The following is a 121,371-nucleotide window of genomic DNA, read 5'->3' on the forward strand; positions in this document are numbered from 1 at the left end:
TGCTCTAACAAATACATTGTGTAATCTTTTGACACACTTGGTTGATAGCGAGACCTCTGATTGGCTCAGGTCATTCTGGCCTGAGAGGCACAAGACCTGAAGGAAACATTAGGTGGAACTGCCAACCTCAGACACATTGATTAAAAGGAAGAGAAAGCCGTTTGTAATTAGAGAGATAATGAGGGAAGAACACCCTCTTGGGCAAATCATTGTATGGCTGTGGACTGAGAAAAGGAGAAGAAAATGAGATGGACACCTTTTATTAATATAAGATTTAAAATAAATAGAAGTATCCGCAAATAACTTTTAGGATGTTCTGGTCCCAACAAAAGGCCACATGATTAAGAAATTTCTTAAATCAAGTATTGCACAAAAAAATACATTCAACAATTGCCATATCTCCGTACGTTTACCTCACCTAATGAGTCTGAGTTGCATATGTAATTTTGTCTGATACGTCTTCTTTTCTTACGAGGTAAATTCCCTTCTAACCAAATAACCTAGAGACGGGGTGAAAAGTTCCCCTGATCCACGAGGCTATCCCCGCTCTCCCTCCTTTTCACACCCTTCTCCTCCCTCCCAAGTTTCAGTCGGATCAGATCGTCTTACATGGGGGAGGATTACTGAAAAACACATTTGTGTTCCCGCTGTCTCTGCTGTCCTAAGAACCAGAGGACCCGCCACTTTTATATTTCATTAACGGTCCGATATTATAAAAAACAGAGCATCATTTTGAATGAACGTATGTCCCTGCTAGTCCTGCCGTGACACAAAACACACTAACAAGTGTGCTTGTTCACACACTGTCAAGAACTCTCTAACACCAACATGTCCACTGCTGCCATTATTATTTTATTTATTTTTTTTTACAGTTTTTAATGCACAATTTGTTGTTAATATGTACATAGTATCTTACAGTGATGATACAAATCCTACATACTATATATATTAAGTAATCTTACATGTACACAATCATCCAGTCTTATATATATATATATATATATATATATATATATATATATATATATATATATATTCTGTATTTATTTATTTGCACACTTGACTTGTAGATAGTATATATTGTATATATTTCTATTTCTGTGTACATTGTGAGAGATGCAAAATGTATGTATCCAGGCACACATTGTTTTTTCTCTCTGTGCATTTCTATCCATTTATACATTTAACTTTCCGACCCATTGATTGTGTTCATCAAGATTTCACCCCACAATGCATGCTTTTCTTCCACACATTTGATTTATACACTACTTTACCCAGCTCCAGGTGGTGTCAGTGGCATAATGGTCAACAGCCTCATCAAACTCTTCATCATCCTCTGCTGATGTCATAATTCCATCATGTATTTGATCACAGCCGCAGGTTTCTGAACTTTGCTTCCCTCTAAGCAGATTTGTATCTAGGTCCGGTCGTGTCTAGAACTTGCGTCTTCTCTCTGCCAGCATGTCAAGTGTCTGACTGCAAGTGGACCGCGTCTTACTAAATTTACCTGGGCCCCTTGGTCAGAAACCTGAGACTGTCCTAGAGTGGTCATCGTCCACTAGACCCCCCTGACTTGTAAGGCATTTGGGGAAGGGGACACCTGTTAGGATTGTTTGTCAGAATGTTGGTCTAAGAGGATTTTGTACACACACACATAGTCACACTTGTTCACACACCAGTTAGATGACAAATTACCTGGCACAGAGCCCCCACTCCCAATGCCTGCCTGACAGTTTTTTCAAGGTGTAAATATTGTCATTAGTTGACACACCGAGTGTGACGCCTTTTGGTGCCCTTGTTGACCACAGCAGTGCCATCGCTGACATTCAGAAAAGATCAGAACACCTGTCACATAGGGCTGAAGTCCAAGTCTCCCTGTGACCAGGGCCTCTTCCAGTGACCACTGTCATTAATATAACACTCATGCCACTGATGGGTTTTAACTGGTGACCTTTAGTATGTATTTGATAGGCCAGCTGAGTGCTTTCAAACATGACATCCACCGCTACTGCTGCGAAGCTTTTTCAATAAACACATTTACATCGCCCTCTAGTGGGCAAAATGTGAACACATGCGGATTAAGCGTTGCATTCACTTACTACATTTAAAATCCGACTTATAACAATATACTTTGGTTGTTAGACTTCATGTGTCTTTGGTTGTAAATTATAACTAAAAATATCCCAAAAATAAAGTGCACCTTCTTTGTCATATTTCCTGTAAATAATAACGGTCAGCTTTCATCCACTAATAAAAAGAAAATGCCTCTTTTTGGGAAACAATTATATAATTATTATTTTTAAGTCAGGTTGGTCCATGCTCTAGCTTTTCTGGAACTTCAGACTAGACAAGAGGAGGGTTACTTAAGTTATTATTGTTATTTATTATTTGGCTGTGCAGCTGTGCTTGTGTGTTACAATGCTAATTTCGGATTTTTCCGCAGCACGTGAAGGCAGCATAATACCTCTCTCTGCTCTCACTGTCCTCCTCTTGTCGCGTATTGATCCAGCTAGCTGATCGCTTAGCTTTTGTGTGTCAGGATGGTGTCTGTGGTGTGCACACGTTTGTCCGTAGTTTCTGGTTAAAGGTATCTGGCAATTTGGGGGCTTTAATGTTCCGTGCAGCTAATCTAAAAACCATCGGCAAAGCGGGAACCGGCTGGTAGGTGGTTTTTGAAATGAAATCTCTGAGACGTTGACATTATTGTTCACGTCCACTCAAGTCTCGTGAAGCAGCTAAGCTAACGAGCTAGAGATAGCTTTGCTAACTGGCAGCAGCAAATCACATCCAACTATCGACGGGTTTCTTCCTTGTTTATTTTTCGATGACAGCCGTTTAAAATCACCACAATGTAAAGCTACTAATATTGGGTTGCTATTGTTTGACTAATTATCTTCTTTAATGAAACGTTGTCAGTAGACGTTTGTTGTCGTTGACTTTAGCTAGCTTTAGCTCATGAAGCTATTAACGACCCTTACAGTTAACTAAAGAAGAGTGACGTTAATGCTAGAGTGCTCTTAAATCAGACCTCTGAAGATTTATAAACGTAAGTATTACGTAGTGAGGGTTCAACTTAACGAATACTGTGTAAAACGTGAATAAACAGCTATCTGGCTAACGTGAATAGTTCATAGTTGCCCGTGTCTTACGTTGTTAATGACAATTAGACATCTCAACTGCCACCGTTGAGCTAAATAACGTCACGGTGCTTGAATTTAGGCCTCCTGTCTTGACAATAGTTCCAGACGTAAATGTCGCTTTCTCCATCAATGACAATCCGCAAATCATCCCTACATGCACGCACACAACTGCCTGCAATGCCAACAAGTACCCCGACAGCACCCATAGCTGTCCTGCACCCACTGATGACATAAGTACAACACAAGTTGTGATCCTAAATGTGTCCTGTGTTGAAATGTGTGAAATGAGATGCCTCTCTTTTGCCTCCACTTCAGGCACTTTTGCCGGACGATGGACGAGCTGGTCCACGACCTGGTGTCAGCGCTGGAGGAGAGCTCCGAGCAGGCTGCCCGTGGTGGTTTTGGTGATGGAGGAGACCACGCGCTGGCCGTGGGCTGTCTGCTGAAGAGGCAATCTCGAAAGCGCAGGGGCAGAAAACGACGCTCGGACAACCCGCACCCGCCCTGGGAGACGGGCCACCTCAGTGAGGGCTCGGAGTCCAGTCTGGAGGAACACAACAAGGCAAGTTGGGCACGAGTGGGTCGGGATCAAAAAAATCTTGTGTCAACAAACCAACCGAGATGTCCTTGAGCAAAACACAAGACATTCTTAAGTTGCACAAATTTAGCCTTGCTCTAAACAAAGATATCGCTTTGATCTTATTAGCATCCTCAAGTTTCTAAATATACCGTTTGATATTTATTATGACGTTTGCTGCAGGACTATCGTGCCAGTACAGGGGGCGTCTCTGCTGCCAACAGCCATGCCCGGGACAACAGCGACTCGGATGAACAACTTGGCCCCAAACGGCGCACCCTTCTAACAGCTGACACCGGTCGAGGCAAGCGACCGATTTGGCCCGACGACTTGGGTGTCCTGGGGTCCGCAGAGGGAACGCGCAGCCTCAGGCGGAGACGTAAGGTCAAACGCATGGCGGTGGACCCGCCTGTCGAACCGGAGCCCCCCTCCTGCACCATGCTGGGGCCGCCACCTGTTCCCAAAGCCCGTGCTGGTGCCAGGCAGCATAGACTGGGTCCGAGCGACGTCAGGGGTGCCATGGAGCTCTGTGGAAGTGGAATGGTGGGGCCGGGGGGAGGCAAGACCAGGGTGAAGAAGAGGAAGCTGGCTCCCTACAGGCTGGGGATGGAGGCTGCCGATGAAGGGGTGGTGGTGGAGAGCGAGGACCCCATTTTGTCTCCAACGGAAGGGTCCAAGGACAAGATGGAGTTGGAGGAGCAGAAGGGTTCAGACGAGGACATGAGTGACAGGTGGTTAGTGTTTTGACTTTTGTTTTTTTTCATGCTCCATGAAACTCTTCTGTATACTTTAATTATGAGACACAGTAGGTCAATAGGTGAGGAAGAACTGCTGGGTATCACACATCCATCATATTGATATACATTTTCGCGATCAGAAAGTTCCCAAATTAGATTGACGTTTGACCTATTTATCCGGCAAGTTTTGTAGGCAGATGTCCTTTTTATGGCGGCTTGTGTTTAGACAACATACAACATTTAGAAACCGTGGCTTCTGTTAACTGAAAAAAGGGTTTGCATTTCCATCTTTCGCTCTTTTCCCTTTCAGCGAGACCAGCAGCGTCAGTAACAGCAGTGACGGAGGCCTCTACACCAATGACGAGGGAAGGCAAGGTAAATACGCAGATATGTTTAGTATTATTGTTCACACTCAAAAGATAGTGTACATAGATAGTATGTATACGTAGTATTTAAAGTGAAACACCGGGTCACGTTTTCCCTCTCTCCTCCCAGCGGATGACGAGCAGAGCGACTGGTTCTACGAGGGTGAGCCGGGCTCCGGTTCAGGACCCGGGGGTGCGTGTGGGATAGCGGGGGTGGTTCCCTGGTGGGAGAGGGAGACGGGCTCGGAGGAGCTGGACCTGGCGGACCCGGTCTTCAACAGCATCCTCACCGGATCCTTCCCCCTCATGAGCCACGGAGCACAGAGAGGTAGGCTGGAAACTCAGACGCACTGTAGTAAATGTCTAGTCAAGTGATAACACTGTAGGAGTGTATATGGGCGTTGTTGCAGTCTCACTCCTGACCAGCAGGACTAAATAGAAAAAAAACTATTTAATACACACCTGGTCATGTTTTACATAAATCCCAGTACCTCACAGAATACAGATCTTCCTTTAGTGGCCACCTTATTGTTTACCAGGCCTCATCATTTAATAATCGTGTCCTCCAGTTAAATTGGTGACGAACCAGTACTCTGTTGGTCAGGGTTCCAGGCCAGGCTGAGTCGTCTTCATGGAAACCAGCAGACATCTCAGGCAGGCGGCTCCAGCCAAAGCTTCAATGACAGACTGGGCAGACAAAGCCAGGACTCCCACGAGTGAGTCCCCATCTTCTGCTGTTCTGTTGTCTATTTTTGTCTTTTCTTGTTCATACCTTTATGCCTGTGGACTTGTGAGAGCCGCGGTCGGAGGCTTTGTTGACGTCACGGGAGGAGATCCTCCAGTGAAACCAACAACTTACTTGTTATTTTCCGGATTGGTTCATCTATTCACATTTAAAAACATGCCCATCACTAGTTCCTAGAGCCAAAAGTGATGTCTCGGTTAGATTTTGGTGGTATAGCTTAAGCGGAGCGTGATATCTCAGGAACGCCGAGAGCGAATTTCATTCAAATTTGGCACAAACGTCCACCTGGACTGAAGGTTGTACCGATTTATAATTTGGTGATCACCGTCACCTCGCGCATCACGTTTTTTGGGGCATTACTCAATAATTCATATGCTAATTCTGACACTTTGGAACAGATGTCTAATAGGACGGCTAGTGATGAGTTGACGGTGCTGTGGACAGACATGGAGGTAATGTGCAACTTGACTGCTTGTCAGAGGCATACACCTGCGAGGCGGTAATTCTAGCTTCTTTTTAATCTGCTGTTATGATTGGAGCACTTTCAGTTGCATTTTATTTTGATGAAAGGTGCGATACAAATGAAGTGGTTGAGACTGAGAACAGTAGCGACCTGTGAGCCAGTTTAACTCCAGAATCAATTCACATTTAATTGTAATGTAAAACAAATTTGTTTGCAGACGGCAGGGTTAGATAAAACAAAAGCATGCAATAAAAAAATGGTATTGAGACAATGTAAACGCAAAGTAAACTGGAACACGGATAATATTGATTTCATATTACAGGTTCCACATCTGTCCTTAGTCAATTAAACTGCAACTTCCTGCAGTTCAAATGCAAGTAATGTTCCTAAGTTAAAGTCTATAAAGGTAACTGTTTCTGTGATGGACAACAGTTCACCCACAGTTTGCTTTCTGTCTCTGGAACGATGCCTTGGTGGCACTTTGAGGGCCTTATTATATTATTATTATTATTATATCTCCAACAGGCCTTGGTTTAGCTCGGGCTCGAGGAGAGAGCACGGACAGGTGAGCCATGTTTCTTTACCAACGTCTTCCCTACGCGGTTGGTGTTTTATTGCAAGGATTTAATGCAAAACTGCTTGAGCGTCAACTTCAGTTTTTCCTCTGCCACTTCAGTTGCATTGGGACCCGCGGTCAGACAAAGGGCATCGGAGAAGCTGCTCGGTAAAAACAGCCAGCAGGTGAGAAACACACAGTTTCCCTCTAAACACCGGTGATTTACGACCAAAAACGCGGACTAATTTCATTTAGTACCTGCGTTTTGTTTCTGCTGCTGTCTCATCGACCTGACTCCCCGTAGGTTTCGCCTTTGTTTAATGGTGTTTTTGCAGCTACTTTTCCACACTGTTATTTGAGCTCAAGCTAATGCTCCCATATTTCTGTCACACTTGGCTGGTTTTTGCAGACAGACCAGCGGGCACCTGGGCTCTCTGTGTACGGGGGACGTCAAGCGGAGGCGAAAAGCAGCCCCCCTCGGCTCCACCGCCCCCTCAGGTATTGGATGCAAACCTAGCTGGACCTAACGCTCCATCTGGCCCTTTTTTTTTTACCTGCTTCCTCCTTCTTATTGTATTCTTGGCTCTCACTTTGTCGCCTGGTCCCCCCCCCCCCCCCCTCTTGGTTGAGCTCAGTATGTTCACCAGCCTGCTTTCCTCGTCGCCTTCTGTCTCACACATACACTGACGTAAATAACAAGCCTTTCACCCCCCCCCCCCCCCCCCCCCCCCCCCTTCTGTTATTATTACACCATGCTTTAGCTTAAGTTGGACAAGAGTCAGCTGGCTAGTCATGCTAGCAGAGCAGAGATACTGGATTAGCCCTTAGCCTGTAACACTTTATTTAGTATTTTTGTGTATTTTACACATTGTAAATAATTTTTCGTCACTGGAAGAGATCCAACATTGCAACACGTTTTACAGATTCTTACATAGAGGCAGCACCAGATGGTAGACAGAATCTCAAATGAATAAAAAGAAAAACTTGTTATTTTCATGATTGATGAATCTATTCACATTAAAAACATGCCCATCACAAAGATGACGTCTCCAACACAAACGCAGCCCATTTATAATGATGTAAAAAGACCAAATCAGCAACGCCTTGATCACCTGGAACTATATTTTTGGATATGTGCCACGATATTTCTTCAAACATCGTGGGCTCACATCTGTCTCGTTTTCGTGAACATCATATTTTAGGAATGCCTTTTATGGGAATTTTTTTCAAATTTGACACAAATGTCCACTTGGAGTCACCGTGACCTCAAAAACACAAACATGTTTTGGGTCATAACTGAAGAGTTCATATGCTGTGTCTAATAATCAGTTGTTCTGACCCGTGGCCTCTCTTTTCAGGAGTGGTCGGGGAGAACGCCGCTCCGATCCCCGACTCGAACATGGGGAGTCGGATGTTACAGAGCATGGGCTGGAGCCCGGGAATGGGCCTGGGTCCAGAGGGCAGGGGCATCACCGAGCCCGTCCGGGCCACGCAGAGACCCAAAGGCACTGGTTTAGGTTTCAACTGAACACCCGGCGTCTGGATCCTAAACCTGAAGCCGGCCCAAAGACCTACAAGGAGCGAGGGAGATGGAACAGCTGCTCAGGGTGATGAACGATTCAAAAAATAAATAAAAAACACGGTCCAGAATAATCCCGGCATGCGAGTCATAAGAAGGGAAGGAATGAGGTTTTACCTAGCAACAGTCTGTGATGAAAGAGAAACTTTCCCATATTGGGGAAACTGCAAGAAGCTGGGGATTTCCACACAACGAGAGAGAGAGAGAGAGAGAGAGAGAAGTGGAAGTGAACGAAACTGAGCTGGAGAAAAGACTTCTTTGCAAACTTCTGAAGAATCTCCATGTTGGAGAAAATGATTGACGTTGACGCCTCCATAGTTAATGTTATACTGAGCCAATGATGACGGTGTGGTTTGTTTTCAGATAACGGTATCGGTTATTGAATTAACCATCAATGGTTTTGTCCTATATTGCACAATAATTATGGAATCAACGACTGTCGAAGCAGGTCATACCTCAAGATTTATTTTAGCTTTCTTTTTAAGGTTTTGAAGTAAAAGTACACTGTATGGATGTGGTATCTGGACCCCCCTCTATTGTGTTGTTCATTTAATGGAAAAAGTCATATCATCAGAATGTTTATTATCTATCCAAAAACAACAAAAAGATTAAATCAAACCCACGTATTCCCTTTGATTGTAGCACCACTACGTTTGCATGTACAGCTGTGGCTGCTGCAGGTTCTGCTGATGTTTACTAAGAAAACACACGAGTCAAAGTCTTGCCGACTTTTTGACTATTTTATGCAGTTAGTTTAGGTATTTTATCCTGGCACACGTTTATGCTGCAGTATTTAGCCTGCCATAGCCGTGCTCAATGACTTGACCTGCATTACATGAAGAAATGGTTATTTTATTATCTGGTTACAAGCACTCAGCATCTCCTTACTGTTCTGGAAATCCCAGTGAAAGAGAGAATTAATAAATTTAGCTCTTTTCAATGTCTTCAGAAGTTTAAAATATGTCACATATATTTATATATATATATTTATTTATATATATATATATATATTTTATATATATATAAATATATATATTTTATATATATATTTATATATATATATATTTATTTATATATATTATATATATATATATATATATATTAATATAATATATATATTATAAATATATATATATATATATAAATAAATATTTATATATATAAATATATATATATAAATAAATATTTATATATATAAATATATAAATATATAAATATATATATATATATTTATATATTTATATATATATATATATATATATATATAGGTCCTTAATACCTTTGTTTCACAGGTGTTTTCACTTAATTAGCACTAATGGCGAGTGTCGGCTGTGCTTGAGGTCTAATCAGATAGAAGTGGAAACACCTGTGTGAGCGGCAGTTTTTCCATTAACTAAAAACTGAGGAAGTACTACTTTAATTATATTTTTAAATGTACTTTTAGGCCCATTGTTTGTTGTTTGTTTGGGCTATTGGGTTACATAGTTCACCTACAACCTGAACACAGATTTGAAATTATTTTAAGTGCAGGTAGAGAGTTTAATGTCTAGCTGAAATGAAATTTAAAAAATGAAATTATGAATTTATAAATGTGCAGGAAGTTGTACTGTAACTATATTCTTTTCCTCTGCTCTGTTGTAACCATTGAGCACCATTGGGTGTTCTTTTACCCACTAGGCCTGTTCAGAGAAGTGTGAGATGTCAGTGATTAAACTCAGAGACTAAACAATGTGCTAGTTGTTGTCCTATTAGGCCACTTTCACCCCTTCAGTTCCTCAGGTGGTTTACCCCAAAGGCTCATTTTATAATCCATTTGAACTAGAGCCTGACCCATGCTGGATTTTTGAAGCCAATATTAATGAACAACATCAGATAATTACGTACTTTGTTATGTGTGTATATTAAAAAAACAAGCGTCCCTTTGAGGAGTAGTTTGAAAGTTTGGAAAATTCGCTTCTCTTTCTGGTGGCGAATTGGATGAAAAGATGAATATGAAGCTAGCTGCTGCTTAGCTTAGCATAATAACAGGAAACCGGCTAGCTTTGTTCTGTCCAAATGTAACAAAATCCAAATTTCAGGGTTTAGTAATCAACACGTATCTTTTTCGGGAAAAACGGAAGTGGTAAAAGGCTATCCAGTAGCCAAAAAGAAATTGTATCTACAAACCAGGGGATACGTTAAATGTTAACATATCTGAATTTTTTTTTATTTTTAATAAATACCATTTAATATCACGCTTGCAGAATCGCACAAAGCCACGTTTTTAACATTCTGAAGCGAGGTTTAGGCAACAAAGTACTTGGTTTAGGTTTGAAAAAAATATGGTAAAACAATATGGTAACAATGTAACCTAACAACTGTAACTATCTTAAATAAGAACAGGAACCCAAACAGCGGTCACCTGAGTGAAAGTCTTGTGTTTGTTTGACCCTTCCAATCTTTGGTAACTTTCTCATTTGTCATACTAGTTATTATACCGCGTAACCTTTAATATCAGTCGCTCATCGTGTCACTTTCTCTGACCGATTTGCAAAAGTTCAACAATATCCGTCCGTGGTTTGCAGAAACAATATCAACATCGACTCCTGGAGACCTGGCTAAAAATAACTTCACTTAAACAAGCAACGTCTTAAGTGTTCATTTCAGAGCTCTAGAGGCGCTTGTACCTTTGGACGTTTCCTCTCGCCTTGTTTCTAAGTGGCCAACGTTCACGCCAATACAAAATATACCTGTAGTAAGTTAAAAGCCAATCATATCGGCCATGCCAACATTTTGGACAGGCGTGTTTGAAAAGAACTCGCGAGCTCTCACAGCTGCCACAGAGACCTTAGCGAGTTTTTGAAATTCATTCTTCACTCCGTCGGTGGAAATACAACTGTGAAATGAAACCTGTTGAAAAACATCTTGCGTCCGTTGGTAGTGAAGCTGATTCATGGCTGTACGTCAGCGTTTGAGCCTCTTGTAACATCCGCTGATTAAATACAAACTATAGGAGAACTTTCTAGTCTGTTTGCTTTTCTCGCACAAACACACTGGCAGCTTCTTTTTTTTAATCCACAACATGCCCTCTAAATATTTCCAACTCCCATCAACACATGCATCACATTCACATGCTGACTCAACATCGCTGAAATGTGATGCTCCCTCTGTCTCCCTCCCTCTTTTCTCTCTCTCTCTCTCTCTCTCTCTCTCTCTCTCTCTCTCTCTCTCTCTCTCTCTCTCTCCCTCTCTTGTCTCCCGTCTTTGCAAGGCTGCAATAGAAATCCCTCCTCTGTATCTATGGGAATACAGGAGCGCTGTGTGTCCTCTACCCTCCCCTCTACTCACCACCTCCCTCTGCATATAAGGGAACACTGGCTGCCCCCCCCCCCCCCCCCCCACCCCAACCCCTCTTAGACACACTTTCCGTCTGACACACACTCTCAGGACTCCCCCTGCCAGCAAGCGAGGCAGGTAGGTAAACTCAGCACTGGATCAGAGTGAGACGCTGAGAGGAGAGAAAGAGGGAGAGGGGAATGCGTGTGTGTGTGTGTGTTTATGAATTTGTGTGTGTTGGGAGAGAGTGTGTGTGTGTGTGTGTGTGCGCTGCTGCATCGCTGAGCTACAGAGACCGGAGGCGAGGAGAGCCGGAGCGTTTGTCCTTGAGACTGACTGACTGACTGCAGCTGTAGAGCGGAGGACCAGCCATCCAGCCGGTGGATGAAACTGACAGTAAGTGCTGAGCAAAAGCATTAAGACGAGCGAATGGCAAGAAGTAGGTGCAGGCTTCTTGTAATCGGAGCAAATTAACCAATGTGTTTTTGTTTCTGTCTGCTTAGAAACAGTCCAATGTGGTGTTTGACTGGAAACAGAGGTGCGCACAATATCTATCTGCGCGTGTGTGTGTGTGTGTGTGTGTGTGTGTGTGTGTGTGTGTGTGTGTGAGACCAGGTGAAGATCTACTCTGCTCCCAGGTGAACTTATTTCTCAGGCTTTTTATTGGCTCCCATCAATACTTGCTTTCCAGCCTATGTCAGACTTTGTAAGCAGTTCAGTTGCAATTATTCAGCTATTGTAGTTCGCCTGCAGCAGCGTCCACTGTGTCTTTGTGTGTGTGTGTGTGTGTGTGTGTGTGTGTGTGTGTGTGTGTGTGTGTGTGTGTGTGTGTGTGTGGGGCGTCAAGAGAGATGTCAGTAAACACAACATTACTGTACGTCTCCACAGCTCCTCTCCTCTTCCTCACACGCTCCTGTTGACCGATCGATAGTTGTGCATCTATAATTGGAAGTCATCATTTATGGCGGCCCTCCAAAGCGAGTCATTATCATGTGTAATCTTGCAGAAAATTACATTTTGACTCGTGTACCTTGGCGTGGCCAGGAACCAGTGGACTGTGTTGATCGGGGCTGAAGGATGACCGCAAGGTTGGGTTACTTACAGGAAGCCTCCAAAGCCATGGGAGGAGGGTGGTGTAGGATGAAATGGGCCCGGTGTCACATTTTGCCAGAAGAAAAAAAAAAAGCAAGGAAATTCCAGCAGCACCCCCCACCCCCCCACCCCACCCCCCACCCCCCCGGGGTGCATCTTGTATGATCAGATGAGGCAGGGTAGTAAAGGAAGGGACGGCGACACAGTGTGAAGGATTAAGAAGAGGAAAGGAAGCAGGTGATGGAATCAGAGAAAGCTAGACGAGCATTGGCGTTCGCTCTCCGTGGTGTGAGACGCCGTCGTGAGCCGAGACGGGCTCACCTGTGGAGCTGCTGACAGAATGTGTTAGGCCACGTTAGAGGGCTGGCTCTAGATAGATGGGGAGATGGAAAGAAAGCCAGAAGGCGAATACATAAAGCTGTGGTAGACTTTTTTTTTTTTTTTTTTTAACCAGCATGACAGGATAGCTCTTTTGGTCTCTGTGTATGTCTGTGTCTATTTGTTTATTCTAGACATGCTGACAGTGAGCCAGAGGGCTAAATTTGCCACCTGTGGAGATAAAAGTGATATGATGAGATAGATTAGACTGCATGCTGTGTGTGTGTGTGTGTGTGCGTGGTTATGTGAAAGTGTGTATAATAGTTCCTGACATCAGCAGTAGGTGTGTGGTGCTGACTCCCAGGATTTTATGTGTGTGTTGGGCCCGCATCCGTGGCTCCTCACCTGAGACTGGTCTGGGAACCAGGTGTGTGTGTGTGTGTGTGTGTGTGTGTGTGTGTGTTACTTGTGAAAAGGATGTGTATGAAGCACGTCTGTTCAAATCAAGTAAAATCAATTTGATTTTAGAAGTAATCAGATTTGTTACTTAAGTACCAATAACCCAACGTAAAAATACTCCATCACAAGTAAAGGTTGATGAGCTGGAGACCAGGCGCTGACCTCTTAATCCAATCGGTTGTTGAGAGAATGACGGGGCCGTGCTCCACATTGTGTTGTTAGGATAGACTTGGTTACGTAATCGCCCTAAGAACCTCCAGATGGTCACCTGCCAGAAGACATGATGATTGGACAGGGGGAAACAATGACATGTGCTGGACATAATCAGGCTAAACTTCAGGCACATTACAATTCCATTACAGTCTTTAGTGCTTTTAAATAATCAACTCTTATCAGGCTTGTGGTCAGTTCGAGACAGCAAAGCTGCTGTGAATGGCAAATACATCTGTCCACTAGGGGGCAGTCCAGCCAAGTTATTAGGCTGTAAACCAGCCGTAAGAGCCTGCAAGTCCACCGTGTTTCTCCGTGCGTTCAGTCTCAATAGTCATAAAATGATCCCAAATTAGCACTAATGAAATCCTGCCTGCCTGAATGCCTTCCTGTGCATATATACGTGTCCCAGCACTGATGGAACTTCCTCCCCAGTGGGAAAGCAGGATGTCCAGATAAGTGAAAACCATTTAAAAGAGCATTGACCCTCCGAGGATAGCAGCAGCAGGTCTCAGTAGCTCTAAGTGACATTTCTATGGTTACGTTGCTTTAAGCTTCTCCCAGAGGCTTTCTTGGGCTTCTGGTGTGTGTGTGTGTGTGTGTGTGACCTCTGATCCCTGTACAGTGTGCAATGGATCAATACAATGAAACTGATCCTATTCCAATCTGTCACTTAATCCATCATTCTATGTATCATTTCCCTCTCATCCATCTATTTAGAGACATGGAACTGTACAGCATGCACACAGAACAAAGCTCTTCCATTTCTATATCATATTTCTCTCATGTTCTTCATCTTATTTTTCTTGTCCACTTTCTTCACTCTCTCTCTTTCTCCACTTTTGCTTCCCCATGCTGCTCCACTCCTTTTGTACACCACTGAAGTGTCTGAGAGGTACTGTGCCACTGCGGCGAGACAATGGTGTTTGCACACAGTGTCAATAGTCTTTCCCTCTGTCTCAGTAATTGATGGATGACTGTGAGTCAGGCATAAACTAAGCAGATTACACTCACTAGATCTGAGGGCTGATGCTAATGTGTGTGTGTGTGTGTGTGTGTGTGTGTGTGTGTGGTGGGGGTTGGAGTTGCAGAGTGACTGTCCAGTTTTGGAAGTCAATCCGACAGCTGTCCCTAGAGGCTGAGATTTGATGGCCGTGAGTTTAGAGATGAGGAGAAAAGGGTGAACACACACACATACACACACACACACACACACACACACACACACACACACACACACACACACGTGCAGAGGGTGTCTGCTTCACTTGTACTTTTGCTTTTCGTCAGAGACAACGTGATGCATCTGGTGTGTGTGGGTCAATAGCTGGCAGCTGGGCGCTCTGTTACAGGCAGCGTCCCTCTGGAGCAGCTATGGAGCTCCTGTCTTGGGTTCAGCTTTAGCAGTGTAAAAATATTTTTGACGTTTAACTGCAGCCATGCATGTTCAATTTCATTTGCTGCATTGAGATTGTTTCCATTCCTTGTTATCATGGATTATGTTATGGCTCATGTTATTGTCCTCTGTGCTCGGTTTCCTTGACATTTGTCTTCTGCGGTTTTGTCATTTTGGTTGACATGTTTTTTTATAAGCCCCATAGGATTTTATTTCATCTGGACTTTACAAGCTTCCCTTTTATCCCTTTTTATTTGGTTACTAAACACATTTTTGACTTTCAGCAGGGGCTTTCAGTAACTTTTAAACTCCTTTTTATCTCCATTGATTTTTCAAGGCCAATACCAGTGTTGATGTTTCAAATGATTGTTTTTTTCATATAAATATTGGCTGAAAAACACAAATTATGAATTTCAAAATAAAATTGTCAGTCCTCATTGGTAGATAAACTATATCAAATCCCACAAAATGTATTGTGCAATCCAGATACTGTATTGATTAGTCGAGAAAATATATCAACAGCAATAATACAACTGCAGTGACGGGAGGGGACAGTTGGGACAGAGCATATGTGCCCATGCCATTCACTTCACTCATACTTAGCCACACCTTCTTCACATTCAACCTCAAAGTTGAGACCTTCTGACTATTCCTCACAATGTATTCACAGTTTGAAATCTGCATTGTGAAAGTCCATTTTTGGCCCTTTTGTCATTTTTTGTGTTTGGACATTATTGTAACACGTCAACAAAAACAAGACAAAGGCTTTTCCAAATGAAATAAGATCCATTGTGAAGTCACTAAGTGAATGTTTACTCTAAAAGATCTTTATAAATTGTTAGCAGACACCTGTACCTAATCAAATTATCTTCAGTAATTTGTTGTTTCGCCTAGTTTCAAAAATGTCCCATAACCCCTTACTCATCTCGGTTTTAGGGATTTATTATTGCATTTAACTCTGGACTGAAATGGTGGACCAACCAACTGATAGACTGACTATGCCGTCCCTGGAGCCACTAGCATGGCTAAAAACGTGATCGATTATTTGACATCATAATCGTCATGTGCTGCCTCTGATCTGATTGTATTGTGAACCTCTTTGTTGATAACGGTTCAATCGACCGATTTCGGTTCTTTTCAGCCTGTAACCTTTTTATTTACTTTACCTCAAACGACACAAACCTTTGACATAGAAGCCACACAAAGCTTTTGTACAGTGGCACACAGTAATGAGTAAATTATCAGAAGAATAAACTACTCGGGTGCGTCGGGTCTTTCAAGTGGGTTCGCTTGACGCCGCTCTGGCTTTACTCAAGTGTGCCTAAATGTTGTTGTGGTGCGTCTCAAGACCATTCAGCCGGTGCCAAGGAAAATATCAACCGTTGATAAAATGATTAATCTCAAGTTTTGATTTCAACTTGAATATTTGAAAAAAAAAAACCTCCTCAGCTTTCTTTGAGCAAATAAAGAACCCATTGACGGCAGCTGCCAAACTAAAAGGCACCGAGCGATAAGAGCCACTTGGCTGTAGCGTCAACATTTGGTTTCCTAAATGGTTTATAAAAGATAATTTCTCAGTGTAGATAATGGTTTATGTGATGCATTAACTTTAGGAGATTTGATACGATAGTAGCACTCAGTGTCTGGCTTTTTGCATTTTATGGTTGAGATAAAATTATGTACCATTAGAAATCACACTCTCTTTATCTTTAATGGCTTTTTATTCGAGCTCTCTCCTTTGTGCTCGCGTTTCATTTGTTTACATGTGTTGAATGTCTGTGTATGTGGCTGCTGTATTGCTCTTTGGCGAGCCGTTTCATGTGGTGCGTAATGAGATAAGGCCCCACTCCTTGCAGTCTGCTGTCTGGCCTTTATCTGCACAACAGATTAGCGCAGGTGATTTCATTCCTGTGGAGGTTGGTCAGGTGAGGGTCAGCTCAAAGCACGAGCCCGACGTCATCTCGACGAGAGGGGAAGAGACAGGCCGAGACGGGCATGAAAAGAGCAGGAAGGCTGAGGATTACGAGCACCAAACTCCCTTTGGCATTCGATGCTCAAACTGTTATCATTTGGGGAACGTATGACTATTGTTCTTCCATCTCCGTATGTTAAAAGACACAGGGTGAATTCTCAGTTTTTTCTATGATAAGTGAGCAACTCTATCGGACTTTAAAACATACGAAATATAGTCCTGTGCCTGTGCATCGATGAATACTTCATCGCTGTATCAAGCTGATGCAGAAACAACTGGAACAATGTGGAAAGAACATAGTTTAAGCACTCTACTGTATGCTGTAATATAACTCATTTATTCAATGCTCCGTGGCACGCATCCACACTGAGGCCTGTGCTGGGAATTCACCATCATCATTTGAATTTGACCCATGACTCCTCAACAAGGCTGAGCAGTGTGTCTGTGTGTGTCTCCACACAGCCAAAACACACCCCCAAAGCTGGTTTTCTGCACCTACAGGGATTTTTGTTGGCATGGACTCTGATAGATCCCCTATGCGTCTGTCCTTTAAGTGGATTAGGACGTAGTGACAACAGGTTGACTCCTCTAACTCCGGGCTTCTTACTGAAACTTCACTCTCATTGGAGGATAGTTTAAACAATTTACACAAAATACACAAACATAACAGAGATACATGATATCACAGCGCAGGAAGAGGCAGAAAGCCCACTGGGCTTATTTGAAGCCTCCATCTATATAATGTTGACATTTCACAATATTATAGAGAACACAAAATATACTTAAGATATGACTACGTAGTATTGTTGACGAGGTATTTTTACAAGATAGGATATATAATAACAACAAAACTATACATTAATAACAGTAAAAAATAAATAAAATGTGATCGTGTCAATGTGTTTGTGTTGGTATGAGAGTATAAGTGTGGGCTTGTGTTTGTTAAGGGGATATTGGTTTATACACCTGCATTAACTCCTAATAGTATTATTAATGGCCTTTTATTATTGTTATTATTAAAGGTTGAATCTTATATTTACTGAATTCTCGTCAAATCCAATCAGGTTGAACATAAGGCAAGCAAGGACAATCTGAACACTTTTTTGTATATTTAATGGTGTTTTCCTGTGTTTCTGTCGATCACACTACTTCTTGTTAACCCTCTTCCCATGCCAAGCACTGCTTACTGTGTTTCTTATTTCGCGCGCACATGTGTGATGTCAGCGAAAGGCCAAAAGCATGACATTAGGCACATAGCCATAGCTGATTAAATCCGATAAAAGAACTAGCAGTAAGTCAGTTAAGGCTTGGTTACAAACTGTGTGGTTGTCCATATGTTTGTTGTCAAAGCTCTTTCTTCGGGTCTGAGTACAACTAATGAGAATATTCATGGTAATGCTTCTTTTTTCCAACCAATAATGCAAAACTCAAATATGTTTAATTAACAATTATACAAAACAGAAAATAGCATCTTATTTTCATGTTTAATAAGCTGGAACCTGATTTTTTTCATTGGTAAATGCCTATAACTGATAATTCAAGTGGATATATCTTCTGTGGATCTATTAATATGTTACTCAACTGAGCATTGGCTGCATTAGATTGGATTAACTGATTAAGATCATACAACTGTGTAGATGTATGTGTCAGTATATTTTAATGGGCAGCATACAAGCCAAGGTTTCTCCTTTAACTCGCACACACATAGACACAGGTAATTTACTTCCAGTCCCTTTTTATTTCTCAGCTACTATAATAAAAACAATATCCGCTGCTATTAATGTGAGAATTCACCTTCTACATTCCCATATAAAGTTATTTCTTAGAGCTAAACCCCAAAACATCCTCTGTTGTCACATCCACCTGCCCCAGCGAGAGGCCGCCTCTCATTGGCTCAGAGGACAGCCAATCAACCGCCAGCTCAGCCTTCAGAGGGAAGGCCATTCAAATGGTGTGTGGCTCATGAGGGGCCAGCTCTGCTTGGAGACCCTTGTCACACGCAGCCAAGCTAGTCACAACAGTCAGGACTTCAAAGGCAGCCAGTGGCCGAGGAGAAGTGCGAGTGACAGGGAGACGACACGCGGGGGGACAGTGAGAGGAGCTGAGGGTGTTATGCCACAGACCAGAGGACAGTAGATGGAGACAAAGTTTGGGGGCAGAGTAAAGAGAAAGGGACAAGCACTGCGGTGAGAGCCACGGTTTATGAAATCTGCAGAGGAGAGACCAAAGATAAAGAGAAGGAGAGAAAACAGACGACCATTTTTCTCATCTTCAGAGCATGGTGGCAGAGTTCACATGGATTTAGTCGACCTCTACCTCCCAGAGTGTTTCACCTACCACTCTGACACAGAGTAAGTTCTTTCACCTTTCAAAGTGACTGTGTACTCACATAGTGTCACACAGTTTAGTGTGAAAGTTAGGTGACTGACTGCTTCCTTATGATGTCTTGACTGTTTGATTTGTGGGACATTGTGTGTGTTCATGTGTGTGTGTGTGTGTGTGTGTGTTTATGACATATATGTGTCTGCTTGTGCTGCACAGGTATTCTGCTGTGCATGCTTTTGATTTTGAAGTTGATTTAAATCCTTTAGAGAGTCAGTTTTCTGACTCTTTGTGTCTTGTAGAGGAATGCCACAACATTTAAAAGCATCCTTGTGTTTGCGATTTGTCTTCGTTTGAACTAAGCCGGTGTAAATATTTAAGTTTAAGGCTTGCCGTTTTTTCCTTAATCTTGCAGCATTTAATAAGATGGTTATTTCTTATGGATTACTGAATTCATCCTGTAGTCTATAAAACATCAGAAAATAGTAATTAACGCTCATCCAACGTCTAAAAATGGCTCGTTTTGTTTTTGTTTAGCAGAAAAGATTTCACAATTCAATATATGGGAGTAGAGAATGTTATATTTGCTTAAAAATGTCTCAAACTATTAATCGATGATCAAAATATTTTTTTTATAATTTTCTGTTGATTGACTCATCAGTTATTTGACTAATCCTTTCAGCTCTATTGGGGATAGAACAGGAAAAGTTTTATGTAAATAAAAATGTAATACAAAGTTTCTTTCTTTGTGCTTTGGGGACATTTGGGTGAACATTTCTCTGGTGTGGAGGCTTGTTTGCATTGCTTACAGTTGACATTGTTCAGACTGTTTGTAGAGGGTGAGTGGGTAAGTTTCATCTAAAGAAAAGCTTCCCGACATGCACAAAGCAAACAAACGCCTGCGAAGCAGCTGTTTCATTACCCCGGGACATCTTTTTGATTGCCATCCTTTTCTATAATCATAAAAAAAAGAGAAAAAAATCAACTTCATTATCATCACTGCTGCGCTTTTATCAGCTGTGGCACAATCACACATCTCATCAAGCATTTTGGGGATTGAAAGTAACAAAGAGGGAAAGATGGGACGCAGACAGCGAGGCAGAAGACGAGCAGACATGTGGGGGACGTACAGGTCGGCTGATCGCTGGTGACAGAATCTACCGGATAAAGAAGAGGGGAAAAGGCAGCGATGGCCAGAGATGATCCCCTGTATGGCACGCTATCCATGTTTCCAGAGCCTGCGGGTTCAAAGCTCCAGCAGCAGGCACCTCATCTCCCTGCTAACAGCTTCGTCCAAAGCCTGACTAAGGCTCTTACGGATGGCCTGGGGTGCCACTGATCCCTGCTCATCTCCTACTGGCTCATTAGTAAAAAAAAACAAAAAAAAAACAACCACTACTGAGACCCCACTGACCTATATAACTGCTCCTCAGGGTTGGGGTTAGGGCTAAAAGGTTAGTCAGTAGTTTTTTTGACATTTTGTTTTCACTCCCCCCCAAGGCCTGTAGATGTGCTTTTACTTTTCTTTATATCTCTTTGTCACTTCCTTCTTGTTTTCTGTATTTCCTTCCCTCCTTGTTTTCTTCTCACTCTCCGTCCCTTCCTTCATCCGTCGGGTCATTGTCTGCATTATGACTCCGCTCATTTGGAAGTGAGTGTTGCCTTCTCCCTTTTCTTTCAACACCCCCAGGTTAATGAGCCACAGGACTGCCCCCTTCTCTTTCTGTCCCTTCCCGGCTTTTTCACACTCCCTCTATCTGTCTGCCGCTCTTGTAATTTCCTCCCGCCTCTCTTCTTCTTCTCTCTTTCTGTCTCCTCGTCGTTTCACGCTGAATTTTGGCTCTTTGTTGCCAGGGTACAATTAGAGTTGTTTTGAATTCTGGGACACAAAGGGGCAAGGTACGATAACTTTGAATACCCATTGACACACACACACACACACACACACACACACACACACACACACACACACACACACCCACGCACACACACATAATACCTATTGACACACACAAAAACACACCCTCTCTGATTTATCCCCGCTGCATGCCGCTGGAGGAGCTGCACCAACAGTCTTTTGATGGGCTTTTATGTGGAGTTGTAGATTAGTAATCTGTCAGAGTGAATATTACATCACATCTGATCACCCCACACTAATGCCATTTCATTATGAAAGCAAAACACCAACCCCCCCTCCTTCTCCTCCTCCTCCTCCTCGTCTTCCTCCCCGTGATGCATTATAATAGGAGAGCACAAAGTATATCTCACTCTGTATCTGTCAGAGACTTGACACAGCAATATGGACGCCTGTGATGGATAGCCAATAAGTAAACCAGTGAGTCTGAAATCTCCTCACCGTACTGTTTTTATAGTCTTCAAAGTGGATTGGAGAGGTGAAAGTTGGCAACGGGGGAGGGGAGTTAATATGTTGTGTTAATTGGTGGGTTTAAGACTCAGCTTAAGGCTTAGGAGTCGGGTATTGTTGGGAATTTTTCAAAACTAGCGCTACCTGAAATTCAGTAAATGATGACAAAATGATATTTGTTTTGGCTACCTCATCTGAAGGAATGTTGTTCTACAAAACCAAATGTTTAAAGCTTTTTAAACTCTGTGTAAAAAAAAATACTCAGCGAATTAACACCACCCCAACCCTCCGTAGTAGTTTTGGTTTTACGGTCCACAACTTCACTGTTGTGATTCACTCCCTGCTCTCAGGTTGCTTCCATAGAGGGCAGCAATTTTCAGTGAAAAAGAGACAAACATTAGCAACTAGTTGACACAACGCAGCATTTAGCAGCTAAACTAATTTCCCCCTGGGGATGAATAAAGTGTATATCTATCTATCTATCTATCTATCTATCTATCTATCTATCTATCTATCTATCTATCTATCTATCTATCTATCTATCTAAAGAGACATGTTCACCATAACTTGAAAACATGACATTTGTTGCACTGCCCATAGGTGATGAAAAAAATAAATTGCTGACAATTATTGAGACAGCAGGTGCTGATTGCGTTGCTATAGTTGCTTTGTTGTCTTATAGAGGAGTCTGCTGTCGGCTCTGTTGGTATCTTGTTGTCGGTCTGTCTCTTGCTGTGCGTCCGTCTTTGTGGCTTTGTAGAGGGGTCAATAGCGCGTGCCCATGGTTTACTCTGGAGGTGGTTAAAAGCAGCCAGTCTTTTTGCCTACCAAATGACTTGTGGCCGGGCAAACGCTGATTTACATGACAGGAAACAGACTGAATTGGACATCCAAAGCCAACATTAGAGTGGGAGATACTGTGTGTGTGTGTGTGTGTGTGTGTGTGTGTGTGTGTGTGTGTGTGTGTGGAAGTGTGCGACAGAGAGTGAGACAGCAGGGGTCTTTTTAAAGTTGGCCTGGCAACAAACAGTTGCATGCCAGTATGTGTCGGGGTGTTTATGAAGACACTTGCTTTAAAATGTGTCTGTAAGTGTGTATGCAAGTATGTGTGTGTGTGTGTGTGTGCGTGTGTGTGTGTGTGTGTGTGTGTGTGTGTGTGTGTGTGTGTGTGTGTGTGTGTGTGTGTGTGCGTGTGTGCTTGCATGGAGCTTGAACATGTTCCTGATCACATGAATCTGAAGTGTGCGTAGAGAAGTGGGAGCCTGTCTATGGTTTTTATTTTTACATCCACACATGGACGCCTGACGCCACGATGAGAGTGTGTGTGTGTGTGTGTGTGTGTGTGTGTGTGTGTGTGCGTGTGTGAGCCCAGATCACATGCCTGTGAGCCTGGTGCACACCTCAGCCAGTTTCAGATACTTTTTTTTCTCCTCGTCGTGGTGACAGAGAGTCTGTTGTAGTCACATCTTGATCCAATAATAAAGTAATGATGCACACTTCAGCACGCAGGGGAAATTATTTTAAGCCGTTGTAATGGATGTATTCATAGAAAATACTTCCAACAATATGTGAGCAATGCTAAGACACGAGACATGGATGTATTTGTGTCTGTGTTTTAATATTATCAACAGAAAAAGTTCTTAAAACCATTCTTTATTGTCCTTTTAAGTGGTTTGCGGGTTGGCTGTCCATGCTCAATACACAACAAAATGAACTAGTACACACATTTAATCTCAGTTAATGCAAAGCATTTGTTCATGTGTCATTCAATGGATTATTTTCATTGTCCACATTGTCTAACATTTCCTAACAGTAAATACGAGTTGTTAGCTGTTGTGACAACAGGTTAGCTGTAATGCTTGACAGCTGGAGAATGATGAGAGACACAAAGAGACAATGGAGAGCGAAAGACGACGCGGATGATTGCTAGTTTGGCTATTTCCCTACGTTTGCGTAAGCATTCTCTTTCTTTAAAAACAAAGCTGTGTAATGGACGGCGGCTTTGCATACGTGGGGATTGGAAATCCCAAACGGCCAGTTTAGATAAGACTGGGATGGATGGATGCATGAATGGAGGGGCGTGGTGATGGAGAGGCGGAGGTCTTGTTGAAGGGAAAAAAAAGGGTGTAGTTGAAAGAAATATCATGCTCTGTATGGGGTTTGAAAATACATACATGAATCCATAGATTCATCGTAAGGTTTCTTCCAATCTGTGTTAATTATGCCTGACTTAATAAAACTAGCCAGTCATTAATATTTATAGCATTACCAAGGTGACTCATTATATAAAGCTGACCTGAAAGTCAAATCTCTCACCATCATGAATATGTATTACAATAACATGCATATCCGATCACATACAATCAAATTCCCCCTCCCTCTTCTGCAGACATCTCGGCAGGATGTCAGTGAGGGGCTTGGACCCCACCTGTCCCTCCACTATAAAGCGTGAGCCCTCCAGCCCCAGCTCTCAGGGGGACGTCAGCCCGGCCCAGCCCAGCCCTGGAAGCACCTCATCGGACACAAACTCCAGCTACGGGGCCCTGGTCAAAGGCCATCACAATCACAGCAATGGGCTGGACTCCCCGAGCCTCTATGGTCACACGGCGGGGTTGGCCAACAATGCAGGAGCAAATAGGTTGGTGTATGCCGTCTACGTTGTCCCCTTATTTTGTGTGTTTCAATGCAAGTACTATCTGAGCACGTTCCTCATAATGTGTGCCCTTAACCCTCCTCCCCTCCTCTCTTTCTCTCCACCTCTATCCAGGATGTTTGTGGAGGAAGAAAGCCAAGTGAAGTGTGAATTCATGCTGGGCTCGGTGGCCAAGCGTGTGTGTCTGGTGTGCGGCGACGTTGCCTCGGGCTACCACTATGGTGTGGCCTCCTGTGAAGCCTGCAAGGCTTTCTTCAAGAGGACCATCCAGGGTAAGAGAGAGACAACACACACACACACACACACACACACAAAACACACATTCAGGCGCAGGTTCCACGCTCAGTTTTATACTTAGTAACAGAGCTTAGTGTGCATGGCTGATAATGCCTTCCTGCAGCATATAAACCTGTTTTACTAGCAACATGGTGCAGATGCAGTAATTTGTTTTGGTATAAACAAAACCCGATCAGTTAGCTCACATCCGCCGCCCCTTGCCTCAAACTGCAGAAAATAAAGACCTGTTTGCAAACAGCTGATACGCGGTTAAACTTTCAGTGCATTGTGTGTACAGTCAACACGTTTGAGTTTAGGCTTTAAAGCCTCAGATAACATATGGTGATGAATGTGTGCACATCCCAAACGGGTCGAGGCCCCGGCCGGCTGTGATGCGTTTAGGCCTCTAGAGGTTGGCCACCGTCGATGGGTTCAAAAGGCAAACAGGATGAACGGCTGTCAGATCAACCAAGGAGATCTGACGTCTGGCTCGTCAGATACTTCCTGTTTCTGATCGTAGGTGGCAGCTGAGAGCGCCTACAACTGGCCGAACGCCATCGGGCTTAACGGACATTACTCCCAATTAGGTGTAGAACACTGTTTTGTATGCGATTGCACTGAGGGACTGAATGATGATTTTTTTTTTTTGGTTTGAAAACAGTTGTATAATGTCCTCTGTAGCTTGGAGGGAGCTTTGCCAAGTCAGAGAAAAATAATCCTGATGATGTCATAGTGATGTCATCCGGGTCATCTCAGTTTTCTGCATGAGATTACGCATTTATTAACAGAAAGCCTGAGGCATAAAAACTGGAGGCGTAGAGTTCAAAAGGTGTGAGTATTTACCAAGCAGGGACAGTCTAATGAAAGACTCTTTCCAGCTGCATTATGGGAAGGATCCTGTGTTTTTTGGGGCATGACCCACACCAGGAAGTAAAAGTCAAGATATCCCTGCTTCAATAATGACCATACTTTTTAAAATCTGTCTCTCGTGAGTACCCCAACTTTATGGTAGTATGATATTAAATCGTTCTCCTTTAAGATTTTGTGCTGTGACACATTTTAGTGACTCCGAGTGAAATGAAGAGATGAACAATACGGTTGAATTATTGCTTCACTGCAACTTCTATTTGTCCTCTTCTCTTCTCCTCCAGGTAACATTGACTACAGCTGCCCAGCGTCCAATGAATGTGAAATCACCAAGAGAAGGAGGAAATCTTGCCAGGCCTGTCGATTCGTGAAATGTCTGTCTGTGGGCATGTTGAGAGAAGGTCGGTTATACACCAAAAATCACTTTTAGACCTGGATCAAAACATTGTTTGAGTTTGCTTTTTCTGGGATTGATCGGTTGGTAGTCTTGGCAGCAGTTCAAACATTCTCCTTTGGACAGCTGAGAGAGAAAAAAAAAAGAAGCACCCAGCGAGCGAAGGCTAACACAAGTCTGCGTTGTCCGTCAATATCTATTGTTGTGCATTCCTGGAAACATCACCCTGATTACCGGCTGAGATTCACTATATACGTCTCACCTGATGAACCGGCAGCGGCATGTACAGTAGTTCTGTAGACGCCAGTGAAACCTAAAACCTTTGACAGTTAAACTTCAGACATTTCGTGCCAGGTGTGATGTGTGTGTGTAGGTCTGTGTATGTGTTGTAAACACAAGGCTGAACAATGCATAGCCTTCATCTTTGAGATGGAGGAGAGGGCTACTAACTGTTCAATTGTGTCAACTGTGAGTGTGTGTGTGTGTGTGTGTGTGTGTGTGTGTGTGTGTGTGTGTGTAAAACTGCAGCAGCTAGTTAGATAATGCAACGAGTCATTGCTAGGAACTAGTGGGACGAGACTTTCCAAAAATAAAAATGTAAAGACTTTAAAATAAAATATATTTTTACCAGGAAATGTAATGAGAGTGGAACAATTAACCTAACTTAACCAGTGTATTGCTCTGCGCTTGGCAACGTTTTAATACAATTTATTTCAGAATCTGAATTATGGACACAGTGGTGCCCTACTAAACTGTATTGATACCCATACACAGACTAAACTAAGGTTACAAAATACACCAAATCATTTTAGCGGGCTTCCTAACATCTTTTGTTAGTAGTCACCAGCTATTTCGATAATCGATCAATCGTGAAACGCCGTTATCGGCCTCTCAAATGTGGAGACTTCCTGCTTTTCTCTGTTTTATGTAAACTGGATATCTTCAGGTTTTGGATTGACTTTGAGAAACTGGGACGGACAGCTTTCACCATTTTCTGATACTCTATATATTTTATAATTAATCAAGAAAATGATCGGCCAATTTAATCTCTATGTTGCAAGAAGTCGTAACATATGGTCAAAAATATGGACTGACAGTGGTGACATGTATACATACCACACAGAGAATCTGTGACAGCAATCAGGTGCTCCTTTAGTCGGACTGTGTGCCTGTCTGGTGACATATTGCTGTCCAGATTTAGAAGTGACTCAAAAAGGAAAACATTAGCGACCTCCTACTGTACCGGCCACTTGCTGCATGCTGTGTGGGGCCTCCAGATGGTAATAAAGACGGGAGAAGATATAAAACACGTGTGTTTGTGTGTGTGGTGGCTACAATTTTAGGACCAAAGGATAGTAAATGTAAAGATGAAGCATTTAGTTTCCTTCATTAGGAAAATGCTTGCTCACAGCTTGCTAAAACTGTCAGTTAGCAGACAATAAGTTCACACAGTTTATTCAAAAAACGTATTTGTACCCTTGACCCCTTATGTGAAGCAGCTTATACTCCGACAGAGGAGGTTAAGTTAAACTGGATTGCACAACACAACAAGCTTGGGCGGGGCAATCTATTGATTTTGTATCGATATCGCGATATGAGACTATTGGATTTGATTTTGATGCAACACTTTGGCATTGTAAATGCTAGCATGTTCAGGCCTTTATACAAAGCTGCATGCTAGCCAAACATATTCGGTAGACAAAATGAAAGTCAACCGTTACATTTGAACCTAAACTGTCGTAAACATTCTATATGGACCAATAGAGCGAGTGCACACACAGTTTTATTACCATCATTTTGGGTGCACTCACTTTTATTTTTACCTCCAAATAAAGTGAGAACGTGTCTCGAATTGTTGACTTGTTTACAACCTGCGTGATCGACTGATCACTGACTTTTTTTCGGACCTTGCTGTGGTGATGTCGCCATATTCCCTGATCTCAGCAGTTACTATCCCACGTATATATTCTTATCATAACCAATAGCAATGGGGGCTAAAACTATGAAAAAAACGATCCCAGTTGTAATAAACTTGAATGATCCTTTAATCCCAGCTACTCATCTCCAAACACACAGCGGCCTCTGTTTATTGCGGCCGTGTTCCTAAACGTGTGTTTGTGAGTTATGGACACACAGAGTTATTGCATCTTTACACGTGGATCAGTTTGTGTACATGAGTTTATTTAAACATGTGTCAGCCTGCACTCACATTTATGCGCACACCTCTGTGTGTTTTTGTGAGTGACTGTGTGGCCGCAATTTTTCTAAATTAGTCCCTTTTAATAGGGTAGGGGCATCAACAGCATCCCAGTCCACCTCTCAACCCCCCCCCCACCCCACCCCACCCTCTCTCTCCTCTCCTCTCGCCACCCCCTTTTGCTTTCCCTCCCCCCTCGTAAATTCCTCCAGATGCCTTGTGGGATTCCTGGACCTCCGTGAAATGCGAACTGCCCCTCGTAACTCCCGTCGTAAGCGCCCTCGTAACGCGCTTCATCGTGTCTCGTAATGCCCCTCTTCCCCGGAGAGGCCACAGTAAAGGCCGAGACAGAGGAGCTGTGAGCTTTAATGGGTAGAGTCAGAGCCCTGTTAAATACACGGCTAAAAGACATATAGACCCCGGGACGTGATTTGATTAAGCCCTGTTTGGTGCTCAATGCTACAGTCGCTGTCGCTTCTAAAGGCAGTAAAAACATGTATCTTGGCCAAATGTACGCACTATTTTCAAAATGCACCTTATCATACAGGTGTGACTGTATGATCCTGTGTTTTAATGTTTTATGCTCCTAAGATATGGTCAATGGTGCAGCAATTCCTCTTCTTTACTGACTCATCTCTCTGCTTCCTGCTGCCTGAAGTTATCTGGTCTCAGGTGTGTTAATGTCATCTGTATTCTGAGAAAAGAACGCAGAGACTGTGTGTGTGCCAACTTTCCATTTCCTTTTTTATTCGAGAAGCAGCGTGCTGGGAACGTAACGCCACAGTAGCGCTGTCTTCATTTGTCACAATATTTGTGAAGCGAGGGGGATTGTTTGTACTGAACACATGCTAATAGTGATGGCAGCAGTGATGGAGGCGGGAGGAAGTGCTGCCAAAGAACACGATAACCTGGATCAGTGTTCCTGATCCTGCTGTACTGTGAGCGTTTTGGGAACCTGTAAAGCCTCCCATGTGAGGATCCAGACACCCTCTGAAGACGGCCGAGTGATGAAAGCGGCAAAAAATAGATCAATGTCTAAGTAGTCCGTGTTTATCGAACCGGGAGGAGGTTTGTGTGTCTCTTATCCACCAAAGCTATTCTTGGCCTTTTTGTTGTCGGCACATTCCACTGTGAAGAGTTACACTTAGCCTTGATGTGTGTGTTTGAATGACTGTCAGCCCTGAGCGCCAACACGCACACAAATAGACCCGTATAAAACACACTTTTCCGACATATTAAGTGACCAAAAGTAGTTTGATTTAATGCAGTGTTTGGTAGCAGTTTGTGTTTGATCTGATTCACAAGGATGCGCTTTCATCCCTCACCTCATACCTCGGAGTGCCTCCTGCCAAGTGCCCAGGATAATCCACTCTTACTGTTCCCCCCCCCCCATGACATGGAGGTATTGAGTTTGCCCGACCAATGTCTTCTGTATTTCGCCGCTCATCTTCTCGTGTACAAGCTCTTCTTCACTTTTTCCCTCTTAGCCGCGAAACTGCCAACTCACGTTTCACCAATTTCACCAGTGATTTACAAATATATGAACCCAATAGAGAAGCTTAAATCGCCATTCAACTGGCAGCCTGCACATTGACTACTGGTAGTTTTTTTCATATCAGCATTCTTTACACACACATAGGTAAGGTACATATTTGATTCCACCGGGAGCGTTTCAGAAGTGGAGCGCTCGCGGGCGCCACCTGCAAAAATCGTGAGATTCCGCGATAATCTGTGTAACAATCATGGATGTATAAAGAGAACAACAAACACATAAGAGGTTACTTTACCTGTCCGACGTTGAATTGCTGTTGATTTGTTCTTATTGCCTTGTTTTGAGACATCTCGCTCGCCCTCTTCAGTGAGGCAGAGGTACTGTTTGCCTCTCTGTGCTTTTTCACTGCGGTTTCTGTCAGATCAGCAACACTAAATATGTTCTACACAGACGTGAAATACATTACCTATTCTATGTAAAGAAAGGACATCTAATAAAAGTGTCTACAAATATTACATTGGTGACAAACAATGAGAAAGCAAAAGACACGGCTCAACCCAGTTAGTGAGGGATCCACAGTCTGAGGTGAGGCACAACTCGTCGCTGCCTCACCTCACGTGTCTCCTCTGTTTGAACAGGACATGCGCTAATTCAGCAATTTTTAATATAAAAGTGCTTGAAATGATTGGAATCATACAGAAGTTACATTTATAGCACAGATCAGTAGAGAAATATTGATATTTATTTTATTTCAGCATTATTTGTTTTTTACTTGTCATGATGACAGGTGAGGCTCTGCCTCATGACATAATTATTGATAACACTTTTGCAGGAAACTTCATGTAGGATAAATATGCTTACATATAGTACTGTAAAGGTTTAATCATGCGTCCAAATTGTCCACCTTTTAATGTGGAAGTAAACATCCGTACAACATCTGAGCGTCATATTTCACAGTAGTGTTGTGGAAGAGCCTGCTGGCTTACAGCAAAGGTCACGGAGCACATTTTCACTCCATCGCTTTGTTATTAGTGGCCCCCTCTTCCCATCTTACCTATCTCTGTTCATGGTACATTAACTAATACAGCAGAAATTCGATAAAATTGTTGTTATTGTAATGGCTTAACAATAAAATGACACAAAGTGCCTTTTCAAACCAATGACGCAAAAAAAAACCGAAGAACCCTTTCAACCCTACAAGATATGTCACAAGCGTGATTAAAAGGACATTATGTTATTTAATGTGGATGTTCGTGCACGCGCTCCATAAATATCTGCACAAGTAAGAATAAGTACAGGAGGCAGCGGGCTCAAAGGGATGCGGTGTCTCCGTGAGGTGTCAAGTGGGCGAATAATACCCTCAGAGTGCCATTATAGATCTATTCAGGGTCACTATGGCCTCTGTGTGGATCAGGAAACCCAACACCACTACTGAAGGCTCCCTGAGTCACGTTCACACTCTCTGGACACATTTTCTTTAGCGATACACCTGGTGACTGTTACTCTCAGTGCTAAGTGTTACTCCCGGTGCGCACACACACACACACACACACACACACACACACACACACTCTTAAATCCCCATCACTGTGGTGACGAGGCTACCACAATGCTCGTTAAGATCAGCAGTTGTCATCGGCTGCTCTGAAACTCTTGGGTGTCGTGTTACATGGCGCATGCTGCTGTGCAAGCATTAGACATGTCACGTTCACGTCTCGGAGCAGATGATTGGGCGACATCCTGATAATTGACCGGGTTCAATACGAAGTATTTTCTCTGATAACTGATTACCTGTTTGGAGTCACTTTACTAATGAAAATATGATGACTTAATCTGATTACTTTTGCTTTTACTTTGTTAAAAATCCACAGAATTACTAAACAAATGAATAATATTTTTATACTTTTTTTTTCCAAAAGATTCACAAGGATTTTACCTGATGTGATCTCATTATCAAGATGCCTTTTAAAATCGTTAAATCAAATATATGAAATAATAATAATAAATTGCGCGTGTGAGTGACTTCACCCTGTGATTTAAGGACAACCAGGCGCGTATATATTTAGTCTGATGCCAAATGCATTAATATCCTTGTGTGTATGTTTGTGTAGGTGTGCGTTTGGACCGGGTCCGAGGTGGCAGACAGAAGTACAAGAGGAGAATAGACGCTGAGAACAGCCCGTATCTGCACCCACAGAATGCCTTGCCTCAGAAAAAAACATGTAAGTGTCCACGCAGAAGCTTGCAAGGTGCATAATGAACACGACTGAAGTTCAGTCTGTGTTAATGGATTCCTTTAGTCAAATCACGCTCTCTGTGTCTGTTGTAACACTGAATCATTTTTATAGCTTGTATTTGCTAATGAGTTGGCATGAATCAATGCCAACTGTAGTTTTGAAATTGAGACGTCGGATGCTTTGAATGGATGAATGTCTCTTCCAAACTTTTCATAAGTTAGAAAAAAACAACACTTTTTTTTTTTTTTTTTCACAATGCCATGGAATGTTTTGGTAATCCGGTGGGGTTTCAATGGTTTATTTAGCTTTAGAGGATGTTTTCTCAACCCATAAAGGTACAATTTATCCCTTTTGATTCAAAATCACCAAATTTGGAGATACATTGTTTCCACTGGACAGCGATCGTCCTGTGATTGTTTCCAAAGCTGTTTGCTTGCATGTTCTTTTGTTTAACTGGCTGTATTTATGATTAAAATAAAGGTGGTTATGACAATAACAATCCAATTTTACTCTCTCCGTCTCTCTCAGTCTTTGTTGGCGGTGTGGTGGAAAACAAAGTGGTGTCCCTGCTGCTGGTGGCCGAGCCAGAGGGCATCTTCGCCATGCCGGACCCCACTGTACCTGAGAGCGACATCAAGGCTCTGACCACACTGTGTGACCTGGCTGACAGGGAGCTGGTGGTCAACATCGGCTGGGCCAAACACATCCCAGGTACGATCAGGCAGTCAGGCAGGCAGGCAGTTGTTCGCTCACACACTCCACTGCACGCATTAACTCACATTAAGTCTATAATCTGATCAGAGTAGGAGATTGTTGTGACTTGCGGTTGCCAAGATGCCCAGAGGAGAGAGGGCATGTTGGCGCGGCTGTGTGTTATCTGTCATCCTCTATGTGTAGGTTTGTGTGTGTGTGTGTGTGTGTGTGTGTGTGTGTGCCATGCCCTTGCTGACCAACGTTTGTTCCTAATATATCAATCAGATGACCAGCGGGCACCTGGAAGTTTTAATTCATTTCCTGGGCCGCGGCCGCCTCTGAATTACGGAAATCCTCCTGACACTTGGAACACACTTAACTTCTCCTCTGACACAGGAACAGCAGAAGGGATGTCCAATTTTTTTTTTTTTCCATTGGATGGAAGGGTGGAAAGCAGAGGGGAAGTGCATTCTGACAGCTTAGTGGGATTAAAACGCTGGTATGCTGCTATGTTGGCGGTTGTAATCGTATGCGGTGGCAACAGAGGTTTGCAGGTCTGCTTTTGATACTTGGCTTTGGAGACCTTTACTGCACTCTCAATTGTAAAGCAACACTTGCGCTTCAGTCAGAAGCACGTTCACATGTGTGTTTTAGGCCTTTGAAAAACCACATTTTACTTTGCCATTACAATCTTACAAAGCACAAGCTGATGTCTTGCTTTTAATTGACCAACAGTCCAAAAACCCAATATTATTCAGTTTGCAATGGTGTAAAACAGAATGGCAGCAAATTCTCACATTTAAAAGAAACAAGATAGCTTTTAACAAAAAATAACAGAATATCTGCTGCATCCAGCTGCTCTAATGTAAAGATTGGCTGCTTTTTCTCAGAATTGCTGTTAATTTATGATTGTAAATTGAATACATTTGACTTTTGGACTGTAAGTTTAAAAAAACAAGCAACTTGAAGATGTCACCTTAGGTGAGTTGTGATGGGCATTTTCATTAGTTTTTGTCATTTTATAAATCAAAAGTGGTGGTCTACACAGTGGATGGGTCATTACATACTTAATTAATTTGAAATCCGAGCGCAGACCACAAAGTTTCAACCAGCAACATGTTAATCAATAGTGAAATTAATCATTATTCTCCAGCAATAACCATGAGTCTTTTTTTCCTCTAACTGAAGCTGTGACTGCTTTATCAGGCGTGGTAATCCACACACAAAACATCACCAGGGAAACACCTGGTTTTTGTTGTTGCTGTCCTATCTCTGAAATGCTTACAAAACAAACAAAGCAGGTATGCGTGTGTGTGTGCCTGTGTGTGTGTGCATGTGTGCGTGTGCGTGTGCGTGTGTGTATCTTGTTATATTTATCCCCGTATTTCTTCTTAAAAAGCGGACATGAAGCAACCATTAGAGTGTGTGTTGGTGTCCGTCCCCCCCCCCATGGCTGTTGCTGTCTGCCTCTTTTCTCCCGTTGACGGCTCTATACTGTCAGCGCACAAGACAGACGGAGTCTGACTGATGGGTGTATTTGTAGCCCTCTGCCAGTGGAGGGTTTGTCTCGGAGAGCGCCCGTACACACAGCAGATACCCACCTGAGGGGGAGGAGAGACAGGGAGCCCTGTATTCATCCGACTGTCAAGCTAGTTTTACTTTAAGTTATGAAATGTCACTAAAAACAAAATAAAATAAGACAAAAGGTGCACTTCCATCGGCCCATTCACATTAAAAAAAAAGACGAGAGGATTTTTAACGACCTGTCCAGTAGCAGGCGGGTTGTTTCTGTTCATTAGTGTCAGTTAATTGCAGAGAGTTAGATGAGAGGATCAATACCACTCTCATGCCTGTACAGTAAATGTGAAGCTGGAGCCAGCAGCTGGTTAGCTTAGCTTAGCATACAGACTGGACACAAGGGGAAACCGTTAAAATAAATATACAATAAGCTGTTTTACATGTTTGTTTGTTCGTTGCTGGACTGTAGCAAATATTTCAATAAGTTACTGCTTTAGAGGGGCTGGTAGGCGGACTTTGTGACCTCCTGATAGAGCCAGGTGATCCGTTTCCCCTTGTTTCCAGTCTTTATGCTAAGCTAGGCTAACTGGCTGCTGATGGTATCTTCGTATTCAACGGACAGACATGAGTATGGTATCAATCTTCTCAGCTAACTCTCGACAAGAAAGCAAATAAGCATACATATATGTACAGATGTGTGGCAATCAATTGACAATTAAGTATCAGTTAATAAATATCAACAACATAACATTCACAGGTTTTGAAATACTAGAATTAGCTTTCCTCTTTCTTCTTCTTTTCTACTTTTGAGATTCTACAGACTAAATCAAATAAAAAAATATGAATCAAAGAAGGATTTCATTTGGTCGGAGAAAAATAGATACACAGAGGCAGTACAAAAATACACACAATACAACAATACAAAACATCTGTATGTTCTCCTTCCCTACCTGGTAGCTTTATGACTAAAATATAATAGCATGTTTCTGTGCTGAGAATAAAATGTGAGTTTGAACCTTACAGACAATTATTCATTAGAATAAATTAATAGGTTTTTTTGGCAAACAAAATGACACTGTTGCCTGAAAACATTGTTCTTCCAGTGACAGGGAATTTTAGCTTTTTCAATTTAATAGAAAGAGACAGAGGCAGGGATGCAGACAAAGGATATGGCAGATAAAGACAAATAGGATGAAGGGAAAGATAATAATGGCAAAAATGAGTGACAGCCGACGTAATGAAAGGAAGCGACAATGGCATCATTCAAGGAGCAGGTTTAGGAGGTAAAAGAGACCACGACAGCTCAACTAACGGGGGACAAAGAAAGAAAAGAAGATAGAAGAGACAAACACACACAGAGAGAATGGATATTTAAAAAAAAAAAAAAGACTGCCCCCTTCTCGCAGCGTAATGGCCATGTCACATCAGCTCTGGATGAGTGGCAGGCCACAAGGCCCCCATCGCTGGGAGAACCAGGGTCCTGGGCGAAGTGGCCTGGGCCATCTGAGTTCTTTGCCCAGGGGGAGGTGAGTGCGATGGGGCAACTGTCCTGGCTGCCCCCCCCCCCCCCCTTCTTCTGTGTCCGCTTTTATCAGGCAGATTGACGGTGATGTGGTCTGAAGTCTGAGGGCCAGACTGGCAGATGAGCTGGCTAAAGACCAACTGCCCTCTTTGCTTTTGGCCTTTTTGAGTCCGTGCTGCGAGTTGGCTGTCAAGTATGCGTGCGTTAAAGACAGCTGTGGTGTTACTGGCTGTGTGTTGCTGTTGATATGATACAATTAACACTGGCAGGAGAATTCTCTCCAAATGTCAGCACTCCCCATCGCCCTCAGTGTCCTTCACTCTGTCCCTTTAAAACACGCTCATTTCTCTTTATTGAAGGTTTAACTCGTATTTGCCCTTAAAATACATCAATATATTATCTGAAATTTCATCACACGGAGCTAAACACGCACTCTCAAACGGGTCTCTGTCCCTGATCAATGGTCCTGAGCCAGAATACTGATCCCTATCGACCAATGAAAATTGTGCACCGACAGCGTTTCCAATCAATCAGGGAGCGATAGTGGGGAAATGGGCGCCACTCATGTCCCCGTGGTGATTGTAAAGAGCAGTGGATCCTGATAACAATCACCGATGGTGTCAAAAACACAAACGCCTCCCCCTCCTCCCCTCGTTCTATAAAATCATCTGTTTTAATTACAGTAAACGTGTGTGTGAGTGTGTGTATGCGGGTTTATGCGGGGGACGTGACCAGGTTTAATCATGCTCCTGTGGGGTGTAATTGTCAATCAAAGTGGGTGTGTCCCACAGAGTGTAATTAAATTCACCCCCTATTCACTCCCTCTGTCCTTTGTTATGCCCTTTGTAATGTGGTCTTCTTATGAGGGAATCTGTATCATCAATGTTATTATTATATTGAATACAAATGATTGTGATTATTATCATGATTATTTTTAATCTGGGAAACTGTGAGAAATGACATAAATTGAAATAGGAAGTTGAGGGAATTTGGATACAATACAATAAATAATTTAGCCAAATTATTTAAAAGGGTTCTTCAGCAATTTAGTTTTGCCATATAATAAAGTTGGGGGACTTGCTATGGACAGATTAAAATGCAAAATTTGTGCAGTAGAGGATGAAATACCCTGACCTTTTGTTGCTAGTATGGGTCAGTCTGCTTGATACTACAATTACCACAATGCAAGCAAATGGCATCTTTTATGTGTGTGCTCAGTGTTTTTGGAAAAACATTGAATCAATTGTACCAGGTCCATTTTTGATCCTCTCGTCCCTCTAGGCTTCCCCTCCCTCTCTCTGGCTGACCAGATGAGTCTACTGCAGAGCGGCTGGATGGAGATTTTGATTCTTAGAGTGGTGTTCCGCTCGCTGGCCTTGGAGGACAAGCTGGTGTACGCCGAGGACTACGTCATGGACGAGGAGCAGTCGAAGCTGGCCGGGCTGCTCGACCTCAACAACGCCATCCTGCAGCTGGTGAAGAAGTATAAAACTATGGGGCTGGAGAAGGAGGAGTTTGTGGTCCTCAAGGCTATCGCGCTCGCTAATTCAGGTATTAGATGGATTCTAATCCTTTTGTTGATGACTTTTTTTCTAGCGCCACCTGCAGGTCAACATTTCAATTTCTGCCATATTGTCCTTTGGTTTATGTTCAAATTGCTTTCACACAAATGAAATTCCCATTTGTTCAATTTCATTTGCCTTACAGACTCCATGCAAATTGAGGACTCAGAGGCAGTTCAGAGACTCCAGGATGTCCTTCACGGGGCCCTCCAGGACCACGAGGCCACCCACCGCCCAGAGGACCCTCGGCGGGCCGGCAAGCTGATCATGACCCTCCCTCTCCTCCGTCAGACGGCTGCTCGTGCTGTCCAGCACTTCTGCAGCATCAAACAGGACGGCCGCGTGCCCATGCACAAACTGTTCCTCGAACTGCTGGAGGCCAAGGCCTGACCCGAACACAGACGGCCATCAGCTTTGTCCGGACCCCCGATGCAGGGGGTCAGGAGGACAGGAAGTGAAGGATAACGGGTAATGGTGAGGTTTGACACCATGTATTTGTCCATTTCAGCTTTGACAAAAAAAAAAAAAGTTTCAAATCTGCCGGGAAGTGTTTTCCTGCAGAAGGAACATTTTTAGAGCAACATCTGTTCCTTCTCCCAACAACGGTTTGAATGGAGCCGTGTAATTTGCATTTAGTGTCTTGACGATGAGGACATTGTCATCTTTACTGTTTGACACTAATTTAAGCGCGTTGGCCTGCTTTGAACGGTCGAAGGCGGACGGACAGAAAGACAGACAGACGGCATTAAAGCAGAAGAAAGCGCCTTCTCGAGATATTTACAGTAACATGCCAAAAGTAGAGCTTCTTCTGTCAAAAGACCACCTGATACTTGAATATCCTCATGGATTATTTCATCCATCTTGAAACCTGTTAATCTGCATTCTAGTGCATTTAGAGAGCCTTTTAATGATTTCATTTTGTTTGTCCTTTTTGTATAGAAAAGGTAAATGGGTCCTAAGAGGAAAGTCTTGCCAAAGAGTAAAGACTCGAACTATTAATACCAGCATATGTCCACAATAATATAATGTGGCCTGTAAGACATTCACATAAACCTGCATCCCTGCTGTGTTGTGTATGGCAAAAAGTATCTATCCACTACATTCATATATAAATAATCAAAGGGAAGCTATTAAGTGATCAGCATCTCATAAAACAATAACCGGCCTCCTGATTTTATTTGCAAATTTCAGGGAAAGAGTTCTTAATGATACATTATACAACTGTACGACAGCAAACTGATATTTATTCAAAAGTGACTCTGTTCGTTTGCTGTTTTTTATTTACTAATGTGGCATTAATGAAGAGTAGATTAAAACAGTGGGTAATCATTTTTTAAAAGATTTTTAAATGATATCATAGTAAGATCATTTTTACTAGCTTCTCTGCTACAGCACTGATACCTATGTATACCATATCATGAAATTCGAGGCAACATGATTATAATTGGAGTGCGTACTTAATGATCATAATGTTGTAGAGCTATTGTAGACCCTTAGATATAACTTTAAGTATGTAAAATGGCTGCCATACTGTATAATCTGGATTAGGGGGGCATTTGATGTCCTTTCTATGGTAGAATGTCTCTGTAGGATGAAATTTGTGCACTACTTTTTCCTTTTAGCCATAAAGTTTGGGGAAACTGGTGATGGCGCTCTGTTAATCTGTTAGTGTGTTTTGTGTGAAGAGTAGTTATATCTGAAAATTGTCTTTTTTTTCTGCACCCGATAAATGAAGGGATTAAACTCGAAAGGGACCTCAGTACGATGAGTAAAAGTCTTTCTCCTTATTTTACTCAAGGTACTGTGACGCTATAATGTGCATATTTTTGTGACAAGATGAAGGCAGCAATATGCCGGTTTAAATGTATGTACTGTACGTTTTGCTGTATATACGTCATGTCTTATGCCAACAGAGATGTTTAAGGATGCAAATAAGCTTTGTTTGGATGAGCTGTGCCGTGCTATTTCATTCTCAGGTGGATTCTTGGGCAATAAAGATGATCCCCTTAATGCAAAGCTCATATCATCTGAGTGTCATCTTTCTCAATAAAGAGAAGAACGGCTGTGGAACAAATTCATTAAGAGCTGGTAAGTGAGCGCAGTCTATTCTGCACTGTTTGACAATGGACTGTCAGTTCCAAGTTAGCACATTTATTGCACATTTAGGCCATCAGATCCCAGTTGGATGGAGATTTATAATTAACGGCTATAATGTAATGAAGTCTAACAGTGGCTCTGGGGAGTGCTGGTCATCAGATGCCTGTTGATGGAAGCAGAGGTGGGTTGACTCATCGCATCGTCATACAATCATTAAAATGTATACCTTCAAATTAAAATGTAATATTTGGGTCATGTTTTTGATTCAAACAACCCTATTTAGCATTTATAAGCAGTATATATAACATGATAAATGGTTTGAAACACAGTATAATGTAGTTGCAAGCAGATACAAGGATATTATTTGCTTCACGTATTTCATTGCATACATTTTTGGCAACAAAATAGAACAAGACTGCTCATCAACAAATGTGTGAACATTTATGACTCCTCCTGTAACTCCTGTAAAATCCTGTAACTGTGTTATTTTATTTAACGATGTGTCATTCACAAGCCGGTTTAAAACTGTTTAAATACATATATGTTCAAAACTCAAAACACTGAGTTGGAAGGTTCGTTCTTTGAAAAAACATTTGGTACACTTCATATGAAGGTTATGTATGCATTATAAGCACATTCAGAAGATATAATGCATTTATAATGATGGTTCTCTGTTAATAAACATGATCACGTAGTTTTGTGGGCAGAGCATATAGGTGAAGGTAGAATAATTCTCTAAACATGTTAGTTTTGTTTGCTCGTTTTCAGGTCAATTTCTTTATCCAAAGTTGCATGAAAACACTGCAGAATTAGCTAGCTAGCTAAGTAGTCAGCTATCCGCTAGCTAACTCGCTAATTCAACCATGCTTTCATGCTGCATTGTTTACAGGAAGAAGGCCAACAGCAGGCCATTCCTTCATCTTTCTATTAGTTTAATAGTCTCTAATAATTGAACCTGCAGCAGCCGTGACAGCAGTGGAGGTTAGCAAAAGCCTACGCTAAACTATTAGCATTTACTCTTTATCTCTGAAGCTTTTCGCCAATATTGTAGCTCACTAGAGCCTAGAATCACAGTTTATCATTTAAAATGTATGCATTACATGAGTCTGTCACCAAACAACAAAGAAAGGACATTTTCAATATGTAACGTTGGCCCACTACACTGAGGTGATTTGTGTTTGCCTCCAGTCTTTCCTTTGTTTTGCCTCCATCTAACACTGTGATGTATTCATGACATCTGCTGTAAAAGTGTCCCTAAAACTCTTTATAGCTGTTTATTTATTTGCATGACAACAAGTGGTGGGCATAATGTATACGAGTACAGCATTCATAATGCTTTACCTCCATGCCAAAGTGACATTTTTAATTAAATGCTATACTATAATTTTGTTATGACTTTTTTTATGACTATACTAACACTTTGTTATGACACGCAATACAACTACTTTTAAAATACAATAGTTTGACTCTTTTAGGGCATGCTATGGTTTGATTTGTTTTAATGACATACTATACCATACATTTTTGACAGACAATACTATTTTTCGCCGTACTGTACGATGAATTCTTTTGCCATACTATGAGAAAAACGTTATTTCTTTTTTTTTTTTACTTTTTTCAACTCATATACTATGAGTTTTTCTAACATTTTCAACATACATTCTTTTACTTTTTTCGAGATACTATATTATGACTTATTTTGCCTTTTCAACATACTATACTAAGACTTTTTTTTTCACATTTTTCAAAATACGTTACAATTATTTTTAAGAAAGAAATACTTTTTTTTTTACTTGTTCCGACATACTATACTTGCTAAATTTATTGCACTCTGAGATTTTGCTGCTTACTTGTGCCACATTTCCACTCCATGGTGTGGCACGTGGACTCGAGACGGAAAAAACATCTCAAGTCCACTGGCTTTCATGAGCCACCGAGAAAGTTGGGGAAGATCTCAGTATTTAAGTTTCGTTAAAATCCTTTCGGCAATTGTCCAATACGAAACCACTAATGCATGTAAATTGCTTCACGTAGTTCCTTTAAAACGGAGCACGTGTTCCAATAAAATGTTGTGTGCCAGTATTTCTTAGAGCTATGTTTTAGGCCTACACTACTCATTTTAAAAATGTAATTGGAAAAATATAGTGATGATGAGCAACGCCCAGTCTTTGTTAGACTGTTGATTAAACAAGCATTTATTTTGTGGGATTACATGCTTTTTGATTGAGTTTACAGTCAATAAAGGAACGATCAACTGGAGAAATGTGCACGCTTTCAGTCACGTTCGGTCACGATTGGTTCCGTAACGTGAAGCATTCGATATTGTTCGTATGTACAAGGAGAGGAGAGGAGCGGAGACAATGCCAGCAAAACCTGAAGAATAAAGATGGCTGAATAAATAGAAAGACAAATCAAAATCCAAGTGAATTTGTCCTTTATTCCCACCTTATCTGTCAGCAGAAGCGTAATAATCTCCTTATTTTCCTGTGGTTAAAACCCAAGGAGTGCACCAAGGGATTTCGAACAGGCCGGAGATGTTTCAGCACATCAGCCGTCAGTAAGTGAGTTAGTGATCTTGAGTGATATATCCCTGTATGTCCCTCTCCTTAAATGAGTTAGTATGTGTCTAGCGGCCGTGTCGCCCAGACACCTTGGTGATGGATGAGGCCCTGAGGAGATGGGCTGTAAAAAAAGGCTGATTCTGGCACTCAAGGGTGAGATCACTTCCTCAATAAAAAAGCATTGTCCCGAATCATCACGGCAAGGTATGAATGCTGATTAGGGTATTAGACTGAGGAGAGCTCTTCTGTAAAAAATAAATCAAATGAGCAGTTAGTTAATGTGAGGCCCACCTCTTATACGCAGTGGTTATGTCTGGAGCTGGGGACTGATGGCTACAGATTCAAAGAAAGTCTTAAATTATCACTTTGTTTTGGTAAAAAATTATTGTGTAGCAACATTGCGTTCAGTTATTAAGCTATCCTTGTTGTGCTGCAGGAAATACGTCTTGACGTGGAACTAACCCTGCTGGGTTTCACAAAAAAAAAAAGGAAAAGTCCTTGCTGAGCCCAAATGTTCTCGTCGTTGAAAAGAAAATCATGCAATGATTATAATTATTATGATTTCCTAACTCACTCAAGTGTGTTTTTGTTCTGATTAACAGTTATCTTAGAGAGATGTGACTATACCAAAGTAATTAAAACAGTTTTACTTCTAAAGGGTCTTTGGAACTTTTCATGAATGACATCCCTTCACCGGATCATGAGTCTTGAAAATTTGTCATAAAACTGAAATAAAATATAAATTGGACTATGAGTTGCACGTTACACCTGCTGATTTCAAACTCTTTTACATTAACCACTAGTCTCTGTCTCCTTCTGGAGTTTTCCTACAAACTTATAGAATTCCAATCATTAAGATCTCCTCCAGACGTGTTTTAAGACCTTAAGAGTTTTCTGCTTCTTTGCTTATTGAACCACGATTGGCTCTCAGACTAGCTGGTGCTGCACATACATTACTATGCACAGTGACGGTCAAACATCCAAACGAAGTGACATAATGTCAGGAGGCTCCGTTGTGCAGTACAACGTAGACATCATCCATTTTTTGAGGTGGAAGAAAGAAAACCCAACAAGACCACAAACCAGGATTCCACCCCAGGAGTTGCTCACATGTTTAAAGGTTTGATGTCGTCCGGAGGCACTGCCGTGAACGCCCTGACAAACTGTTACTAAAGCTGATGCTGTACCTCTTGTCTGTCATTCTCAATCATTCCCCCACAGCAGATGGACAACAAGAACATGCACGGTTAGAGGTCACTTTAGGACGACGCAGAGAAAAGCGACTTTTAGCACATCAGGGCCTTCAGCTTAACTGTGCTGCATTGTCCTCATGGGGAGGACAAAAGGGGTGTTTTTAGTTGATTTCTGAGCATGCATGCACGGGTGCAACTGCAATAACAGCTGGGACTGAGGATAAGAGGCTATGCAGCTGCACTTGCTTACTGAGTTTCTTCTCTAAGCTGCTGTTGCCTCTGTAATACTGGACACACGGCAGCTGCTGCTTAGCGCCATCATGTGGCTATATACCGCTCATTGCAAGGAACACCATGCACTGCTCAAGCAAGGAGGTCAAAATTCTCATTTCAAATCTCACCATAAAATCATAAAATCATGATTATACTGTGGAAACATGAGATGTTTTTATCTCTTTGGTCATTACATATGGCTTTAGACACCTGGTGGTGTGCCAATAACATGTCCAACAGCATACATAAAAACTAGCCAAGCTAATACAAATAGCTGCAATATCATTGAGAGAGAAAAGAGAATGTCCTTCTCTTAGTATACAGACAGACTCTCATTATAACACATGATATAAGGGCTGGAGTATCATCTCACTGAAGACTGTAACAAATGCCAGACCAGCTCATACTGTACAACATCACACTACTGGGAATATGTTAAGTACCCTTTATTACATGACATTATGTCATAATACAAGTGAACATAACACATATGGGGAAGAAAGGACGTCCAAACAGTGCACCTGAGGCTCAGAGGGGTGATATGGCGACTACCGTGCCTCTTCAGGTAAACGGACACCTGACACCTGGCCGTTACCATGGCACTGCTGAAAAAAGCAAAGGTTGAACACACGCAGTGTGTCCGAGGCTCATTTTAGCTCCGACGCTGTGCTTCGACCGTGTGCTCTCTGGGAACCGTTAAGCCTCAGGGCCGGAGACAAGACATGGGGACGTTTGTCTTTTCCTCATCCGTGTGCTGCCGAGGAGTCGCCAAGTAAAAGTATCATGGTTTAAAATATTGATGGGGCGACAGGTGTGATCCTTAACACCCAGCAGGTCTTTTGCCTTTCTGATCGATGTGTCTCACAGCGAGGGGCTGCCAGCACCACCACGGACCTCAGTACTGGTGAGTCTCTGGATGGACACTTTTTATTCATCAACCCATCCAAGGTCCAAACTCACACTTATTTCCCCCCTCACGGTCAGTTTGAAAACAAGAATTTCTAAACCTACTGTGTCTCCCACATCTTTTTCTGGAACATGTTAGAAAATAAATAGCAGCATTCCTATATTCATTTTAACAGCATCGTGCTGCCTTTAGGGCCTACTGAAATACTGTGATGTAGTCACATATAACGACATATTTAAGTCTAGAGGAATTGATTAAAAGTGTCTGATTAAGGAGCGTGGTGCTCGGGCTAGAGGCCATGAGAACAGGTTTGTCTCTAGTTACAGTCTTATCTCTTCTACAGCATGTGTGATCCTCTTTCTATCTCACAGAGAGTTGACTTGTGATGTATTCCTATCAAATTAAAACCCAACAGAACTCTGAATAAATCCATTTAGGCAGGGTGTATGTTGTTTGGGTGAAAGCCATTTTTTTTATTATATGACAGTATACAGATTATCTGACATATTTCTACATATGTTGTGTGACACAACTTCAGTTAGTGATCATTCTTCTGGATATAGAAGTGTAAAATTAAGAAAAAGGATGTGGCTGTAAGGAGGATATTTTGGGTGTTCAAAAGGATAATTACGATCAAAGCTCAGATTCAAAACGCCGGCCTTCCCTCCAGATTCACCGAACCTCACTCCTCCTGCAGGAGGAGGAGAGGGTGGAGGTGGAGGTGAGCGGGCGGAGGGAGGTCAGGGAGACCAGCTGTTCGTCCGGGAGCTGTGGTTCATCGTAGCGATGGCAGCCATCGCCCTGCTGCTGCTCGCCATCGTGTTAGGTGTCACGCTCCATAAGGTGAGACACTTACTTCACATTGTACGGTGTGTCGAGGGTGACGGCCAGGAAAGGAATGACCTCCCCAGCACAGGTCAGTATCTATCTTTCCCTTTCATGATCCCGCACCAGGCCCTGAACAAACCCCCCTTCACCAGGGAGAGACCCCCGCTGGTTGCCCTGCCCATGAAGAAGAGGAACCGCATGGCTATTTATCCAACCAGCAACTCTGTTTTGGTGAGGGGACATTCATTTACCAATCACTGTTCACTTCATCAAGAAGAGGCCCGTTTAGTGGCAACACTCGGCCTCGTCGCAGCAGAGAAAGCACACCTGTAACTAACTACAGTGAGCCAGAACACACAGTACTATGGCCCTTCAACTGGACCACATAAATGGAATGCAGCCATCGTTAATGCTTTGAATTCCTCATGTGAAGACGTAAAATATATACAGTGTCTCACGTGCCAACAGTGAGACAGAAATGACCTACAGAGTGGAAATAACTCTCACCCACTCTCCTTTTCAGTTTGACACGGTGCCCGACACAACCGCCTTCTCCAACAGTGTAACACTTAAGGGTTTCACTATGAAGATAGAGGTAAAAAAAAAAAAAACACTGTCTCACCAAAACATGCACACACAAAAATGTTAGCTCATGGCGTAAATATCCATCTCTCTCCGCTCCCACCAGGAAGTGCTGGAAGCCAAATGTGAGCCCATCGACGAGGTCCCACCACAAGGTGAGCTGGAGATCCTCAGTGTGAACTCCCTGAGGCGCAGCGTCAGCCAAATGATGGACGGGAAGTCCGTCACGGGGGACGACGAAGTGTGGGACCCAAACATTTCCGGCCACGACAGTGGGATGGTGAGAGACCCCCACCAAAAAACCACAGTGACGAACTGTTTAATCACTGGCATTTTCTGCTGGTCTTGCACACATTTTCACAAACATACCAATAAAGGGAAAACACGGGGAAACAACTAGACATGGACACTCTCCACAAAGATGCAGAAAGACCAAACTTAAACAAGCCAAAACACACAAAGGATTTGAAATCACTCCTGTCTAACAAGCTCTGTCCTCCCTTTCAGTTTATGGACGATGAGGAATTTGTTGACACCGTCAAAGGTTTCAGCACGGTGAGGAAGGAGCACACCATGTTCACCGACACCAACCTGTGACCCGTGGACGACCTTTGAACCCGACAGGACGCCGGCGCTCGATGTTTAAACTTTTTTGACAAGCGAGGCCACTCACTCCCATGAGATCCACCTGTTTCTGTCTGACAGCAGAGGTGAAGTTGCTTCTCTCTTACGATGATAAACGAACATGTGACACGATCACTGGAGCAACTTGCACCGTCTGCCTGGTGAGTCCACGGACAATTTAATCAGTCTGGTGGATGCAGCTGTCTGAGCATTGGATTGCCGAGCAATTAAAAGATAAATTAAAACACGCTTTGATATCGATATACAGTATCTAAAGATGCAATACACGTGTCCCGTATGGGAGTGAGAGCATTACTACAGCAGCTCTTAAAGATATAGTGGAGGAACGTCTACCTGAGCAGAGAATAAATCTGCTTGGTTAGTCCCGACCGACGGCGTCACGGAGGCGTAGCACCAACCCTCTGGTTCCCCTTCAGGTAAACACCGTTTGCTCTGTCAGCTGCAAGCCGCCGGCTCCAAATTTTTTTTTTCACTTTTTTAGACTCTCTTCAGGTGTGCGAGACTTTTAACTGGTGATAACGCATTTTATAAATGAAAATAACTTCATGTGTCAACGTCACTGCAGTGAAAACCATGCATCTCCAAATGGGTTTCTTTTAGACAAACTGCTGGATTAAGTATTCCTTGGTTTTAGTTTTTCCAAGAGAAAATTTCTTAAAAAATATACATAATATGTAATCTGAAATTGTCACAAAGCTAAAAACACATATTTTAGCTCATGAAAAATGTATGTTTGGGAGATACAGGACAACATGGACAGTTAGTAGCTACAGAATGGATTTAATAAAATGTAATATTATACGTTTCACATTTTTCTCTCTCACTCACACACACACACACACACACACACACACACACACACACACACACACACACACACACACACACACACACACACACACACACACACACACACACACCCCCTAAGTGAGCCAAAACCACATAAAAGTCTTCACATATTAATTTATTTGAAATGAGTTGCAATGCATTGTGGGCATATAAACACTTGCACCATTACAGTCAATAATATGGTTACAAAACAGAACATTTACATAATAAATTAATATACTGCAGTACCACATGAGAGAAACATAAAACCCCAAACTGGGGGATTATATTGCATTAAAAACATAACGAGTCAGATTAATGTACAAAATTTCCAGGCATTTAGAAAGGCAGCCTCTTCTTCTGGTGCTTATTTTGTTGTATATATATATATAAATATAAATCTCTAGACTGTTACACTGATATGTCTGATAACTAGAGACCAGATGAGGGGTTCTGGCCCGAGACGGGATTCACGACTGCCATTTCAAAAATAAAATCAAAAAGACTTTTTTAGCTTTTGTAAAACGAGGATCAACAGAGGGATGTTGTCTCTAAGCGGCTCATGCGTTTCACCGCCACAAGCCTTCTGATGGTTTAACTTTGCCCCTTTTTTGATTTCTTCCTAACAGTTTAAATGTAATGCTTTTGAGTTTTCCGCATTCCACTGCAACATGCACTTGTCCCTTTAGTGTGATATTAACGTCTGTAAACAAAACAAATGAATGCTTGGATTGTGAAAGGTGGCAACAGACACATATAAATAGTTAAATATAGCACTACACGCTTTTGTCTTCTTTTACAAAAGAAGTAAACAGAACCCTCAAATTTAAGCAACCGTTTGTGCAATCTTCCCCAACGTCCATTTACTTTATCACGCCCCTTCGTCATCTTCCTACAGCCTTTTTCTTCTTCTTCCACATGCATGAGACACATGCTGAAAATGTTTAACCAGAAAAAGTAAATTCCATGTTTCAACTTCTTCTTTCCACTAGATGCTGCGAATTCATCTATCGCCACTAGACCGCTACTCCAAACGGATGCTACTGTGCCGTTTCATTTCTAGCTACTACTACTAAGCAGAGTCTAGGACCTCTAAGCATTTAAATTACCGTTTCAACAAACCACGACATAATCTGTAATGCTACCCTGGTTTACCCTGGTCAAGAGGCTTCTACGAGTACCTCCACTGGCTCGTCCAGGTGTTTAGAGAAATTTGCGAAAAGATAAAAGTGCAGCGAAGTTGAAGTCTAGCTAATAAAAATTAGAAAGACTCGGGAATGTCAGTACCTTTCAGAACGAGATTTAAACGACCAACACTGATGACCGTACCTGAGAGCTAGACTAGACCTGATCCCACAGTGTGCGGTCCACCTGTAGTAGCTGGTGATCTGAACGTTAGCGGACCAACGGACATGCAGTGCTAGATTGGTCGTAGGAGGTTGTTAAAGGGGTGCTCCAGTGACATAGCATTGCACTACCCAAGATGTTGGGAGACTTGCACGAGTCAAACAAAGAGCCGTCAAGGTTGATGGGATATTTCTGACTTTTAATCTCTAGTATGGGGCAAGCTCCAAAAACACTGGAACCTACAATAGTATTTTTCATCCTTCAAGCTCCATCCCCTGTGTCTGTAACAAAGGATTTGAATTTGAATGTGTCAAATCAGTGGAGGACCCCTTTAAGGTTGTTTAAATTCTCACGCTCATGATGACTAGTAAGGTAAATAGATGGACGAAGGACAACGGTCCTTCATGTTGACACGTTTTGCCACCACTAGCTAAAGCCTCATCTAACACTAGTCTAGTGAGACGTACTCTTAAGTACACTCCACCACATATTCCACTACTACATGACCGGATCACTGACAGACTAAAGTGCTACTACTAAAACTTCCACAACAGTTAAAAGGGTTAACAGTTAGAGAAAACCCACAACTTATAAACAGAAGCTTAACTACACATTTATCAAACCTAACGTTATCTTAACCACGATATTTATCTTAATGATACGACCGGTTTCGGTCGTTTTCTACCGATGCAAAAAAAAAAAAAAAAGTTTGACGAGGTATTTTCAGACTCGCGTAATGACGACTCCTGGGAAGTGATAAAGTTGTTGGGGGTGGCGGTCACTACTTGAGGGCTCAGAGGTCGACGGACAGCATTTGCTAAATTGTGTTGCAATTGTGGTCACAAAATGTGGCTACTGGCCGAGTCTCTAATCTCACTAAAAACAATTCCTTCTCCAAAAATATGCTTTACATGTTTGTTCATCCAGCTATTCTTTCCCTTTTTCAAAAAAGTTAAAAGTTCCAAAAACTGTGCAACGTTTGATCGTATACAAAATATTTCATTTTAACATTCAATTTACAGCCAAAAGTGAGCGTAAACCCAAACCAACATGCAAAGACGGGTGCAAATTGGATTTTAAAGTTTTAAAAATATTTTCAACCCCGAGACATTATATGTAATCAATCAGCAAATGCCGTTAAAGCGAAGATTTCCCAAAAAGAAAAAAACACAGGGTTTATGCTTGAGCCTGGCACTTCAGAGATTGTCGGGACTTGTTTTCCTCGTCAGGCTTAAACTACACGGACGCATTAGATTTACGAAACAGAGAGATTGGACTGCATTTCCTTTGCACAGGCCTGCTGGTGAAGCCTGTGGAATGAAAATACACCGGACCCTTCTCCATTCAAGAGCCACTGGCTAATCAGGAAGTGACGTGTTTCAGACTAATACTGATTACTGGCATCCATACACAAATCATCATGCAGTCAGGATATACAGGGCTGCAGCACTCAGGCATTAAAAACAAACATAAAACATCACATATGAAAAGAAATATAAAGACCAAGGAGTTATACCTAGAGTTAAAATCTTAGGAAAAACAAATGGTGGCAGAGTACATAAAAAAGGGAGAAAGGAAGATTTGGATTGTGAATCCATTAACTGGGTTCTTCCAGATTACCAGAACCCTCTTCTGATGGTCCAGTGAATGGTTCTGGAAACAGGAGGCTCGCTTCTGGCTTTACGTCGGACAAAGCACTGCGGGAGACAAGAACGGAGAGGGTTATGATCAATGCAGCTTTGAGGACCGCTGTGGCACATGAAGGAGAGGAGCTGTAAATGATGGAAAAGAGCAACTACCACGAGGGGGGGGGGGTGAGAAAAGAGAGAAAAGAAAACAGGTGAGAAGCAGCTGCTGCTACTACAAGCTTGCGGCAAAAGGGGAACTGTGTGCATGAGTGCGTTTGTGTGTTTCAGGGTAGGTGTAGTGCAGCCACAAGCACCGCACAGCACGACGGGCACTACAGCGAGGAGTGAGTGAGTGAGTGGGGGGGGGGCTGCTGCTCTGAAGGGGGAAGTTAGTGAAACTACAGAGAAGGAGAAAGAGAAAGAGAAGAGGGGCGTTTGACGGGGGCTCTGAACAGAAGAAGGCTGAAGGTGAAGAATCGGTGTTAATGAGTCAGCGCCTCACAAACCTCAGTTTCCACCGCTCTCATACCAGAGCTACCCAGAGGACAATGCAGCACAGGCGAAAGACAAGGAAGGTACAGGTCAACAGTGAAGGGTGGCAAGAAAAAGCATTGCTCCCCCGCCCTTTAATCAATGTTTGTGTTGAGCGCTACTTTTTCTCTGTGGCATCCTGTTTAGTGTTTTTTCTTCTACAGTCAGCTTCCCTAAAAAAAATGGAGGTTTTGTACTTCCTCTTTCAAGCAAAAGGGGACAGGTTGTCTGAAAGTCACCTGGCTGAGACACACCTCTAAACACAGAGTACGTTTATCAAACATACGGGGAAGCAGTTCAATCTGATTGAGGATGCAGGTTTACCTTTGAGGATGTAGTCTGTTAGCAGGGCAGGGACCTTCTCACTGTCATCCCTCATGGCGTGGAGGACTGTTAAGGAGAGAGTAGCACATATATTTGAAACCATACACATGCATTGAGGCAAAACAAAGAACATCCGATTTAGCCATCATGGTCCAGTTTGTGTGTGTGTGTGTGTGTGTGTGTTTTGGAAGGTGTCGATACACTCACTCTTTGTGAGGATCTGGAGGTCATCTACCGCTGGGTAGCCAGTTTTCTTCTCGTAAGGGATTACTGTGGTTAGGTACTGAAAACAAGAAGATCATGTAAGACACCAGGAAATAATACTGTTACACGTGGAAGTGGAAGATTGACCCTTCACTAAGTCCCACCCCTCGAACGCAGACTGGCCAATCCACAGACTCTCACGCAATCTTCTCACATTTTCTATATTTTCAGGCTGGAAATTCTGGATTTCGTGTAATAATGATGGTTTGTTTCTAAAACGTTACGTTTCTATATTAACACCTGTAATCTTGGCAGAGTGCGTTAGCACATCATTACCTAGCATTAGCATTTCTATACTAGCGAAGGTAAACTGACGGTGTAAAATACACTGCTTTTGCTTTTTAGTGACTGTAACAGTAAATAAAGTCCTACACAGGAACAGTGTTATTCCTTAATTTCATTGTATATTCATGGAGTGTATTTAGTGACAGAGTAGCAGCTTAGCGAGGCCTAGTGAAGGGTCAGTTACAGTAAAAGTCTCTATAATTGCCACATATGTTATCATTGCAGTGTTCTACTTCAATCTTAAAACAAAAAGTTATGTCAGTGCTATGAATGTTGACATATGAACACATGATAGTAACTGATAGTTGGTTTCAACATTTCTGAGACTTAATTAAATAAATGTTAGCAATGATGAAAGCAATGGTTATGCAACATGGTCCTCTTGGCTTAAAACAAAGAAAGAACAAGATGGGAAAACAGTAAAAGCTGCAAAATATAACAAGTGGAAAAACAAATGAGATAAAATGACAAGAAATCAAACGCAAAGAGAAAACGGAAGAAGTAAATGATCGAACATTTGACACCAAACGCCAGCAGTAGCTGTGGAGGAGGAAACATGCCAGTGGTAAAAAAAAAAGAAAAGAAAAAGAAAAGGAAAAACAAAACAAGAAAATATCTGCAAAGAAAAACCATGTGAGTGGAAAGAAAGAGCCGGGGCACCTGTTTGTCCCCTCCTGTGTTGCCAAAAGTTTGACGGAGGCCATTTTGAATGACATTGGAAAGTCCCTCCAGAGTGAGGAGCTACAAGGATGGAGAGGAAGGAAGAGAGTAAAGAGATTTCTATATTAAGAGGAGGAAGTAAAAACGTGTGAAAGCAGCTCTCCCACGCAAACCGTCACGTCACGCCTCATGCATATCTGCTTAGACTTTGAAGAACTGCGCGGCTGCGCATCCATGCCTCTCTCTCACCGGTCGTTAATATAATCATGCATTCTGGGCATATGTGTTTTTCGTCTCCGTGCCGCCGCATGACTCACCGTGCCCGGTATGTGCGTGCTGGCTGTCCTCTGGCCGTTGGGCCTGGTTGTAGTCGTACTTCGGATTTTCTTCTTCTTCCGCAGCAGCTCGCGGTGCTCCTTCTGTCGGTTCTGCACGTCGATCAACAGCGAGATGAAGCTGTTCTTCACCTGTTGTTGTTTTTTTTTTGTTACAAAACTCATTTTAGGATCAAACGGCCATTTCATTTTGAATTTCTCCTTTGTACAGTGCTCCAAAAAGAAATCTATTTTTATCTCCTGTTAAAAATACACAGTGACATTCACGGCATTGAAGCTAATGATATTGTAAAAGCGAAGCCGCTGGCGGTCCACTGACCCCCTCACATGAGCCTAGAGAGCGCTGTGAGCCATGCAGCCATGCGTTTTCTTCAAATCTATCATTTAAAAGCTTCTTTACAACCAAATGCTACTTTCAAAATGACTCAAAATGACTCTAATGTCGTCTGAAGTGCTGTTAGTAATTTGCTTTAGCGTTTCACAAGTTGTTGCCTCATCTGTGGTGATGTTGAGGCGATGCAGTTAAGAGGATCAAAATGAAAAGTACCTCCTTTTCATAGTCCAGTTCATCTCGCAGGGCCAGAGCCTGGATCAGCTCTTCGCTGTAGCGGCGAATGGCCGTCTCCACTTCCTCCAGCGTCTCGGTGAGCTCGGACACAGACAGTTGACGCAGCCCTGAGGATGGTGTGGAGATAAGATTAGGAAACAGCAGAGTACGCACTTGTTGAAAGAACAGTAGATCTGATGAGCATTCAGCACGACAGGTTGGTGGTTTGGCAGTTAATGAAATGGAAACACAACAGTATAATGTTGGATATTCATCAATTCTTCCAACAGCACCATCGGTTAAATGTCAAACGGTCAATAAACAACCTTGTAATGACGGAGATAAAGATTCCTTTGAAGAGACAGAACTGTATTAACCAGTCATGGCTAACCGTTGTCACAAAGTACACAAAAGCTTTCTTTAAAATGTGGAAATCGGTCAAATATCCAGAAACAATTTGAAGTATTTTCCATGAACATTACTGTCATAGCGCTACAAATTGTGCTCAAGCCAATTATTTGCTGTTGATTATATAACATGTAGGAAAAACGGAGATGCTGTCTGTTCGCATTTGTACCATATTACGTAAGAACGTTAGTGTGTGTGTGTGTGTGTGTGTGTGTGTATGTGTGTGTCTGTGTGTGTGTGTAGCAGACAGTGCGCCCCATTGCACTTCATTGAGTGATTTAGAGAACTGTCAAATGGGATTGGAGTGTAAAAAAAATTAAAATAAAATAAATAAAAAGCACTGTTGTCTCTCAAAGGGGGTGAGCACAGACAATATTAAAAGCTTTACTCTCTTCTTGTAAAGGATGACAACATGGCGGTACTCACGGTCCTCGTAGCTGGTGCTGGAGCCGGAGCGCTTCAGGGCCTGGAGGTCTTGAGACAGCATCGACAGGTCGGACTGTGAGGGACTCTCGTCGTCCTCTGGGTCTGGAGACTCCTGCATCATCTCCTCTATCTCCTCGATCACCTAATCGGCAGAAAAATACACACATATATGTTCACGCGTGTATTGGTACCGAGTTCGATTTTTGTACATGTTGTGAATTGGTTGTTTATAGGTTTTAAGTAAGGGTGTATGTGACGATGTGACAATGTGACTGTTTGCTATGGTAGTTTTACAGACGTAGAGAAAAGGAAACATTACCAGATGTTTAGAGATACAACAGTTTCCAGTACCTCGACTGGAATGTCACGAGCAAACAGTGAGCAATAAATTCTTTGTTCTACGTTGCTATTTTGGGTTTGCTCTGTTTGTACTTTGTACTGGTGACAACGATTTTAGATCATCATGAAATCTAAAAATGGTGCATATAAGAGTGTAAGGCCAAAAAAAGAAAAGTGAACATGCTCTCAACACTATGACATGCTAAAAAACATTAACGAACACAAAGAGAGAGAGAGAGAGAGAGAGAGAGAGAGAGAGAGAGAGAGAGAGAGAGAGAGAGAGAGAGAGAGAGAGACATACAGCAAAGGGCCGTGGATCGGACTCGGCCTTAGTTTAAATTACTTTAAAGTGATTACTCGGCTAAGCTTAGGCTAGTTTGACAAGAAACAAGAAGCAGCTTCTTGCCACCGAGCGTGTCAACCGTTACCTGTTCGGCCGTGTAGAGCGGCTCGTCGCTGATGCTGGAGACGATGATCGAGTGCATATCCATCTGCTCCCTGAGCTCCTCGTCGTCAGACAGATCCAGAGACTGGTTATCCAACTTCTGTCCGTTGAGGAAGGAGGTGGAGGTGGAGGGGGGGGATTTGAGAGGGGGGAGAGATAAAAACGTGGATGAGACAACAAACAGGTGGTTAAGCAGATTGATGGCAGAGGATCAACCAAGGTTCAAAGACGCCGCTAGATTATGGGAATGTAGCCGATGCATTTACTGTGCGCACGAGATGCTACACTTGAGGGCTCTGTGTGCGTGGTTGCGTCTCTCCGTCGTACCTCCTGCTCCGTGATGTTGAGGGTGGGCAGGTGTAGGGAGCGAGTGTGCGACGTCTTCCAGTCCACGGCCATCACGTTGCCGTAATTATCGGTCAGAGCGTTCCACACCCTGGAGGAAAGCGAGAGGGGTTCGTGCTTAAGTTAGGATTGGACAATAACGTAATAGCACACGAAACAGAAGGAGAAGCGAGGAGTTTTCGACACACAGTAGATAAGAGAAACCCTGCTTCCTTCTCTTTTTAACTGTGACACAGCATTACTTGGCGCTGTTGTGTCTCTCTGCCCACTCCCTCACCGTGTTCCTGCTGCAGCGTCCACAGCAGCGGGTTGCAAAACCCTCATTTATTCAATTTCACTGAATTAAAAAAGGTTATTGCAACTGTATAAACAGTAAATAAAAACCGCCCTTTTGGTGTGGTCCCATTTGGAAACAAAACAACTGCAGCATTGTGCCTGTTTTCAATCACTACGACAGAAAATCGAATCTGTGGAGAATATTAAATTCAAGTGCACACGCGAGTTTTCATTCCTGGCCCAGACTGCGGCAAGCAGAGCGAGGATGGATGCTGTGAACCCATGTGTCAGAGTGGCTCTGCATCGTCATAACCTCTCTCTCACACAAACACACACACACACACACACACACACACACACACACACACACACACACACACACACACACACACACACACACACACACGATTTACATAACTTGCATGTTTCCCCCTGAAGTGCTCATGCCCAGCTTGGGGAGTGGGGGGGACTGAGGGGTTGTTCTAAATAGGGCAAAGGCTGGCAGTAAATATTTTTTGTGCCTCAAGCAACGACAGTGTGTCGGACACGCGAGTGCATGACCAAATACACGATTAGCTCCAGTTTCACTGGGAGCATTTACATAAAAAAAAAAAAGGCCAGTCTAGATTTTTTAATTACTTGCTTGAATGTGGATGTTGTTTTAACTTGTACACATAAAATCCACATGCACGACTTTGCTTTCACACAAACACAATTTAAATTCTCCATTCCCAAACACACACACACACATTTCCTCCTTGTCATCCCCGTTGTTCGTCTCAGCCACGGCCTTTCTGGAGAACTTGTTAAGCGCCCGGGCACGTCCTGCAAAAGTGCAGTCATCCAGAAAAGACTCTCACTGAGCTTGGCACCGCTCGTTGGGCTTCTACGGGCTGCCGTCCAATTATTCTACTCCCTCCTTCCTCCGTTTCTTTATCTACAACAACCATAGATGCTTCTTTGCCACGTCTGACCAGCGCTCCTACATTCCCCTAAACAGTCAGAGCACCGTTAACTGCGAGACCGTCACTGTCCTTTGCTGTGACAAGCTCTCCCTTACTTCAGTTATGACCCGTCAGTGTGTGTGTGTGTGTGTGTGTGTGTGTGCGGCAGAGTTGAGGTTAAGTTACAAAAGTCCAATGTCTGAGCTTGTTTGAGTCCAGTCACGAGTCATGTCATCATGTCCAAGTGACAGCTTGCACGACATTCATACAACAGCTAGTTCAAATTAACACACAATTTCATCCCAGTTAATATTGCGGTTATGTAAGCGACATCTTACTGAGGCGATGGAGTCCCAGACTAAATAATCTTAGTTCAGTCAGGTACAATATTCGACACTTTGCATACATGACTGACTTCCCTTTTGGTGGAGACGCTTAAATACATTAGATTTAACAGTCTGATGATGTTGCAATGTGCAGAAGGCAAGAGGAGGGTGACGTATGCGGCCCACACAGCTCTGGAGTCACAGTGACGTCCATACTTTGTGTGGGATCGGTGTGACTGGCAGCTGGGGAAGGAACAACATGTTGTCCTTTCATTGTGTAGTTTAGACATTTCAATGTCCACCAGATACAACTTGACTACCTCAGAGAACCTCAGACTGAGATAACAAGGGCTGTCAGTGTGACCTTTTCAGTCAGGATAGCGTGCATAAAACATGATATATTGTGTCTGTTTGAGGTAAGAAGGAACAAGCGGGGCTCGTAAACGTTATGGATCAGTGGTTAAATAGCTAACATCAGCCAGTATATCACGACATCAAGCACTGGTAACGTGGCAGGAACACACACACACACACACACACACACACACACACACACACACACACACACACACACACACACACACACGCGCGCACACACACACACGCACTCTTAATTCATCCCTTTACGGATCAAACTGTCAAAATATGTTAGCTAATACTTTGTATTTGATATTTATAAGACTATAATCGATTTCTACTTATCCAGGTATGAATGACAACTTGCATAAAGTTAACCTAACAATGAAACATATACAACACACGTTGTTATAATAACAAAGAAAACATACAAACATGCACTAGCTAGCAGGCAAACTTTGAACGACACTGATTGCAGCTAAGCTAAGAGCCCCCCTACTGTGTAACATCAGCTTAGCCTAGTGAGGCTAACGCGGCTAAGCTAACATTAGCAAAGAAGATTAAAAGTTAGCGTAAATAAAAAAAAATCGCATAAAAATGTGCACTCACTCGTCGTCCTTCAAGTAGCTGTCCTCTGTGATGGGTCTAACGGGGGCGATGTTTTCCGTCGCCGTGTTGTAGTTTCGGAAACACACCGTCAGCTTCTCGTCGAAGTCCTGGACGAGGTCCTCCATCGATTTGAAGCTGCAGATCTCCCCGGAGAAGCTGTTGTCCAGGTCGGAGAAGTCGTCGAGGCCCGACGACGGTTCGCCAACGTTTGAGTTCAGCTGGTCCAGCTGCTGGTCGGTGGACACAGTGGACGGTTTGAATTCGTTAAAGTCCTGCCAGTCCTCGTCGAAGTGGGCTAACGGCGCCGCCATGACTGCCGTCGGAGCTCGTCGGTTGACAGCCAGTTAGATCCGACAACGGTGCTCTGTTCCCGGCGTAGAGACACCGGACTAGACGGACAGGTTGAGAGAGAGCGAGAACGAGAGAGAGAGCGAGGGAGAGAGAGGAGGGGGCGGACACCAGTGTGACGTCAGTTTGGACGCCACTCCCTTTTTCAGATGGAGCAAAACAAACCCACGTCAGCTGGATTTCTATATGGTTTGTTGTGCTGTTTATTTATAGCCGTATCGTTATCAGTCAGACTGCACTATAACTATATTTATATGTAAATTCTAGTAAAACAGACCGTATATATTGCATCTTTTCTGCAGTAAAAGCAAACGCACGGCTGTCGAGTGTCTCATTTTGGAGGTTCCTAAATTAAAAATACATGTTTTGCTCCACTCAGATGTAATAAACTGCAGCAGGATTGCCTTTTTGTGTCTGATTTGCAGCTGTGGAAAGTAACTAAATACATTTGATCAAGTACTGTACATATTCAAAATAAACATATATATTTTATTTTTAAATAGTATACATTTGAGATGCTTGTACTTTACTTGAGTATTTCCATTTGATGTCACTTTATGTCTATACTATATTTCAGAGGGAAATATTGTACTTTTTACTCAACTACATTTATTTGATGCAGTTAGTTACTTTGCCGATTCAGATTATTAAAACAAACATTATCAATAAATGGAATATGATAACAAAGTAACTACAATCAGCCCCACCTTTACCTTTACCAGCTGCATCATTAACGTGATACTTGCATTAATCTTTCAATGACTAAAATACAATAATATAAGATACATTGTCTGAAACTGGCCGTTCTGCATGATGAGTACTTAATAGACATTTTAAATGCAGTACTTTTATTTCTAACTGAGCATTTCTGTAGTGTATTATACTTGAAGTAGGGTTAATATTTGTCTCAATGTTTGTTGTTGTTGTTTTACTTAGATTTAGCAGTTGACCACCAGGTGGCGCAGTGAGTCTGCAGACCCGCAGTATTGTATATTGAATAAAAAATACATGAAATGCATACACACACAAAATGTTTAATACAACCACTATATAGTGAAATAATCCTGTACATTTATAAAAAAAAAATCTCATTATTATGAAATATGATTTCGTTATGTCTTTTATTACAATGACAGAGTTTACTGCTGGAGTTTATGTTCCAAAAGATCCATTTTCAAGTTTGAATTTTCCCCAATGACCCTTTTATTTCAAACCACTTTTCATCGCAAAGATATCAGTCCAGACAAAAAGAGCAGAGTCAGCTATGCCGTCTGCAAAGCAATGTTAAAAAAATGCATTGGATTATTTCACAATTCCATGGTTTTATTAGATATTTGGTCTGTATCAAGTCACAGGATTGTTTACTTCATCATTTTTAATATTGAACACTTTGGGTCTCCAAAGATATTCTCACATTTTGTCAGTACTCATGCCGTGGACACCCGCTTCCTAAAGTAAAAGGCAAGTTTTCTACAGAAATGTGTGGCCAACAAGACTTACTCAAAATAATGCCCCTTTATTGGCAATTGTTGTCATTATTCCTAATGGCATCGAAGATAGCCTTTTACCAGACGGTCTGGCTCCTGAAATTACATTATAAACAACTGAATACAAAGTAGAATTTTGACAGATATTTAACCCACTAGAGACACTTTGCCACATGCTTTGCCCAAAGCAGTGATTCAGGGCCAACCTGGGTCCATTTCTGTGTTGAAGAGATGGGTTCTCTGGGTTCTGAAAACTTTATTCTCTGGGCTTTCACAATTTATTATCCCATCAAACTCCCATCGCCCTTTTATTTTTCAAAACCCTGAATGCTTTATTGAAAATATGCATACATGACACTTTTCCTACACAACAATACAAAACAGTACAATCACTTTTGTAAATAACACATTGAACGCAAAGCCACACACACACACGTCACCCCCTTCCCGCCAGATCCCAAGGAACTTAGAGATGCTACAGTAAGCCCTTAATATTCCCCACCCAGCCCCCTCCCACCATCACCACCACTTCTAAGAGAGAAATAAGACATAGTTGAACCAGAAACAACTCCCTTGGTAAACTCAGACATAAGAAGAGCAGACACAAGGTTGCATACAGACACAGCATTTGCCACCCGCGGGTGAACGATGGGCTTAACTGAAACGCTTAATGTGTGGATGAAGTCTTCTGACATAATGTCGGGTGAGGAAGGAGTCCATTCTGCAATTCCAGGAGTTGAGATACAGGTTTCCAAAGTGTGAATATTAGACCATGACACACGGAAAACACCAGCGTGCCTCAAGCGATTTGGCTTCAATAAGGGTCGGATCAATCAACAAATGGCACACCAAGAGAGAGACTTCGGTCAATTACACAGACATGCGATAAAGTAGATTTTCACATGAAGGAAACTCCTTGAAGGCGAGGGGTGGATAAGTTCAAACCTGATTTGATTGTAGGTAACACACGTCCTAGAAACTCTTCCCACTGCAATTGGCATGGGTGTTACTGTGCATATTCATTTGTATTAGTAGTATTAGATAAAAATGCAACTGAATACGAAACAAACAAACAAAATATATAACAAAAATAATGATAAAAGGGGGTTATAAATACTACAAAAGAAATGAGGACTCCAAATGTCTGGTTATATTTTAATATGATCATACAGGGATAGAGGTCAACCAAAAATGATATAATGTGAACAAAAAATTGAAGTAACAAAAAAGTTCAATAAAAACAGACAGAAAAGCACTGATTTTAAACATGTTTTACTGTATATCAGTCTGTAGCAAATAGTCATTACATACCCTGAAAAAGGGAGGAAGAAAGCTTTGAATGGCGCACTGACCACTGAATAACTTGGCTGGAGAGCAAAAGGGGGGGGGGTGTTAATGCTGAAATCTTTCTAAGTTCCAAGAGTGGTGCCCTCGAGATCAGGCTGCTATGCCTTTCATGGGCGAGGTTCGGTTCTACAATGTCTACAAGATGATCAGTCACTGCTTTTGGGTGCATAGAGGCATAGTGAGGGTTCAATTCCTTTAGCAATCTCCTGTTAGCTTTCGAGTCTTTGCCAATGCAACCTTTTGAAGCCATTAGAACGGCAATTGAGGCGACCATAAGACTGTGAGAGGCTCATGGATTTATGCCACTGCAGTAGGTGCAAGTGAGCAGAAAGACCACTCAAAGTGCAGTGAGGGGGGGGGTGTGTCATACATACTGAAGGTTTGTGTGCAACTGTATGAACAGGAAGGCAGTTTGTGTGTGTGTGTGTGTGTGTGTGTGTGTGTGTGTGTGTGTGTGTGTGTGTGTGTGTGTGTGTGTGTGTGTGGTAGGGTGGTTCTGGTTATCGGTGCCTCTCGTCTCTAGGGCTGTGCCAACTACTCGTTCAGTAATCACAATCATTAACTTCTCATATGAAACGACCCTTTGCTAATAACACAACAGTTTTACAGCTTTTTTTTTTTTTTGAAACATGCCTCACTCCAACTGCTCTTTTTTTTTTAAATGTCCTTTTCTTTTTTTACCCACAGAGGCGATCCGTCGCCTACAACTCAGTGCCGTTCGAATGCCATGTAGGGAAGGAGAAAAAAATTCAAATGTAAAAATGAAAGCCCCCCAGATTAAAGAAAAAGATTTTCTTTTACAAAATGGCTCTCAAGTATTCTTTGTTCCACAGATAGAGGTCCCTATGGGGCTTTGGATAACTTAGAATTGGTTTAAAATCCTCTTTACAATTTTACTATGGGATTAGGAGCACGGGGGGGGGGGGGGGTGGGGGGTGAACCTTCTGCTGGTGTGAATTGAACACACATACAAAAAAACACGCGCCAATTAAACCTGCACCCACAAATGTCAACTCTCACAATAATGTGTGCATGCATAATTGCCCTCAATCACTCTTTCGCTCACACACACACACACACACACACACACACACACACACACACACACACACACACACAGAGAGGAGGGACAGCAGTCACCGGTGTGCAATCCAAGTTGCACTTGAACTCTTTCACATCTGAAAGCGTGTCTTTTGAGTACGGTCATAGTATGTGTCCTGACCTCACCACCACCGTCTGACCCCCTCACCGTTGATATGTGACCTGTGACCTGTGACCTGTGAATCCCTCCGTCCATCTCCTCGCAGGCAGATGTAAATGGAGTTGTGCGGTAGCTAGCTCGACAGAGGGGGGTTGGGGTTGGGGGGGGGGGGGGGGGGGGGGGGGGGGGGGCTGTCAGCTGGCGACAATACAGCGACTGTCCTTGTTAGAAGTTAAATTAAGGAATTAAAAGTTTGTTTTCCTAATGTCGAGAAACACAAAGTGGAATCTTCACGCTAAAGCTTTCCACGGGCACTACTTGAGCTAAGATTCACCTCTTAAATGAGAATTACGCTATGACTATTATAAAAAAAATCCAACATTTAGCATAGCCTTTTTTTTTGTGTGTGTGTGTGTGTGTGTGTGTGTTCTTTGTCAGCTGGTCGGTCAGTGTTTTCACGGTGGATTTTCAGCCTTTGTCCAACGGATGAAATGCGAAGACTATAGCAAGAGAGTGGGGAAGAGGAGAACACACATACAGAAGAGTTGCTATATCACCCCCTTATGCACCATCCTCCCCCAACAACACCCCACCCATGTCCATGGATACGTTCTACAGGTGATGTGAGAGACAGACAGGCAGACGGCTGGTCTGCGATGTCTGTCTGGAGGCATCACTGGGATTTGATGTGCTCCGAGCTCAAGGTGGAGGTGGGTCTCCTGGACCTGGCATGGCTGGTGACCATGCAGCGAGAGGGGGGGGGGGGGGGGGGGGGAATCAGTTGGAGGAGGAGAACAGCCGTTCCAGCTCACCAGTGGGGTGGCGGTTGTATCCCGCTGGGCATTGACTGGTGTTCCCCTTGGTCGGGATCAGGTTTTGGTTGAGGACCTGAATTTTGTGTCCCCCATCGCCTCCACCGTTTTCTCTAGACCAGTCAGGAGACACATTTTTTCTCACTTTTGTTTTTTCTTTTTGTCTTGGGGGCTTTTTCTTTGTTATTCTTGTCTTGCTTTAGGTCGGTGTTGGATTTGTATTTGCCCGTTTAGATTTCGTTTTATTCTGGGATTCTGGGATTGTTGTTAAAGAGAGATGTCATCTGCTCCGTGAGTGACCATCAACTGTCCATGTTACTGCAGTTTTCTGAGGAGAACAAAAAAAAATAAAGATATCGGGTAAATATAGAGACAACTTGTAATTTAAGAACATTTAACACAGGTGACATTTCACCTAAAAGCCCTCCTCTAACTCTCTACTGAACAAGTTTCAACATAAAGCTGCAACGACAATTTTGGTGGTTAAAATGACTACGCTAACAATGTTTATGGCACTATTGGGAAAAATAGACTTACCGTTGAGTCCGTCCGCCTCCTGTGTGTCGAGAAAGGGTGCAGGACCCCAAACACGCACTGTGCCGTCATCTGAGGCGGAAGCCATGAGTCCCGGGATGGCCGGGTTCCAGCTCACACAGTTAACGGTGCGCGTGTGGCCCGTCAGCTCAGCAATGGGAAGTTCTCCACGCCGGTGCCAGATGTACACTTTGTGGTCTGTGGAGAGGGGAGGACAAAGGCCACGAAGCAGGTGGAAGTAAATATATTCAGTACACGGGAGGGAATAGGAGAACACATGGATGAATTACTGAAAAATAAGAAAGAGGGAGAAATGTATGTGAAGTCTGTTTATATGAGTCAATACAACAGCACTAATCAGCGGTGATCCTGTGCAACAAGCTGGACGACAAAGATTACTCAGATCAGCCTGAAACAGAACCATATAACATCACACTGAGCGACGCCTCGTAATGCTCTCTGTTTTTTATACTAAACACAAACCAAACACAACAAGCACAGCAAGACTCCCAAAGTCCACAGAACAAGATGAAAGTCTGAAGTACTTCAGTTTATTACAAAGAGTCATACTGTTTTCCCTGTCAATATTTTCGCTATGCAGTGTCCTCTGACTGTACCTTCGCTGCCACTGGCAATAAAGTCTTCGTTGTGTCCTCCAAAGCAGGAGTGGATGGTGTAGAAGCCCTGGGTCACACCTTGGTATTTCCTCACCAGCACTCGGTCCTGAAGGTCCCACAGGTGCACTCCCTACAAAGAGGTAGTAGAGCGATAGCCTGTGACTGCTGAAACGTCCGGCATAGTGTTTCTCAACACAAAGTGTTCTATAGAAACTCACATCGATGAAAGTGGAGTTAGTCAAAAGGCTTACCTGAGTTGCTACATTTAACAAAGCTAATCTTCCGTTCTTTGAAACAGTAAAAGACATAATGGGGTGGTCCTCCTGAACTCTGTGGAGGACATGGAAACAGGCAGTCAGGCACTGTTTTGACTAATGCAAACGCGTGTGGAGGGACTGTGACCGGGCACCATTAGAGCTGGTACATACATGTTTCTGTCCGTAAGGTCCTCGAAGTTGTACCCCCGGATACGTTGGTGGGTGTCCGAGGCCAGCACTGCTCTGCCATCACCCAGGCACCACAGGCACTGCACTCTCACGCCCTCCCAGGAGTCCAACAAGTTACCGTCCAGGTCCTGACAAACACAGACAGAAGATCCCTCATCTCTTATTCTTGACAGGGGAATGAAAACATGGCCATAGTGTGGTGACTGTCTTTAACAAAAGGAACCGGTCAGATGCCACCACAGCGCAACAACCAGACTATCTAGAGAAAGTAACAGTTTGAGGAACATGTAAGGTCCAACTGCTTTCCTTCCTCTCAACATGTGACACAACACCGATGAAACAGCTGTGCATTTCTACTGCAGCCATTTCTGCAGCTTTTTAAAATGTGTGTGAAACAAGTTCAAATGTTCATTTCTAGCATACACACATCATCAAATATACAAAGTCATGCACAGCAGGCCTAGATAAACACATTAACCGTCCCAAACCTTTCCTGAAAGAAATGTGCTAAAAAAAAATAGATCCAATTATCTTGAAGCAACCTGCTTAAAGTCATCAATTCAGCAAGTTTAACAGCTCTCTCTGTCTCTCTTTATATATATATATATATATATATATATATATATATATATATATATATATATATATATATATATATATATATATATATATATATATATATATATACATATATACATACATAATCTCTCTCACACACACACACACACACACACACACACACACACACACACACACACACACTACAAAGATGATCCATAAAATGGATTTACTGGGCATTTACTAGCTCAACACTTCCCATTATAACAATTCTCTTTGGGGAAAATGACCCGTTCACTTACACACTGATAAAACTGTCCCCTCTGTCCTCCGGTGACAAAGCGTTTGCCATCAGGGTTCCATGCCACACTGGTCAGACTGTCTTCGTGGGACTGGGACATTTTGGTCCGCAGCTCCCCCGTCTGTTCATCAAGGGGATTGGCAGAGACAGATGAAAAACACGAGTAGAGAAAAATAGAGAGAGGGGGGTGAGAGGGAGACAGCAAGAAGAAACATTGAGTCAAAGTGGGGGAGGGGTGGATATAATGAAAGGGAAGGGGAGGGGAGGAGAGGTCATTGAGTACACACAGCCTACAGAGTATCTATGGGAGGCTTAAGGCATGTTTTTCTTTTCTGCTTTTTTACTGAATTAGAAATCTCAAGTCTTTGACATCACCGATAAATGCTTTTGTGAAAAATGTAACTCTCATGTTCACATGAAAACTGGGGCTTTTACACGGAAAAACAATTGTTTTAAAAAGGTATCCCAAGATTATGTGCAGTGGGGTATGAAACACGTGTAACTGTTACCTGAACATTCCAGAGCCACAGCTCAGAGCAGTCGTCAGGTCCACAGGCGATCAGGTAGGTATCATCGGGACTCCAGGCTAAATAGGAGACACCGTATGCATGACCCTCGAGGGTCCGCAGTAGCTTCAACTGGTGGCTCTCCTGCACAAAGACGGGATGAAGAGGATTATGATGAAATTAATGCTCACACACTGAGGGTTGGGCCCTGTCATTGTAAAAGCCCTGACCACCACATTCCAGCAGGGTAATTTTAGCTTTGGACTAGAGCATAAAAAAAAGAAAGAGGTAGTGTGTGTTTATTTAGGTATTTTTTTAAACACTCACCGGGTCCACTTGCCAAATAATGACTGTAGTGTCTTTGGAGCCGGTGGCTAGTTTGGTGCCGTCATTTGAGAATTTGCAGAACCACACCTCGTTGCAGTGCTCTGTCAGAATCTGTTGAGTGTAACAGGGGAACTGCTTCCTGTGATACGGAAAAAGACCAAACGGTTAAAATGTTCATGTTGCAAGGTTTAAACTTATAAAACAACAAGAGTGGTGCAGCCACAGAAGACATAGAAGAGAGGGTGAACGAGTCAAGACTTCTGACACAAAGCAAGGCTTTCAGGGCCTCAACATGTGAATAGATGCTGCAGTTTGATAATCCAAAATTGAGGTCTTGAGGGGCCTGAGTAGCACGCTAGCTGTGCAGTAACCAACCTGCTGCAGACATGATCGAGGAGGAGAGAGACCGAGTCCAGATTACTGTCCAGCTTGGTGTTGTGATAGAGGCAGCGGTCCCTCTGTAACTCCACTGCTTGCCGCAGGAGGGTCTGCATCCGCCGAGGGGGCAGCATCACAGAAGGTGGCAGGTACGCTGCAGAGAGACAGAAGCAGACAAATGGGTTATTAATGTAGTGCCATTTTAGTAGCGTTGTAGATATGCACAATGTGAGTGTTAGCTCTCTAGGGGGTTTAGTGTAAAGACAGGTTGCCTCACTCTGTAACTTGTCCAGCAGTCTGCAGCGTGACGCGGTGCCCTTGCCCTCCCACTCTGCCTTGGCCTTCAGGTCCTCGGCATGGCTACACATAAGGTACCTGTAGGAAGACACAAAAAAACAACAACAACAACAACACACAGTAAGAAATACAGTAAATAAAGTTACATGTTGACAAGTTACCAGCAAGAGCAGGAGCACATAATATTGACAACATAGTGATTAGTGTGTGAGGAATAATGCTGCCTGAATGAGGAACGAGCTGACAGAAACGCAATGACAGATCTGTTAAGACAAACAGGCTCGTCGGCGGTGTGGATGATGGATCACAGGAATGTCAGTGGAACAATTTATAGTATATGTATATTGGACAACCAAATTATTTACAAACTAGAGATCATGGAGGAATATTGATCCGAACCATTGATTTGAACATGCCGTGAAAGACAAAAACAGAATCGGGAGTTAAACCAATCAACAGTGAAACTATTTTTTAAAGGCCACAAGATTATTGTCAATAGTCATGCTTCTCCTCACTATAGAAGATAAATACACATCTCTACCGAAAACAGGCATCCTATGCTACAATATATTGTGCAACTTGATAAACAGTAACAGTGTTACAACACTGAAAATATGGATTTAGCATATTGTTTTCACAGTGGATTTGACAGGTTAAAAACATTGCTGTTACTTAAGAAATGCACTAACCAGCCTCCGTTAAAAACCCTGCCTCTATAGTTGACCCAGAGGTGGTCGCTGTATAATTAGTGATTACAAAGCTATCCAAGTTCGTACGTGTGTGTATTTGTTTAGACAGGGTGAACTGGAGGACTGCAAAGAGACAGATGCAGTATCAAACGTGTAACCGTACCCGCTGAGTACGTGGATGCGATCTGTGTTGTACTTCAGTGGCGTCAGCTCTCCCCGGAGCACCTGCAGAGCCTCCAGGACTTTGCCATCCTCCAGATATTCTAGGTACTTCTGCTGCAGCAACAGGAACTTCATACGCTAAGTAGAAGAGGGACACAAGTACAGAGAATAGATTTTATACAAAACAAAAAAGAAAAGAAAAGAATGACAAACAAGCTGATAATACTGCGTCAGGTTTCCCCTTTTGCTACTGATAAGAAGCGATTTCAACCACTGGTCCAACAGCTGGTCTGCATGACTATAAAAAGACATGAAAAGATTCATGTTTCGAGGGTTAAAGCTGTATTATCAGAACACATTTATAGATGTTACATAATGGTAATGCCAATAGCCTACTTCCTTCATACTGAAGACCACCGACAAGTGTTTGCCAGTCACTGCTGGTCAGACTTGTGGTATCAAGAGTCTCTGTCTTATCGCAGGTATGCAGAAGGAGCTGTAGCCCTGACAACAGTTAAATCTACTACACATGAGAAAACATCCACCCACAAAGGTCTACAAATAAAAGAGAGCTAGAACACACAGATATCTCCCAACTCTCCGACCAGGCCTGTGATATAAGTGGACTGCCGACAAGAACTGCAGTGAAAGTCATGTTGACAATGACAACACTAACCGGCTACAACTCCAGACCTAAAATGGCTACCCACAATGCACTTACAGTTGAAAATCAACAGCTCTAGTCATTCTCTCGATAACCCAACTGGGGATGGCAGTTAGAACGACTTCTGACAGAGCAGCAGGCTCGGAGACACATGGGACCACTTTTGAAGCTCATCTTGTATGCTAATTAGCATGCTAGCTGGGGCTAATTAGCCCCATTCCTAATACTCTACACTGTCAACCAAATCTTAAAATGTTATCACTTTTCAGTATGAATGCAGTAGAGACTGTTAGAATTATTATGTGGTGTGGAAGTGGGACATAGCTCGGGTTATACACTTGTAATAACGTCTAAATTAAAATAATTTGTAAAGCTGACATGTAAAGCGTTTTTAAATTCCAATATATTATATAAGTATTCCTTAATTAGTTTTATTTAAATTAAACGTGACAATGAAATGATGTATTCAAATTTAAATTTAAAAATAAAACTATTTAAATCTCTAGAACACAATGTATATCATGGAGAACGCTTGAATCATTTAAAACTTATATGGGTATTTCTATACTCCAAGATTAGCCAAACATAGCCGAATATATATGAGTTTGAGTCTATTAGTTTTAATCAACGAAGGACAAACTAAAGGAACAGAACAGGAATAAAAACAAACATGCATGCAAAGTCTAACCAAATGTTGCTTAAAACAACAGAATTACGTATTCATTCCATGAATCTAATGTGGTTTTCCATCCTGCTGTGTCACCCAGAACATTTTATTTAGCTTTTCAGTGTTCCACAACAAGAACCTGCTGCCCCGCGTTATAACTGTACCATTCTAGAACCTCCAGTTGTGCCTTCTAACCGACTGGCTGTCATTCACATTCAGTTCAAGGGGAGCTTACCACAATGGCATTGGGAGAATGCATCAGTGCTCTCAGCTCATTGAGATCATTCTCAGCCTGGATCAAAACAAAAGGGAGGGTGATGGAGGGGAGAGACAGAGAGAGAAATGGTCAGCTCAGCAGTTTCCATGCATGAACAGGAGACAAAACTAATCACACGAGCAGTAATACAGATCTTATGGTCACATTCTTCTTTCTTCTTTAAGATGAGTACATTGAGGCTATAACAATGAGTCTGATGACGACAAAACATCTTTATGTCTCTCAAAACATACCGGCCTCTTGTACCATTTAGCCAGTAGAAAAACTAGACTTTGGGAATCAAAACAGTGGTTGGTTCACGGTTGGTTTGTGGAGAGCACAACCCTACATTTGGCTCAGTGCTGGTGTTAGTATTCCACCCTGCAGTTCTGACATAGGGTCATTATTCCAGAAGATTCACAATGCCATTTTTAATGGGATGTGTGCTTTTCTATTTCATAAGCCTCGGCCTTTTAAATGTTGGAATGAGAGCTATTCTGCTGCAGAACAGGTTCATACAGCTGAGAGTGTTGATTTAAAAGCCAATTACATGAAAATGTCTTAAAATATGCTAATATAAAACTAATGTTTGACACATTATTCATGGTACACATTATCGGCAAACATTCTATTCAACCACCAGAAGTCACATTATTCTCTGGGCTCTCAATATCAATAATTAGAAGCAGATTTTGTTTGTTCTGTCAACAATCCATGACATGAAATCCATGAATTATGTGCTTGAGGGTTAAAGAGTTTCAACAAAACTATGTGCTCTATAATTGCCAGTTCCAAAGTCAAATAGCATGTTAACAGTAAGATCTGTTAGTCAAGAAAACAGTTTCACTGGTACTCATCAGAAATGTGTATAAAATGTGTACAACACATAACAAATAATACTATGAGCTTGTGCAACTGTGGCCCAATGCAGACAACTATACAAACTTGGCTTATGCTTTCCCAGGCTTACATCCTAACAGGAATAATATTTGCTTTTGTCAAAAAGACATATGAGACAATCTGCAGAGATATTTGCATGTTGGTTTCTGGACGAGCAAATAAGCTCTCCATCTTACAGTAGAATAAGGACACTCTTAGTCACCAATTCCCGGTCTATCAAGGTGTGTATTTAATGTATCCCAAGACCAACCTTGTCCCACTCTCCCTCCATGACATGGTTGCGGAACTTGGTAGCTGAGGAGTGTTCTAGTCTGCAGCCTGATTCCTGCATCAGCAGGTCCACTGTCTGACTGCAGAGACACAGAGAGAGGGGGGGGAAAGAAAGGCAGAGAAAGTTAGGTGAATATAGACACAAGATAAGTGGAGTAAAAGAAAGGAGAAAATAGCTTAAAACTGTATTTAAAATAAATAAATAAATCACATTTAACTTAAGAATTAAGTGCAAAGACTGAATTTCAAAGCTAAGCTTAGCTCATTCGTATGATGTTGAAAAAGTTTGCTTATTATGATTATATAAAGTGGTATTTCTAGGCAGATTATTAAACTTCTTCTCGATTATCTCATCACCTATACGGCATCTCTCCACTGTGACCGTGCCATGTTTACAAGGATAGCAAATAGGTAAATGTGAGATATGCAACAATCATTTTAGCACCGGGACAATAATAACGTCATTTACTGACAATGGAATGACGGCACGTTCATGGGGGGAAAGCCAGTCCGAGCAGCCGTGTTACCGGAGCAGTAGTGGTGGACAGTAGGAGGTTTATTAACATGAACCGAGCTGCCACTGCAGCTGGCATCATCCTCTCAGCCTGTCAACCATGAACCATAACCATCTGTCCAAACACACTCTGCACAAGTCTGCTGAGATGTGGATGTGTGTGTGTGTGTGTGTGTGTGTGTGTGTGTGTGTGTGTGTGTGTGTGTAAGAGAGATAATGAAAGTGGGTTGGGGGGTGGCTGACACCTTCAGCATGATGACATCATTCTCAGGTATCAATGGAGTGGCGCAGCAGCTGTGTTGAGCCTCTCATCCAGCTGGCTGCAACGCTGATTTCTCTTGCATTTCCCCAGCTGAAATGTAGGGGCTCTGTTTCATACCAGGCATGTCATGTATCTTCCCCCCCCCCACCCCCATGGCCCACCCTCCTTATAAACATAGCCATGTTAAGCTGCCTTTTATAATGCCCTGTAAAGGCAGCTACACTTTCTCAGCTGGATGCCATAGATCTGCAGATGTCTGGCTGTCAAACGGTGGCTACCACAGCCACTTTGAGTGCGAACGTTAAGAGACATTTCTCGAAAACCCCACCATGCTATAATTAGACTCTTAACACAGAGCTTCCACCTAAAAAAAAAATAAAACAGCTGCTTAGAAAGCGCATTCTTCAGCCGCCATAAAAACCAACCGATTCTGTTCAATCCAGGATCCAAATGTCGCCCACGGTATCGATTGCTGTCTTTAAATAAGTATGCCACGATGCATGTTGACACATTGCTCTGACACAGTGACAGCGTCAACAACATAAAAAGGTATTAATCTAGGAAAGAAGTGATCGTGTTTATGAGACAAACTGTGTAAAATGGTGATGCATAAACAACTTGAGAAAATGACAGCTCAGGACGTGCAATACTAAAATAACCAGGACGGTTTTCATAACCATGCTGGTTGGTACAGTGTGGCAGACATTCATGTAAAATGCACACGGTCTTGTAAAAAAGCATACAGCAAAGAACATGATACAAAAACATCAACCATCGGGGCGAAAACCGACGTTGGCAATCCACACAGTAACATTTCCTCCGCACATTTTGCAAAAGGATTGACACGCAAAACATGTAACATTACACTGCAAACTCGATAATCCTGCTTGTGTACTTATAGCTAACAAGCTAAATCAAGTTTATACATTCGCATGACATTCATGTTAAGCTTTACAAACCATTAAAAAAGAATCATCGGATCTCTGGATAAACGTTACTAATAGATTATGTAATGGCTTTTATTCAGTGCGAAATATATATATTGTTAATTAACATCTCGTGGCGTATGAAACATACTTTAACTTAGGATGGATTTGTTAAACAGCCAAATGTTAAATGTATGTTTGTGTTGTTTAATGTCAGTACATAACACCTCAGCGCAGGCTAGTGCTGTTAGCTATGAAGCTAACTGTTATTGTGCAAGATGGACCCCTTCTTTCTACCAACTGCCGAGCTCACAGGCTAACTGCCCCATCCCCCCATGTTTGTGTCTGTTAAGCGCACTAATAGCGCTTTTTGCCATCTGCTATTTGGCAGTTTCACGCGAAACACCAGCCATGTTAGATTACACTTCACACGTTCAACGCAAATGTTATGTGTTTTTTTGTACGTTAGGTTTCTTCCCCTGACTTTGAATAAACTTACTTCAGCCCTAGTCCGTGGAGATGTTGCCCTATTAATCGTATGACATCTTCCTCCGCCTGCGATAGTCGTTTTTTCTTTTTCAGAGAGCCGACCTCCGAGCCCGAAGCCGTGGAGGACGCCGAAGTCCCCGAAACGGGCCCTGTTGAAGACCCGTTACTGGTACCGACACTATTCCCGTTGTCCGTGCTGGAGAGGAGCCCGTTGGAGTGGCTTCCTCCGGCCGAGGAAGACTCCCCGTTTTGTGCGCTGTTAAGGCAGGAGAGCTCTGAAGATTCTTGTCCCTGTCCTGCCCCGTTTGCCTGCATGCTGCTGCTGAGGTTATTGACAACACTTCGGTTAAAGTGGATGGCAGAGGTGGCTTGAGAGTGAGGAGAGTGAGTAGCAAGTCCTAAGACAATTCCGGACAGGCCTGTTATAACTGCTGAAGCCCCGGGCTCTCCTGCTCCCTCCGCCGCCGAGGCTCGGTGCTTCTTCCGCGGGGGCGGCGACGCTCCGCCGGTGTCCGAGTCGGAGGAGGAGGAAGCGGAGGCCAGAGTTTCCTCACCGAGAGCGGCCGTGGTTAGAAGCCGGCGGAGCTCCGGGTGGGAAATTAAGGTTAAGCTTCCAGATTTGAGGCCTCGTTGTCTGGCTAAGAACGGACTGTCACTATGAGAGCGCTGTCAGTTAGCCCGTTTTTGTTGTTGTTTCTCTCAAATCAGCTGCAGCTCTAATGGAGTCCTGACGCCCTGACGTAACCGGAAATTCCTACACTACCAAGCTTCCGGGTAGAATTATAATCCATAGGTGGTGCATGAGAACCTAGTTAGCATTATAAATATAAAACAATAACAAATCACATTAAAAGTATTTAATATACTTTATACTAATATAATTTACTTTAATATATCCGGAATTTAAAATTGGAATAACGTCTTAACCTCATATTGAATTTCCACAGGTGTGCAGCTTTTACATTTTTAATTTAACCACTCATAACTCAATAAATCACGTTCGCCAACATGTATTATCTTCAAGAAAAGGCCTAAGTAGAATGCAAATTGAGGTTGTTAGATTTTTGGATACAAGTTGACTAAAATTAAAACTATTATACGCATCACTATATAAACAGAAACATATAATAAAAGCAGCAACGATTTGTCATGACCATATTTAAAGATATAACTGTAGCATTTCCCCTTAGGGACAGTAAGTGTCATATCATCTTATATCACTTTTTGACTTTTTGTAGTGGTGCCATGCTCTTGTGGACATTTAGAAGTGTGTGCCTGTAACTGATCAACCCAGGCCCATTTCTAACTTCTACAAGAACAAGAACTACTAACTGACAGTCTGATCAAGGTCTTTTTGCCGTCATACATGTAAATAAAGGAATTAATCAAAGAATGACTGAATAATCAAGAAACAACTGGCCAGGGACATCCATTGTATTTATGATTAGATCACCGTTCTGGCACTGTTGACCTGCCTTTGTCTTGTAACAGTGCATCCCTTTAGCATGGTGATATAGTAGTGACATTAGAATACCAACGTGCTAACATTTAGCATGTAACATTTGGCATGGATTATTTTTTATTTTTACTACAAAACACAATTCAACTGCATATATAATAGGTGACACTGATATCATCACTTAAGATATAACTTAGAATTTTCTCTTTGTTTTAATTGTTATGTCTGTAAATGATTAGCGATATAAAATGAACCCCCACTGGTATTTCTTATTAGAATAATTCTCAAGACAACAAGATCTGCAAAGTAATCTCAAAAACATAGTGCAAACATGTTTTATTAACACAGTATAAATACAGTGTGATTAAGCTACAATATTGAACAAAACCTGAGTTTAAAAAAAATGAACAAAACCTGAGCTAAAAAAAAATAGATGAAACAAAGAAAAGTACTTTATATATCTGTCCCAAGCTTGTTATTCTCATTGCAGGAGCTCTGTGAAATCGTAAACTGTATTTCTGAATTATGTACAACTATACAGAATCAGTTTATCTTAATGAATGTCTTTGTGGGTGAAATGGTATTTCACAGTCGTAATGCTTATAATAGTATTGTTTTGTTGTGTTGGTCTACTTCCATATGCTTTACATTGCTACAGAGCTTATGAAAAAGATGTAAGTAACCTGTGTATATGAGAGAAAATGGGCAGAGTGAACATTATGCCCAGGCTTATCTTTTAATTAACGGCTTTTCACCAGGTGAGAATATTCAAAGTTCATCGACTTGGTGTGGAAGGGCAGTGGTCACTGGACCACCATTGCTACTGGGTTTGTCTTTTCCTTTCATGAAGAAGGTGAGCAGCTCCCCTTTCCCTTTGACAAATATGGGCCCTCTCCGGATGAAGCGGAAGCCATAGTCCTTCAAGATGTCGTAGCAGTCCTCCACCACCTGAGGGCAGAGCAGGACATAACATTTAAAGGAGATGAACAAAATCTGAAATTTGAAGTTGAAAATGACCATGAAATAAATTTAAAAAAAGAGGATTAACAAGATACATTCAAGTGTGTTGTATGTGTGCTTTTGTGTCTGTGCTACCTGGATGTTTCCCATCACTCCGGTGGACTCCATCCTGCTGGCTACATTGACTGTGTTGCCCCAGATATCATAGTGAGGTTTACGAGCTCCAATCACTCCAGCCAAAACTCCCCCCTTATTCAGACCTGAAGGGGATCAACAAGAAAACATGGTACACACACACACACACACACACGCTTGCAAATGTGCTCAGAGACACGCGCAGCCACACACACTAACCGATTCGGAGCATGAAGTTGTTAAAGGACTGTTTGTTGAGGTTGTTCAGGGTGACTTTCATGGCCAAGGCAAAGTCTGCCAGGTCAGCGAGGTGCTGCCAGCGCTCGATCACTGTCTGGTCCTCTGGCTGTGGAGCAACAGCACAACTTTCACAGTTACTACCATCATCACCACATGCAGCACCAGTCTAGGTAAAATAGCGAAACAGATTGTCATACTTTGCCACGAGGTATATTTAGAAGATTTAAGCCGTTTAAGTGTCACACCTTGCTGTATCCGTTTGTGTTGCTCTCTGGGGTGAGTCCAGATGCGGCCATGTAGGTGCTGCCTATTGTCTTGATCTTAGTGATGCAGCGGAACTCATCCCTGTCTAGTAACTGGAGGAAGAAGAAGCGCATCAGTTTGTAGTTAGGTATTTAATACCTGGGAGCTGTGTCTCAATATGTCGACTACAAGCTGTACAAACGCAGCGGGGACTCACGCTGTCAAAGTCGGAGATAATCTCGTTGAGAATCCTGAGACACTCGAGGCCTCCGTTGTTGATGCTCTCTTCAGTGTAGAAATCAGAAAAGTTGGGGATGGAAGCAAACATCACACCTATTTCACTGTAAGACTGGCTGTACAGGTCCTACAAATGACAAATGACATGAGGTTAGCTTGCTCTGATTTAATATTGCTATATTTATTATTTAGACCAGAGGAAAGCTTCGATGTGTAATTTTGAAATACACCACAAGATGTCACTGGTATGCAATATATTGCATTGTGATGAGGTACAGGCCTCACATACAGTGATTCATTTCATATTTTAATAAACAATATTATATTGAGTTGCTTTAGACCAGTTATCTCTGTGTCCCCTGATGAAGGTGTAAGCTGGAATGTCTTCTAAACAGTATCATTTCTCACTCTCTCTCTCTCACATTTCTTTTCTTTTTTTTCACTGTACCTCATCTCTCTTTTTAGTGCCCAGGAAGTGTTTGGCCACGTGCTCCGGCAGCATGTTGGTGACCAGCGCTTCGTTCCAGCGTCTCATCTCAAACACCCTCTCCTTCTGGTCATGCACAGCTATCTTCCACAGGAACAGCTTCCTGGACTGATGCTCCAACTACACACACACACGCACACACACACGCACACACACACACACACACACACACACACACACACACACACACACACACACACACACACACACACACACAGAGGGAGTGAACGTTGTATGATATCTAGATTACGTGAGGAAGTTCTTTGATGATTGCTTTGCCCTGTGACAGGAAGCTTTCCTCTGTAGGCGCTGACTTTAAAGGTTGTAGAAGAAACGCTGTAGGTCAGCAAAGTGTGATACATAGGAGACTGTGACTCACATGGCGCGCAAAGAGGTAGAGGGCAATCATCATGACAATGATCATCATGGTCATGAGGTACTTGGAAGGCACTATGGATGTTCTAGAAACAGGAAGAATAACATATACTGGACTTATGTGTTTTTATTGTGTTATAAACAACAAAATAACTACAAAATAACTAAATATAGCATAATCGTAAATAAAAGTATTTTCAATAAAATGACATAAAAACACACCATTCATTGATCTGCTTTACCCATTTCTCACCTGTATGAGGCAAACTGTATATAGTCATACAGGTCATATATGTCCCGCCAGCTGTAGATATTGACAGCTCCAGTGGCCGTGACGACCAGCACCATGAGGCCCAGTTTGATCAGGTGGCTGACCTGCACCAACATGGCGGTGGCGATGAGTGACATCACAGCCATGAAGCTGTAGTGCTTCGGATTCTCTGCACAGCCTCGGTCACCGAATGACTCCAGCACGGGGCCGGAGGTGCTGTTGGAGACTCGAAGGGACGATGGAACACAGCTCAGCTGCAACATCGGAGACAAAGGGCATGAGTCACTTTTACTTAACAGCTGTTATATAGCCCAGTATTAATAGCTAGGACATGATGTGTTGAAACATGAAGAGTCAAATTTAAAATGTGTTTAACGCTGGCACATTTAGCGTATACAGTTGTTTCTTTTTTACATCAAATATACTGTATAAACGATGTATTCACAATAACGCTGTCACAATGGCAACAATAGGGACAGTAGGACTACTTTTTTTTTTTCCTAACATTTCTGTCCCACTGTGCCTGTCACCTCCACCTGGCAGCTAAGACAGAGAAATGAATGTTCACTTTAGCGTCCTCTATTCTTGTCAGACCTCGAAGGCAGCGGTGTGTGTACCAGGCTGCTCCCAGTGGGGCCGTGACAAATGAGCCAGCAGGCAGCGAGACAGACAGCTAATGGACCCCACTGGGAACATGTAGTCAGACACATAAAAGGCGGGGATGGTTTGATGAGGACAAAGTGGGAACACATGAATGGAAAGACGCACACACACACACACTAGGGTTGCGTGATATGACGATATATACTGTTTTTTTTACATTAATATGATGATGTACTTTAATGCCCTGGATTAGCTAAACAACATCTTTCACAATATGAAAATGTATTTTGCTTTTGTGTTATAAAACTACAATACAGTGTGAAAAAACAAACGGCAACCCCTAACACACACACACATTCATGCCCGCAATGTATGAGAGTTATAACATTCGTACCATGTCAGCGATCACAGCCATGGTGAGAACAAATATGGCCGCCATGGCCCATGTGTTTCTGGCCCACCGTGTGCGATCGATCCACATCGAGAAAGACACCATCCTCTTGGAGAACATCTGTGACAAACAAACATGTTTTAGTTCATGTAAAGGTTATATATACTTTATAAAATTCCATCAGTCTCATGTCACACATTTATTTATGCCTTTGAGCAGAATTTTGACTCATTGGAAATAAAAGGGGCACTTTCTCAGTGTTAGTGTGCCCTTTTTGGATCGTTAACATCTGCATAGGAAGAGGTTGAAAATGTTGTTCTTGAGCCAAAAAAAAGTTTGGAAAGCGCTGATCAAAGACATAGAAATAAACAAGTAAATAAAATTATATGAATTCTGTTTCCCGTCGCCACAAGCATGGATGCTAATTCTCTTTCCTCACCCTGGGAAAGATGGCAGCCAGGGAGCACACTGTGAGGATAAGCAACAACACCTCTCCTATTGCAAGAGTCACATAGTTCACAGCCAACCTGCAACAAGAACACACATCTTCAGGCAATTTCCAACTTTAGCATTTCTAAAGCACTATTGGTTCATATATGAATTCACAGATGTCTAAGGAGCAGTTAATTGTGTTTGTGTGTGTGTATTATTATATGTAATTTATATGTAAATGTGTATGTACAGTAAGACAAGGTAATATATGTGAACTCACAGTGGGTCTATGAAAACCTCCATTGCTGTAATGAAGAAGAGCACTATGATGCAGCAGCAGAAGGCTGCTCCGCTTCGCTTCTCCTTCTCTGAGGAGTAGTGCTCCTCCAACTTCGCATCCACAAAACGCAACGACAGAGGGTTGATCTGGTGATCCTTCATTCTGTGAGGGAACATAGAGAGAAGTTATCCCTCTAACTTTGTAACCATCATTCTCTGCTTTTGTTATTTGTCTGATTTTCTTACATTTGCTGAGTTTCTCTTTCCAGCAGTTCCTGCTGAAAACGTCTGTTGATCACTTGTTCCTCGACCATCTTATTCCTCTGATGTTGTCAACATGAACAGAGAGATTGGATAGGGAGAATTAACAAGGCTCTTCATTTTCAAATAATGTCATTTAATGGACTGGAGAAGTATGTGCATGTTTCTATGTATGGGTATCAATATACTCATGATATGAATATACTGATACAAAGACCTGATTTTATAGTTGACATTTAAATACATTCATTGTAATTCACCTCCTGTTTAGACTCAGTGGACGTGGATTGGGGTGAGGCTGCGTTCCCATTGGGTGCTGTAGTGTTGATTAACTGGTTTGAATTTCTGTTGGACAATGTGCCTGGTTTCTGAGGGTGGAGAAGCAGGGAAAACATCTGTTAGTGAGATTAAAACAACTAGAATCACCACCTTGCAGTTGAAGGCCTCCGCAAACCAGACAAGTTGCAGTTTACATCCTTGTGTGTCTATCACAATTGGCATAATTAGCATATTCATTATTGAGTTATGGCCAAAAATGTGTATTGTGAGGTCACAGTAACCTTTGACCACACAATTCTAAGCAGTTAATGATTGATTAAAGTTGAAGAAATTTGCTCAGTGTGTTCCTGAGATATCACAAGAATGGTACAGACGTGAAGTCACTGTGACCGTGACCTTTCAAAATCAGAAAAATTATAAGCAGGAAATACATTATATTTAATGTAGTGTTGAGTACTTTTGATTCAAGCAACCGTCTAGGTTTGTGAGTTAAAAAACTAATGATCTGAAAGAATGCTTTTGATAAATAAAACCATAATTTCCCTGAAAGAATGTAGTAACTCACATTTCCACTGAGCCCATTCGCCACCTGTTTAGGCACTAGAACTAAGTAAGTGTGGATGCCTTTCTCCAGCAGGTACTCGCACCTCTCGCCTCCATCCCCCAGCTCCAGCTCAAATTCTCCGTGCAGACTCTCCTTGGTGGTCTGGGAAATATGCACCCTCCTGTGTGGCACACAAACCTCTTGAAATAAAGTGCATGAGAGAATTTGATCGCTCACCCTGACAGCGAAATAAGGCGTTCTCACCCAGGAATCCCCCCAGATTCCATCTTATTGGCTACAGTGACATCTGTGGACCAAACGTCAAACTGCCACCTCTTCTGCCCGAGCACTCCTCCCAGCACGGTGCCTGTGTGAACGCCCACACGCATGTCCACTTCAGTTTTAGTCTTCTCTCGCACGTACCTGGAGCACGAGGGAAAGCGGAGGATCTCTGTTGAATTTTGATTCGTTCATGTCTCCTTGGCTGAATCCATATTCAAATATTGACGCTGACTTTTTTTCTCTTCTATCTTCAAATTGTTGAAATATCCCCGACCGTTCTCCTAACTCTTTACTTCTACCTTTCCTTTATACTTTTCTCTTGTGTAAACTTGTATAACTTTTTATAATTTTTTTTAGGATTCCCTTTTGTCTCATACACAATATATACAAATAAACTGACCATAATACCAATTCTACATCGTCATTATCCCTTCCCTTTACTTATGCTTATGTCTTTGTTTTATGTCTTTTGTCGTATTTATGTATTTTCTTGTGAAAATAAAATCACTACTCACGAGATGGCGTCTACCATCGCTAGGCCCATCATGATGGAGCAGGCAGCGTGGTCATCCCTGAAGTCAGGAAGACCACAGATACAATAGTAACAGTCTCCGAGGATCTTAATCCTCAGTTGGTGATGTTCCTGCAAGAGAGCAAGAGAAGTTTAACATACTCAAATTAAGTGTCACAAAATAAATCTAGAAAATATAAATGTAAAACCATGGAAAATGACATATCAGCTACATCAAAGCTATAAGATATTACCAGCACTTCTACCAACACAATACCCAACAATATATTGTTCTTGATCAAATCAAGGAAGAGAAACAAGCACATGGAGCAGTGATGGACTCAAGCTGTCTGAGAGGAACGGGTGAACATTTTAAAAAGGGCATCAGCTGCACACAGTAGCGCACTAGCACGCAAAAAGTACCGTAGAAGGCACTTCATCACATGTTTTGCACTGGAAGGCCATCCTAGAGGGCACTTCCTCATGTTTTATCTACAATAGGAGCATCCTATTTATCTCCGAGTCCACCAGTGACACGGAGAGCACAATGAATACAGTGAACTACCACGGAGACACAGAAAAACAGTCACTCACTTCTGCCAGTGTATCAAAGCGGGCGAACAGTTCATTAAGCAGCTTCACGAGCTCCTGGGCGCTACAGGTTGAGGACAGCTGGGTGAAGCCCACTATGTCAGCAAACAAGATACTGGAACAGAAGTGAAGAGGTTGGAATGTAACATTTAACAAGCCGTAAAAAACCTTCCCACAACAATGAAATCATCAACCCCCCCCCCCCAAAAAAAGCAGATTTTGTGATCCCGACCTGACGTTTTCATGGCGGTACATGTACATGGTGTTGAACTGCTGCTGCTGGACCTCATTCTGATCGGCCTGGCTCTTCATGCCCTGCAGCATCTCATCAGCGATATGTTTGGGCAGTATGGACAGTAATAGTTCCTCCTACATGGAGACATAGTTGAAGCACGGTGGGTTTTGTCATGTTCAGTGCTGACAGAAAGAATACATTTGTCCCATGTGTATTATGTGTGTGTGTGTGTGTGTGTCTGCATAGCATGACTGAGGCAGTAAAGGGCCTCTCAAAAGATCCTGTCAACTGGTTGGCTGGGCCTTCATGTCTTCTACCAAGCCCCCCAATGTAAAGGCAATTTGGGAATTATATCTACTCTCTTTTTTTCTTTCTATCCTCATCGACATATCCATTATTCTCCATCTTTTCCACCCCTGTCTATAAACAACTCTCACAGGTCTGCTTTTTCCACAAATTGTGAAAATCACGAAAAGAATGAGAAGAAAGTGAGAGGAAATCCAATAAAAGAACAAAATGAATAAAACTAAAGGTTGGAGAGAGTATAGGTTACATTATCTTTGAGTTTAATAGATTAAAGTTATGGATTACCATCAAATTTCAAATACTGGCACCTTTGTGGTATGAGAAGAAATACATAATAGCATAAAATGGCTGTAAAGCAGCACCGTGTCATTGTCAATTTATTAAAAATTTTATTTGAGCGCAAACCTTCCATCCCTAATATTTGACAAAAACAAATGATAGCCTACATACTAGTCAATTAACTTACATGGAAATTGACCATAAACAACATTTTCATTATAGAAAAAGATAGCTGTAAAAGGAATGAACTAGAAAAGGCAATACTAAAGGAGATCGATAGGTTAATGAGAAGGGAAACTAAGACCAATAATCAAATACAATAAACATGCTCTAAAAATATCACATCATATCTTCCCACAATTTTGTTCCAGCTTCTGTTGTCACAGAGCTCAAGCTATATTGCTGTATTGTGTCCCTGACGGTGGCTCCGTTGGTGAAAACAAGTCTCTCTAATCAACCTATTAGCCCCGAGCTGTGCAAAACACACAGTAATTAGGCAGCACAGGGTGTTCCACAGGTGTGTTTGTGCAAAATGTGTATGTGTGTGTTTGCCCCAAATAAGGAAATGTATTATCTCATTAAGCAAAGTATACCTGTGATTGTGTGTGTGTGTGTGTGTGTGTGTGTGTGTGTGTGTGTGTGTGTGTGTGTGTGCCCCACTTACCTGCTGGGTGCTCTGCTCCTCCAGCGTGATTTTGACCCCTAGTGACTGACGGGCTTCCAAAAAAGCTGTCCTGTACTTCCTGTCCGCCATGTAGTACGACATCACACCCAACGAGGCCGCGCACAGGTTCAGCATCACGTTGGCTAGCAGCTGAAGAGAGGGTCAGAGGACGTGTGTTCGTATATACATGAGTGGTTGTTAGTTTCCTCATACTGTCACTTTGTAACCAATGTCTGTAGTTCTCCGTGCATGAGTGAACATGTGGAGCCAGTGGAAACAGACTCGTCAACTCTTGGATTTGGCACATTGTCTTTTAAATTGAGCATTGTAGTTTCTAGATTATTCAGACTAAGACGAAGAACAGTTTTTAGAAAACTGTTCGAGAGAAGAGAATTGTCTGAAAAAGAAGAGACATTTTTTCAGAGAGAACAGCTGTTCTGATGCCCTTCCTTTCAAGATAAATTCATTAAAGTGTGAATTCTCTATCAAAATTGCTTCATCAAAATGTTCTTTTTGTTGGTCTCCAATTTACATTTCACTTTTGGGGCATCATGGGTCACATGCTGCATTTTGTTATACTTTGCATAAAGGTAATCGTAAGCCACTGAATGTTGCTTTCAAATAGGAAACTAATTTGGAATAATTATAGTACAATAAATGTATTATTACCAAATTAATTTAAAGTGAATTCATTTATAATGATTGATACAAATTCCATTTTCAAAGGGCAGCATTTTTTACAGACTCCTTTTTTTTTTTTGCGGTGTGACACAAAGCTAACATATATTATGTCTTTAACGCCTCCATTTCTCTAAAGTAGTGGTTCCCAACAGCTTTGTCTTGTGACCACTCTAAAATAAAGTGTGGACACATCCATGCAGGCACACACCAACTCTTCCCTGTTGCTTTCCACACCTGTGTGACACCCTGGGCCTCTTTCACCCTCAGGTGCTCTGCCATTTACCAACTTCACTGAGGGCCATATTCACCTGTCTCACCAGCATGGACCCCTGCAGGTCATCCTCAAACCTTTGAGCCACGGTCACCCCCAGCACCAGGGTGTGTATCCCGCAGGAGATGGCTGTGAGCAGCAGCAGCGGCACCAGGTTCAGTGGGAGGGTCAGGAAGCTGCAGAAATTGAAAAAGGACTGCCAGCCCACCGCGTCACTGGCTTGTGGGAAGCGCTCGTAGTTCAGACCCAGGTAACACAGCACGTGGACGGTGACCATCAGCCACAGGACGTACGGCACCCCGCCGCGTAGGACCGGCGACGCGGGCAGCTTCTGCAGCTTGCACAGCCCGTAGAGCACAACGTCCGCAGCCAGCCCCACTGCTGCGACCACCACCATCGCCAGTTTGTCCCCAGTGTACACCACCGCGCACATAATGATGACGAAGCTGTTGAAGAGAGCAGCGAACAACGCCAGCACGAGCAGGTTCTCTTGTCTCTGTCGGCGAAAGTAGTTCTGGTAAATTCTCTCCAGCGATTCTGGCGCAAAAGTGAGGAGCACCGCGCGCGGCAGGCAGCTGCTGCAGCAGCTCGACTGGAGCACGGTCACCTCACGCGACCGACCCGCTCCGTGACCCGGATCGCTGGGAATCTGCACTGAGTACTCCACTGAGTACTCTGTAGACTGCTCCGCGTCTGTTGTATGGACCCGGTTCACAGACATGTTCATTTAATAATGGCAGTCCTCTCGGTTCATGAAGTAATACTGTTGTTGCATTAGTCCTGAAGTGCGCAAAATGCCAAAATCCATGAAAAAGTTGTGATGCGTCCCATCTTTGTGCAACTTACATTGTTTACTTACTTTTATTTATTTTTTGCAAAAATAATTACATCCCAGTTCGTTATCAATGACTAGTTTCACCATAGGGTATATCCACCCAAAAAAACGCTTACCTTTTGAAATGATTACCATGTTACATCATTTGATATCGTATAAAAGTACATCAGATTACAGCTTCTCACAGTCCTGGAGCTGCTGCTCGGTCCCAGGGTTGTTTCAGTGGAAAAACTTCTTTCTTGCACTGCAGTCCTGTGTGCTGCCATGGTAGACCAACAAAACCCTGAGCCACAGGTGGATATCCATTTGAATGCAGCATATCATCTCTTCAGAGAGGGTAATACGAGTCCATATAGGAGGGGCATCTTACTTTCACGTACAAATTCATGTTTTTATTAATCGTGTTAAGATCTGCAGAACAGACTCTACTCTAAGATGCTCTTCAAGCTACTCATATTATTCTTTGCTCTCCCCCCCCCCCCCTCCTTTTTCTAAACAGCAAGTCCTCTGTTACTGTTGCTAAGATGAAACCAAAGTAACTACCACCTTGCCATCATGTCTTGGGAAATGTGGCACTGCTGGTGCGAAGAAGTGCGGAAAAGGGATCATTACAGCTACTCTGTCAAACAACTGACCCGTTATCTTATCCTCCAGTGTTTTACAGTAATTAGTGCAAAGATATCGACAAATAGCAAATAAATACACATGCTTGATAACATTTAATCATCCACTTTATTCATCACTGCTAGCCTCCATAACACGTTCATGGCACAATCGACAGGTTTGATCAATAAGCAAATGTGATTTCTATGTAAAAAGCTCACATTTAAAATATGTATTGTATGTCAGTGTAGACTTGCAATAATGCAAACATATCTCTCCCACACACACACACACACATGCAAATCTTTAGAGCGTGGCCTTGGGTTCAAACAGAGATTTAAACCCAGGCCTCAATCAGTCACTGTGTTCGTCTATTATCAGCAGAGAGTGTCCTATCACGCCACTAAGAACACTTCCCACAGCCAAAAATACAGCCACCAGAATTCCCACAGTCCCCAAGTTCCCCAGAGATGCGGTAGCCAACGCTGCAGCCCCGAGCGCCCCGGCTCCGAAAGGTGCTGCTGCTGCGGTGACCGTCTCCATGCCGATTCCTTTCATCAGCTGTGGCCCCGTGAGGAGGCCCATTCGGAGATTCACCAGAGTGTTGAACGGGCTCTTTGGTGCACCCAGGAAAAATGACCCTGCCGCAATAAGGGTGATTGTTAGAAGTTCAGATGTTGTCGGGAGAGTCCCTTTCAGTGCCACGCCGCGCATTGCCAGAATTGCACCGACAACTACCGAACCTACAGCTGCTGAGGTCGACTTTCTAGTCTCAAACGCCTTATTTGCTGCGACACTTGCGGCTCCGATTGACACCCCTGCAGCTGTGACCGCTCCTAACGCTGCCCCCATGCTGCTGCGGGTCCCCAAAAAAGAGCTTGATTGCAGAATGGCTCTCAGGGAAAGTGATGATATTACAGCAGCTCCCAAGGCGACCTTTCCGACACCCCCCGGCTCCAGCCCCACCGTGGCCACCGTTCCCAGGCTGGCTCCTAGCAGCCCCGCAGACAGAAACACCACCCAGACGACCGACTGCAGCACCGAGACCACCTCCGCTTTCGACCCCTCTCCTGCTTCACCTGCCCCCAAGCCTACAAAAAATCCCAGAATCGTCACAAAAACAGAGTAGAAGTTCAACCTCTGCAAAAGTTGGCACTCGGTTTTAGAGTTTGGTCTTGGTGTCATCCTCTCCGTCAGAGCCTTTCGAAGGGCGCAAAGCACAGATATGGTCAACCCCATGACGAAGAGTCCAACCATTACACCCATTCTTCCGTAAGCTACACAGACGTAGAAAGTGGTGAAGATGACTGTCAGAGCTGTGATCATGTCGTTAATATTGGAGTACGAGTAGATTAAAAGGACCAGAAAGCCTTGAGCTGAGATGTAGATGTATAGTGGGAGGATGCCGGCTATCACTCCAGTGGTGACAGCACCCACTACAACACAGGCTCCTGTCGTGGTCTCCACTAACCAAGGAGACTTCAATCCAACTCGGGTCAACAGACTCGCCACCACGGCGGCGAGGAGGAAACCACTGCCGAGAGAAACAAGCACCGAGGTGAACGCGAGGCATCCCGTCACCGCCCCGACACCCGTGGAACCCACTCGTCCGGCATTCTGAGTTGCAGCAGTCAGCAGGTCGTCATCTGCAGTCAGTGGGGGCTCAAGTGCAAATAATGCAGCTTCTCCAAAAGCAAAACCTGCTGCTACATTTTGTAGGATCGTATTCACCGCACAATAAACACCTGAGAGGGGTAAAGACACAAGGATTTAATTATATAACAAATATGTTCTTCAAGTCACGACTGCCAATAAAAACTAATACCAACACCAATTTTTCACCTGAAGTTCAGTTTTCTCCTGATACATACTATTATACAACACAATATATATTATAATTGTACAACAATCACATTGTGACAGTATTTTTTCAATGTTTTATTTTGTCTTTTTTTCTTACTATTTTAGTTAAATATGTTCTATTCTTCACAGTTTTCATTTTGATGATTTTATTTCTTAATGCCTGCCCTCTGTAAAGCACTTTGTATCCGCTAATTATGCTAAGTGCTAAATAAAGAATCATTGTTATTATCAAGCATACCAAAAACAAAAAGCATACTTCCATTCCAGGTGTAAATATTGTACTTTTTTAACTCCTTAATCTGACAGCTAATTTAGTTCCTAGTTACTTTTGATTTTTCAAAGAAAACACATGATCAGATTATACAATATGATGTCTTCTTGCTCCGTGCACGAAACATAATTAATTTAGCCTAATTAAATAAATAAATTGATAATATAATGATCTTTCCAATCAGATAATTCCAGTGGTTGCACCAATTGGCAATTTATTCACAATCAGTTGCAGGAAAATGGCAGAAATATGACTTCATATATATATATATTGTTCGTTCATTATGCATTGTGAACAATGGCAGATAAATTATACTTCGTGCACAGAACCCAACAACATATAAATACTTAAAATGGGCTGAATCTTGTCCTGCCACATTAAACTGCTGCTTATATGTTAAAACATCAGTAATGATCCAGTAGTAATACAGTACAGAACTCTAAAAGTAAATTCTGCATTAGGAGTACTTTTACTTTAAATATATATTACATAATACATGTGTACTTTTATTGGGAATGGAGTACATTTGTACCGTGGTGTGGCATTGCTACTTTTAGTTATCAACATGATCTGAATACTTCGTCCAACACTTATGTGCAGACTCTATAAACTGCTCCTGTCACTTTAAGAGAAAAGTGAAACCACTTGAATGGGTCCACGCCGAAACTTAAAACCAGGAAGCCTGTCTGAACTGTGAAAAAAACAACAAACATTTCAACAGACCATTTCATTAACTACACTCCTGTGTCGACGCTGTTGCTTCCCTGTAAAACTCGTTATCCATGCTCTGTCTGGACTCCGGGTCACTTTTGTGGCTGCAGCTTTTAGATCCTGAACATGTTCAGATATCAACGTGTAAGTCTGGAAGCAGCTGAATGGATATCTGATATCGTGGTGAATGTCTCAGGTTTTACTACGTAGTTTGCAATGTTCTGTTTTGTTATCTTACCCATACTTGTGTCTGCCATGTCTCCTCGTAGCTACCTCTTGCACGACCTAAGACTTCTTCTTCTGTTGATTTCTATGGCTCCACGTTTCCTCCACGAGTTGCATTGCCGCCACCTACAGTTTCCCCAGTGCAACTTATCCATCTGCGGTTGCTTCAGTTACAGCACACTTTATAACCATGGCAATACATGCCAAAAAGCCTTTCTTATCCATGCATGTATTCTGATTAACTCGCTCCACCTCTTCCTGTTTGATATCCATTTTCACCCACCAAAATATAAAAGTGTGGACTAAACAATCTCATCTTCTTTGCAGCCATAACCAGTTAACGGTTCACTTATGACATATTCACAACCACTATATAAACCAGTAAACATATTGTAATGCATGTTTTATTATATATTCAGACCTATGAAAAGGTTTAAGTGATTGTAATGGTTGAAATAACTTCATATTGTCTCGATGAACCTCCTGCTGGACTTTGCCTTGTTGGAGAACAATAAAATAGAGACCTGCAGGGGCCCATGCATCACAACCACCCATTCAAATGCACCCCCCTCCCCCCACCACAGTGAATACTCTCTTTATTCTGGAGCGAGAAGTCAACAGGCTGTTTAAAAGTCAGAACCCCCGCAAAGCAGGCGGCCCAGACTCTCTGTCTCTCCCTCCGCCCTGAGGCACTGTGTTGACCATCTGTCTCCGGTGTTCACAGATATTTTTAACATCTCATCTGCTTCAAGGCCTCCATCATCATCCCCAAAAAACCAAGGACCACAGGAGGCTGCGGTCCATCAGGACCAAGAACTCACGCAACAAATACAGTTTATTTTCATCTGCAGTTGGGTACATCAATAAAGCCCGGGACCCCCACTGACTCAGTCACTTACAGTTACACACCCATGCACATCTTTTCTCTATTAATATACACATGACACTTTAATAATATACTTGTTTTAACATACTGTTATTCATTTGTTTACCATATTCTATTGTATAGTTTCTACTTTTAAATTATGTCTCATACTATTGCACTGATTATTGTTAAGCACCATTCACTTAGCCAAATTCCTTGTATATGTAACGTACTTGGCAATAAACAGTTCTGATTCTGAAATACAATCACCATAAGTGAGCTGATGTTAGGCTATTGTGAGGAATTGTATGTATATTGAGTGTCTGTGAGGGGGTTTGAGGAATGTGAGGTGTGAAGAAGGTAGTTGACAGAGGTGTCTGCCCAGGACAATGGGTCAGGATCCAAGGGGGAGCTTATCAGATTTCAGCCAATCGTGGAGCTGATCGATAGGCTGAGGAATGTAACTTTGGGGGGACAAAAGGACTGTAAATCGGAGGAGAGAGTCAGACCTTCTCCTGACCATGATGCAGATATACGTATCTGTCTCGTGGCCCGGACAGGGTCTCAGAATCAGACCTTCTCCTGACCATGATGCAGATATACATATCTGTCTCGTGGCCCGGACAGGGCCACAGAATCAGACCTTCTCCTGACCATGATGCAGATATACATATCTGTCTCGTGGCCCGGACAGGGCCACAGAATCAGACCTCCTCCTGACCATGATGCAGATATACGTATCTGTCTCGTGGCCCGGACAGGGCCACAGAATCAGACCTTCTCCTGACCATGATGCAGATATACGTATCTGTCTCGTGGCCCGGACAGGGCCACAGAATCAGACCTTCTCCTGACCATGATGCAGATATACATATCTGTCTCGTGGCCCGGACAGGGCCACAGAATCAGACCTCCTCCTGACCATGATGCAGATATACGTATCTGTCTCGTGGCCCGGACAGGGCCACAGAATCAGACCTTCTCCTGACCATGATGCAGATATACATATCTGTCTCGTGGCCCGGACAGGGCCACAGAATCAGACCTTCTCCTGACCATGATGCAGATATACATATCTGTCTCGTGGCCCGGACAGGGTCTCAGAATCAGACCTCCTCCTGACCATGATGCAGACATGTCTCGTGGCCCGGACGGGTCCTCACTTTCATGAAATGTATATGTTTGTTTTGTTATTAATAGTGTACTTCAGTTTGTAATTGTTTAGCTTCTGTTAGTTATTAAATACTTTTGATTGTAAATCGGAACCAGCTGGTTATTTGATACGACTCTGTTGACAAAAAGTACAGTAGAGAGCGTGACCTGCGGCCTTCCATAGTGAGAGAGGTAGAATCCCAACACTATAAACCAGGGGTATTCAATTAAAATTCCAAAAGGTCCAGATTGAGAAAATCTCCTCGTGCAAAGGTCTGGAAAATTACAATAATATCTAACTTGCGCTATTTAGTGATATATATATTCAAGAAGTCTAGTATTAGTAACGTCTTGTGTAGTCAACAACTGTTAAATCAAATAAAGAAAGTACACATCAATTATATTTTAACAATTATTATTCTCAGTTTTCAAATTGAACTGGATTAAAGAATAACTGACATAACTGAAAACTTTCAAAGAATGTGCATCTTAAGAGGAAATGATGCATAGTTACAAAATAATTTCACCTCAGGTTGATAGCAGACCACCTCAAGGTGTCACTCTAATCTGAAATTAGACAAATTGTCTCATGAATGTGATTTGAAGTTAGATAATGAATGAGATTTTGAAGGGCTTTAATTTTGAAATGCTACATCAGAATGTCCTGGTTCTCTCTGAGTGACACCTTGAGGTGGTCTGCTATCAACCTGAGGTGAAATGATTTTGTAACTATGCACCATTTCCTCTTAATAGTCGTCACGGTCTCTGAACATATGAGACACACTGGTTTTAAACTGTCCATGGGAAGAATTAACCTATAAGAGTCTGTTCATTGTTGGTTAAGGTGGTACGATTCACATCTTTATGATTAATTAAACCTCTTATTGTGGAAATAATAACACCCATTATGTTATGTGTCAAAATGTCCGCCACTGTTTATTAACACTCACAAACAGGCAAATGATCAGTGTTCAAAGTAGTAATGTTTTATTTTGTCTTGTCAGAGAATTCCGAAAGAGAAAATACAAGATTATTTGATATTTAAAAACTATTTGAACCTTTTTTTTTTTTTTTTTTTTACAAACTATGAGATTCTATCAATTCTTCTGTTCACATAAAGCAACTTTTAACCTTTTCTCAATAGTCCGTTGTGTTCCTTTATTTCCTAAAGCTTTATATCAACAGTGAATTGAAAGTTTAATGTAGAAAAACTTGTGAAATGAAGTTAAACCTCCAACTGTTTAGTTCAGCTTTAGTGTCAAGATAATGTGAGACATGTTTTCCTCTTGTGTTCAGTTTTCATTAGTGAAGCATGTTCAGGGCTGAATGTTGGATTACTTCACATTACACAGTCACTAGACTGGACTTCTCCTGTACTGCTAACAGTCACATCCACTGGATCAGTGGACAAAGAATTTAGCTCAACTGTTTACAATGTTTTCACTCTCATCATAGAGAGGACCATGCGACTCATAAAAAAATAACATAACAACCCTCCATTATAACTTTACCCAAGTTAGTGAGAACACGACTCTGGAGAATTTGAACCAAACGCAAAGCATGCTGGGAAGAGTGATAACAAGCTCACAACCTTTCAGTGTTCAAACTTCTGAAATGGTTAAAAAATAATTGTTCTCACTTTGTACTGAATAAAAGAGACTTTTCTATATTTTGTATATATATTTTAAAGGTATATATATCAACAGTGCATGACTTGGAAGAATAACGTAGAAAAATGTGTGATATGAAGTTAAACCTACAACTGTTTATTTCAGCTTTAGTGTCAAGAATTATTTCTCACTTTGTACTGAATCAAAACGAGACGTTTTACATTATCAATGATCACTGTCGGTGAAGTACGAGAACTGGCTCGGGAATCTCTGACGCTCAGATCTTGCAGAAGGAATTCATCCGTTGGGACCCGACTGAGTGTGTCCCTCTGCTCCTCCACTCAGGTCTTCTCAAGGCAATAGGACAGTTCCTCCTTGGTGATATCAAATCATCTTCTCAAGTCCATTCACGATTAAGAAAACTTTATTCTCTGTAAAAGTTAAAGAGAGAATTTGTACTTCATTAATAAGGAATGTGATGAGTTTCTGTTCATCTGTGTCTTCACGATGTCCTCAGGGCTCTTTGGGTCACATGTCCTGCAGGTTAAACAGTCTCTTGTATGTAAAGTCTTTGGGGGGGGTCTTTGACTATGTGTAAGCTTTATTTCTATTGCTTGTAGTCAGGTCTATGCTAAAGAGAGATTCTCATTGTTGGGCTGTTTATCAAACATTTACAAATGTCCTCTTTATTTCACCCGACTATTCTTCCACCAGAGGCTCATAAAAGGTTACACAGGGTCTTAAGAGGGAGTTATGTGTCATCCCTTTATCGTCTATGAATCTCTCCTTTATGGTATTACTATGTCAGTAATGTCAGTATGGTCTAAGTCGTGTATACTCAGTGTTATGCTAATGTTCGGCTAATAAAGTTAGCAAAAGACACCTCATATTTGTCTACATAACACCACGGTCACAACAAACATATCAGCTCAGAGATGACACAACACAGCACAACACAAATAAGAAGTAGTTAAATTAGCTCTTACTGTTTGTCGCTCTCCTTCTGGGTCCTCAGCTAGCTTCAAAAGTCTGCAGACCAGATGAAAACCGTGGCTGAAGTGAGTCCAATTAATTAGCTAACTAGCATTAGCAGTGTTGAAAAAAAAAGAAGAAAAGTTTGCTTCATAACTAAATCTCCTCAGCTGGTGTTATCTCTTCAAGCTCCTCTCTCGAAATGAAGCCCTTTAGCTCAGTCCTGCAGAAGAAATAACTCCAGACCTCATGACTCTCAACTTTCTATCAAACCTATCAAGGTGGCAAGGTGACGTCAGCAACACTTACTTGAGCAAATTGCCAATCAAATGGAAACAAAAATAAACAAAATGGTGTCCACCTGGCAACGAGCTCTGAGCATGCGCGTTGTTGTTTTCCAACACTACTGTTTGTGAGTGTTAATAAACAGTGGCGGACATTTTGACACATAACATAATGGGTGTTATTTTTTCCATAATAAGAGGTTTAATTAATCATAAAGATGTGAATCGTACCACCTCAACAGAAGTCAGAAGGTGTAAAGAGAGCTCAGTCAGTACACATCTAAAAAGTCCTGACAAGAGAACTAATAGACAACAAATGAAAGAAGCTGTGTGGTTGAACCAGACTTCACTAAATAAACCAGAGGCTCATAAATAACAACAAATGACCAGTCTAAGAAGTTTAGAATCAGAAAAGGTTAAAGGGCTTTTTAAACCTCATCACACCTACAGTGCCCTCCAGAATCATTGGCACCCTTAGTAGATATGAGCAAAACAGGCTGTGAAAAAATGTCTTTGCTGTTTATCCTCTTGGTCTTTCACTCAAAATATTCACAAAAATCTTACCTTTTCATTGAAGTAAAATTATTGAAAGAAAAAAAAAATGTTGACATTAAATAAATATTTTTCTCCAAAACATGTGTGCCACAATTATTGGCACCCCTAGAAAATATCATGATTAAAATCTAACTGAAGTATAATTCCAGTCATATTTTACATTTGTAAGTTCACCTGTTTGATTAGGAACTCTTAAGTGGTCAACCATGACTTCCAGTTTCACTGGGGTATAAATATGAGATAATACAGGCCAAATTCCCTTGGTCATTCATCACAATGGGAAAAACCCGAGAACACAGTGACGATGTGCGACGAAACGTTGTTGAGCTTCACAAATCAGAAAATGGATATAAGAAAATCTCTAAACAGTTGAAAATACCCATTTCCACTATCAGGGCAATAATTAAGAAGTTTGAAGCGACAGGAGATGTTAACAATCAGCCTGGAAGAGGACGTATGTGTATAATGACCCCACACACGTGAGGAGGATGGTTTGACTGGCAAAAGAATCTCCAAGGATCACAGCTGGAGAATTGCAGAGGTTAGTTGAGTCTTGGGGTCAGAAAGTCTCCAAAACTACCATCAGATGCCACCTACATCACCACAAATTGTTTGGGAGAGTTGCCAGAAAAAAGCCTCTGCTGTCAATCAACAACAAGCTAAAGCGCCTACAGTTTGCCAAACGTTACTGGGACTTTCAATGGGGCCGGGTTATACGGTCAGATGAGACCAAAATAGAGCTTTTTGGCAACAAACATCAAAGGTGGGTTTGGCGTAGACAGAAAGATAGCCACACAGAGAAGCACCTCATACCCACTGTGAAGTATGGTGGTGGATCTTTGATGTTGTAGGGCTGTTTTTCTTCCAGAGGCCCTGGACATCTTGATAGGATACATGGTATCATGGACTCCATCAAACATCAGCAGATATTAAATGAAAACCTAACAGCCTCTGCCAGGAAGCTAAAAATGGGCCGTGGTTGGACCTTCCAGCAGGACAATGATCCGAAGCACACCTCAAAATCTACACAAAAATGGTTCACCGACCACAGAATAAAGGCTTTGCCATGGCCATCACAGTCCCCCGACCTAAACCCCAGAGAAGATCTGTGGGATGAGCTGAAGAGGAAAGTCCACAAGCGTCGACCTCTGAATCTGAAGGATCTGGAGAGATTCTGCATGGAGGAATGTTCTCAGATCCAGAGCCATGTGGTCACCAACCTCATCACGCAATATAGGAGAAGACTCACAGCTGTTATCTTGGTAAAGGGAGGCTGCACCAAATATTGAATGAAGGGGTGCCAATAATTGTGGCACATATATTTTTGAGAAAAATATTTGTTTCATGATAAAAATGTAATGTTTCTTTCAATTATGTTACTTCAGTTAAAGGTCAGATTTTTGTGAATATTTTGAATGAAAGATGGTGAGGATAAACAATAAAGACATTTTTTTGCATCTCGTTTTGCTGATTTTTACTAAAGGGTGCCAATAATTCTGGAGGGCACTGTAAATTGAAGTGTCATGTTGCACCTCTGTCATTGAAATGTTGGAGACAAAAGTAGTTCCAGAAACGTATTCATTTTATTCTTCAACTAAAGAAAATATGTCACATTGTGATCCACTTTTAAGCTACTCAGCTCAATATACTGTCTTGTTATTACGCGTCAGAACAAGCATAACTTCTTTATATTTGAATAACAGATTGTGAATATAAGTTATTTGTATCATGCAATCTGCTGACATTATGAAAAACATCAACTGTGCATGACTGTGGATGATACAAACTCATACTGAGCACACAGATGTTTAAAGATACGAGATAAAGTATTAATCATTATTGAAATAAGGTTTTAGGTTAATCGTACAAATACTTATTAGCCTTCAACGTTGCTGCTGCAGGGTTGTTTTTCATCACTAGATGCCGCTTGATCGTGCGCCCTGATGACGTCACGTTTGTAAAAACCCAAACCTCTCTGAACGAATAGCTCTCTCGCCGGGTGCGGTGGCGCGCGCCTGTAATCCAAGTTACCGGGAGGCTGAGGCTGGAGGATCGTTTGAGCTCAGGATCTCTGAGCTGCAGCGGACTATGAAGATCGGGTGTCCGCACTAAGTTCGGTATCGATATGGTGCTCCTGGGGGAGCCCGGGACCACCAGGTCGTCTAAGGAGGGGTGCACCGACCCAGGTCGGAGACGGAGCAGGTCAAAGTCCCCGTGCCGCTCAGTAGTGGGATCGCGCCTGTGAATAGACGCTGTAGTACAGCCGGAGTAACACAGCGGGACCCAGTCTTTTTACTGCTGATACATGTTACATGTTACAGCAGCTTCATCGCTGCTTCCTTGTATTCTAGTTCCCATGAAAACATTCAGAAACCAGTTGTGTTTGTTTGTCCTACAGCGCCTCCACCTGGAGGAGAGGAGCAATGAGCATCAATCACAGAAGTCAGTGCAGCACTTTCTGTAGAAGGACCCAGACGCCGTCGTATCATTCATTCATGTATTTATATGTATTATTTATAATCCATCCAGTTCAATTTGAAAATTGAGAATAATACTTGTTAAAATATAATTGATGTGTACTTTCTTTATTTGATTTAACAGTTATTGACCACAATTTCTTTTTTGAAGACCATAACAAACGCAAATGTAACTCTCTGTCACTCATTTGTGTTGTAATGTAAAGTTATTTGCAAATAAAAAAAGTAAGGGAAAGGACTGAGTGAAGGAAAGGGTATCAGGCGAGTAAAAAAGAAGAATGGGACGCGGCTCGGATCGTATTTCGCCTCCAGCTTCCTGCTCTGCAGTCAGCTGACCGAGCTTTGTCATATGACTGTGGTTTCCTTTCCGTTCGTAGCGGCTCACTTTATTTCTTTGCACTCGACCGGAGAGATTGTTTCTCCCGGGGTTTGTTCAAAGCTCTGAGCGGAGTTAATCTGATGGCACTGAAGAACAAGAAGTAGCTAAACAAAATAAGAAGAAGTAGGCTAAGAGAGGAGAGGAAGAAGAAGAGCACAGATTCGGAGTTGTGAAGCGTACCCTATTTCGTCTTCCTTCCTGTAACTGAGAGCAGGTCACTGAATTTCAGTAAGTAACATAAACTATTATCTTCTCATGATGTTAATATGAGTGTATACCAGAAAACATTGCATTTGTATCCTCTATACAATTAATCTATTCAGTAAATTATTATATATTGTACTGCTTATTATAAATTAAAGCTACAGTTTAGTGCCACTTATCAACATTACAACCTTTCTGTTTACTATGAAGTCACCTGGCAGGCTGTTGCGCCACACCCAGTCAGGTGAGACTCAGGAGGTGTACTGTATGTGTTTGAGACGCCACACAGAAGATATATCGACGGTATTCATGTTGCGGTTTAATCAAAAAGCAGCCTTTAATGAAAATGCTTTAACAAACGATATGTTTGGGTGTTTTTGCTGCAACTTTACACGATAACTAAACATTCATGCACAGTCAGGACCCCTTGGCCTTGATGAATCAGTGACATCTCTTTCCTTTGCAGGGATGCATTTGGCGGTGCTGCTGTTTGTGTCCGCGCTGTCCGTGGCCACCTTCGCCCTGGACAATGGAGAGATGAGGGTCCCTCCCATGGGCTGGCTGGCATGGGAGCGTTTCCGCTGTGACATTGACTGTGAACACGACCCCAAAAACTGCATCAGGTGAGTCCACATAATGTGAATATAGCAGACGTGAGCTTTTTCTATAAAAGCAGGTGCTATTTAACATAGTTGCCTAGTCTTAAGGTGCTGTTAGATACATTAGTTATTAAGATTAAGAATTACTAGACAGTATGCACAGTAAGTTCAGTTAAAACGTCAAGCTGCTTCATCTCACTGCTCCACTTATGAAATTGCACCAGTCAAACGAGCCACTCAATGCAATGTCTCGACTCCTATTCAGTATCTAACCGTTCTGGTTCTGGGCCCTGAATCAGGTTTGTATACTTTGAGATATAGTTTAGAAATGAAGGGTGTGGGCCAACATTAATGGCAGACAATCAGAAGAATGGTTTATGAGTAATCATACTGGTGTTTTGTGGAAACCAAAATGTGCATCTGTAATTAGTTATAATAAAGGCCTTTAAGTGTCTTTACATCTACTTTTCCTTTTTGGTGAAATAATTAAAAGACTCATTTGCCAAAAATGTTTTTACCTTTTAACTTTAGAACCTCTTCTTTTTACCATTACAGTAAGAAGCACTCTTAAATGTATCACCTCATTCAACAAATACCCTAACATACTAGTTAGACTGCTCTTTATGCTCGTCTCACTGAATGCTACAATGACGCTGTTAAAATCAAATCGTTAAAGCTGTTATAATCAATATTTTTCCGTCTTCCCTCCAGTGAGAACCTGTTCATCGACATGGCAGACAGACTGTCGGAGGACGGCTGGAGGGAACTTGGCTACGTCTATGTGAACATAGACGACTGCTGGTCCTCCATGAAGAGAGACGAGAAGGGGCGGCTGCAGGCTGACCCTAAAAGGTGATTGTGCAGTGTATATACTGCACGCGTACACAGAGACAGACACACACACACACACACGCACACACACACACACACAAGCTGTAGTTTCTCAGTGCAAACAATAATCTGTAACTTCTAAACCTGTGAGTCAATAAAACAGTTCAACAGAGTAATTACAATGTGACAGTCATACAATCATATGACAAACAAAAGTTTAGTAGTCAGTAGTTTCACTTGTGTGTGTGGTGTATACTATTACATGCAGCCTCAGCATATGATAAAGACTGCTGAACAAACAACTGCAGGCTTTTCTGATTCAGAGCTTCACTATTTAATACTGTCCGTCGGCACATATATCAGTAGAGCTATACGTAAAGTTTTTTTTAAGGTTTTATGCGTTGTAGTAGCATCATTTGTTGCTAATTGAATGTAATTTTCAGTACAGCAAAAAAAAGGGAGTGCCCGAGACTGTGCCTTGATTTCATGAATTGTACGTCTCTGCGGTGTGCACTTTGGTATAACATTACAAATGCCTCTCCATCAGGTTCCCAGGAGGCATCCTTAAACTGGCACACTATATGCATGACAGGGGTCTCAAGCTGGGCATCTACGGGGACTTTGGAACACACACCTGTGGGGGGTATCCCGGCACCACACTGGACAAGATCAAGATAGACGCTCAGACCTTCGCCGACTGGGAGGTGGATATGTTTAAATTTGACGGCTGTTATTCTAATGCCACAGAGCAAGAGAAGGGTAAGAAAAGAGGAAAGGGCCTCTTACGTACATTGTGGTTGTTGAGATGTTGCTGACTTGATTTGACTCTTGTTCCTCTCTTGGGCAGGTTACCCTCTCATGTCAAAGGCTTTAAATGCTACGGGCCGTCCCATTGGCTACTCCTGCAGTTGGCCTGCCTATCAGGGTGGCCTGCCACCTAAGGTATAAACAGAATGTCTTAGAGTTCATATCATCACCTGAAGCTTTAGGCCTGTCGTGACAACTATGTTCTAATACTTTAAATCCAGTTTATACTTTTACCTTTTTGTGAAACTGATTTATGTTTTCAGGTGAACTACACTCAGTTGGGTGAGATCTGCAACCTGTGGCGTAACTATGGGGACATCCAGGACTCTTGGGACAGTGTCCTGAACATTGTTGACTGGTTCTTTGAGAACCAGGACGTTCTGGTACCTGCAGCTGGACCTGGAAAGTGGAATGACCCAGATATGGTCTGTTCAACTGACATAATATTCAATTATTTAGTGTTCACTATTCACTATATGGTCCGTATCAATGGTACAAGTTGAAGAAAAACAGTCAAAAAAAGTAAAAGAAAAACACTAGTGCTAAAGCTACAAAATCGTATTTGATCTGTGTTGATTGTGTGATTTTGCCCTCCACAGCTGGTTGTTGGCGACTTTGGCCTCAGCATGGACCAGTCTCGCGCTCAGATGGCTCTGTGGGCGATTATGGCTGCTCCTCTTTTCATGTCCAATGACCTGCGCACCATCAGCAGCGGGGCCCGCAGCATCCTGCAGAACAAAATGGCCATCCTCATCAACCAGGACCCCATGGGCATCCAGGGAAGGCGCATTGTAAAGGTGAGACTTTTCCACGAGTTGTGCAGCTTCTTGAAAGCGATCAAGATGGTTTGAGTTTTGACTTTGGTGTTTAGTTCTTTTCCATCCTCTGTCGCTCACACAATACATCATTGTTCACATTTTCTCGTCCATTTCTTTCCACCAGGAGAAGAGTGGCATTAACGTGTTCTGGCGCCCCCTGTCAAACAATGCAAGTGCATTGGTATTCTTCAGTCGTCGTACCGACATGCCCTACCGCTACCAGATGACCCTCAGCAAACTCAACTACACCACTGGCAGCTACAAGGTACTGTATGTCTTTACATTTTCTAGATTCTGGCAGGCCATGTATCATCTCTGGTCCACTCCTGTCTACTCAATCGATATCTCTATCCTCCCTTGTCTGTTGTAGTCACTTGTCCAGCCCTCGCTATCTCTAAAAATTATGTTACACTGGAAGTACCTCTGAATTTATTACAACCACAGGGTGTGCATCAGTAATGGGGTTCCACAGGGTCCTATTCTTGGTCCATTACGATTTAAATTATACAGAAATAACATTATTCTTCGCACTTCAACGTCAATTTTTATGCAGATGATACAATTTCATATGCCCCAGGTTCCACCCCAACACCAGGCTCAGACTCATCTTCAGCCTGCCTTTGATGCTTTCCAATTATTCCTGCAATGCATAGACTTGTTTTAAATGCAGATAAGACCAAGTACATGGTATTCTCCACTTCCACCACCACCACTGCCATTAAATCTATAAATGCCACCCATTGTCTGTCTGTTCACATTGTCTCCCTCCCTCAGATCTACGATGTCTTCACTGGGAAGACCATGACGCTGAAGGACTCCACTGGCTTCGTGGTGTCGGTGAACCCCACAGGTGTGGTCATGTGGCATGTGTCTGCGCCCGCCAAATTGAACCTGCGCCAGTTCTATAAAGGTGGCAGACTCCAGGGACCTGCATTTGACGATGACGATGAAAACGCCTTACCTCGTGTCTTCCTCTGATCGCTCACTAATTGAACTTTATTACATAATAATCACACCACTGCTTCTGCCTCAGTGCTCTTGATGAAGAGTTGACTAACAAGACATCACACATTCATTGTTAGCTGCTCAATGAACGTATTTCTCTCCTTAACCCTGAAGTGCCAATGAATAGCTCTAAAATGTGTTATTTTAAAAGGCACGATCTATTCCAAGTAATGGAGTCGCTTAAAGCTCAGGGGGCAGCCATTTTGCTTCTGGATATGTCACTATTCTCAAATTGTTCTTGTGATCCATCTCTCAAATTCTACATTTGCAATATCAATATGAATCAAGAGAAAATATCCAAAACATAGCACACCTCTGTTAAAGTGACAAACATTTTGGACACATTTTAAGTGTTACTGTGCTTCACAGAGCACAAGAGCTGATGATAATTTGTATCTCTGAGATCGCCAAAGTTGAAAAAACTAAAGGCATCTGCAATGATAGTTTTATAAGTTTAATAAAGGGAAATTGCTCAGGAAAATAAATATGAACGTCTGTTTAAGAAACAAAGATTTTTATAAGAAATGATTCTGTGAATTATGCGTTTTTGTCTCGACTGAAATAAATGATTTGGTTCCTCATCAGACAAAGGTTTGTTTTCCATTATGTTTGTATTCATTTAGTTGCGGCAGTGCTCATCTTGACGTAGACTTACCTCCGGAATGCTGCTCCGGAATTACTTATGTTCTTCAGGACTTTTAAAATACACGTACACACAGAGGAACACTGTGCTGCCGTAGGACTTTTTAAAGACGTTCTCCGGACAAATGCATGTTTTACTGGAGTGGCCTCAACCCAAAAAACCTGCCAATGGAGGCCCAACAACACTGATGGATCATGTTGAGTCTACTTTAGAGAGCGCTGAGGCTCATACAGTTCACACAAACCTATGGAAGTACTGCATTCAGCAGGAGAGTGCTGTGTTTTTGCACCACACATCAGTTTATTAGGCTGTGACCTACATGGTTTCAGTTAATCTTTTAATAACTTTGCATGTAAATATTTTTCTTAAAATGCTAACTAGTAATGCTTAAGTCTAGGCTGTTATTCACTTTTAGCTCTCACTTCCCAATTGCAAGGTAAGCCTCAACTTCTGTTGGTTTTAAGTTTTGGTTCTGTGTCGGATACAGTTATCGGAACCGATGCTTTTTGTGTTTGTTTTACTGTGGGAGTTAATGCTTTTTCGGGGGTTTAGTGTACTCGACTCATGTGTACTGTAACTGAAAACATGAAAACAGCTTTTATCTGCATTTATACAGCAGCCTTCAATGCCTAACAACAGCCTGTTAGGCATAATGTAATTTGAAGAGTGGCTGATTATGTTTTTATCTGGCAACTCATAGATTAGTTTGCATAATCTACTGAAAAGAAAGAGCATGCAGCCGACACGAACACAGGCCCACATCCATATTTAGCCAGTAGAGGTCAGCGCTGCTCTTCAGGCTGCATGGGTGTGACAACATGGGCCTTCCAATCCGATCCGCTGCCAAAAAATGCACCTGCTGAGGAGCACAAGGACAGTCAGCCGATTCAGCTCAGTCCTTTATCTCTCTGTTATGATTTTCCTTCCTCTGGCATCACCGTCTCCCATTTTGACACATGCACAACAATGTATAAACTCTTTTTAAACTTAATTTTGTCCTTCAATCCTCTCCTCTCCTTTATCCACCGTTTATTAATTCTTCATTGTATTCATTCTACCTCCTCATCTCCACCCCCCCATCCCTCCTCCCCTTTGTCTCATTCTGATAAATCCTGGGCATAGTATCACCTCTGACCTTGGCCTCAAAGCCCCGTGTTTACACACAGTCTCAAGATAATGGAGTGGTCACATGAGTGTGTGCATTGGCATGCATGCTACTGCATGTGCGTATGTATGACATGAGTAAACTTGCTTTGCGTGAAACGCACACAAACACAAATGCACACACATATCCCTTCTAGGTCATTTCAGGCCAGATCAGCTGTGTGTACGTCTGTGTGTGTGTTTGTGTGTGTGTGTGTGTGTGTGTGTGTGTGTGTGTGTGAAAGATTATCTTTGCCTTCCTGTCTTTCCCTCTCATTCGTCTCAGATATCCGTTGGCTGGCCGAACACGGCACATCTCTCACTGTCAAGGTCCTCGCCGTTTGGGAACATGACGTGGGAGAGGAGCGAGGGAGTTTTGATAGAGAAAAAGAGAGAACTGTGCAAAGATTTGAGCAAAAGGAGGAAGGGGGGGCTGTCAGAAGTCTATTAGAAGGTGCAAATGAGCAAAGAAAGGGGGGGGGGGGGGGATGAGAGAGTGTAAGGGAACGAGTAAGGGAGGGGGGTGTGACGAGGAACGAGAGTGTTCCTGCCAATGCTCACGTAGGCCCACAGCTGCAGAGAGGCACAGTCGCCACTCCCGTCTTTGTACCCAACACCGGCACCCCTGATTCAAATCAGGGGTCGATCCCCCCTTCTTCTGGGCCAACACACTCGTCGTTGTTGTCACGCAGCAAGTCACGCTCTCTGCCTCACGCCTCTGAAATCCAACTCGGAGGAAGGGGGCGCCGGGGTGGATATGATGCACACAGGGCTTTGCATATAGGTCAGAGTCGTGCACGCGCTTAGTCTCAAAGTAGGCCGCACACACTCAAAACCTCTGAGGTGCTGCCACCGAAAAGGAAAAGTAATAGAGCTGTGTCTGTTTTGTGTCTACCTTGGTGTCTAACGTTTACATTCCTGTTCGGGCATTGTCACAAAAACTGCCTTGTTGTAGAAACATGTCTTACAGTTTCTCGCATGTACAGACACACATACAGACTCCTCAGCTCATCTGGGTGACGTCATCACTCCCTCCTGGTGCTGCATGTCTGGTTGCTAAGTCATGACATCACAATCCCAACGTCTGATCTAAAGCAGAGCGGGTTTTATACACTGTTATCATATCCCACTATTTCACCCCCCACATCTTTTAAACCTTCAATCAAATAGCATTAAATCTCCTCACACGATTCTCCATTGACACCAGACAGAGTTTAATAAATTAATCTTTAATGAATACATTTAATGTGTGATTTCAAGGTAGCTCTAGCTCACGTTAGTTACTGTTAAAATTGTTTTGGTAAAAATAGCCAGAGTCACGGCAGTTAAACATTTCTTTTGCATACTAAGCTTTATACGGTAAAACATATAAAAAACAGACAGAACATGCAGACCATCCTGCTTTCTCTCTTGCACATTACTTTTTTGAAGTCAGCCCTCAAGCGTTGATTTGTTCCTGTTAGTGTAGATTTCCTGTCCAGACTGGATACTCAGGTTATAAAATCTGTAAAGTCTGTAAAGTATTACTTAACAGAGACATGTCTGTTGCATCACGCTCTTCCCTCTCTCAGTGCAGCATTGACGTCTTTTCCCTCCTACTTTTACTTGCTCATGCATTAGGCAAAGATCAGACACCTCCTCCTCTGGCCACAACTGCTTTCATTACATACTTTTCTCCTCTGACTCTGTGGCCCGTGAAGCAAAGGACAGTGTCCTTGCTGCAGGCTCACTGTGTGATGTCTCCTTTTATCCAAAAGTACTGGGGCATTAAATTGATTTTGGGTTTGGACTCTGGACGTCTGGTGGAAGGTTGTGCTGTCCTGTTCTTATTCTCTGTTACAGCCGAGGATGTCCTGCTGGCTGTATGGCGATGCTGTTGTTTCAGCTGGAGGGAGAATGTGTGGACATATATGCTTGTGTATTGACAAGACACGTATAGCCAGGGGATTGTGGAAATCGGTGTGTATCATGCCTGCAATTGTGAAAAGTTACTCATCACTGAATGAAACTCACATGACTTCGGTGCAAAATCTTTTCATGAGCTAGCGAGTTAAACCTCCAGGTTTTGATGTCTGTGACTGATTAAAACTTCCTGTGAGGTACATTTGTGGTTTTTATGAATGAATGTCTGGATTCGTCCACCAGTGGCTGCTGTTGACTCAGTAAAACAGACGCGCCTGGTAACTGTTTCCACGACGCTGCTGTGTACGAGGCAGGCTGCACGTTGCAGTGGCGCTGGGTTCGCATGGCAACTGGCCAGGCTGTCAGCTGTCTGCTTACTGGCAGCCTGAGTGGGTCTAAGTCAGAAACTGCAGCCAATGCAGCTCGCGCTCGCGCTCACACTGTCTCATTCTTTCCCTTTCACTCTATATCTGCCTTTTCTGTCTTTTCACACACATTCTCTCATCTCCTATACACACAAATCCTCTCTATCCTGGATCCCACTGGGAACTGTGGCCACGTTTGCCTTCCTGCAGACGTACTGTATATCTGTGAGTGTGTGTGTGTGTGTGTGTGTGTGTGCTCACCCCATTCCCTCCCTGTATTTCTCTGTTCCACTGTAATCCCTGTCTTGAGGTTTTTCTGTGTCAGATCCCGAAAACCTTTCTGGGCACCAGAGCAAAACCCCCCATCTTCCCTTTCACCGACTGGAGCAGAGCACAGCCAACACAGCAGCAGGATTTGGCCTGCATCGGCCTCAAGGAGAATGGTCGGAAAGGACTGGAAAGAGCAGGTGGAGTTATTTGACAAGTGTGGCGAGGGTCACGCGGAAAAGAAACTTGTCAGATTTCCGCCAGATATTTGATACACGTTCAAGCAGCAACAACTTGGTAGGTAACATGACGCCATTTGAGCTGCTGATAATGCATCTATTTTTGGGTGACGCCTCAACACAGCATGATGCTGTAGAAACATTGACTGACAACATTAGTTTGCAAAAAGGAGTCATGTGTGGGGGTGACATATAAAAATAGAGACGTGATCGGTCAACAATGCTTTTCATAACCTTCAGCCTGGCCCCCGTGAATAACAATGTGTATGATTTACTGTGCTATTTTTGTTGGTGTCTATCAGCATCAGCATTTTAATACATCTGGATTCTTCAGCTTACCTGGGGATTGTCATCTTGACAGACTGTCTGTCAATCTGTCACTTGGTCGTACAGTGGCACTGAGATTAACTGTGCCTGTGTCTATGTAAAGGTGCCGTGAAGGCCGGGGTTAATGATATTTTCACTTGCCCCAATGAAATCAACATGGTTTGATTTCTGATGCTGACGACGCAACACTGTCAAAGTCCTGCTAAACCATATCGTGGCTGTTTCACTACATTATTAACCATGCTAGCATGCTAAAATGTTCATGGTTCCCAGACGATGAATCGTAATGACTCCGGTGATCTTCTGACAGTTTCCTTTAGCGGCACGATGAGGTTAAAATTCCAAGCGTCCAATATATTTTTTATTTTAAATACCGAAAAAAAAAAATCCTCAACCTCTGCTATAATTTGTGTTGCATGCTGATTAGGAAATGTTAGCATGTTCACACTCTAAACTAAGGTAAACATAGGCAGCGCTACACTAAACATCAGCATGTTAGCATGCTAATGCTGGCATTTAGCTCAAAGCACTTGGTTTGAAGAGCGTCACAGCGCTGTTTGCACGGCTGTAGACTCTCAATCGCGTAAATTTGTTCATTGTGGTTTTAAAATGTTTCATAGTTGTCACATACAAGACGACTGCAGTTTGTAGCTGCAGTGAAAACTCTTTATAGAACATTGAAAAACAGATTACTTGACGAGAAATGTTTTTACAGTGCAAACTCTGGTATTGCAATTGAAAACCTAATATTCCACAGTCAGGTTATTGTTTAAACAGCATTATCAGTAAAACCTGTTTCCGCTTCAAAATGTCCCTAAAGCTGGAACATCGTGTTACTATGAATTGGAGTGGATGAATATCTTATTACTTCTTGAGGACATATCACCCTCTTCAACGACCCACTTCTGCTGAGGTGATTGTGTCTAGTTTATGTAAAAACTGTTGTGTCAGGTAGGTCAGTTATAGCTTGTGAAGACTGTGCTGCCCCCCCCCCCCCCCCAGGACCTTTAATTTGTGTCATTTGGCTCGCTGTCGGCTGGAAAAGATCAAACAGCACATGTAGGGCTGACCTTCAGCCCAGCGTCCTCGCCGCCTGCTGCTTATATCTCAGCAGGCGTAGTGAGTCTAAACATTAACTATGGGGACTGGGCACAGTTTAGTCTAATGGACTGTGCGTGTGTACTTTTGTGTGTGTATAGGCTAAATGAGTGTGTTGTCTTAATCGGCCATTGTGTAAGTCTATATGACGACGTCTGAAAAGGTATAAAGAGAGATGTCTTTAAATGTGTATGCTTTGCAGTCAGAGTGAAGAGACAGTGACGGGAAGAAGAAGGCATTGCTGCCTGAAATCCATAATCTCTGTCATAATGACTTTGCAGCGTTGATGAGAAACAGAGTTCAGGGTGCAGAAAGCGCCCGCTGTACTGACGCAGCCCGACCAGAGTCCTTCTGGCATTTCTGGGACCGATACGGACTTGCACCAGAAAGCCCACCTGTGCTGTGGGGCTCACGTCCACACTCTGCCACCTGCAGCATGGGCCCTTTTTTCACCAGTCAGCGTGGCTCACAGTCTCTGAGCTGTTCCTCCAGTCCATTATGAGCACAGTTGAGGCTTTGTGTGTGGCGAAAAAAAAAGAGCTACTTGTCAAAACTGTGACGTAAAAGTCCCCTGCCCTGTGTCACAGTGTCAGGAGAGATTTGGAAGTTATGTGTGAACATTGTCACGTAGGGCATTGCAAATGACTCATGGGAGCAATACGTCAGTCAGGTACACAGTCAGACTTCCTTTATCTTGCTGCCTCTCATTCTTGTTCTTTGACTGATGCTTCCCAGAACAGGTGGAAGTCCACAGATGAAAAAATTGCAAGATTGTTACAGTTTATCCAGTCAGAACCTGCGCTCTCTGGTATTATTTCTTTAAAGGGGCAGAAGGGGAACTTGGGAGCACATCTCTTGCATCTTAATGGCTCTCAACAGGATGACATGTGAGAGTTCAAATCAAATCAAATGTTCATATCAGCTGTAACCGCTCCGCCCCATCATTAAGGCTTACATCATTAACAATAAGACCACTCACACAACTACACAACGCGATAACTCTGCCCTGCAACAGGTCACGTTTCTCTCTCACTAACCGGATACACAATCACACGCTCAAACCTGATACACAGAACTTGGCTCGGCTTCTTCTCAACGCCGTCCTGTGTTTTCCAAGAAGAGGAGATGTCCTGCTTTAATCCAGGTTCTCACAAAAGGCACTGGATCAAATTTGTCCAAAGGGGGTCCGTTTAGGTCCACAAACAGAAAATGAAGCCAGGCTAGCTTCGTGCAACCTGTTGCAGGCTCTGGCCGTATGTGTCATCTATGCGGAAAAACGTCTCTCGCACTCACTGTTCATACTTGTGAATACATGTTTTGCAGTTTGAAGAATGAAAACCGCTGAGCATTGGTAAGCATTGAAAAGACATTTACGTGACAATTACAGGTGACAGACAATTGTCTTGTGGTTTTAGGCTTTCGGGGGGTCTGAAGTATTTCGCACACTGAGCGTATTGCAGAGAGGCGACCATTAGCTAGCAAGTGGGACACGCTCACGCACTAAAAGACATGCACAACTGATCTGGATATGTAACCAAAGCACACAGAAGCTCTGACTACAACGCATACAGAGCGATTTCATTCCCTGCTTAGGCAGACATTACTCCACTGTATCTTTACATAGATCATATTTATTTGCTGCTATATTAACATTCTGAATGCCGAATAGAGAACATTTACCTCTTCTGCAAACTCTGAGAAAAATAGCAATATCACGCCAGGCCATGTAGGAAAATCTTAAAGTTTAAGTAAGAAGATGTTTTTGGATTTTTATCATATAAATTCCTCTGGCATTGATATGACCTCTAAGGTCATTTGCATTTGCCCCATGACCACTGGGGGGCGGTAGGGTATTGCCTGGTCCATGATCCCCAATAACTCGGGCGCATTCCCCTCACAACCCATGGAGCTAAACCTTCATGAATGACTGGCATTTGGAGTCACGTCAGTTTTAGCCGACATTGAAACACACTGGAAACTCCAATGACGCATCAATAACGCTGTTCTGGGATCATTTTGTCTTCTTTTTCCCCTCTGCCATACTTTTTGCAAAAGCAGTCGTGACCAAACGTGTATATGATGAGTGGGTGAAATGGTTTCCTGGAAAGTCAACGCTCTCTGGGTGCGAGGGTACATTAGGTCAAACACACAAACAGGAAAAGTGTGGCAGAAGACGCAAATTAAAGGCAGGGGTTTAGAGAAGTAGAGGACAACACAAATAGATCTTCATTCATATGAGTCCATAAATCACCAGACGCTGACCCTTTGACCCTGTTGCAACACATGGACTTCTCTTCCACTTTACAATTGTTCAGTCCAGCAGTAGTCGAGACATTTTTTTTCCTCAAAGGAAATCTCTGATAAGCCCTAATCTCTTACCTTGATATTGTATGCCACCCAACTGCCCATTCTCACCCCCTCTAGCACTTTGAAGTCCTGAAAAGCAGTCATTGTTTATTTCAGAACGGGGCGGGAAAAGAAATCTGCTGATCTGCCATTCATGTGAATGATATGGAAATTTGGGACATTGGAATCTAAGTTTGAGAATGTCCCCAAAAGGAATAATTGCTCGGAAATGTGCGACTTTCATGAATGTGATTTGCTGCGGCTTGAATGGAAATATTGTTGTGGAGGGATTTATTGTGGTTTAGTGTGGGAGTTTAAGAACTGTGGGCTGAGAAAGAGAAAGAATATGATGGATTTAATTTTAATCTGATACCGAGTTTCCTGCTGTTATGGTCTGCTTATTCTGGATGCATGGACACACACACACACACACACACACACACACACACACACACACACACACACACACACACACACACACACACACACACACGGAAAGTGTGCTTATATGGTATGTATACATTCATTCAAAAAGCTTTGCTTTCAACACCTATGGAAAATATGGCCACACAAAGTCACAAGACTACCTTTGTAATTGGCCAGTGTCAAATATTTGACTTCGTCATTAAAACCACCTGTCTCTCACAGTCCACATGTCACACTTGTCACAGACACTGCATTGAATTGCAATATGTCCCTGAAGACTTTGGCTTTGGCTTATTGACAAGGTGTTGGATTCATTTCCATAGCTGTTCCTGGAATTTACACAGTTCACCAACCATTGTCAAGACAGAGATAGATATTCAATGTCTGACTTTACAGTAGGATAAATTAGAAAATAAGAACTAGAAAACTGAATCCTGTGAACAATTGATAAAAAATAATATATATGGTGCAAAAATCCTACCAACAGGACTTTCAACAGTTTGTTTTGTGTTACTTGAAGGTTCTCTTTTAAAGCTTTTTTAAAGACCCAGTTATATTAAGCAACTACATAGTCAGAAGTTTTATAGTTTCTGTCCAATAGAGATATCTAGTTCTGGCATTAACCTTGCCCAGTGCTAGTCTTAAATTTAGGCATAACCGCTACATGCCCAACCCCAACCACTCAGGATGAAGATCGCCTCTCTTTTAACCCAAACTTTAACCAAAAACAAAGTCTTAACCCCAAAATGTAATGGTTTTCCCTGTGGGGACCAGCTGTTTGTCCCCATAAAGTTGTCTTAACTTTTCACGTCCCTGAGTAATTTGCGAATGGCACTTACCACACATAACCTGCCATTAGTGTAGAAAAAAGCTGAAACACAAACAAACATTACACGACCAAAAGCAACTCACATGCATGACATAATTTAATATTTATGTCCGACAACCTCCCTCTGAGGTAGCCATACATCAGATTCCAGTTACAGTGACGATAATGATGATGACCACGGAACTTTACGGCCCGAGCCAACTCCATTACTGAGAACCTGGTGGATATTTTAGACAGCAGCTCTCACCACTGCAGAATGTAGATAAACACATACCATTTAAGTTCCCTGTCATAAACCCACAGTCAACAAACCTTCCCTGGAAACACTGCCCCGCCAGTTTACAATGCTAAGTCGCAATTACAGTACCCCTAATTACTGGGTTACCTCTGTGTGTCAGTGTATGCGTGTGAGTGCGCATATCTGTGTTCCTGCCTGGTCATGCCACTGTCTGCAGGAGAAAGCGGTTTGAGGATGTGGATGGGGGTAGGTAAGTGGAATCCCTAAAATGCAAAACTTTTCCTCAAGCTATAAAATGTATTTTAACCAGAATGTCTCACCAAAATAGCACACAAGCTTTGCACACAAACAAAAAGGAGATGGAGACAAATTCTTATAGTGCAACTGAAAAATCAATTAAAAGTGAGGAAATGACATGAAGGGTAAAAGATGTCATGTAGTCTACTTTAGCTCTCTTGAACTCAGATATATTTGACCTGTGTTGCACAGCTCTGCCTTTTTGTATGTGGCCTTTTCCTCCCGCCTCGCCAGGAGAGGAAACAAGAAACAAGAGAAACAACGAGAAACAAGACTCTTACAGCCACGCTAGCGCTATGAGAGGCTGCACATAGTGGTGATTGGAGCTAAATGCGTATGTCAGCTTGCTAACATACTCACAGTGACAGTGCTAACATGTTAATGTTTAGCAGGTAGTATGTTTGTCGTCTAACATTTGCGAGCTAGCATTAAACACAAAGTACAGCTGAGGCTCGTGGGAAAGGTTTGCAAAAGTTGGATTTATTGAAATTTGTGGCTGGATGAAAAGTCAGGGGATCGCTAAAGTTATTACAATTCATCCCGTGGGAGACATGAATATCTGTACCAAATGTTGAGATGCTTAACTCAAAACCATAAAGGTCAACCTTGTGGCGTCACGAGAGGAAAAGACGATAGATCACCAAAGGCAGTCGGCTTCATTACCATGAATGTGAAGAATTCACGGCAATCCATTGAATAGTTTTTTTTATATTTCAAAACAAAATTGTCCACAGACTGATCTATAGAGACACATCATTAGTTAGAGTGGCTAAAAAACTTACTTTTCAGGCCAGATCTGCTTTGATGTCAAAGTCAACAAACAATGCTTCATCATCCAAAATAAAAGGTTGTAGGTAGAACACTAATGGAGAGAGCGGAAGAGAGTTAATGCAGAGGGCAAGAGAAGGATGGAAAAATTGAATTATTGCTTGAGTGCATGTGGGGTGGAGACAGATAAGGAACAGAGCAAAAGCAGACAATGACAGGACAAAAACAGAAAAGGAAAACAGAGAAGTCCTTGCAAGAAGTGTGTTCAAGGATACAGAAACTCGGGGGTGACTTCGACAAAAAAAGGGTGTGTTTTTAGTTTATCATTGAGAGGAAAAGGAAGAAACAATGAAAAAAAAAGAGAGAACAAGAGTAATGGCGATTTAATGTCATGTTCCTGCTCTTGTCTCCATGTTCACCTTGACCTTCTACTGCATATTCCCTCTTAATGTTGCCACTCCCTGTGACATTCTGTGACATGCTCTCATGGAGCCAAAGCTATAAATTCTGTGTGTTTCTTTTCTTTTTTTAAATCCAGCTCTTGTGTGACAATGCAAGCGGTGGTGTTGCTCGACTTGTACTCTCATAAAAAGGCACAGCGGGTATGCTGTCCACACCTAAACATATATTATAGCCATGCACACAATCACTCGCACATATGCACCAGAGGCTGACTGGCGTGGTTGAGAGAGTTGATGCTGTCGTCACTGCCAAGAAACGTTTGGCTCTCCCTGTGCCACTTTCCTCTGAAACCTGAGAAGCAACATTGACATTATCTATGTGCAGAGGTGTTGGAAAGGAGTAATAGAGGGGGGGGGGGGGGGGGGGATCCCGAAAAACCAAAGCCATATCACCAGTCCAGCACGAGACTGTAGATTAATGCTTGCACCTGTTTGATACAGCAACTTCCTAGAAGCACCAATTCCTTCTCATAGTGTCAGACACTTTGGGGAGTCTCCTGGTGGATCCATGGCCTGACGTTTTATTTCTTCGTGGGTTTGATAAACTACAAGAGCTGTAGCTCTCCCACCTTGGCCTCTAGAAAGCCCCCGGTTTGTAGTTGTGTGATCAGCCTACGTTAAGCTGCCAATTGGGAACACATGCCATTCCCAAGAACTCTGCGGGACCGGGGGATCTGGTGACAGCGGCTCTTGGCTTACAGATAGCCGATGCTAAAATGAGATATACTTAGGGGGCAGGCGAGCGGAGGAGGGGAGCGAAGTGTGGGAGGAACGGGAGATATGAGAGGGAGAGATAGTAGGCAGAGGAAAGAGAGGAGAGTAATGTGTTGCTGCAATGACCGCATGTCAGCGAGTTCATGTTTATCCCTCTTTTTTTGGCGAAATCCAAAATGTTTTTAAATCCACCGCACTGTTACCTTTTCGATATCTCCCCGGCATAGAAAGAGTTAAGATTAGGCTACCTGCTTTCATCTCCACTTGATTTAACATTGTTTATACAGTCTGTGTACACACTGAAGGAAGTGAAATCCCATTAGGGCTCGCCTCAGTGTTGACAGGTTGGTTACATTCAAAGCACCTGACATGCATTCTTAATGGCAGATTGTTATCACTGAAAATGCCTCGTATGTAGACCTCACTGTGCAAGGGTAAAGCATAATCCCTTAGGTTGAAATGAATGAGGAGCTGACATTTTGAATATTGCATGGATTATATACACTCTCCAGTAGGAGTTTATATTTGAGGCTATGTTTCATTCCTTTCTAACGTTTCCCTGAATTTGATAAATATTTTATTTAGTTTTGGAACGCTGCATCAGTGTGTGTGTGTGTGTGTGTGTGTGTGCATGCTCAGTGCGTGTACTCTTATCTGTCTGTCCTTGAGCTTGAGCCTGCCTAGACAATCTTTGGCAAGCCTGCAGATAGAGCAGTATAGAAGCAGTCAGATCTGCAGTAGTTCTGGGATATTTCTCACACTGATGTGCTGCAGAAATCACAACATGCAGTAGATATGCTTCACTGCGGCAGACAGACAAATCAAGCAGGCTTTACGCAACACAGGGCCACTGCAACTACATGACAAGGGTTTCATGACAAAGTCACCGTCGGTAGCAGCAACAAGTCCTCCAAATTACACTGCAACATGCTTTCCAAAACCGTTTCAAAAAGCCGTCCAACAACCTTGACTGCCTCCATCTCTGAACTCTGTGGCTCTATAACAACGTCAAACCACTTCCTTGATTGCTCCCTGACAGATGAGAGTCATAATTGGTACCACCAGAGGGTTTAGTCACATGAACATGAATTTTGGGCATTTTGCTGAGACGACTGATGTTCTGTTTTTTGGGAGGACAGTCATAATAGCAGCTACTTAGCCGTGTCATGCTTATTATACCTCAAAAGGACTGTTGCAGTGATGAAGCAACATTGCTGTTATATAAAATTACGTTGTAAAGCAAGAACGCTGTCTTTCTCTCAAGCACTATAAATAGAAGAAATGCCACAAAGAGGCTCCTCTCCTAAAACACAACTCAAGGCTTTTGTGACAACCAGAAGAAACCGGGAAGAGACTGCAACCTTCCTCAAATGAAGAAAGGAATCAAAAATGAAGACTATATTCCCATCAGGTTTTAGAGATAATAATAATAACAATACATTTTATTTGTATAGTGCTTGAATAGGTAGTCAATGGCACTTTATAGGGCACAGGTTTCAAACATAGTCCGAGTTTTTAGTTTGAAATTTAGAGCTGTTAAACGGCAGGTAACCATATATGCAGATCACTTTCTGTAGGCTAGGTTTGAGTTAACGCTCACTGGTGAAACAGGTCTACTCATGGGTTGAACTAAGTCCATTCCTGCCTGTGATGAAACAGTTTACTCTCGGATGCGGCAATTTCACCCCATGTGATGTAACAGTTGGTCGCATGCTGCAACAGTTCACTTCGCGAAGCAGCACAGCAGCTGGACCCGTGATACAGCTGTTTGTGCTTTGGGGGCCTCTCGTGCAGCGGGGGGGTCCCTGTGATGGAGGTGTGCGTCTTGTGAGGCAGCAGTTCATGCTGTGATGCAGCAGAGGGCCTTCTGATGCAGCAGTGAGCTTCACAAGTTAGCACAGGTTTGAGTGATGGGGTGCTAGACCGGATTTGGCAGTATCAATCCATGTATGTGAAAATCCTTAAGTATGGCACAGTAAGAAGATTACACCTAATCCACTTAAGGATTTAGATTATTACCCTAATGTATAGGCAATATACTGTATGATCACAACAACATGACAACATAATGTGACAGGGTCACACATTACGTGAGTCGAGTCTTAGAAAAACACAAGTCTGTGTAATAACAATATATTACACAAGGAAAAAATTATCTTTATAGCTGAGCACATCCAACCTATCCGTTGACCCTCATTCAGGTCAGGAAAAACTCCCCAAAGATGCCTTTAAATGCAATAGATGTCGTGCATAATACCAATTACATAGTAAAACTACAGTGTGTACAATCAGGATGACAAAATGAAACACAAATACACAAACAGGCTTCAAATTACTGAGTATTGGGGTCACTCTAAAAATAGAGACCTGGACCAGATCTTCCATTTAAGCATTAATGAGACGGTTACATTTCATTTTAGACTCACTTCTACCAGATACTTGACCACTTAACTTGAACTCATCATTTCCTTTTTCCTCTCTCATGCGATTTGACAGATTGGCAAGCCTCAGCAAAGCGAAAGTAATCACATGTAAATGATTTAAGTGGTCAGAAATAGGCTGATTTCACAGAGAACACGCAGAGAATGTCTTAATCTCACCTTTAACTGGCCCCGACTGCTAATCTCTCATAAATATCTACTGCTCCTGGACGCCTTGTCTGTGTGCTAAACATTACCAAACATTAGTCATGGCTAATTAGCCATGGACTAACTGGACAGTTAGTCCATGGACCACTGGACAGCGTGTACAATGAAACAATGAGGCATGGCTGAGAGGCATGGTTTCTCACTGTTATACACATTATGGTGTCTCATATTTTAATCATGGATACCTAGTGTACCTAGTGTAGTCAGGTAGATGACTCAGTGGATCATTTCATGTTGCTAATGCCTGTCTGTATGTATGTCGAACACGTTACAGACCTTCTTTTTCACTATTCTGTGTACATTAAACCTATTTTAACACAAGAAATGTCATCACATGTGATTAATTAACATAAAGAATAGTGTGTCTCAGAATATATTTATTATTTTTAAGGTTTCTGATGTACCCCCACAGGTCTGTTAGACGAGCTCAAGCATCCTTCAACATTTGTCACGTCCAAGGTGTATTCATTTCAGTTGATTATAAAGTAGATGTCATTTAAGTTTACACATAAAAGTCAGTATTGTCACAAAATATTTTAGTTGATTGGGTCTGGTTGGTCAACTTTGAGGTAAGGACATTTACAGCAGTTTATAAAAAACTTTAGCTAGCTACTTTAACTGGTTATCTATTACAGTTAAACGTACTGAGCTACTCCACAATCTCCACAAACCAGTATATATAGGTTGGGAATCACTGTGTTAACCCATCAGTGAACTGTCTGTGATCTGTTATCCAGTAAGAGCAGTATGCGAGAGGCACAGGAGCTTGGTTCATCATGGGGAAAGTCAAGGAGACACTGCACAGCATGTTTATTGTCTTGGGCAGCTGATGCCAGCGAAATGTTCTGGTCAAAGTTTGTTGTGGTCTCAGATAGAAAAAAAAAATAGCATCCCTGTGTCTGCCCTGAGGGAGTGAGATTGAGAGTCAGAGTCATAGAGGACGGAGAGAAATAGCAAGCAGTGGGATGGAATTAGTGGGCATAAAAGGAGGGAAAGGTTTACAAAGTGAAGCCATCAACTTTGACCAAATGACTGCAGCAGAAGCTCAACTCTTGTGACGTGGCAGTATCAAAGTCTGGTATCACAAGACAACACTGTCAAACACAACAGAAAATCTGGGAAATGTAACCTCTTTTAAGAGTTACCTTTAAAACAGATGGCACAGTTATTAGGGAGAAGGCAATCTAGATGAAAGATAAGAGATAAACAGCACATCATTTATCACTTCTATGTTCCCATAAAGCACCTTGTGAAGGAGTCGACGCATGGGTCAAATGTTATGGTGGGTGGGGATGTTAGATTTACAGTATATGTGGGAGAAAGAGCAAAATGTTTACACTGTGGAGGAGTCTGCAGTTTAGAACCGGGGTGTATTTATAAAGGGCCGGCATATGTACGTTTTCTTATTCAAAACAAAGTCAAGCAAATTGTTATTTATAGTAGAGAGTCATCTTTATACTTCTTCAGAAATGAGCAACTTGTACTAAAACACCATGGAAAAGATAGATGTATATAGGCTGCTTATCTGTAATGTTTTCAAAGATATAAATTAACCCAAAAAATATATATAAATATACCTTTTTTTTCTTTAAAATTCAGTTACAGTAATGGTTACATGTTGTAGTTACATTTAATTGTATTTTAGGATGAACATAAAAAAAGATCTAGACACGTAGAAGAGGATGGGTGTCCGTTTTCTAATATAGGATTCTGATAATTAACACTGAGTAAGATTGATAAGAAGCCAAACAATATCGTGCATGCACGCACATGCACAGAGATGCAGTCAAAAGCCCCTTTTGGACTTTGGGATTGTAAGAGTCAAGTTTCACTATGAGAACATTCTTTTATCCACTTTCAGCAAAAACTCCTCATTTGCCGGCATCCCTGACCCTTAAGTCATTGATTTCATTTTGAGTGAATGAAGGAGTAAGACAGTGTTGATCTTTAATTTAATCCTTCAATTTCATGCTTTTTCAAATCAGTTTCCACACCCATAATTTGAGTAATTTGTGGCTGATCAGGAGATGGGTAGCTCTGCCAATTTTTATTTTTTTTTCTCTAACAAGGCTGGGCCTGTCCAATACATAGAAAACACAACACAAATCCAGTTCCTTTCTGCCTGATCTGCAGTAATTCCCCCAGATCACGCAGATAAACAGCAGAAGTATTTCAAACTACAATGCCCTCAAATTACTTTACACAACAGCTGATGCGTGGCATTGCAAGTGTCTTACAATCGCATAATTTTGGGTTCAAATATGCTCAGTCAGTGCCCTGCAGTGTTTTTGAGCGAGACACGATTGTTCCTGATCCTGAGCTCGAGCGCCTCTCTGACTAGAGGCAGGGTGCAAAGAGCATTTCTATAAGGGGATTGATTCAATATCACTAGCTGTTCTGTGTTCCAAAAACTTGAATGAATAGTTTGACATTTTAGGAAATACGCTTAGGGTTCCTGCCCTTGAGCCAAGACATAGAACGACACGTAACACTGGGAAAAAAACCACAACATGTTGTTTTACACTTTTTGTACGGATTAAACAAACAAGATATATGTTAATTAGAGAGCTTAGAAGTGCACAGATTTCCACTTTGCACTGAAGTTGAGAGGAAGACTTGAATATAGGCCACAAAGAAAGAGAGACAGACAGAGTTCTTACTGTCATAGGGAACATATTTGAACAAAAAGAGGACTTTTATGGTGTCCAACGGATCAATAATCTCTGCCATTTGCAAACACACACACACACACACACACACACACACACACACACACACACACACACACACACACACATTCTCAGATGCCCAGTGAATGGTAATGCTGTGGTAATGAGTGTAAGCTGGACTGCACCCATGTGAGGGGTGAGTGGGTGCAGCCATTCCGGCAAAACTCCAGTTGACCAATATGTGTTACAGAAATGTTTCACAGACGTTTGAAGATGTTGTTGCATTTTATGCTAATCTGCTGTTAAAGCCGTTTTTAATGGGACCGGAGACAATATCACGTCTTCATATCAGGTTCTCTCTGCATGTTTCACTACTTTTCTATTTATTTCATTCACAAACAAATCATCACACACATGAATGAGGGGACACTAATGCAAATTCCCCCTCAGCTCTCCAACTTATCCCTTCTCAATCACGCTCTCCTCCAACCTCTTTAATTCCCCCCCCTTCAGCTCAATTAGTCTCTTTTCCACCACGCTCCACTGATCCCTCTTTAAACTGATTTCAGTCTTATTCTCATTCCCTCCCTCCTTCCATCTCCGGTTCCCTGCCTCATGACTCATGGAGAATATTTTTCAGCCTCACAATCAGTCATAAACATGGGTAAATATAGATCGGAAGCCTTTAAGACGTAGTACGTGTGAGTGAGCACATATCACGCCTGACTACACTGCGGACACCCATCAGGGATTGTTTTTTGCCGAGTCGTGCTTTCTATGGGTTTACACACGTCAGCAGTGTGGAGTAATTTACCTGCCTGGGCGCACGTCGCCTGCCTCAGGTCTAACTACACCTGCTTCCATTGTTCTACTTTTTAACTCCATCCTTCTGCTTACAATGTTTATAAATCTGATCCGGTCTGGTTTTCTTGGACCTCAAATCTTCATCACATTTCTCAGCTATAAAGACATTGCAACAATTCTTTGTTTGTCTGGATTTGGACATTACATATCCTTTTAGTTTTTAAAAAAATACACTAAAATCTTGAATGAGCCTTGTGGTGGAAAAAGCATGGGATGCATAGCCAACTGATATGAAATACTAAGCAGTGCAAGTTATGAAGAAACAGTAATTTGTTTCCCAATTTAATAGTCATTTTATATTTATTTACATTATTGTCTTTATCATATTAACAATGTCTTAAATGACTTATTGTAGCACAGTAGTTCTCAATGTGTGTGATGCATGTGATGCTAGAACTAGTGTTTTGATGTCGGAGTCTTTCTTACTGCAGAGCAGTTTTAACAAGTCATGCTTTCACAATAGCAATGGGGTCCATTCAGACAGATAGTGTTTACAGAATGGGCAGATAATTAATGGGGACGAAAAGAAAAACAGGCGCCGCAGCCGAGACAAACAAGGCAACGTGCTCCAGCCGATGGTAATCAACCAAAAAATAAATCAGGAAGAAAATATGACAAATGCTTATAATTTGCTCTGTCAGCTGACAAAGAGACCCAAGATCCTACAAATTGAGAAGACACACAGAAGCATTACGCCTCAGTCCCTCATTCTTCAAATCATGTTAGACGCACGTCACAATTCTCCTGAGTTGATTGGAGGGTTATTCAGATCACCTGTTGGGGGTGTAGAGACTGGCTTCCTAATTAGGAATTGAGAGCAGCTCGGTGCGTTCACCCTGTTGGCCAATCAGGGCGTGAGGACGCCCTTTTTCAGGGTTTAAGAGAGGCGGGGAACTGTACACTCATGGCAATCTGATCCTTCCTTGATGTAATGCAGACATCTTTTAAGCCGACATTATCAGCCAGAAGCTCTGGTCTGTAGGCCCTCTTGACACTTCTTTGCTTTCTTCACATTTTTTGTGATTTTTGACAAGCTTTCCATAGGTTACCTGCGTCAGAGTAGACCTTGGTGCTATTTGTGCAAGACTCTGTGCTTGCCTAACGCTGGCTTTATTTGGTTTATCGGTTTATTTTCATTGAAAGCCCCTTCATACGCAGATCCTTATCGAAGGGATGTGCTAAATAGAGCCACACATAAACCCCCCCCCCCCAAAAAAAACTGGTCTTATATTTGTGTTTCCTTGATCTCATTACCAACTGTTCAAAATGTCTAACAGTGTTGCATCATTGGCTAACCCGGATATGAACACAGGCGTTGATGAATGGGTCACGTTTTCCCACCCTATTCTCTTTATAATCTACCACACGTGACAATGTCCAAAAGGGAGTCAAGGAGAGATAAGACTTGTAGACTTGAAGTAGCCTTTACACACACAAAACACACACATACTGTTTGCCACCGGTGATTCAATCTCTGATATGCACGATGGAGTTTTCTTCCCTCCTAAAGGGTCAAAATATGTTTTAAAGGTTACATATTATGAGGATTAATGTACTTCTTAGTTTCCCATAATACCACTGTTCTCATGGGCTTGAAGAATCACATTGTATGTTTGTACAATAGAGAAATAACAACCTCATTTTAGAGAAGTGGGTTGATGTTGGATTTCCTTTAACCGTTAATGAACTAAAATGATATATTGTATATCTTAAAGCCTCTTTTTCAAAATGTATATGCTTCTTTGGTGGCATCACACTCAGAAAAAATAAATAATCGCCCTCTTTTTGATGCTTTTTACATGTCAACATCCTAAACCGTCCGTCAGTTTAGCTAACGGACTAGACGGGCTGCTAGCTCTATTCGCTGGGTTCTGGGTTCCTGGTAAATAACAGATTAGACGGTTTATGACATTCTTCGGGGTGTTTTGCCTAGTGAAGGGGGCCCCGCAATTTACAGGGATTATATGGTGTGCTTTATATTTAGGTATGCACATAAAGAGCATGAGTCAGGGAGAGCACAGCAGAGCATTAGCGCCATGCAGGAGCTAATCCAGCGGGAAGCAGCAAGCAATGGGGATAAGAGGGAGCGAGTTTCAAAACAAACATGGCCAAATATCCAAAAACCTCCACTTAATCTACATTCATAAGGGTTAGATTTGGTCCAGGGGCCAAGAGCTCAGCTGCCGATGCAGTGTCACTGAAAAAGTCACTAATCCCATGCCCCGTTAGCTAAAACTGCTCTTTGTTCTCCCAGATGAACTAAAGTGGAACAGGTGACATGGGTATCTGGAAGGAGTCTGTTTTCACTATAGGTTACAGGTATCAGGTTTGTCGTACAATGCATGCGGAAAGTGTTGAAATGTTCAGAAAAGTGAAAATGTATTTGTCAAGAAAAGAGGGACTGTGGGAAAAAAATCTAGTAAAGTGGCAGGCCGTGCAGCTCATGTACCAACATTAGAAACAGGGAAGTTATTGTTTTACATGTAATCTATATGAGTTCCGGAAGGTTCCTGGATTCCAGGAAGAATTCTGGTTGGGGAAAATGGCCAATAGAGGTGGTAGCCCAACGCTGCAGTGAAACCATTCAGTCTAACATCCTTTTCATGGCACAAAGTAATCTACTAGAAATATGCTCTTGCATGTACTTGTTTTCCTAGATGTTGTTGCAACACATTCATTTTTAGGTTTACTTAAGCAACAAAAGTATTTGGTCAGGTTTCGGCAACAAAAGTATTTGGTCAGGTTTCGGCAACAA

At 42.4% G+C, this 121,371-nt stretch overlaps 8 protein-coding genes across 14 annotated transcripts in view; 3 read left to right on the top strand and 5 right to left on the bottom strand.

The window, feature by feature from the left end:
* The window catches only part of LOC137871168 (phosphatidate phosphatase LPIN1-like), a 14,809-nt gene extending 13,426 nt beyond the window's left edge, over window positions 1-1,383 (bottom strand). The window contains exon 1 of the mRNA XM_068708820.1: window positions 1,275-1,383. Coding sequence (XP_068564921.1) covers window positions 1,275-1,349 — 75 coding nt within the window. The 5' untranslated portion in view covers window positions 1,350-1,383. The remainder of the gene's footprint in view (window positions 1-1,274) is intronic.
* Window positions 1,384-2,464: 1,081 nt separating this feature from the next.
* gpatch2 (G patch domain containing 2) lies at window positions 2,465-8,203 on the top strand. Of its 3 annotated transcripts, none has more exons than XM_068708824.1 (10): window positions 2,466-2,661; window positions 3,456-3,702; window positions 3,901-4,451; window positions 4,765-4,829; window positions 4,950-5,147; window positions 5,424-5,535; window positions 6,553-6,592; window positions 6,704-6,768; window positions 6,993-7,081; window positions 7,942-8,203. In XM_068708824.1, exons 1-10 carry the CDS (start codon window positions 2,612-2,614, stop codon window positions 8,109-8,111), a joined length of 1,587 nt encoding a protein of 528 aa, XP_068564925.1. In that variant the 5' UTR covers window positions 2,466-2,611; the 3' UTR covers window positions 8,112-8,203. The 3 variants fall into 3 exon arrangements, with proteins under 3 accessions (XP_068564927.1, XP_068564925.1, XP_068564926.1); XM_068708825.1 differs by having other exon boundaries at window positions 3,901-4,448; XM_068708826.1 differs by lacking the exons at window positions 6,553-6,592; window positions 6,704-6,768 and having other exon boundaries at window positions 2,465-2,661.
* A 3,378-nt stretch (window positions 8,204-11,581) lies between these two features.
* Window positions 11,582-39,043, top strand: LOC137871171 (estrogen-related receptor gamma-like). 3 transcript variants are annotated; one of them, XM_068708829.1, is made up of 8 exons: window positions 11,582-11,615; window positions 24,001-24,249; window positions 24,379-24,536; window positions 25,692-25,808; window positions 31,602-31,712; window positions 32,256-32,438; window positions 36,742-37,011; window positions 37,168-39,043. In XM_068708829.1, exons 2-8 carry the CDS (start codon window positions 24,014-24,016, stop codon window positions 37,410-37,412), a joined length of 1,320 nt encoding a protein of 439 aa, XP_068564930.1. In that variant the 5' UTR covers window positions 11,582-11,615; window positions 24,001-24,013; the 3' UTR covers window positions 37,413-39,043. The 3 variants fall into 3 exon arrangements, with proteins under 3 accessions (XP_068564930.1, XP_068564929.1, XP_068564928.1); XM_068708828.1 differs by lacking the exon at window positions 11,582-11,615 and adding an exon at window positions 11,625-11,873; XM_068708827.1 differs by lacking the exon at window positions 11,582-11,615 and adding an exon at window positions 18,914-19,275.
* Window positions 39,044-47,056: 8,013 nt separating this feature from the next.
* Window positions 47,057-57,734, bottom strand: fez2b (fasciculation and elongation protein zeta 2b). Of its 3 annotated transcripts, XM_068708831.1 has the most exons (11): window positions 57,333-57,734; window positions 54,803-54,911; window positions 54,459-54,575; window positions 53,692-53,833; window positions 52,858-52,985; window positions 52,293-52,442; window positions 51,976-52,056; window positions 50,974-51,049; window positions 50,767-50,832; window positions 50,418-50,445; window positions 47,057-49,980 (listed from the first exon to the last, which is right to left on the bottom strand). In XM_068708831.1, exons 1-10 carry the CDS (start codon window positions 57,641-57,643, stop codon window positions 50,435-50,437), a joined length of 1,191 nt encoding a protein of 396 aa, XP_068564932.1. In that variant the 5' UTR covers window positions 57,644-57,734; the 3' UTR covers window positions 47,057-49,980; window positions 50,418-50,434. The 3 variants fall into 3 exon arrangements, with proteins under 3 accessions (XP_068564932.1, XP_068564931.1, XP_068564933.1); XM_068708830.1 differs by lacking the exon at window positions 50,418-50,445; XM_068708832.1 differs by lacking the exons at window positions 50,418-50,445; window positions 51,976-52,056.
* Window positions 57,735-61,881: 4,147 nt separating this feature from the next.
* wdr26b (WD repeat domain 26b) lies at window positions 61,882-73,032 on the bottom strand. Its single transcript, XM_068708834.1, has 14 exons — window positions 72,301-73,032; window positions 70,080-70,179; window positions 68,909-68,965; window positions 67,344-67,480; window positions 66,472-66,569; window positions 66,192-66,348; window positions 65,817-65,955; window positions 65,493-65,633; window positions 64,985-65,104; window positions 64,107-64,252; window positions 63,930-64,008; window positions 63,679-63,808; window positions 63,065-63,259; window positions 61,882-62,855 (listed from the first exon to the last, which is right to left on the bottom strand). Exons 1-14 carry the CDS (start codon window positions 72,603-72,605, stop codon window positions 62,830-62,832), a joined length of 1,830 nt encoding a protein of 609 aa, XP_068564935.1. The 5' UTR covers window positions 72,606-73,032; the 3' UTR covers window positions 61,882-62,829.
* A 1,111-nt stretch (window positions 73,033-74,143) lies between these two features.
* Window positions 74,144-84,027, bottom strand: LOC137870816 (adenylate cyclase type 3-like). Its single transcript, XM_068708264.1, has 20 exons — window positions 83,344-84,027; window positions 82,355-82,504; window positions 81,103-81,239; window positions 80,874-80,985; window positions 80,284-80,411; window positions 79,751-79,909; window positions 79,508-79,667; window positions 78,924-79,031; window positions 78,649-78,725; window positions 78,404-78,565; window positions 78,131-78,218; window positions 77,695-77,811; window positions 76,680-76,951; window positions 76,431-76,512; window positions 76,013-76,171; window positions 75,545-75,691; window positions 75,330-75,440; window positions 75,064-75,190; window positions 74,845-74,969; window positions 74,144-74,697 (listed from the first exon to the last, which is right to left on the bottom strand). The coding sequence occupies exons 1-20, from the start codon at window positions 84,025-84,027 to the stop codon at window positions 74,518-74,520; spliced, it is 3,285 nt and encodes a 1,094-aa protein (XP_068564365.1). The 3' UTR covers window positions 74,144-74,517.
* Window positions 84,028-84,854: 827 nt separating this feature from the next.
* Window positions 84,855-87,885, bottom strand: LOC137870817 (uncharacterized). The gene is made up of 2 exons (XM_068708266.1): window positions 87,828-87,885; window positions 84,855-86,489 (listed from the first exon to the last, which is right to left on the bottom strand). The coding sequence occupies exons 1-2, from the start codon at window positions 87,844-87,846 to the stop codon at window positions 85,099-85,101; spliced, it is 1,410 nt and encodes a 469-aa protein (XP_068564367.1). The 5' UTR covers window positions 87,847-87,885; the 3' UTR covers window positions 84,855-85,098.
* Window positions 87,886-96,078: 8,193 nt separating this feature from the next.
* On the top strand, window positions 96,079-100,963 carry LOC137871174 (alpha-N-acetylgalactosaminidase-like). The gene is made up of 9 exons (XM_068708835.1): window positions 96,079-96,336; window positions 96,779-96,935; window positions 97,623-97,763; window positions 98,290-98,501; window positions 98,590-98,684; window positions 98,813-98,974; window positions 99,149-99,346; window positions 99,492-99,632; window positions 100,142-100,963. Exons 2-9 carry the CDS (start codon window positions 96,781-96,783, stop codon window positions 100,343-100,345), a joined length of 1,308 nt encoding a protein of 435 aa, XP_068564936.1. The 5' UTR covers window positions 96,079-96,336; window positions 96,779-96,780; the 3' UTR covers window positions 100,346-100,963.
* The last annotated feature ends 20,408 nt before the right edge of the window (window positions 100,964-121,371 follow it).

Source organism: Cebidichthys violaceus, unplaced genomic scaffold (assembly GCF_023349555.1).
Source record: "Cebidichthys violaceus isolate CVI_PGR_0920_01 unplaced genomic scaffold, fCebVio1.0.p SCAF_14, whole genome shotgun sequence".
Classification (NCBI taxonomy): domain Eukaryota; kingdom Metazoa; phylum Chordata; class Actinopteri; order Perciformes; family Stichaeidae; genus Cebidichthys; species Cebidichthys violaceus.

Bases quoted from the DNA above. Each gene is read 5' to 3' on its own strand.
- gpatch2 (XM_068708824.1), top strand. From the start codon at position 2,612: ATGTTCCGTGCAGCTAATCTAAAAACCATCGGCAAAGCGGGAACCGGC. The intron at 4,452-4,764 runs GTTAGTGTTTTG...TTTCCCTTTCAG, and splicing joins GAGGACATGAGTGACAGGTG to CGAGACCAGCAGCGTCAGTA. The intron at 6,593-6,703 runs GTGAGCCATGTT...CTGCCACTTCAG, and splicing joins CGAGGAGAGAGCACGGACAG to TTGCATTGGGACCCGCGGTC.
- LOC137871171 (XM_068708827.1), top strand. From the start codon at position 19,127: ATGAAATCTGCAGAGGAGAGACCAAAGATAAAGAGAAGGAGAGAAAAC. The intron at 32,439-36,741 runs GTACGATCAGGC...TCGTCCCTCTAG, and splicing joins CTGGGCCAAACACATCCCAG to GCTTCCCCTCCCTCTCTCTG. The intron at 37,012-37,167 runs GTATTAGATGGA...TTTGCCTTACAG, and splicing joins TATCGCGCTCGCTAATTCAG to ACTCCATGCAAATTGAGGAC.
- fez2b (XM_068708830.1), bottom strand. From the start codon at position 57,643: ATGGCGGCGCCGTTAGCCCACTTCGACGAGGACTGGCAGGACTTTAAC. The intron at 51,050-51,975 runs GTGCCCCGGCTC...TCTTGTTTTCAG, and splicing joins ACACAGGAGGGGACAAACAG to TACCTAACCACAGTAATCCC. The intron at 50,833-50,973 runs GTGAGTGTATCG...TCTCCTTAACAG, and splicing joins CCTCCAGATCCTCACAAAGA to TCCTCCACGCCATGAGGGAT.
- wdr26b (XM_068708834.1), bottom strand. From the start codon at position 72,605: ATGCAGGCAAACGGGGCAGGACAGGGACAAGAATCTTCAGAGCTCTCC. The intron at 66,570-67,343 runs GTACGGTTACAC...GTCTTCCTACAG, and splicing joins CGCATCCACGTACTCAGCGG to GTACCTTATGTGTAGCCATG. The intron at 63,809-63,929 runs GTAAGCCTTTTG...ACCTCTTTGTAG, and splicing joins TGTTAAATGTAGCAACTCAG to GGAGTGCACCTGTGGGACCT.
- LOC137870816 (XM_068708264.1), bottom strand. From the start codon at position 84,027: ATGTCTGTGAACCGGGTCCATACAACAGACGCGGAGCAGTCTACAGAG. The intron at 78,566-78,648 runs GTAAGAAAATCA...GTTCCCTCACAG, and splicing joins GAAAGAGAAACTCAGCAAAT to AATGAAGGATCACCAGATCA. The intron at 76,513-76,679 runs GTGAGAAATGGG...TCCTGTTTCTAG, and splicing joins ATACAGTTTGCCTCATACAG to AACATCCATAGTGCCTTCCA.
- LOC137871174 (XM_068708835.1), top strand. From the start codon at position 96,781: ATGCATTTGGCGGTGCTGCTGTTTGTGTCCGCGCTGTCCGTGGCCACC. The intron at 96,936-97,622 runs GTGAGTCCACAT...TCTTCCCTCCAG, and splicing joins GACCCCAAAAACTGCATCAG to TGAGAACCTGTTCATCGACA. The intron at 97,764-98,289 runs GTGATTGTGCAG...CCTCTCCATCAG, and splicing joins CTGCAGGCTGACCCTAAAAG to GTTCCCAGGAGGCATCCTTA.